Raw genomic sequence first — 144179 nt, forward strand, 5'->3', positions numbered from 1 at the left:
CAACTTCCATTGTCTGAACAAGAATGGAGATGGAATATAAAACAAAAGCATAGGTCAAGGCACAATTGAGACAGTATAAGCAACTAATTATGGAGATAGCCAAGCTTTTTGATTTTAGAACTGACGATGCTTTGCCATCTACTTCATCACTCCCGTAGGGTGATATTAAGGCATTATATGAGATGAGAAAAGTGGCCACATCAGTCAAGACTTTGGCAAAAGATCAATTGAATAAGGTTAAAATGTTCTTGCAAAATACAATGGAGATTGTTGAAGAAGCCCATTTAAATGAAAATGCTCTTATTTATTGTTCTACACAATAGGAACAACAACTTCTTCAATTCTCAAAACAACCCAAGATCCTGAAGAAAATCAAAGGATTAGAAGAAGATGTGATTGCAAAAGAAGATTTATTGGGAGGAGAGACTATTGATAAATTACAAGCATGTATAGGCATTCTAGACTCGAAGATACAAATAATGGAGCAAAGTTGCATCAAGGTTCTGAAAGAACATCCTCCACTCCTTGATGCACTTGATCAATATGAGCAATTCTTGATCAAATTGTTAGGAAAGTATGGCCATAGTGTCAAACAGAACGAAATGTTACATTAAGAGGTTGTACTTAGCAAGTGGGATTCTTATGTTGCTGATCATTTTGCAGATACTACGGAGGTTACTGTGGACACGATGAATATATATATGTATTTAATTTTTCAGTGTCAAGGAGATGAGACAACAATGGATCAAATGGTCAACAAGTCAGATGGTATAAAGGAGATACTTAGAGTATCTAAATTCAGAATAAGTTACATTGCTGACCCACCTACTGCTTCCCCCTGGATTGCTTCATCAATAAATATCGGAACTACAAGAAGAAGTAAATGATGAACTTGTAGTTGTAAGAAGCACTGGAGCATCACCACCACAATCACCGCTGCTACAACTGAGCCTTCAATTGGAGCTGCATTTAATACTTACTTTTTGAGCATTCCTTTTTGCATGATTCAAAGTTCTTTCTATCAGAGCATTGTTTGGGAAGTGAACATTGAGTACTAGTTTAGTGGCACTTAACTGGAGTTTAGAGGCAATGACTTGCATGTCGACCGCAACTCCCCCCTTTTTGTAATCCTAGTTTGTAGGCATGGTGCCTTCCTAGAATGTAGGGTTAAACTCTATAAATTATAAAATTTGGGCCATTTTGAGGGTCTGCAAATTGATGATTCAAGGCCATTTAGCTAGATAATTTAGTTTCATGCAATTTCTTTCCCTGAACTTTTGAAGATTTTGTTATTCATTTTACAAAGATTAATACAAAAAGCAGCTTGTGGATTGCCTGATCTACAATACGCGTTCTCTTGGTTTCTGTTCTTTGTAGTCTGGTATCTTCTTCCATTTGAATCAACAAATTTTCCTTTCAATCTTTATTGTTTTATGAATCATATTGCGCATGTTACTAGTGTATGAGGATAAAATAGTAGAGTGATTATATGATCTTGTGATATCCATTTTCGTTATGTGTAGGTTGTATGACTTCACATATCTGTTGGAACGTTCCTTTTGAATGTTGATTAGATGTTATTAATAATACCTTTCTGTGATTCATTGACTTTGTAGTTCACTAAATTGCTCAATATTGGTCTAGTTATTATCTCTTGTTACCCTGACCGATCTTTTGAAGTTTCTTTATCAAGTGAAAATCAGAAAATACAAAAAAAAGGATTTTGTTTGTTTTGTTTCAACCAACAGACCCCTTGACAAGTACAATCTCATCAGCCACTGAGTGATACAACATCATCATGACCCGACTATAGAGACCTTGGAGTAATTAGTCTTTCAAGATTGATTGCTTTTTAGGAGAGGTGGTATACATTTCATATTCTACTTGACTATTGATGAGTGTATCAAAATACCCGTCAACAATTCCTACTGTGAATTTCTCTTTATACTGTATTGATGATGAACCTATATCTATAAATGGAGCTATTTTTTTAAAGGAGAACAAGTTTTGGATGGAAGTCATGAAGGATGATATGATGGTTTTAGACAAGTGTGAGATTGAGAACTAGTTAAGATACTTTAGGGAAGGAATCTAAATTCCAAATGGGTGGTTAAGAGGAAATTTCAAATTAGATGGACAATTAGAAAGGTACAAGGCAAGGCTAGTGGAAAAAGGGTATTCTTAGGCTAAGAGAGTTGATTTCAAAGATTTTTTCCCTTCTTTTCTAGAACTTGCATCTTTTAGATTCTTAATTTCTACTGTTTCACTTGTTATCTAGATGCAGAAAAAATGGATGTTATATTTTCACATGGGAATTTTGAGGAAGAAAATTATATGAAACCATTTGAAAATTTTATAGTAAAAGGGAAGAAAAACATGGTTCGTAGTTTTAAGTGATCATTATATCATCTAAATTAGTCACCTTAATATGGTATTAGCACTTGAATGATTTCATATTGGAACTTGGATTTGTTAGGAGTGGATGTGATCATTGTTTTTATTTTGATTAATTGATGATCATTTACCAATCATTATCTAATGATAAATAGATACATTTTTTATTCAAAATGATGATCATATTCATCACCTACTAATCTATGCAAAATTAATATTGGAAATACCCATAGTGAAATAGGGCCTATGTAGGTTCTTGGGAAAGTTGGATTTTCTCTTTTTGGGAACCGTTAACCAACATCTTGCAATAGTGTTTTGACATGCACTCTAAAATCAGGTTTGTGAATTGTGCAACCATGAGAAATTTTTCTACCTATAATAGCCCACTATCTACCACCTTATATGCAATTGGGGACATATTTCCTTCACTCATTTTATTTTGGAAATCATGTAGGTTTACATGCATTAAACTCGTGTCTTCATTTTTTGGCAATGTGATTTCCAAAGCAAATAAATTATCATATCTCAAATATTTATACTTCATATTTGCTAGGAATTTTTTTAAAAAAATTTAAACATAATATCAAGCAAATCTGGGGGAATTTTGTTCTTTGGCAACAAAGGATAATTTGTATACCTTATAAATGTTGAGAACTTCTACTTTGTACCACCTTTGAAATGTCTTCTATACATTCATCAATATATTTTCGATAATTTTCTCTTATAACTTGTCATTTTCTCTCAATGAATTCTTGTCAAAGTGCTTTCCTTTTTTTATTTGCATTGGCTAATATTAATCTACATTTAACATTCTCATGTTTTGAAGAGAATTAATAGTGTCTTGTAATGTTCGCATGTGAAGTCCCCCCACTCCTTGTTGAGATCCAAGAACACTGAGAGGGGGGGGTGAATCAGTGTTATGCCAGAATGATTAATTTTAACCTTATTAGCACAACAACTTAGCAACCGGTAAGCATAAAAGCAGATAACAATAAGTAATAATGTAACCACAAAGATGAACACCATAACACCACAAATTTATATGTGGAAAAACTCAATGAGGAAAAACCACGGTGGGATTGGAGACCCATAATATCTATCCACTGATCAGATGAATAAATATTACAATAAGGGGCCTGCACATGCAGGAATGCCAACAGCCTAGAGTGCACTGCTCATCACAAAAGGAGCCTCACTGACTACATAAAACTTTGAACTACAATCCAGAATGAAGATTGAATTACTGGAATAATGTATCTCTTATGCCTAAGTACAATTCTGGTTAAGCTCAATGTCGGAGGTCTTAAACCTTTTACACAAACCCAATTCGATCGCTTATGATCGACCAAATCCTCTGCATATGATTACAACCTTATTCGCACATAGATAATCACATAGCCATCCTTGACCATTCTTCTATGATCTACAAAGAGATCTTACATCATATTTATACCAACCTGGGACCTAAACAATTAGGTCGGCCACCTAAAAGATAATACAATAAATCCATTACATAAACCCGCAAACCAATGATAATCAAAGTCGGCCTAAGACCGAAACAACATTAACCAAACAATAAATCCAACCAATAACACATCGAGAGCATCCACCAACACATTACATAAAATGGTCCATAACCTAACAAAATAGCATTAGGTTTGGTGCTAAATGCAACACCACCGATGAATTGGAACACGAACATGATAACCATCAACATCCCGAAAACCTTCTAGAAGCCGCACCAACACCACTTATCAGATCCATCAAAAGATCTTCAATGAAGCTCTGCCGATAAAGCCCTTACCAATAACCAAAAGGCTTACTAGACCATACAATAGCTTTTGGATCACCAAATCGTGAACCAACTGAATGTGACACGCACATGAATGACATGGATAACCTAACCAAACCAATTCCACCAATCTGGACATATCTGAAGAATACCGGAGATGATCTCCAAATCAGCATCACAATCCAATCACTCTACCAAAACCCGGTAGACAACCAAACAAGCTAGTGTTGACATCAATGACAAACATTAATGCAACACATAGTCAATTCCTCCAAATTGCCAACACCCTCCCATGAATAACTCCTATAATATTTTAACATCAATTCCCCTTTAACTTATTTGTCAGAAGTTTGAGGAGTTTTCAAAACCTTATTGACTTTTGATAATAATTTCAAAACTAGGTTAAAGAGTTGACATAGAATATTTTCCTTTATCACGCATCTTTATAATCTTCAAAAATTCCTTTCAAATCTTCACCAAGCCACACATAAATTAATTCCATTAACATTTATAATGGTTGTGAATAACTCATCAAGTTTTGATGAGGTTATGAAAACCTAGTTGGGAGTTGACAAGTAGGTTTCAAAACCAACTCCGAGTAAAAAAATCCTTTATAAATTTTTTTTTTATCTTTCCAATAAGAGAATGATTAAAAATATTCTTGGGCTCCAACAATAATTTTAAAAACTTTACGAACTCTTGATGCTAGTACCAAGCAATCCTTCGCTTCATTTATGACTAGAGGTTTGAAATAGTACTTTAGGTTTTGATAAGGTTGTGATGACATTTTCAAGGACAAATGTAAGACATTTCTACAAATATAGATCTAAATTAGGCCAAAATTTAGAACAAGATTACAACATTCTAATTTCAAGGTGAGTTATAAACTATAATAATCTATCCTTAGTCTCAAGACATCATATATTTATAATTTTCATATAGATCATTTGTGAGCCAAGGGAAAAAAAACGTGAGGTATTATGGTTAGTTCTAATCCTGATAAACATAAAACATTCAAATGAACACAATGCAAACCATTATACCTTCGCATGTATTCTCTCTTGCTCCTCGGATTGAGCCTTCAGTGAAGTGAAGAATGCACCCCTTCCTCACTTGGTTTGATTGGCTCCTTGATTAGATGTGGAATGCTCTCCACTAATCAACAACAAGATGGATTGATGACGAGATGGATGAAAAGTGAGCAAAATGGCTAAGTGTGGATGAATTTGGCTATAGTATGGATGCTATGAGGAATTTCTAGGCTCAAAGTAGCAGCATAAGATTGCATGAAAATGAGATATGGAAAGAAGGGAATGAGACTCTAATTTGTAGATTGGAGGAGGTCAAAATAGAGGGTCAAGATTGATTTGAAATGGAGGGTGGAGATTGAATGAAAGTGATGGGAAGGATTGAGAGGACATGTTTTGGAGACCAAGAGATTTTCCATAAAGGTGTTTCTTGTCCCCACGCTTCTCTAGGTGCATGAGGAAGAGATCACCAGGCACATTGGAATAATAAAAGGAATTAGAAAGTCCTTGGGAAGGGACAAGGGAATTAAAAATTCCCAAATAAGAGATTGTGTGGGGAGAATAAATGGGAAAAGGAATTAAAAATTCCTTGGGAAGAGGAAGCATTGGGAGATTCAAAGAATTTGAATTTCCTTGAAAGGATCAAAGTGGGTAGCATTTAAGGTTGGAGGATGAGATGGGAAAATCATTTATGGCAAAGAGTTGACCCATCCCTATTCAAGGTGATTAGGGATGTGCAAATGGTTAAGGGGGGTTAATTAGGTGGCTTAATGAAGGATTGGAGTGCAAAAGGGAAAGTTAGGAGGATGTGACATGAGGAAAGATAATGAGTGGAAGAATATAAAATTGAGAAAAATAATAAACATGATTAAAGGGGAATTAATTAGGCTAGATGATATGATTAGAAAGGGTGGTTTGTACGAAACACATGATAAGCTTAGTTAATTGAAATTAATTAACTAATAGAGATTTAGAAGAAATAATGATTGAGGTGACTTTAGAAGAATAGGAAAAAAATTAATTTTGATAATTTAATTATGAAAGGCAATAGTGATAAAATTAATTAAATGTAATTTAATTAATTTCAAGAAGAAAGGGACCCACACAATTAACACAATTAATTACGTGGAGAGACTTAAACTATTTAAATATTAATTTAATTATTTTTAGACATCTACATTTTGCCCCTCTTTGATGTAGCATCATGAAGTGATGTAATATAAAAGAAGAATAAAACATAGTGGATGGAAAGGATAAGGACTAGTAGCATGATGTTCCAGTCATAGGAGGGTGAGGAAGGATGACGAGGAGGTAGTGGTATGCCCCCTCAAGAGGACATGTGGGTTCTAAGAACACGGGTGTGCTCTCGAAATGGATTAGAGGACTAGAGGATTGAGGACGAAAGAATGTAAAAAGGATAAAGATGATGAAGGGGGGATGAATGAATTGGAGTCTCTAAGAAAAATGGATGAAATGAGATGAATGAACGAGAGGAAGTAAGTGGATGGGATTTCTTGTTGTGTAGATGTGGAGACAAAACCCACTTTTAATATTGCAATGGACTATCTACACCATTGACTATAGAAGTTAGGATGTTGTGAATATCCGATGCGTGGACTAGACTCTCCAACAATAGGTTATCTCTATGCACATAGGCTCACAAAAATCGATGATAGTGTAGATGTGAGATTATTGGATTATACAAGAGAAACCATCAAACACGTCATACCATAAAAACGTGCCCCAGTATACACCAATCTAGAACATACCGAGATATAGGATGATCAAGACAACCTTGAATAGATATAGTCTTGGGACATAAGATAAAAATCAAAGCAAAAAGATCAATCATGCAAACAACATGCACATGGCCAACTGATATCTCTTGCCAAGAGTAGGACATGGATTTGGATAGACTGCCAAACATGGGAAGGACACATCCCGATGGGTAGGTGAAGGATTTGGATAAACTGCCAGACATGGGAAGGATGCATTGCAATGGCAAAGATGTGGATAGATTGATGGATGGCAAAAGACAAGTGAGTTGTGTGAGGTTTGTAGATGAGAGGATTTCTGCTTGGATTTGATTAACACAGTATGGATGGGTGTTTGGTTGATGCACAAGTAAATATAAGCTCATATTTTAGGGTAAAGTTTAGATAGATGGGAAGAGTAGTATGATGGGGGACATAAATGGATACGATGGGATGGGAAGCTGATAAATGATTAGATACGATAGGATTGGATTGTGGATATAGGATAAATGGAGGGGATCAATGACAAGGAAGAACCAAGGCTTGGTAAAAGGATGTAATGGATGGACAAATTGGTTGGATAGGAGATGGAGGGAGGGGGGATGGATATGTATAGGATATGGAAGACTAAATGATGGAGGATAGGTGGAATGGGGATCTAAGAACTATGTTGCAAAGGAGGAAAATGCCCCACTAAAGGTAGTGCAATTGAGGATGGAAGGATGATAGATAAAGACATATGAGATGGAAGGAGAATGGGTAAGAGATATGGATGGTGGAGGAATTAAGGCTTGTAGTTTCCAAAGCATGTATGGATATTATTTTGCCTCTATCTTGATCAAGATCAAAGTATGAATGATGGATTTGCATAGGATGAGGGATATGAGTTGGAGGATGTGGATAGGATAGTCAAGACCAAATATAGGAAAGGAGGATGGACTTAGATAGCATGTGAATAGAGGAGAAGGCCTATGAAATATGTGAATGGCAGGGTGACCTAAATGAAGCTTGCCCTCAAGTGTAGAGTGCAAGAGGACGAGGGGATTACACATGACACTTGTTTACCAAGTTTTCATAATGGTACTTACCCAAGGCACCATAAGAAGTGGTTTTCACCATTGGATGTATTTTTTCTCTCTCTCTTTTTTATAGATAGATAAGGATGAGGATAAGTGGATACAAACAAGTGGATTTGTAGGACACTAGATGCGTGATATGATAGAGGAAGGACTCAAGCATCTAGTTCCATGAATAGTATCCCTTAAAGATGTGCTTCATTGAACCAAGATAACTAGAGGTATGCTCATAGATGTTGGTATAAATATATGTGGAGATGGAGGGGAATGAGGATTTATGCAAAATATTGAATTAAAGGGACGAGATTGTGGAAAATGGATGGGGTGTTGGAATACTTGTGGATAAATGGATGGGGATGTTGGGAAGATCAACATTGGAACACACCTTGAAGGGTGGTAGAGTGGTGGAGGAGAGGATTTTAAATTAGATAGAGGACCAAATGTGGATTTTGTGACACGAGGAACCAAAATAGATGAAGGAGATGATGTACTTGGGATGGTGGATTTTGGGACTTAAGGACCCAAAATGGATTTTGAAGATGGAGTATTGTTAGATGGAGGATCAAAGGACTTATGAGTGGAGGGAGATTTTGGATTAGCAAGTTTGGATGTCAAATTGGATATTAGTTTGAGGTTCATTTCTTCTATGAGTTGCTTGGGAATCCACATGGTTTTTTATTTTTTCTTTATGGGCCTTTGTGGCCTTTTAGATTTTTCTTTCTTTTGGATCATATTTTTCTTTTCTTGAGCATGTGTTTTTGAGGGGCCATGTTGATCCTTGGATTTTTGTGGATTTTTGGAGTTATGCATTTTAGATTTGGCATCCAAATTGCTTCCAATAGAAATAGTATGGGTGTATGAGGATGGATGACTTATAGATTTTACGGATGGTGGGATGGAGGGAGATTGTTGGAAGGAATTCAAGGATGTGTGCCTTTGTTGATCTTGCTTAGGGATCATTTGAGGTGATGGGGTGGTGGATGGAGGGATGTAAGGACCCAAGATGGATGGAAGCAATGAAGGATCTAGCTTTAGAACATAAGGACACAAACTAGACGTGGATGAGGAAGGAATGGACTTTAGGACATAAGGACCCAAAAGGGGGCTTGGAAGCTGAGGGATGGTGTGATTTTGATAAATATGAAGGGATTTTGGATTTATATGGGATGAAAGATATACCAACATCTTGAGCATGAGCTTTGTAGCCAAGGCCATATGAATTTTCATTTTCTTTGATTTGAAGGGGTTCCAATGTGCCATGTTCATGGAGGCCTAACCCTTTGCCTTGATAATTCATTTTTTGATAAATTATTTTTCCAATGGGATACTTATTATTTTGGAAACAAGACACGAGTCCATTTTTAGGGGGATGGGATGTAGAAGGGATTGTAAGTTGTTGGAGGAAACCAAAGTGAATGAAAATGGAAGATCCAAGTTGATAGGCATGGGATTCATGGAGAACTTCGATAGAGATGATATGATCTTGTGTAGGATTGGGATCTCGTGGGGGATTCAGAGGAATATTAGGATCATGAGATGTATTGGTATCGTGACATGGAGATGAGGGGATACTTTGATCTTGACTTGGGATGGGGTCATATGGTGGAGTGGAAGGGATGAATGGACCTTGAGATGGAAGGGGATCGTACTATGGAGTGGAGGGGATACATGAGTTTTGAGATGGAAGGGGATCATGAGATGGAATAGAGGGGATGATTTGATCTTGACTTAGGAGGAGAGAATTGGATGGAGTAGAGGGTATACTTGGATTTTGAGATGGAGAGTATCATGAGATGGAGGGGTGCTTTGATCTTGAGATGGAGAGGAATATATGCTAGCATTCTTTGTAACAAGATCTGGATATGTTGGGGGTTGCGGGGATGGTGTGATATCAAAGAATATGGATTATTCAACTTGGGAAGATGGAGGGATGGTGGTATCATGAATATTAGAGGATCGTGGCTCTTCTTTAGTTGGAGGGGATGGATGTGGATGCATGACTAGAGGATATTGGACAACTTTGTTTTGGGATGGGGATTTTTTCTCCTTTGCTTGTAAGTCTTGGCTTATTTGTTGGAAAAAAGTCTTGAGGAATGGGGATACTATGCATTTTGAAGGATTAGGATTATGTGGAGGTTTATCATTAGATGGAAGATTGGGATTATGTAGTGGGAAACTAGGATTAAGGCTTGGAGAACTATGGTGTAAAGGACTTGGATGGTTAGTGAAGGTGATGGAGGCATTGTAGAAAGATGGGGATCGGGATATGGATGAGGGAGAAGATGAGGATATACATGTTGGATGGGAGGGGTATGTGGGTGAAGGATAATACAGAGACATGGATGGGGAATAAGATGGATTTCCCTTGTCAAAGGTAGGGGAAGAATAAGAGATGTGAGATGAATTGGGATTGACTTGGTAAGAGGGCTAGGGTGGGAGACATGGATAGGTGGAAGTTGGATAGCATTGAGGCATGCACGAGTCGTATGGGCATGATTGATAGGGTGATCCTTGAAATTCCATGAGCATTTGCTCATACCAAGATCTAATGTTTGGATTTTGGATTTGGGTCGGAGAAGGTCTTTGATGATGATTGCGATCAAGGAGTTTAGCTTTTTGGGTAGCCATATTTTTATTTTGTGAGTGCGTGTAACCTCAAAATGACAAGAATGGGGTGAGAAGTTGGATATGGATGAATGTGACTTGATCAAGAAAGATGATGCTAAATGAAGATGAGGACCAGGACTTAGCAACTTTGAATTTGATTTAGGATTGATTTGATATGATTGGATGGTCCTTGGATTAGGACAAGATTGATTTGGATTTAAATAACACCCTGATCCTTGGATTAGGATTTGTGTAGGGTGTAGGGATTAATTATGTGGGCCACAAAGTGAAGTAACAACTAAGCTAAGCTAAATATAGATCTTTGGATTATGATTTGATTGAGACTTCTTGTACTTAGGATAGACTTCATTCCTAAGCAAAATAGGGCAAATAATTAGGGTTTTGATCAATCCCAAATGATTAGGATCAATTAGGCAATATACTTAAGATAGATTCTTTATCAAGCACAAGGCTAGTTGTGGGTTTGATAAATGATAAAGATCTAAATCAAACTTTGCAAAGTGTTGACCTTGGATTAGGATTGATGATTGATGATTGGATTAAATGATTGATTAGGTTGATGTGCTAAGTCCTCAAAGGTGGGAGGAAAACGATTATGGAAGAATGAATTGATGATAGGTAGAAGAAGGGGAAGGTTACTTGAGACTGGATTAATGGTTGGATAGAGATATTAGTTGGGGATTGATGATCATTTGGATGGATAAAAATCGATTGGGGATTTGACTCGGGTAGAGACAATGAAACTTAGTTTGACTATGACAAGGTAAAATTTGATGGGTTTTGGTCAAACCTGGAAAAGTTGAGCTTGTTTGCCTTGGCAAGAGATATCAAGCAATAAATACATATTGGCCAAGTTAATGCTTGAAGTAAGCGTGAAAGAGGGGGGCCTAGATGAGCCCAATGTTATGAAATTTTACCATTTTGCACAATGAAGACACGTGAAAGACGTACAACCTAGGCTGAAAAGTGGAAACCATTCAATGGGGCCTCTTGCACAAAGCAATACTTCGAATAAGTGGACATATAGAGATTCTGGTAGCACCGACTCCAATCCATGACACTCACTTCTTGAGCATACCAGATTCTCTTACCCCAAAGATTCGAAGATCTTTTAACCAAGGGATTCTTGTCTCATCTTGAGTGGGTACACGAGAGGTGTCTACAAGGTACGATCTGCACTCCTTGAACCATCAAATATGGGATTTTGGCTACTACAACATCGTGTCTAACAATTTTTTGACTGGTCCAATCTAACAATGATTTCGCGAAGCAAGCCACTTAAGGTTCTAATTGAGCTTATCGGTGCAAAGAAGGCCTCCACATACGTCGAATTCACTCAGCACTTCGCTCGTTTGACCAGGTTTTTTATATAGCTACTCGAAAACACACCGCTTGAGTGCGTACCGAGAGAGTTGATATCCCCGACGTGTCCTAATTCGAGATACCCTTGTGGGGTGATGAAATCCCCAATCAAAGATACCCCTCAACTACTAAAATAAAATATGGGTATTGTTAATCGCCTTTCTCTTCACCCAAGGTCCATGAAGGGGAGGGAAGAGGATACTTAGTGTAACGGTGGGTTCACCCTACACAATGTGCAAATGTGCCAACACAGAATACGCATGTTCTTTTAAGTCCCACATGAAAAGTTATCTAATCTAAAAATGCAAGAAATGAAACTAATCTAGTGGAAAAATCAATGGTTTTCAACAAAACGTCTTGCAACAATGATTAGTAGATTTGATATTCAATCTTGGACAAGTGAAAAAGATGCAAGGACAAAGCATAGTTAGCAAAAATAAAATAAAATAAGCACTTTATAGCGGAGATGTTGAAGTGCAGATGTAGACGTTGATTTGTTTGCGTAGATGCCAATTGAGGCCCTGCACAGAAAAAATTAGCATGCAAATTCAAAATTTAAAAATTAAGAGTAGGCAAGAATAAGAAGAGACATCGAAGTGCAGGCACAGACATCAATCTACATTTGCATAACACTGAGGGTTAACGAAACTAACATAAAACGATGGGTTATCACAACTTCAGAAGCAAAGATGTCATTTATGAGGTAGAGACTGTGTTTTGCAAATGCAGACATCGATCTACAAAACCTGTATAACACGAAGGGTTAGCAAAAGATGCATAACACGATAGGTTAGCAAAACTTCAAAGACGTCGTTTCTGAGGCAGAGAGTGTTCTATAGACACAAACGTCGATCTACAAAACCTGTATAACATGAAGGGTTAGCAAAACCTGCATAGCACGACGGGTTAGTAAAACTTAAAAAACAAAGACGGTGATCATAGCCTGTAGAGATGCCACAATAGTGACACAACTGCCATTTTGCAGGCGGAGATGCCATTTTGCAGATGCAGATGTTGACTTACAAAACTTGCATAACACGGTGTGTTAGCGCAGACGTCAATCTGCAAAAATTGCACAAAAATGATTAGGCGGGAAAATCAAATTCAAATGAAGACGTCTATTGGTGGACGAGGAGAAGTTGATTCATAAAACCTTCAAAATAAAGAGTAGCAAAGTTTTTAAATTCAAATGCAAATGTTGATTAGGCTCAGTGGAGATGCCAAAACAGCTTGTGGAGACGTCGAAATGTAGTCTCAGATGTCGATTCGCTAAACCTCCAAGAAAAATACTTCAAAACCACAAAAAAGATTAGCTTCTAGGGATGTGGGTTACACCGGGTGTGCCAAAATGAACCAAGGGAAAGGTTTTGAGAATGCTAATGGTTAGTTTTAATCTAAATAAATATAAAATCATTCAAACATGCATAAAATAAACCATTATACCTTCAAAACCTTCTCTTGTTCCTCAAATTGAGCTTGATGAAGTAGAGGCACCCTTGTTGCTCCACTTAATTTGCTCCTTGGATGAAGGATTGTGGATTGCTCTCCACTACACAACAAGATTGAATTGGATTGGATGATTGAATGATAGATAGATATGGCTTAGATGGGATAAACTTTTGGCATTATGAGGGTGCCATGGATGATTTTGGATCTCAAATGGACAACATAAGAATAAATTACTGGATGAAATGGATATCATAAGAATATGATGGAAGTGGATGATTTGTGAGGAGACAAGACTCCAATTTATAGATTTGAGGAGGCCAAAATGGAGGGACAAGATTGATTTTGAAATGGAGGGTTAGGATTGGAAGAAAGAGTGGGAGAAGATTGAGAGGACAAGGTGTGGGATCCAAGAGATATGCCATAAAGACATCTCTTGTCTCCACACCTCTCAAGTTACACGGGGAAGAGTTTCCCAAGTACATTGGGAAGAGAAAAAGAATATAAAATTCCTTGGGGGAAGAACTTGGAGGAATTAAAAATTCCAAAATAGAGGATGTGTGGGAAGAGTAAATGGGAAAAGGAATAAAAAATTCCTTGGGGAGAGGAGGCATGGGGAGATTCAAATAATTTGAATTTCCTTGAAATGATCAAAGTGAGTAGCATTTAAGGTTGAAGGATGAGATGGGAAAATCATTTATGGCAAAAAGTTGGCCCATCCCTGTGATTAGGGATGTGCAAATGATTAAGGGGGTTGATTAGGTAGCTTAATGAAGGATTAGAGTGCAAGTGAGAAAGTTAGGAGGATGTGACATGAGGAGAGACAATGAGTGAAAGAATATAAAATTGAGGAAAATGATAAAGATGATTAAAGAGGAATTAATTAGGCTAGATGATAGGATTAGAAAGGGTGATTTGTAGGAATCACATGATTAGCTTAGTTAATTGAAATTAATTAACTAACAGAGATTTAGAAGAAATAATGATTGATGTGACTTTAGAATATTAGGGAAATAATTATTTTTGATAAATTAATTATGAAAGGCTATAGTGATTAAATTAATTAAATTTGATTTAATTAATTTTAAGAAGAAAGGGGTCCCCATAATTAATATAATTAATTATGTGGAGAGGCTTAAATTAATTAAATATTAATTTAATTAATTTTAGACGTCTACAATTTGTTCTTCTTATTCAATAGTAATTACCGTAAATTAATTGTAGATTAATTGTACTCATGTAAATACATTTTATTGGATCAAGGGAAATATACTTAACAATATGTAGGGCTTAAGTTCTTATTTTTTCAACAAATCAAGTGATGGGTAATGGTCCTCTTCCATTATGTTTATCACAAAAAATGAAATATTTTATAGATTTTATTGTATTTTTTAGAGTTTACATAATTGATTCTATAATAGTCTAATAGAGCACCATATGAAGGGTTATGACCAAAAAGCATGCTTATGATGTAATAACACATACGACCCATAGTAGAACCACATACAAAAATAGTAACTAACAAGAGGATAGAGATAAGCTATATGCAAATCATGCCCAACCATCATCATTTCTAGTACACTTTTACATGTCACGAAATAAAGAGAAGTATCAACCACCACCTAAGAATTTGTTTTCACTACGAAGAACCAACCTATGTTCATGTTGATGAATGAGAAGCCATATGTCCCATTCTCCATTTTGACTAGGTTGACCCTAGGTTGTAAGAATTTTATATGGCCCTGGCTACCTTTGTCATATTGAAACTCTCTTAGTGAGGTGATTTCTTTTTCTAACTTGTATACTTCTAGATGATTCATCTAGGGATTGTCTGGGGCCCCAAATCCTTTGAGAAATCTTGGATGTAGACTACCTCCTTTACCAACATCATCAATCTAGATTCAATGCCACCTATCAATGCCAAACTTTAAAACTTAAAGCATGTGAAAGGGAGAGACTTCATAGTTAGGGAGATGCATTATTCACATCAATCTCCATGCGATACATGAGTTTTCCTAGATAATAATAGCCTAATGCCTTTCTCAATATTTTTTCACTAGTGACAATGAATATGTTAGACATAAATATATATGATATATCAATATTAATACTATTGCAAGACATTCCTTGTACAAATTCCATTCTTAATACCTCCCAAGTTACCTTTGTCTTCTTCTTGAAAGAAAAACACTTTCTATAATCTTTTTTCTTTGATTTCTCTTAGGGAGGCCATTAGTCATAGTTCATTTTTGAATTCAGTACATCACTCCATGACCAAGCTACACAACCACCAAATGTTAATAAGCTGAATAAATGCATACATGAGGGAAGAGGGTATTGAACAAGTTATGAATTATAGCACCTAGGGTTCACAAGCCATATAAATGTGTGAAGGGTATTCATCTTACTTGAGCATTAATTGAGAGGAGGCCAAAGACAATTTCTTGTGAAGTGTAATAATTGGCCTGATGAAAACATTAGTCATCGTATTGATTCCAAATCTCATTGAGGTGGAGTCAATGGTTAAAGTCATAGCTAATAAAAAACCCCTCGATACCATTGATATCACAATGAGTTATAGACAAAGAATATAAGAGATCTAAACTGCTCAAATCTTCTTTGAATATGCTATTAATTTTCCAATTGGATGAATGCTTTTTGTCTAAGCACATGATGATTAACATTGAGTTGCCTTCAATCCTTGTCTTCTTGATATTATATGAACTAACAAGTAAGAGGTCAAAAAGAAGAACTTCAACTTTAACTTCATTATTAATTTCTTGCTAAAATTTCTTTAACACTTATTTTATCAAACTATTATAAGGTTCTTAATGACACAACCAACACCAAATGACCCAAAATTACTCCTAAGAACACTCAAAATTTAATTTGAATTCACCCTTTGATGATGGTGGTCATTTTCTATAGACTCTATTGGCTAGAGGGTGGTCAAACCTAAAGATCCATAAGAGGGTATTTCAATTCTCATTTTATCTTCTTATTTTTATAACTTCAATATTGTTCTAAAATAAAGGATCCACATAAAACTAAAATATTCCACACCCCACATAAATAGGTACCCTGAACAATATTAAACAGTCTTAAAGGAAGCCCGTACGACACAGAAATTTTGACTTTCACCTCCCTAAACCTAAAAATAGATGACACTCAAAGTTTCTAAATATTATTAATTAATAATAAGAACATAGGCAACATCATCTCAAAGAAAATACAGTTGTAAGACATCTACTTCACATTAAATTTTAAGCACAGCAAGAAGTTTTGTTCCAAGTAACATCGGAGACATCACATTTGCTGTCAATGCAAAATCGATAATAAAAAATGTCACGTTGGCTGAATTAGGAAAACATCCCAGATTATCGAAGGTTTTCTCATTCCTACCTTTTTCTCCCCTCACTATCGAATGGGTAGTTGAATATTTGTCAGTCAGATTTGGAGACACAGAAAGCTCTTGAAGATCTGAAACTGTTCTCACATATTGGTGGATAGGGATTCTTAATTTTTGGTGGGCAGCAGGTCGTCCGCAGAAGCATTCAATTGGGTAAATGGGTAGTTTCTATTGATTGAAGATTACAGGCAGTACTGTTTTCGGGTAATGGATCGGCTAAGAATAGCAGAATCCTCAGGTGGCTCGTCTGCTGCAACGGCTCTGTCTTCTGATAATATAAATGGACTTGTACTTGCCCTCTCCTCCAGTCTTTTTATTGGTGCCAGTTTCATTATCAAGAAAAAGGGTCTTAAACGAGCAGGAGCTTCAGGGATTAGGGCAGGTACAATTTTTCTTTCAAAACGATTCTTATTTAAACATTGCATTAACTTTCTGATCCCATCCTCTAATGGTACAAACCCACAACAAGCCTATGTATGCTCATTTCCTATATACCATTGGTTTACCTTTCTTTTTCACCGTGAAATATATGTGCAAGCTCAAATTACAGAGACATTTGTACTATTCATAATTCGGCATGTGAAATGTCGTATCAGGATAATCATATGAAGCTCCGGGAACTTGTTTTAAAATTACATACTCACCGAATTAATCTGCTGAACAATGTACATTTATTTTTTTATCTCCTTAATATCTTTTTACCGTGAAGATTTTTTTTCTGTTATCACTAGACATTATTTCACAGATATGTGCAGCAGCCATAGCTTAATACATGAAATATTAAATCAAGATAGTCCACTGATGCTTGGAGGATTTATTTTAAAACCACATGCTCGTGGAACAATTTTCTAAACTGGTACACACTTTTGTATCTCTTAAAGGCCATTTTACTGTGAATTGCACATATATTCATAGCATATATAACCTAATAATAAAATTGTATACTCTTGGTATAAGTGGATTGGTTGGGCTTAGTTTACAGTGATTTCACCCGACCTTGGTAATGAGATCCAATCCCACAATGCACAAAATTTGAATAACAAGGTAAAGTGAAAAAGTCTCCTTGTTCCAACAAGGAGATTCTCATATACCCTAAATTGGTGTGCTGGATGATATGCAACCCCCAAAGCGCCTAGCATGTCTGTGTTTATATATATAAAGTTAAACTCTCTATAAGGGGACCAAGGACAAGCTATGGCATCGCAGAGTTACACATGTTGGGAATCTGATACAATATGGTCTATATACGTAATACAGTTTATTCACACCTAGAAACCCCTAGCAGTCAACTCCGTTTTACCCTTTCAGTGTTGAATTTTAGACTTTCAGATTTAACCTATACTCAGAAAACTGAAGTTAATTACTAAATCAATATATTTGCTGTTTAGTTTAATTACTTTCAGACTTAGACATATACATAAATTGAACAAAATGAACACAACACACAAATACCCTGGGAAAACCTCCTAGGAGGAAAAACCCAGCCAACAGATCTTCAGATCTGACTATGAATTATATCCAATTGTAATAGTACATTACTTAGCTGGTAGCTTTGATGTGGCACACCAATTTGTCTAAGCCTTTCACACAGCAATACACCTCTTGAATCTGTTTTGCATATAACAGCAAGATGACCTTCAGATGAGCAGATCTGGAAATTGTCTTTGGCTTCACATGTCTTCCAATTCGCATCTTCTATTGAAGTTCACCCTTGTATTAACAATCGCCTCAATGCACACTTCCTTCACTTTGCATTTAGAATTCTCTCTGATTTTCGCACTTGCAGAATGATTATCGCATATGATGTAATTGTCTATATATGAGGTCAAGTAGTTGTTTATTTATATGAGGCAAGAGGACCTATTTGAGGTCGGCTTGGTGCTGATCCCTTTTATTTGTTTTATTACTTTATAGGGTCGGCCCTATTAGAGGGAACACGTTTCCCTTTTGAGTGGCATGTGTCTTTTAGTTATAGGGTCGGCTTCCTATTAGAGGGAACACGTTTCCCTTTAGTGTGGCATGTGAGAAGGGAGAGAAGGGCCCAGCCCTTGGCGGATTCCAATGTTGCCTTAAGGCAATTGGAATCCACATTCTACCTAGTTACAATCAACATTCAGCAGGATTGCATCCCCAAATTATTTTCTGGTTTCTTTGGTGGGCAAGGAAAGAGAGCGGAGAGTCAGGATGACATGCAAGTGCTCTAAGTGCAATCTGTTTTTACCCAATAAGTTTTAACTACTGACAACCCTGTGAGATTGGCTGGTAAACAGAAAACCCTCAGTAATTTTAATCTGGTGTAGTTGATGTGGACATTGGAAATTGCACTATTTCCAAGCTGGTGAGGTTATTTGGGTCTATAGATTATCTCCCCTGGTGTAGTTTCAGATTGATATGAAATGGATCAGTTAAAAACTTTAAAAAGAAGATAAGAGGGCCAAAATAAAAAAAAGGTAGAAAAAGACAATATACAACAATTTTCTTTCCAGTTTTTAAAGGACTTCGGAGTGGAATTTTCAATCCATGACAAAGACCGCAAAGAAGGTAGAGTGGTGATACAGCACTCTCAGTTGGAAGTTTGCTCCAGGATGGTTATTTTGATGTTTCATAAGATTAATTTTATATGATTTGCAACCAATTTTGAACATTGTACAACTTTTTCGGCATCACATCATGGATTTGCATGCTGTGGGCAAATCAAAACAATATTCTAGTTGATGTGGATGCACTCTAGAGGGAAGCAGGTGGAAATGGGCCAAATTGCAGGAACTGACATAGTTCTTCATATAGGAAAAAAAAACAAAAACTAACAGTTGCTACATCCCTTTCAAACAACTTGAGGGAGGACAAGAGGGATATGTATTTGGGAAACAATGGTTCACCTTCCAAAGAACCATAGGAGAATAAACCTAAAAGATCCTCACAAGTATTTAAGAGGACACTGGAGAATGCAGTCAATAGCATAGGAAGCCGTTGTAGCCTCTATGCAGTATGAAATCATGGTGCAGGTTGCCCCATGATGAATGCTTATCTCTGTACATCTGCAGTAAAGAGATGCAGAAGGAATATCAAAAATTTCTAATTATGCTGGTGGTAATCAAATAGTGATTTTCTCCTTGTAAATAATTGTATTTCATACACGTGATTTTTTTTGATATTATAACCTGGTTTAGGATCCAGGAACCCCAAAAAACTGATACATTGTTCAGATAACCAACACTAGAGATCTGACAAGCTGCAGGATCACACATATCACTAACATTCTATAATCTATATAACAGACAACTACATACATAGACACTAGATATTTATATCGAGTCCATCAGAAACCAAGAAACTAGACCACATTTTTCATGGCCATTGAAACCATAAGATTTAGCACTTCTGGACGACACAGCCAGCACCTCATCCTTCCTTCCATTCTCCACAATCAGGACCTCATCATCATCACACCAATCTGAAAATGCTGGAATCGCATCCATTGGCAGAAAAACCTTGAAACTCTTGACAATTTCCTCAACACCCTTCTGCAAACACAGTTGATGTTTCTTGATTGTATGCAAGTGGCCCAGAAAACAGTTGAAATAAGCCTCCACTTGGTGAAGCACATCACTAATCACATCATGTATCAGATAAGACCCAGCAGCTGTTGACAAAATTGATGCACAAGCCAAAGGTTGAGCCGCATTGAATGTATTCCACTGCCCTTGTGTATAGCCAGGATCCAACAACAGCTTTGCCATAGCAGGGCAAATACAAATTCGTAAAGCCCCATCCATCTCCTTTGTTAACATCAACATTATCTCCATCCAGAACCTCAAGCTAGGATTAACAATTTCTTCATCCAACATAGACATGAATCCCGTCACTGCTTTCTCTCCAGAAACCCCCCTCTTTCACTTCTTTGGCTCTTTGTCCATCATAATACCTTTTCTCTTTGAATTCTTTACCCCTTTTCTGCTTGTACCATGTGCCCTAACCTTCGGAGCCATAACTAGAGAAAACATTACTCCACCCACACAGACTTCAACAAACCTGCAGACCCACAAATATTAATTGATAAACAGGTTGTCACCCTATGCTCGCATAATGACACCTGTAGCCATTCATTAATGGTAATTAGATCACCCTCTGCTGCCAAATCTGTCCTTTATCAGGCATTGCCATACACAAGTGTTTTATACTTATGCGTCTGTTTGTTATTTTATTCAGTTGTTTACCGGCACAGAGAGTTAGGACAGGCAAGCCGTGATGTTTCTTTATTTATATAAAAAATCTGTTTCATCACTTGATGAATTGTGCAAACACATTGTAAAATTGATTATGAATTGCAAATGAATATTAATGCTACTAAAAATTACTGCGTAGTGGTAAGAAATTTGAACTTTTGCCAAGCTGGCCAATGTTTTTGGGTCAATGGGAAATTGGCAATAAATTTTAATCTGGTCTAGTTTCATATGAACATTGATGTTACTGAATTAGACTGCTTAACCAATCAGGAAATTTGAACTATCACCAAGATACTGAATTTCACAGGCTAAATGGAACCCTCTTGCTAATTTATTCTGATGGAGTTTCATATGAACATTGAAGTTATTGAATAATAGTGCTTATTAAACAAGGAGTTTGAAATATTGTCCAGCTGGTGAAATTCGTAGGTAAAAGGAAAGCTTCCACTAAATTATGGTCTGGTTGAGTGTAAGATGAGCATTAAAGCACTGAGCTGTGCAGCTTATCAAAAAGTCAATGATGTATAAATCTTGTGTTTCCTTAGTGGCAAGGGAATTCCAAAATCTTCTGCAGACTGATCATAATTTTAGAGATCCTACAACACAATAATTAGCAGTCAACTGAATCTGGATAATGATCGTGTTCTATGCTTTAGTCTGCTTGGTTGGAGGAGATGTTGAATTAAGTCAATTCTTACAGTCTGATGGAAACTCAGGGACCTTTATTTATCCAATTTTCTGTGCTATTTTACATTGTGTGATGTTGGCAATATTCCGTCACGTGAAAAAAATAACTATCTCATAATTTTGGAGATCCTACAACACAATAATTAGCTGTCAACTGAATCTGGATAATTATCGTGTTCTATGCTTCAGCTTGGTTGGTTGGAGGAGATGTTGAATTAAGTCAATTCTTACAGTCTGATGGAAACTCAGGGACCTTTATGTATCCAATTTTCTGTGCTATTTTACATTGTGTGATGTTGGCAATATATTGTCATGTGAAAAAAATAAGTATCTTTAATTTGAAAATTTTAATCCTCTCCTTCTAGTTCTGTTGTTGGTCTTTTTTGTTATGGGCCCTTTCTTCTCCAGTGTTATTTTGCATCACATGGCTTTATATGTAACAATTGGTTTAGAATTCATCTGGTTGGGCTTAGCCTCCTTGTATTAGGTTCTATTGCTTCCTAGATTTAGATCTAGATAGATTGTTGTAGTCCTTTAGTGCTCCCGATTTACTATTGTAACTCACTATGCTTATGAATCCCATTCATAAGCTTTGGTCATAGACATAAGTATAGTGCTTGCCTTTCCTTTTGATTCTTGTAAACTTTGTCATGAGAATATATATTGTAGCTTGTAAGTTAAATATAGCTATTTATCAGTCATCTATATGCAAGTGGGTTAGTGGAATTATTTAAATGGTTATAGAAATAAATTAAAAAGTAAATGAATGCTTAGAAGTTGGTAGATGGGGGTTGGAAACCTTAAATGAATTAAGATTCTTAACCTGTAAATGCATGCTCCTTGTATGTAAATAAGTATTCAGATATAGTCATAGCAGTTGTTGTTAGAGCTTTACAATCATGGCCTTTCCTCACTTCAGCCTTTGGTTTACATATCTGGCACATCTCTGCCCTGTTTCTTGACATCTGTGTCTCAGTGGGGATGTCTTCATAGCAGAATGCTATATTTTAATCTATAAATTGCTACGCACAGTGGCAGATGGGGGGGAGGGGGTGGTGGAGTGCAACAGTTGTGAGTGCGTTTAAAATACTCAAAAAGGGCAGCTGACAGAAAAACAACAAACAATCAAAACATTTTTCTTATAAAAAATATAATGTCTTTTAGTTTGTACTGAATTTTGCTGTTGGCATCCAGCATCATTCTTTGGCATCTGTCTTTTACCTCTTACCTGGAGTTCCGACACATCTGATGCTTTTTGACTCTTTGCGCTGTTGCATACTGAAAGCAATTTACATATTTCACAGAGATTTTTTTCTCTACCATGCAGATCTGGACCAGATTTTTGTTTTTAGATTTCTTTCAGTGTAATATTTTAATTGCAACATTTTTTCTTTTCCCAATTTCCACAGTTGAATCAAAGCCACTTTGTAGTTCCCAAGATGAACCATGAGAAAATGGAAGTTGATGGAATTTCAGAATGCACACGATCAGTAGATGTTGATGATGAAGTTCCTCATAGGATATGGTTTAAATGGTAAATTTGAAGAGTTGAAACATCTGGTAATGATTATTTTAGAGACTGAAGCTTGGATATTTTACGTGTAGCCTGTGACGAGTGGAAAGGTTTCTATTCCATGGGAACTCAGTTTGGTCTGGTTTGTGAAGCTTTATGCAATCAGGAGTAGTTAACAGGACACCTTTCCTCGGCTATAGTGTCCACTGTCTGGTTGGTTGTTGCATAAGTTCAATCAGCCATACATTCCTATCGGGCCTTATTTCTAAATTTTGCTAAAGGATTCTCACTTTCATCTTGCAGTGAACATTTTGGTGTAGAGAAGACCTTGCAATACTTTCAATGGCATTTTTATTGGCCTTCTATGCAGACGCAGGTGGGGAATTACTTATGTTGGTGCTCTCTAACTCTCTTTACAGTCCATCTAAGTTTTCCAATCAAAAGATTGGATTCTATCGAGTATCAACCATCACATGTATGTTCTTGACCATGGGAATCTATTGCCTTGGATTTCATTAGTTTTCTGCCCAATGGTCATTGCCAACACAGCTACATTTTTTGTGGTTGCCTAAATGTTTCCAAAATGGTTATCTTTTGTTGTGCTTCACAAGCTGCAGGCTTGTTCTTCAAGCACATTTGGAGCAATTTGGGCCATTGTTCACAATCATTTTAAATATAAATTAACTTATAACTCAAATTTCCGGAGTCACTTTGGGCAATTTTTGTTGAGGCTTTTGGGTTTCTAGTTGCACTTCTCCATTTCACTTCCTCCATAGATTGACTTCCAGATTGAGGTTTCTAAGTGCACTTTAATCCATGTTTGCTGCATTTATAATCAAAAGGGCAGACAGCATGACACCTATTTGCATTCTATTCAACACAACTACAACTGTGCCACGTATGGTCCCTGTCTCCTTATGAGAATTCAGTTACTCCTGCAGCTCTAGATATGTCCTACCAGTTGCAGGAACTAGATAAAGCTTTGTCATTTGTGCAAAATTTGGTCACGTGACACAAAAATTAAGTACATTCTGTAACAAAATCAAACCAAAGTCAAGGCACTTCATCATCAATATTGACTTACTCATTCACAAGTTGGTGATAGTGTTCAGCTTTCCTTGGGTAAACATAAGTTTCACAACAAATGCTCTTACAAGTTCAAGCCCATTAAATATAAAGCATATATAAATTTCCAAGCAGTCGGGCTTAATGCCTATTGACATGTTTTTCTAGCCCAGCTTGGTATTGATGGTGTTATCAATGCAAGCAATCTCAGGTTTTATGAGCCATCTCATTTGGAGAAGGAAGCTTCTATCAATCATCCTAAGGCCAAAGATGCTTTGGTTGATGTTCAAACTCACACCAAGACAGAGAAAACCACTACATACATTGTTGTTTGCAAAGAAACTCAATCGACTCAAGCCAAGTGGTTCTCAAAGTTAGCTTTCTTGGAGCATTTTTGAAAACTCACAAAGAAATCGGGCATAGTTTCCTCTAATTAGGAAGAAATGATGAAAGAAGTTTGTTATAGCTAGTAACTAGAAACTTAACTATAGTTATATAAAATTCAAATCCACACGAGAGTACTTAATTGGAATTATTTAAAGGATAGTGTAGGATTTAATAATGATTCTTCAACACCCCTAGATTAGTTGCTTGATCAAAACAACTTCCACAAGAGAGAAAATGGCAAGAATAGATTGCTTCATTATGCAATATTGATTGATTGAATATGAAATATACAATGAGATGCCTTGCTTATAAAGGCAATGCGTGGTGTAGTATGACCAATTAACATGACACAATTATTAAATGTCTAAGTAACTAAAAATAAATAAAAGTCACAAAGATGAGATATGGTAAGATCTTATCTAGACAACTAAGACTTTTAGAATGACACCTAGGACCTATGTAAACTTAAGTCATTTGAATAAGTCCCCCTACTAGAAACTAGCTAGGTACAAAACCTTATTCACACCAACATCCCCCCTTAAGTGCAACTTAGGGAGTAGATTATTATGCAAATATGCAAGATTATGGGTCCCAACTACTAGGTCTTGTTAGGTACTGTTGTGACGTTTTCACACATCGCCCCATTGCAAATGGGGATCCCCTACTTTTAAGGCCTTCTTGGTCTTTTGGCTTTTGTTTGTTGGGTCTTTTCGCGGCACTCTCGTCAGTCTCCTCATTTGGCAAGTGTTTGGGGGTTAGTTTGATCAAGTCTGCAGGTCGTTTGAGTAAATTTGGCTAAGTTTGGGGCTTGTTTTGTCCATTTTAGGGTTTTTACCTTTTAGACTTCAATTTGAGGCATTTCCTTTAGTGTTTTGGAAAAACTGAATGTTGCATTGGAATCAAGGCCCTTTAAGGAACCTGGACGTGAAATTTGAGCGAATTCTGAGCAACTTTCTATTTTTAGAAAGTTCCTATTTTTTAGGGATTTCACTACCTCTCGGATTGGTCTATTTTTGCCAAAAATCAAAATTTCTATTTTTAGCAAGTCCCCTTGCATCCCGTTTTGCCCTAACACTAACATTTCAAAACACTTTCTATTTTTGGAAAGTCTATTTATGGTAGGTCCTTTGTAGGCAGACACTGAAGACTGGACATTCATGATCATTTCTAAATCCAGAAGTTTCAAAAGCAGGCTAAATGGATCAAAAAATGGCTATGTGGGAATCATTCCAAGAATGGAAAACATCGGGAATTCATCTAAGTCTGGAAAATCCACCTCTATTCTTGAAATGGCATCCTGTATTTGGAAGCATCCAAATGGGCTAAGTCTGGAGAGGATCAAGGAAATTCCTTCATCAAAAGAGAAATTGTCAAAATCCATCATCAGAGGGAATTGGCGCCCATGTCCCAAGTAGGGCGCCAAATCCAAGTCTTCATGGAGAATGCAAAAAACTTGAAATTCCTTTCTTAGGTGGTTTTAGTGCCCTAGATAGTCAGTTGGGCGCCAAATGAGGGTCATCAAGGAAAAGTGAAAAATGTGAAAGTCCATGGCAAGTTGAAAACAACGCCCAAGTCTTTGACCAGGGTTTAAAACTAGATGGTCATGGGAAATTGAAAAAAGTGAAGATTCCTTGGCAAAGTGTTTTTAGTGCCCATAAAAGAGGTTTGGTGCCAAATCAAGCATGTCTTGGAAAAACTTAAAAAATGTAAAATTTCCCCTCCAAGGCAAAATAGCGCCCAAGGAGATAGAGGGGCGCTTCCAAACTTGTCAAATTCCTTCCTCAAGTGCCTTCCACGCCCAAGTCAGCTCAAGGGCGCCAAAATCAAGTAAGCATGGAAAATGAATGAAATGGAGAATTCCATCACAAAGTGGAATTAGTGCCCAAGACAAGGAGAAAGTGCTTAAATGGCTAAGGCATGGAGAATTGAAGAAAAATCAAATTCCCTCATCAAGGAAATTCCATGCTCAAGGGTGAAAGTTTTTCCAAGGCAAAAAAACCAAATTGAGGGTCAGGAATGGAATGAAAAAGCAAAAAATTCCCCTCAGGGAAAAATTAAAAAAATCCATTTTTAGGCATCCAATCTCATCCAAATTTCAAAATTCTTTATGGATTTGGATTCGTAGGAGAATTTTCTATCTCTTGGACCCAAAACCTTAATTTGTGGAAAATTCCAAAAAAATAGGAAATGCGGCAAATTGATGAAAAGCCTCCTCTAGACAAGATGAACTCAAAAAGCACAAAAAAATTCCTTCCTTAAGGAACAAAATTTCCCAAATTTCTTCTCCAGTTATGAAATGTGCCAAGGTCGGAAGCAGAACGTGAAAATCAAGGTTCAGAAATGAAACTTCAAGAATTCAAAAAATTCCTTCGAGGAAGAAATGCGCCCAAGGTGAAGAATTCCAGAAAAGGTGTAAAATTGACTAAGTGTTGGAAATTCCTTCTTTTGGGACAGAATTCCAGGAAAGGGGAAAAGTTGAATAAGTGTTGGAAATTTCTTCCTCCAGAATAGAATTCCAGAAAAGGTGAAAAATTGACTAATTGTTGGAAATTCCTTCATGACAAAATTCTTGGAAAAGGTGAAAATTTGGCTGTGTTGGAAATTCCTTCCTTTGGGGTGGAATTCCAAGCAAGGAAGAAATCACACCCAAGGATGACTTGAAGATAAAATTTCTAAGGCAAGAAAGGAATCAAGGATGAAGTGAACAAAAAATTTTCCCCTGGTAAAAAAATTGAAAAATCCATTTTCGGGTATCAAATCACATCCAAATTTCAAAATTCTTTCAGATTTGGATTTGTGAGAGAATCTTCTATTTCTTGGAACCTGAAACCCTATTTTTGGAAAGTTCCTAAAAAATAAGAGATGGTGGAAAATCATTAAAAATCTCCTCCAGAGCAAGGAAAGTTCGAAAAACTTCAAGAAAATTCTTCATGGATCAAATTTTTCTCTAATGAAGTTTTCTCTCTCCAAGGGTTTCTCACCAAGTGGAAGTCGGGTCAGTGCATGTTGAGTCAATGGAGCATCTTTTTGCATGCAATTGTTGCTTGAAGGCATAGTGGCACATTCATTGCTGGAATATTTGACCATGGTGGCGGCTAATTCATTGCATGGCAGCCGTCATACTTAATGCAATAGTGGAGCATCTTTCGCATGTAACTATCGTATTCAGGAGATGATGGAGCATTTATTACACATTGGGCAAATTTGAAAGAAGTGGTGCATTTAATGCACAATGGATGCCATTTTGGAAACGAAAAATTAATTGTATATGGGCATGATGGGTCATTAATTGCTGATTCCCACTTGGTTGCATCATGTGTTGGGAATCTTTTTGGGAAAACCCTAATTAGGGTTGCATGTGTCCTCAAGGCATGAAGCCTATATAAAGGGGTGACCCCCCTCATTTGTAAAGGGAGGGAGACTCGTATGAAATTGTTGCGATAAGTTTTGAGATAATAATAGTGAAACATTGTTCTCTGATGGTGTCCACTTAAGTTATTTTTCAAAGCTTGCATGGTTTCACCTTTCTCACTTAGAGTAGAAGTAGTATGGTGCTTTGATTTCAATGGAGAATGTAATGGTGTTTGATGAATTTCCATGGTTTATACTTTTTGCATTTTGTTGATTAATGTGATGCTAAAAACGTGGTATATAAGAAAGGCATACACATATAATGAGACAATAAAACATAATGGAAAGCTTAATCGAAAACTAAATTAAAGATGCAAACCATAAGCCTTCCTTGAAATGTCCCATTTTCCTCTATTCTTGAGGACCTTGAAGGTGTTGGATTGGGTGGCTCTTAGCGGAGCAATGACCTCCAAAGTGGCAACTCAAGAGTTGAGTAGCTACTTGATCATGATTGATTATGAAAATGATATAAAATGCATGATCTAAGAAACTAGATTAACATGCTATGATTAATCCAAAATGCTAATTATTAGAAAATTGAAATGAAAATGCCTATAGTAACGATGCTAAAAATATGAATGCAAGGGATCCTTTTTGCTCCAAAATGGGGGATATTTATAGGATTTCCAAGGCCAGGGGTGAGGTGGTAGGAATCAACAGTCAAGATTGAGTCTGAAGATATCAAGGGTGAAATTGGAGGAGGTTGGAGAGAGGGACACTTGTCATCTCTGTGGTGACAAGTGTCAAGGAGCCTTGCTCCTAAGAGGGCAAGTGTCTAAGGGAGGAGACATGTGGCATACGTGCCATGTGTCTCAAGGGGGGAATATCCACACCATAGGAGGTTAGGATGTGCAAGATAGGATAGGGTTAGTTAAACCCAAGGTTAGGTGAAATGGGTTAGGTTAGGTGGTTAGAAGTTAGGAGGCATGTGGGTAATTTGAATTTAAAAATTCAAATAATAGGAAAAGACTAATTAATTTTCAACAACTCATAAATTGAATTGTTTTAATTAATTAGGGGATTAGAAGGAATGAATTAAATGGGGGGAGGATTATTTAATTTGGATTAATTAATCAAAGGGAACTATTGAGATGAACCTATTAAATAAATTCTTAGATTTTTTTTTTTTTTTTAATAAGTAAATAGTTGCAGAGGGGCAGCACCCTTGTATTAATCAAAATAGGAGAATACAAGGCCTGGTTCAGTGAGAGCGGTAGGGTGAAAGAACCAGGAAGAAATCCCCCTACCCTATCTCTATTCCTTATACAAAAAGAAACCAGCAATAGAGGCTGGACAAGTACAAAACACCAGTCGACAATTGCTGGAGAAGATAATAGAACCGGCTAGGGGCCTTTAAACAAAAAACAATAACCAGAAAACAGAGAAATCGGAGGAAGGTGACACAACCGGAATCAATGGGAGTCTTCCGAGTCATCATCCACAGGAGCACAAGCCACATCCAGGATTATAGGGCATTCAGTGCCACAGGTCGAGTGAGCCGCCGATTCAGCCTTCTCCCTAGGGAGTCGGTAGTCATTAGGGAACCACTCCTCACCAAGCCCAAACCCCCAGTCATTGCCATCAACCAAATCTCCATTCTCTAGAATACCAAAACCTTTTGCACCCGCTAACCCTTCATCTCGAAGATACTTTTCCCTCCATTTCGACGTGAAGCCATTTTGATTGCCCACCGCCTTAAGCAAAAATTCAATATTCCTGGTAATGGCAGGCCAGGTTCTTGAAGAGCATCAAAGTCCAGAGAGTTCACAATCACAAACTTTCTCACCTCCGCCCCGTTGCCCAAGGACATTTAATAATTTTGGGGAAGCGGTATTCTTAGGTTGCCATCAATATTGTCCAACGCGGCATCAATTCACCCAGCAGGCGGTGTTTAAACACCATTTGAGTTAAAAGCTTCGCTCTTTGCTTGCTAGTCCCCATGTATATCACCATTACAAGGAAAAAGGCCGGGATATTGACATTGGCTCTGTACCTGTGATAAGCCATAAGGAATTCCTTCCCTAGTATCCTTTTAAGGCTGTGAAGAATGAGAGGGTGTCGAGAGTAGAGGACCTCCTGCAAACTTTTGTCAGTGATTTCGCCCAGGAAGGCCATCTGTCGACAAGTAGCTTCAAGGAGAATTGGGGATTCCATGGCAAGTCACCGAGTGAAGAATGCAAATGTTTGATGGGAAAATGAGGGCATTCCAATGTTAAGTTGCAAGTCATCAAACCAGGGGATACGGGCGCTAGGCAAGTAGCTCATGCCTAGTGAATACACACGCGCGTGAAATGACAATGTCCAATCAACTTCTGATCCAAAGTTCGTCAACTTAGTGTCGACCGTCTTTATCCATCAAGTAATTATATGCATATCCTGATAGGATCTAGTCGTAACTAGATATCAATTAAAAGTACACACATGTCTAATTGCCACGGGGCGCAAACCGGCACAGATCAATAATGACGGCAGAGAGCCACGTCTCGGTGGCAAGAAGAAATCTTAACTGGTGAACAAATCAATCGGTTGATCAATCCACCGGAAGCCACGACCATTAGGTTAAGTAAAAAATATAGAGGCAAGCGGGGAGGCAACCGGTTTGCACCACAACCAGTAATTCAATCGGAGAAACTTCTCAACTGGAAGGAGAAATGGAGAACGCAACCGGCAAGTAACCCAACCGGTGAGCACCACCACCAGTGAGATAGTCGGGAGTCCATATCAACCGGTGGAGGCAATACTACCAGTTAGTACCGTCACCGGTAGGTCAATCGGAGAAACATATCAACTAGAAGGAGAAGACAATCAGTCGAGACCACAACCGGCAGACTCAACCGAAAAGCACCATTACTGGCAAGATAAATGAACCATATCAAGCGGTGGAAGCTCATCTGGGATAACAAACCAGTTAGAACGACTCAATCAGAGTGCCAAGGGGGGCTCACCATCGGCAATTGCCATTTTAGAGAGTCTGTCAGCCTCTCCATTGCCTTCCCTATAGATGTGGCTAATCCGAAATTCATCAAAGGTGGCTAGCAGCACCAAAATCGGTTGAAGCCACTGGTTAAGGCGCCAACTAGGGGTGTTGTTACAGCGGACCGCATTAACCACATTTAGTGAGTCTCCCTCCAGATGAGTTCTCTGCACCCCAAGCTCCGTCCCTAGCTGCAGTCCTCTTAGAGCCGCTCTGAATTCAGCTTCGTTGTTAGTGGCAACTCCAATCTTTTCAAAGATTTCTTTTATACAGATACCATCGGAGTTCCTTAGTATACACCCAATACCACTTTGACCCGGGTTTCTAGTAGAAGCACCATCAAAGTTTACCTTAAACCACCCAGCTCTGGCGCTTCCCATTTAATACCCAATCTTGGATTGACCTGATCCACCGGGGATCCCTTACCAAAAAGCGGTGGAATGAGCAGATTTGGAAGTGCCAGCTTAATCTTCCAATCCTAGTCCGTATATATATTTTTCTTTAATGATTTGGATTGAGCAGCCTCATTCAGGAGCTCAGTCAGATGGTTCTCAATTTTCCTACATAGAGTCGTTAAGCTCATCTCTTTATCGTGGAAAATTCTGCGATTCCTTTCTTTCCAAATTTCCCAAATCAGAAGAGATGGTAAAATATAAAGTAAATCAGCAAATATAGCCTTTCCTACCAGTTTAGGCCATTGCAGAAACCACTCTTCCAACCTTGATGGAAAGGGGCCAAAGATTATTTTCCCATGAAATGCCACCAACAGTGACTGGAGAACTTGTAGTGGAGAAGTAGGTGATCCGCAGTCTCTTCTTGCTCTTGACATAAAATGCATCTACTGGGTCCATTGATGCCCATTGAATAGAGTCTTTCTTTAGTTAGAATCTTCTTTTGACAAGCCAGCCAGGCAAATGAACCTGCTTTGGGTAGGAGATGTCGATGCCAAAAAGATTAACAGGCCAATCTTTTTTGTCTATAGCCGCTTCTTTCAATTTGTAACCAAAACATACCTTGTATTTACCATCAGAGGAACCGCACCACCTGATAATGTCCTTTTTAGGGGAAGGGAAAATAACCCTTTTGCTGAGAATGTCGGCAAACAAGTCTTTCTGGTGCTGATCCAAGTCCAAGGGATCCAAGGAGTTCCATTTCCACTTAGCAATGCCATTTTCTTGGATAGGGTAACCATAATCACAGATATTGTGACCCCAGAGGCGACAAGTTTCTACCATAATAGGTTGCAGAGAAGGGTTGAGACATAAGGCAGCTTCACTAGCCCAAGAATCAATCCAAAAGGAGGCATCCCTTCCATTCCACTCCTTAGATTTATTAATAAGTAGATGAAAGGGATTTAATCAAATTGCTAATGAATTCAATTAAATTGGGAAGGGGGGTTAATTAAATAATTGCTTATTTAATTAATTATCTTCAGACCATTTTTAGGTGTATACAATTATAAGTTGCAGTGTAAATTAGCCTGAACCCCCAAATCTATGCTAAGTTCGATTGTGAATAGTCGTTTGGATTGCGTCGTGTTGGGTATTCAAATGCACTTTCTCAATGTGAAAATCCTTCAACATCCTCAGAAGATTACATCGGTTCTTGGGGAATTGTAGTAAAACTTGGCGAAGCAGAGCTTGGTTTATTTGGAATTTGTCCACCAGAGCACTATCCATTGATATCACTGCCCTTAGGAGTAGATTTAGATCCTCTAACCCTTTCCCCTTTAATTTCAGTCTATTCTAGTTCAATCCGTTCGAAGCAGAAGCATAGCAGAATCGCCTTATTCGATGATGAAGTTACACGCCACAACAAAGAACTGAAAGATCTATTCAAATGTAAGGCCCCTTGGATTACCAGCAAAACACATCAGCCAACTGAGTCACATCCGTTGAACGAAGGAACTTTGGAGTTAGCCGTTTGATCTTATTGCAATCTTAGCATACGGTTTAACATTGATCAAGTGAGACTAAGGTGACCATTGGTAACTTTATTCTGTGTTCGATGCTGTCATAAAAAACACATCAGCAGGTACCCATGTACATTGCGAATCTCTTACAAACAAAGATAAGGAGAAAAACCATTAGGCCAAAACTCCTCTCCAAAAGAGAGAAAAGATACAAACAAGGATGATGTATGGAGGACTCAATGATACCCCCAAGGGCTACATCTATCATGAAATTGCAATCATTGATCCCCCCATTAGAGGGAAAAGAGAGAGACCGTATAGCTCCCCCACAATGTATAATATCTTGCAGAAATGGTGAGTTCTTGAAGACAAAACATATTCCAATGCCTACAAACAACATTTCTTCCCTTGGGAAGAAGATAAACCAATTACAAATGTAAGAATGCTTTTCATGGCAGATAGAAATTGGTAGGAAGAAGAGTCCAAATGAAGGATAATATCTTTGAAATTTGCTCATGTGTTGCCAAGTCCTTGAATGATGAAGATGCCATAAACCAATTAGGTACACGCTCAATCACAATAGAAGGTGACAAACAAGGAACAAATGGAAATTGATTTTAAACAAGCTCCAAAGTAGATGAAGTGACAACAGTTGTGCCATGGCTATCATCAAATAAGAGAGATAACTCTCAAATTGGTCCTCCAAATCCGAAATGTGAGACTACACAAACAAAGAAGCAATGTTTGATAGATAGGAATCCCAATTAGGAAGACAATTAGATACCTGTTGCAATGACTCATTGGAAGTTCTCAATGAGTCACCAACAAGAGATGAATGTGTATTCTCAATTGGAGAAGTAGGAGCTACAAGAGAAGTCTTTGGATCATCAAGATGCTCAAGTTTTGCATCATATTCAAACTCCTCTAAGGTATCATCATCAAAGAAAAGAATGTCAACATCATCAAGTGGAATGAGGTAATTTGAAGAAGGATCATTTGGGAATGGAGGATTATGTGGGTCTCCAAAAATCTCCCAAATCTTGGTCCAAATTGTGCGTGGGCACATGATCCCTGAAATATGATTGTACGTCTCTCTAAAGATGCTTGTTTTGAAATTGGAACCAATCAATCCTATGATATGATCATTTTTATTACCCCGAACTGATTTCTTCCATCTTGTCTTTGGCTTAGGAATGAGTCCATAAAGATGAGGCAAAAGATTAAGCCACCTACAATGTGTCAGGATGTCATTTTGCTAAGACTCACAATTGCCCTTAGTTAAAGTGATTACAAAAGGATGAACTGCATAACCCATGATCTCAACAATGATACACTTTTGAAATGATAAAATCAGAGATCAATACATAGAATGAGGCTGAAATGAAGTGATTAGATCAAAACAACATCTTCCCAATTGCCAAAATATCCAAGTAATCCTCCAGGATACAAATATAGCAAAAATTGAATGACAGATGCCTAAGATAGAATCTGGAAAAAGTGCATGGATGGCTTGAAAGAGGTTCTCAATACCTTTCCAATGCTGCTGCAAGAATTGCAAAAATCAAAGATTGTGGCAAAAATTTATGAGCTTGGGAGACAAATATGAAGATATGACTTCAATTAACAATTACTATGTTCAAACAACAAAATTTGGAAAAATATCTTGCACCACTGGAAAGTAGACAGATTCAGCTTTTTGGGAATGCCTTGTTTTTGAAAATTTGATACTGTTTGCCCATGTTATTGCAAAAAGAAAACTACTCCCCTTTTAGGCACTAGGGGGTCCAATCTTAGGCATTGGGGCTTAAATTTGGTTGCTCATATGACCATACTCTGCATAGGCAATTTGAAAAAAGTGGCTGCCCAATCACCCTTGGTAGAGTGGTGGGTTGGTGGATCATGGGTGGTGGCTTAGCGCATGACGTCGAGGTGATTAGTGCTTTGTATTGGCAATTGGTTGTGGATATAATTGTGTGCAATAAGAAACAGTGCTTGGTGCTTGTCAACCAAACAAATCAAATGATTAACCAAAAATATAATCTAGAGTTTTGTTTTAAAAGAACAAACAATGCAATAAATTTCAATTTCCCACACACCAATCGACAACTCGGAACAAACGATTCGACCATTTACCAAACCGAATGATGAAGTATTGTTGATGTAGGAGATGATGTAGAAAATTCTGCAGATTATGCCAGCCCAAGGTATGGTCAACAAAAATTGCAAAAATATTTTGTTGCGTGGGAGGCCATATTTTTTTGTGACCTTCAATCTGTCTGTACAACACGCCCAAGTACTGATTCGTACAGCCACATAGATATCGATGAACTATGAAAAGAATCCTTAATCCCCCATGAAAAAAATTGTTGAAATTCAACGATTTGACAATTAATCTATTGGTTCTTGGGCCGTTTGGACATGATGGAAGGGTCAGATTTGGCCCAAAGTGCCCCGAAAATTTCAATACCTCCTGGATTTGGCAACTTTGACCCTACTTGAAACCCTTGCAAATTTGACAAAACATAATGAAATTTGACGAAATGAAAGGCAAACTTGACTTTCCTTGACGCCCTGGGTTCAAGCTTGAGGTTCTTGAAACCCCAATTTACACCCAACAAATTTTTTGAGCCTAATGATGTCCCTCAGATTTGGGAACGAATCTACAATTGTGGAGCTCTGTACCGTGTAGAAGTTAATAGTGACTCCTCAACACTCCCAGGATGAGTTGCTAGACCAAAACAACTTTCACTAGAGAGAAAATGGCAAGAATAGCTTGCTTCATTATGCAAGATTGATTGATTGAATATGAAATATACAATGAGATGCCTTGCTTATAAAGGCAATGCGTGATGTAGTATGACCAACTAACATATTAAATGCCCAGGTAACTAATAGTAATTGAAAGTCATAAAGATAATACATGATAAGATCTTATCTAGAAAACTAAAACTTCTAGAATGACACCTAGGACCTAAGTAAACTTAAGTCATGCGAGTAAGTCTCCTACTAGAAACAAGCTAGGTACAACACCTTACTAAGTACAAAACCTTATTCACATCACCAGGTAGTAGATCATAGCAATAAATTAAAAAAAGGTAGGTAGTTGTGTTCTGTTAAGAATGTGAAACATTTTATAAGATTTATAGCTTACAAGTACATGCTACTTTTATGTAATAAGCAATTTAAAAATAGTCATATCAGTTTGTTGTTCTTTTTTTACTCATCTTTTTAAAGCGGGCTTCTCACACAATTATTGTGATGGTTATGTAGAATGCCGTTATGTTTTGTCTCAAGAAGACCATGGTGTATTTAAAAACAATAATTTTCTTACATATTTTGAGTTGTCATTGATAGATTATTAAATTACTGTTTGTTTTGTTGAAATTTTAATAAATGCAATTAGAAACCCCCAAAGTACTTCTCTATTCCATTATAATCATCCTTGATGCAAATGGCTTGATTGTAGCAATCTTTTGATGACTGCTGGTCCTAGGGATATACAATAACCAAAAGCAGCAGTAGTGCTTGTATACAGCTCTTCAAATTGTTGGTGAAGGCCACCAAACCAAGGAGCACAAACTGCAAACACCCCTTCACACACACGAGAGAAGCATGAGGCGATTTCACCAATGAGATAGATGAAGTGACAATGAGATACAAATAATGTTCAAATGCCTTGCTTATAAAGGCAAGGAGAGAGCAGGTAGAGATAATTGACATCCAACTACTAGCAACAAATATTAAATGCACCCTAAACATTATTAATTACTATGCACCAAATAACTAATAACTAATAACTAATAATATGATGTTGGCTACCTAAGTAAACTGAAGCCTACGTAAATGATAAAACCTCATTTACTCCCCACCCCCCTTAAGTGCAACTTAGGGAGTGAAATTATTATGCAATATGGGTCTTGGCAACAAGGCCATGTAAGGTACACAATGCAATGAAATATCTCACAAATTGGAGAAAAGGAGATAACCCAATGGGACAAAACTCTTCTCCAAAGAGAGAAATGAAACAAACAAGATGATGCATGGAGGACTCATTAATACCCCCCAAGGACTTACATACATAATGTATATACAATCAATGATCCCCCATAGGAAGGAAAAAGAGAGACATGATATCCCCCCTATAATGAAGAAGCTCCAATGCCGATGAAGTATGCCCGGAAACAAAAGATGATCCAATGCCTACAAGCAACACATCTCCCCTTAGGAGGAAACAAGTGCACCGAATGATGAAGAAGCCACTCCATGTCCAACTGAAATGAGGAGGAAGGATGTCTCCAAATATAAATCTCTGAAAATTGAGGAGTCTCGAAGCTTGAAGAAGCCACCACATAATCATGATCAAACTCAACTATGAAATGTGACAAATCAAGAATGAGGAAATTCATCAATGTCAATCTCCAAAGACAGTGTAGATGGATCGACAGTTGTTCTGAAACTGTCATAAAAGAGGAGTGATATCCCCTCAAGTATGTCTCCCAAATCTGCAAGATGAGACTCCACAAATAAGTCTGAAATACCTGCCAAATATTCATCCAACAAAGCAAGATCTGAAAAACTATGATCAACTTTCTCAAGAGTAGAACTTAAATCTGAACAAGCATGCGGAGTAGGAAGCTCAATGCTAGTCTCACTAACACCAAGATTCAAGTGACCAAACTTATCCTCACAAACATGATTCACCCTTGGTGGAAGGGTGTGAACATCAGCCAAGGAAACACATCATCAGAAGCAAAATGAGAAAAAGAATACAGTCGTGATGCATGATCCACAACACTTGGAGCAAGGATATCTCTAGTCCCCATATCTCTAATGAATACATGATCAGGAGTGAAGTCAACTATCTTATCTTGTGCAGCATGAGTAATTTGATAAACTGAAAGGAGATTAGTGGTCAAAGAGGGTACACAAAGAACATAATTAAAAGATCCCTCACCTATATCAATAGATCCTTTCCCACAAACCTTCATAAATGTATTGTTGCCCATCCAAATGTTAGGTGAACTACAAGGCTCAAAAGAAGAGAGCATATCAAAAGATGCCATATGATGAGATGCACTTGAATCAAGAAGCCATCTCCCATTTTTCAAGAATAGTGGAAGCCAAGAGTGCTTTACCTTTCATCCCATTTACAAATTCTGTGTTTCCTGACCATGTAGATGAAGATGCTGCTGAATGAGAAGCTGAAGAAGAATTCACTGATGAGGACAGCTAGATGTTGTGCTTTTGAAGAAGGTGTGTAAGCTCATCAATCTTCTGAGTATAACACCTATGCTCATCATGTCCTAATCTCTTGCAATAAGCACATTTCATCTTCTTCTTTTGTGACGGTTCCTCATTAGAATAGTTCTTGGATTGAAGGGTATACGGTGATGGGGATGCTTTAGCTTGCTCTTCAGACTTTGAGTCCTTATTCTGTTTCTTGCCCTTGGATGTGGATCTTTTGCAAGCAGTGCTTGAGACCTCAAAGGCATCAATGTGCCCATTTGTGCCAACTTTTTTTGTTCCCTTGTGAGTTGAGCTGCAAAATCATCAAGAGAAGGCATTTTGTTTGCACTACCTAGAGCATCCATAGTAGCATAAAATGCAGAACAAAAACTAAATAATCGGGACCTAGTTTAGGGAGTATAGATAGAATCAATTATTCTTCCTCCTTAGTAACCCTGCATTCTGTGAACTGCAATCTATAAGAGAATTAAGCTTGGTGAAAAAGTCCTGAATATTGTCAAAATGTCTAGGATCAGGTGTCATTAGTTCATTCTCCAATTGATATTTCCTCATCTTACCGGGCTTACCAAAGAGACTCTCTAAGGTAGTCCAAAATTTCATTAGGACTTTTACAAGATACAACATGATATCTCAAATCAAGAGAAATAGACATAATGAGAGTACCTAGAGCTTCATATTTTTGATCAAACCATTTCCTTTTTTCTGCAGCACCTGTGGGTTCTGGATCTTGGCCAAATGTGATTCTCTTCAATTGCAATTTCAACAATCGATTTCCGATTTGCATTTATAATAATTGTATGGAGTGAGAAGTTCTACTTTAGGCAAATCCATGATCAACAAGAGAATGTAGCAAAATATCCCTCACAATATAAACAATCAACTTCTTTGTTCACAATAATTGAGCAAAACCAATATGTGGCTTCAACGGATTAAAACTAGCATCAAACAACAAACAACTGAAAAATATTTGAGCCACCGCAATGTTGACGAAAATAGTTTTCTGTTGATATCTGGTTTGCAAAAATTGGCCTCCGTTTGCAAAAGTTATGTGCAAATAAAAAAGAGGCTTATATTAGGCACTTTGAAGCACCAGGGGGCTTAACATACAGCAACTGGTCCCTCCATGTGAAAACGTCTGAGCATTGGGGCTGAAAAATAAGCTCCTTGGGGTTGAGAGAAGGGCAATATTTGAAGTGTTGGTTGGTATCCTGTGCCAACCAATCACCTCATCTCCGTAAGCAACAACCACCATGAGCTCACATTATATTGATAGGGCAGCAGTATATATAAAGAGGTAAAAAAGAACTCTGCAGGCAATGTGGGATAAAGATCCCAAGATGACTAGTGCTCAAACTTCAGGCGGGGGCCCCATTGTGATAACTTGTTCACGGGAAGAGAAAGCCCTAATTCAAAATATTTTGCAATGAAACTATACAAACTCCATTCCAAAGCAAAAATCAGTCAATTAGAAGCCATGGCTGGAATTGCTGTGCAAATAATCACGGAGACCTTTAGACCACTGCAAGGAAAATGTAGATAGCTATTGGGCAAGCACAAATCTGCCAGGGAATTCACGCACAAGCCAGCAAAACCACGCCGAGCAGATAACAAATCGCCATGCAAGAAGGATCTCTTGGCCAATGAAAGGAGCTAAGCAAACTGCAAAATGGATAGTATGCTAGTCATTAACAAGATAGCCTGATCCACAATGTATATAGTTCTGACACCATGTTGGTGAAGGTCACCAAACCCAGGAGCACAAACTGCAAACCCACCTTCACACACACGAGAGAAGCACAAGACTATTTCACCATTGAGATGGATGAATTGAGAATGAGATACAAATAATGTACAAATGCCTTGCTTATAAAGGCAAAGGAGAGAGCAGGCAGAGATGTCCGACATCCAACTACCAGCAACAAGTATTAAATGCACCCTAAACATTATTGATTATTATGCACCAAATAACTAATAACTAATAATGTGATGTTGGCTGCCTAAGTAAACTTAAGCCTATGTAAATGATAAAACCTCATTTATTCCAACACAAATTCTCTTTGTAGATATGAAAGTATGCAATTCTATATGTATTAATATTATTCTATAAGATGAGCAATATTAAACCACTAGTTAGGTCAATAGGTGTGTAAAAAGGTGTTCCTGGTTAAAATAAAATTCAAGTTCAATAAAAGATTAACATGCATTTCCTTATGTTGTTTTTTCTGTCTTAGCTCTTTATAGCTCCATCCTTCACATTTCCAAAATTAACATTACTGTTTTCTATTCCTGCATTTTATTGTTTGAATTTAATACTTGAGTTTATGGTTTTATTCAACATTTAGAGCTCTATTCCCATGCTTTTGTGAATCCACAATTATTCTATTATTCATGTTTAGAAGGCTGTTCTAGATCAGGCAGAGTTTGGTCAGAGCTCAATTATTTGGATCAGCCTTGTGTACACCGAACACTGCCTAATTTAGTTTTTCAAAAAGAAAAAAATGAAAAGAAAGGATAGTTGCAGATCTGATGCTGCCCACATATTTTTATTAATTAAATAATTACAAAAATAAAAACATAAACATAGACCGTGTAAGGCTAGTTTTATTGCTGCTAGTTTAGTAGTATGATCACAAACAAGACACGGCTTCTGATATTGAAGATAATTAGGCAAGTGAAGGTTTAATACCACTCCAAATATTCTAACATAGTTTGAATTGTGATGATTGGTGAACTTGTGAACAGTCTGAAATATGTCAGTTAACTATTTTTAGTTATTGTCTGTGATTCTCCTTGGTGGTCTGTAAATTTTAATATGTTTTTACATGTTATGAACTTTTTCCAGTTGTTTTCAAAATCTTGAACTTTCAGACTCTCCCTTTAATACCTACTGAAATTTTTGACTCTGGGAACTTTGGTATCACTTGTATGTTAAATGTTTGTGCTTTGTGTTAAACTCATATTTGCATGTTCTCAACATTGCATCAATGAATTCATATATCTATAGTGCTTTGAAAGTAATTAGTTATATCATCCTGATTACAAGCAATTGGAGATTGTTACAGGTGTAGGAGGCTACTCTTATTTGTACGAGCCGCTCTGGTGGGTAGGCATGATTACCAGTAAGTTTCAAATACAGATTTGCCCATATGCACAAATATAATTTTGAATGTTTTTGAGCATTATCATGTTTATTCCCAGTGTTGAAAAGGCTGTATATAAACTAACTAAGATTGCTCAAATGAATATGCACAATTGAGATCAATGACAGCGATCAAAACTTTAATAAATAGAATGTTATTCGTAAAATACTTTTTCCAACCCTAAAAATCTCAAGGTCCATCTATTTTCATATTACATGTACAAGATACATTTAGAATTTGAGTTCGTAAACATGCATACACTGAATTTGGTGTTATAAATGTATTTGATCTCATTATAAATGTGCAGTAATTAAATTCTTAAGTTACACGCCTGCAATGAATTTGATGTAGGGTTGCCTCTTAATGGTTGAAAAAGGTTTATGGTATCTGAGTGCAACCAATGCAATCTAGGGAATATAATGCTTAATTTGATAATTTCTGAATTTTTTTCTAAGTGATAATATTGAACTTATATTTTCAGCTATTTTTGAAAGTTTAAATAACTTTGTTCAAGTTGGTCCTTTATGGAGCTTTAAGGAGTCTTCCCTATACTTGCCTTTGCAAGTATCTATATATTATCTTTGCTAGTTTTCTATAGCATGACACATTAAGAAGTATCACCTTTCATTTATTTTTTCATTTAATTAACTTTGTTCAAGTTGGCCCTTTATGGACCTTTAAGGAGTCTGCCCTATACTTGGCTTTGCAAGTATCTATATATAATTGTTGCTAGTTTTCTTTAGCATGACACGTAAAGAAGTATCACCTTCATTTAATATTTCTTAAGATGTGCCTTTTCATAATTTAATTTTCTGTGACACCATGCAGTGGTGTGTAATATATTTTCTATTGTTAAGGATCTTGGGCAGCAATATATGCTTTCTAAAATGGATTGTTATGTTGAGCATGATGGTTTGGTTATGTTGTGTTCAAATTGAAGGGTAGATCGGACTGGCCTTACTGTTGTAAGTTATGCTCGAATTTATGACAGTGATACATTTTAAATTGGAATTGCTAATATTTGTTGTTCTCAATATGGTGTTTCATGATTTAAATTGATATTGCAAATGCTAAGATGAAGCATTATTTTGACTAATTGGCTCTTGTATATTGAGTGATAAATTGAAACAAACAATGCTGACATGTTAAGCTAGCATGCTATTCTTATCTGACAATGGTAACCATAAATTACACTCAAGCACAAGGGTGGTTAGTTTTTTTGAGTTCGCAATGGATTTGAGAGGTTTAGCTTTGACAAGATTATTCTCATGGTTCTACTTTTATTCAACCTATCAATTTTGGCTGGATTCCTTTTGAAAAGAGCTGGCAGTATTGATTTGAGATTTTGATGATTTGTGCTTGTTCTTTGCCCATGTTGGTAGCTTCCTAAGGAGGTACATTCATAAGTGGAATGGTGAGGAGATATAGGCCTTCAAGTAATCTTTGAATTGAAAATTTTGTCAAGTTTTGTATTGTTGCATTTTCTATGACTTATTTTATAGCTGTCCATTGGAGTGATCCTTAGTGATATTGTAGCCATTAGATTTGTTCTGTGCCCATGTTGGTAGTTTTCCTAGGAGGTACATTCTTTACATGGAATAGTGAGGAGATACAGTTCTTCAAGTAATCTTTGAATTAAAAATTTGTCAAGTTTTCTATTGCTGCATTTTCTGTGACTTATTTTATAGCTGTCTGATGGTGTGAATCTTAGTAATATTGTAGCCATTAATTTGTTTCTAGTTTGCCATGTTGTGCTAGGGATCATGACATTTAATATGGGAGAGCTCCCTACCCTTTATTGTATGTGTATAAATATTTGTATCTATTATAATACAACTATAGGTGAGATTTTGCACTGATGTTTTACCTTTCTTTCTGCTTTTCTATTTCAGTTCCTTATGTGTGATGTGTTTCTTTCAAACACATCGATTTTTCTTAGAGGCTGTAGCTTGACTTTTCATTTAGGAGCATTTGCTGTCAGTCATTGTTATTCTATACTATACTTATTGATATTTTTCATTGACCTCTTGGAGCATTATGCATTGTTGTGAAATTTTAATTGGAGTCATTTTCCTATAAGTTGTGTTGATTAAATCTGTTCTTCATAGTTGGTGGCATTGTGTACTATCTCAAATTGCATTGAATTCTGCATGTATAGATGATGAGACATCTTTGGCAGTCTGGCTCCAGTCTTCCTCACTGTTATTCATAAAGTTGGAAGATTACTAGTTTTCTGCTTCATTTGTTGTTCTCGTGGTATTCCAATGTCTTGCATTCAGCAAACAAATACATTCTACAAATGTTGATTGTCTGATTGGTTTCGGCAACTTATTGGTTCAATGAGGCTGCTATAGCTGTGTGTCTTTCCTCCAAATGTATTATTGGCGATGACATTTATTTATTAAGCATACATTTGGCCTCAGCAATGAAGCATTATTCTTCTATTCTTTTTAACCTGGATGGGGTTGTGAATGACCTTTACAAATTTCACACTTCTCAGATTCTGTTGGAATATATAATGCTAAAGCAGATTTAATCATTTGTCATCCACATTTTCTTTAGGTGTTTGCATTGCCTTTTTGACGATTTCACAAAGAAATATAGCAGTCTAAAATGCTTAGCTGAGAACCAGCCTCCCTCCTGGTTGAACTCAACTTACCCATTATTGAACTTAGCCTGTTTGAAACATAGCTTTACAATCCACTGTATGTAGCCTGCAACAGATTTACTATTTCTTCTGCCATAGCTGGGTGCCTTTCTGAGGTGTTTGAAGCACAACAATAAGCATGCCTTTAAGATGTGTGTCATGGTTGTAGGACTCAGGATCACTTTATTTTTATGCTTTGTATGCTCTCTTACGAATTCACACCTTTGTTTAAGAAATTATTTGGGAATTCTCTCTCTCTCTCTCTCTCTCTCCATCTATCTATCTATCTATCTATCTATCTATCTATGTGAGGCTTTAAGATGTGTGTAATGGTTATAGGACTCAGGATCACCTTTATTTTTATTCTTTGTATGCTCTCTTACAAATTCACACATTTGTTCTAAAAAAAATAGTAACTTGTAAGCAATTATTTGGGAATTGTCTCTCTTTCTCTCTCTCTCCCTCATTCTATTTACGTGAGGATTTTATCATTGTTCTATAAGGATTTTCTTATATTATAATTGTTCTTATATGAAGGGGTTGTCCAAGTGCTATCTAAAAAGAGCTAATTATTAACGAACTCAAGCATTTTAAAGTTCACTTTAAAACTGTTGAAAGAGCTCTATTATGGTTAAAATCTCAAATTCTGCATGGCCTCTTGTTGTCTACTTGATTATTAGCTCAATCAATCCTAAGGAAAGCACATTAGCGGTAAGCCTTCTCAAGGCAGCCATTTCTTTTAATTTTTCAATCAAAGGCCACTGAAAAACATTCTCAGAATTTTCAAGAAGCTGAAGAAGCAATAAACTCATCATTTAATGGCAAAATCAATCCTCTTTGAATATAAGCGGGAACTTATGGAACAATATCAATTCAGCAATTTCAAGAACTATTTTCGTTACCCACAATGACCATACATCAACAGTTAATGGTTCATTTATTGGGAACCTGGATTAAAATTATGCAGGATAATAAGTATTGTTGTTTTGATGGCACCTTAAATGTCAAAATCTTGGAATTGAATAGAGATGCTTTAATCTTTTTATTTTTTATTTTCAGCAATTTGTAGCTGAACAGCAAATCATAGTTGCTGAACTCTACATGGAAAGTTAAGAACTTACATGGTGGTAAGCCAACATGTCATTTAGCTGCAATTTTTCAGCTGCTTGTTCAATCTTCAAGCTTATAATTTATCTTGAGTCCTGATAGGTAGATTTGATCCACTTGCTTCTAAAGAAGACTGTAGCAATCAATAGCTTCATCATAAGTGAACAACTACAGAAATTGTACATGACTGTTGAATTCCAACAAATTATGTATCGTAAATGAGGTGTCCAAATAAGATGATATTCTTTGCCTCAAATTTATTCTTTTTTGTAAGAGGAAATTGATTTTCTTCTTGTCACATCTCTTGAGCAGGCCTTTGAGTTTTCCTCAAGTTGCGCAAAACTATTCAACATGGAAAGACTTCAAATCCTTCATAGCAATTCAAAAACATAAAGAAATCTCTCTTCTTTTAATTCTTATTGCAGATTTAAATGGCAGCAATGGTTTTTCAATCATGCAGGAATAGCAGTGGGTAGCCAGAAATCTTCTTTCGGGGCCATTCTTCTGATCTGTAAAGGCTAAATATCGATGCTGACCATTTTACAAGGGATTTAATAAATTAGTACTTTTTCAATGTGTCATCTACTTTCCTTGTCTTCATATAACTTATGCCTATCATTTTTTAACTTCCTCAACCAAATTACAAACCTCAGAGAACAAGACAATCAAGTTCTGGTATAGTTGCTGGACATGCTCATTTCTCTCTTTCTTCTGATCTTTTTGAAGTTTATGAACGAAATAATTTTTTGAAGCCCAAGGAAAACCAAAATGAGAATCTGCTATAGCATCTGAGTTTCCTGTGCTAAGGAGATCTGGTATGATAACTTCTCCATTTATAGCTCATCGTCTGAGTTTCCTGTGCTAGAGTTTTCATTGGTCAGGGATCAGTTTATGCCTTGGCCTTTGTAGGACAGATCTTACTGCCATAGCATCTGTCACATGAGCCATTTTGTATTCTAGATTCATATTTTGGCAACCACAGAATGATGACATGAATGTTCAAATAGAAGTGCCACAGAGATTCTCAGATATTATTACTAGTATTTCAAATTTTCAAGAAATACTAGATTGAAATAATGTTAGACTGTGCCTGGTAAAAAAGTAATACTATAATGAATTGAATTCAATACTGAGGATGCCATTTTGACTGTGATTGGGAATTACGTTTCCTTGAAGAACATATTGCATCTCCTAGTTCCTTGGTTTAGGTTTTCTTATAGCTGGTTCATCGAACTTGGTGGTCATACTGGTAGCCTTCTAGTGGATCAATCTTAATTGAGTGTTGATGTCATCGATTCACTTTGTCAGGAAATGATAAATTAGTTTTAGTGAGCAAAATAAGATTATTGCTTTTGGTATCTGCTAGTTAGTTCTATTGTGATTTCGGTTGCCATGCTATGCAAAGAAAAATCCTGTAGTTTGTGCCATTGAGGACTAATTAAGCCCCCTATTCTTCATGAACATGGATGATTGTTACAGTGATTGTTGGAGAGGTTGCCAACTTTGCAGCATATGCATTTGCTCCAGCTATTCTTGTAACTCCCTTGGGAGCATTAAGCATCATTGTCAGGTATGGAAATCAAAAATTTCATCTCAAGTTGAATTAGAAAAAAATTCTGTTCGTGAGAATAGTGGAAGAATAATCTAACCACAATTAGTAAATGGAAATCGAGATAACTGAATGTTCTGTATATTTGTGTTGTACAGCGCAGTTCTTGCACATATTATCTTAAGGGAGAAATTGCATGTATTTGGCATTCTAGGTTGTGTTCTTTGTGTTGTTGGATCCACGACAATTGTTTTGCATGCACCTCAGGAGAGGGACATAGAATCTGTTAAGGAAGTATGGAACCTTGCCACTGAGCCAGGTAACTCACTTTTATAAGTTATGTCTTTGACATGCATCCATTTTCTGTTAATCTACCAGAATTCCAATTGTTTTTAAATGGAAATAACACATGGAAGTTGCTCTATTTGGTTGCCACTCCAATACTTATATAAATATTTGAGAAAATTGTAAACTTTGGATGCAAACTTTTTTTCTGATGGGTTTTCAGTATTGTTATTTTCTTTGGACAGCTTTCCTGTTATATGCGTCTTTAGTCATAGCAGTGGTTCTTGTTCTTGTCTTCCACTTTGTGCCACTTTATGGTCATACACATATTTTGGTTTACATCAGCATTTGTTCGCTTATGGGATCCCTTTCGGTAAGGTCCTTCTGACATTTCTAGTAAGTTCATTTTGTAATTTTTATGCAATGTATGAAGGTCTGTGCTTTTCTAGCTTATCTTGATTTTGTTGTTGACCTTTCAGGTTTTCCTGTTGTTTATTCACATGCCTTATTTTATTGACAGGTCATGAGTGTCAAAGCATTAGGAATTGCTTTGAAGCTTACGTTTTCAGGGATGAATCAACTAATATATCCACAAACTTGGTTATTTGCCTTGGTTGTCAGCACCTGCATTATTACACAAATGAATTATTTAAACAAGGTGATTTTCTCCATTTGCACTCAAATGATGGAAAATAGGTTAAATTACATGAATGATTATTGTTGCTGATGCAAGTGGCATCTTTCTGGCAGGAAACTTGCTGCATGTTCTGTTACGTTCCAATAAATAGTGGTTACTGAGTGTTTGTTTGGTGTGATGTGAAATTTTGTTCAAATATTTGAGCCAAACAAGAATACTAGAGCTTTTGATACTTTTAATGCTATAAAAGGTCGGAGGCTTTTAAATTGATATGAAAAGAGGAGACTAAAGACAAGTATAAGAAAGACTTTGGAAAGATTAATCTGTTTAATGAATATGTAAGTTTAAAATTCAGGAAGTCAGCAACAATCTAGATAGTTTTGGCCCAACACTGAACTAGCCAATAAATTGATTCTACTTGCAATTCTTGATTGAAAATTTAACAAGGTCAACATCTGAAATTTATACCCAGAAAATTAGGAGAATTTATTTCAGATCCAAATTGTTTAAGCTGTGGTGATCCAAGAAACGCTTCTAGACTGCCAGAATGCACTGAGGTCACAATAGGAATCTTTTATAGTGAATGCATAATTCCATTAGATTTTTATGGCAGCACAATACTACAAAGGGAGATGTAGAGCACAGCTGTCATTTCAACATAATACACAAGTCAACTGAGGATCCAAACAGACCACCCCAACACAGGGTTTGACTTTGACCAGAGAAGGGACCGGACAAAGTTAAACAGAAATCATGTGAAGGAATCTTAGGTTTGATGCAGATGCAAGCATTCAACCTCAAACATCAGCATCAAGGAAGTTAGAACAGCAGTTTCAGGTGGTTGATCAAAATCAACGGAGGCAAGAGAGGTCCCCATAGTGCAAAGGACCATCCCAATATCAATTAGCAAGGCAGAAGGATGGGAGGTTGCATTGCAGAAGAAAGCACACTAGATGTACCAAATTGAACCAAATTGTTGATGATCTAACCACAAAATGTATACCTGGACTTACATCATGAAGAGAAATAAGGTGCACATTGGGATGCAAGAGTCGGTCATTTTTTTTGAATTGATGATCTATTATCATTGCAAAAAGAGTTGGATACAATAGTAGTGGCTAAGATCAGCAGGCACAAAAGATCAAGTATAACCTAATTTGCCAGTTCGGGTTTGGGCACTGGTTTGGGTTCGAAGAACCGGTACGCCGGTTCAACAAAATTTTGAAAAGGGGTTTGGGTTCGTTTTAGGTTCATTAATAAAAAACCATATAAAACTTAATGGCCATGCAATAGTTGTAATATACTGAGATTAAGGAAGCTGCAATTGAAATGATAGCAATTTTGGGGGAATCCATTTTGGGATGCATGATAATATATCAATACCCACCCCACAAAAACACATGAAACTGCAGGAACACTTGAGGTCTAGTGTCCAGAGCAGCAGCTAATATATTCTACAGTGCATCTATGTTTTCTGATCTCAATTCTCGCACTCCTTTTACAGTTCCATTGCATCTGATGAAAAGTATCATTGCCTCTTTCATTGCCCCTTTCTTCACATCTCCACTCACCCAGAAGACTATAACATTCAAAATCTGCGATGCCACCAAAATAAGGATAGTAGCTGTAAACATCCCTGTAAATATACCCTTATATCAATCGATTCCTTCACATCTGTAGGTTTGTTTTTCTTTCTTAAAATCCATTTGATGGTATGTAATGGCAGTGAGACTGATGGTAACAAAATCAACGAAATAGATGGTAGCAGATATGACTGTGTTTATAGCAACCCAATAATCCATTAGAGCAGCAGCAAACCCAACTTTGAAAGAATTGCCTGATGCCATGGATGAATAGATATAATAAGTAAGAGTCAACATAGCCATCAGATAATTGAGGAGTTCTCAACTCCTTGCTTGAATCAGTCAAGATGCTATAATTTTCCTGTACAGAAGCTGGACAATCATCCACACTGGAGATGTACCTGCATATAAGGTATATGTTATCCCAACAGGGATTATACCTTGAAGGAATCCAAACTTTTAAAAGCACCTAATGGAGGAGAAATCTTCCCATAACTGCCATCCTTATCAAAATTCTGGAAAATCAACTCTGACAGCTGCATCTCTTTCAACTGGTGCTGTTTAGAATAAAGATTTTGAAAGTCAACATATCCTTTGTCGAATCTTTCATCTACAATCCTGATGCCACGTGGTCACCTTTCATCCACCATTTGCTTGAAACTTTTGGTTTGAATCTCAAATGTCAATTGTATCTGCTCAGAAATGTTAAGTGATGTGAGTCTATTGAAAGACTCCATAAGGCTCCTCCTTATACCCTGGAAAAAGTTTTTGTTTCTCCTTTTCCATTAAAAACTACAAGACTTAAGTGGATAAAGACAATCAAAAGACAATAGACTTGACATTCAGACCATTGACATAATCACACAAAATTTCCTTCCAGGACACATTACTAGTAACCCACCCTTTGATATTACCCATGAACAAGGACCAAGCACCTTTGCTATAAATGCAGTCAAAGAAAATATGTTCACAGCTTTCAACACAGTTACTTAAAGAACATAAACTTCTCAAGAGGGTGTTGATGACTATGTAAATTTTAGATAGAAGTTGTTTTGCTTTCATAAGTGCTTATGCACATGCCGCATTCTCCTTAAGAGGGTGTATGCTCTAGTTTTCAGTTTTCCTCCAAGTGATGGCACACACATGTTTGGGTCTTCCATGACTCAGTGCCCAATGGATTGCTCAAGGCTTCTCGACTTCATGCTTAGCAGGCAAGCATCCCGCAAAAATCGCCAAAAATGTTGTCATTTTATGACACCCTTGGTCCATCAGTGAGAACTGATTAGAGATATGTTCCATAGACCAGCGTGGCTCCAACTGATCAAGGAGAGAAGAATTATGAAGTGTGAAGTGTTGTCTTGTCTGAAGGAGGTTCCTCCTTTGGCCCTCTCTTTCTCCTTTTCCCAGAACTCTGGAAGCCCGAGGTTCCGAAGTTCTTTTCTCTTTGCCCTTGTCTCTTTACTTCTTCCTTTACCGAAACTCCGGAACCTTGGTTCTTTGCCTTAGCCGCTTTTCTTCCTTCTCCGGAACTTTGGAATCCCCAGGTTCCGAAGTTTCCTTCCTTCCCTTACCTTTTCCCCGCAACTCCGGAACCCCCAGGTTCCCAAGTTCCTAAGTTCTCCGGAACTCCGGAATCTCGAGGTTCCGAAGTTCTTTCCTAGCTTACCCTCTCCTCTCCTTGGCCCTTCTTTCTTTTTCCCCGGAACTCCGGAACCCGGAGGTTCCGAAGTTCCTTGTCCCTTTTCTCCTTTCCCCGGAACTCCGGATCCCCAAGGTTCCGAAGTTCCCCTTCTCTCTCTTAGCCCTTTTTCCTCTCTTTCCCTGAACTTCGAAACCCCGAGGTTCCAAAGTTCCCTTCCTCGCCTTTCCCGGAACCTCGAGGTTCCGAGGATCCCTCCTCCCCCTTTCTTCTTTCTTCTCCCAAGAATCCCGGAACCCCGAGGTTCCTTCCCCTTTCGCTTTCTCTCTCTAGTTCCTCCGGAACTTCGAAACCCCGAGGTTCCGAACCCCGAGGTTCCGAAGTTCGTCCCTTGTCTTCCTCACTTCGGGAGTCCGAACTTCCGAAGTCTTTGGGTTTCCTTCCAACTGGCGACACTTCCGGATGGCGTGATCGACACTCAAGGCTTTTAATGCTCGGACAGCTTCGTGACTTGTACACTTTCTTTTGTGGAGCCACAAGGGCGTATTAAGTGTTTTTGGCAGGATTTCCATCAAGGGAGGTACGGGGGCCATGCTGGGTGACTTATGTCATGTCTGACTTTGGAAGGTTAATCAGTCTATCTTCCTCAAAATTGCCTTTGGAGGTATGTCTAGGTTGCTTGCATGTACAAGTCAAGTGCATGCACTTCCCTGCACTTCCAGACTGACATGCAGGGGTCATGATCACCCTTGTAAACCATTTTTTTTATATGAAGCTGTTAAGCCTCATTGTAAAGGGTTCTCTCCCTGCTGCCTTGAGCTTTTTTATGCTCTTTCTCTTCTCTTGAAGACTTGTAATTATTTGTGCATTTTTGCAACTGTAAGATTGGCTTTTGGCCTTATGATCAATTGAAATCACCATGCTTGCCTACTTTCAACTTATGTATACTGTGTATGCTTTCTTACCTCCATCATAAGTGTATGTCTTGTGGCTTCTTCTCCATATACGTTGTGTTAACTGGTTTTCTGAGTGCGACTTGTGGGAATCCTTCTCCCCTCTTGGCATTCAGTGAATCCCAACCTTCATGTATGCATTGGGGTCACTCATACGACCGAAGTTGTGCATCTTCAGGGTGTTTTAGTTAATTATTTGTGTCATTTCGGTAGGAAGAGGAACAATCTCTTCTTGGTGCATCACCTTCCTCTTTTTAAGCATTTTCTCTCTTCTCTTTTCCTCTACAAGTTGTTAGGATAGGCTTAGTAGTAAGTTTTGAAGTGTTGAGTTGGTTCAACACCTGCACCTGGATTGAGAAGGAAGCCAACCTTCTCCGAAGATTCAACCCCCTTGCGCAAGGTCCCACACTTAAGGGTTGTTTCAATGTTTCACAAGGTTGCTGAGTTGATAGCTCAACAAGGGTGCGAGCTTTTGTGATAACATTTTTTGGCATGCCCAGTGGGACTTATTCAATTCACATGCTAAGGATTTAGTGCTATTCTTAGTGTTTTGGCCTTTAGAGGCATTCATCTCTCAAGCACTTGGTGAATCTGCTCAAGGACCAGTTCGTGCTCACACAAAGTTCATAACTCTGGGACCCTGGAACCCCCAGGTTCCCAAGTCATTGTAACTCTGCTTACTCTGGAACCCCAATATTTCTTCTCCTTTAGGCTTCAATTTGGTTGCACCAACAATGTCGCTGAGTATGAAGCCTTGATCTAGGGTCTCCAACTTGCACAAAGCAGAAAGATCAGATCTTTGCAAGTATTTGGAGATAGTGAGTTGGTTGTTAACCACATCCGAGCCCAAAGTATAGCAAAGAACAACCTACTCAAATCATACAAACACAGGGTTTGGGATTTGATTGAAGGATTTGAGGCCTTCAATATCCAGAGCATTCCTAGGGGTCAGAACAAGCATGCTGATAGGCTTGCAGCGTTGGTGCTCAGTTCAACATACCAACCCATGTTGCAAGTGAGAAGGAGCAACACATCAGGCTTGTTGTGAGGCCTGCTGTCCCAGACAACCAATCGAATTGGCAAGTGTTTGAAAGCGATCAGCAGATCGTCAACTTCTTGCAAAATGAAGCAGACTTTTCTACTAAAAATCAGTCTAAGTTGCTAAACTAGTATGGAGATCAAATCATGCAGCTCAATTCCAACAAGTTGCCTAAAGGTTTAGTTACCTTGGAAGGCATTTTCAACTCGGATGATCAGTTGAAGAAGAAGATGAACTTGGCTGCAAAGAAGGGCAATTACAAGCCAGTTGTTGTTGTTGAGGGTAGGTCCTTGAACTTGGGCAAGGTGTGTTCCTCAACCGAACAAGAGGCCTTCGTTGAGCTTTGCCAACAATATGATGACATAGTTGCTTGGATCTATGAAGACTTGAAGGGTTTTGATCCTAGCCTAGTCCAACATACCATAGAGCTAAACCCGGATGCAAAGCCAGTAAGACAGATTCAAAGGCCAATAAACCCCAAGATTGAGCCACTAATGAGGAAGGAGTTGACCAAGCTAATGGAAGCCAATATCATCTTCCCTATCAAGCAGTCCTCTTGGGTGGCCAACCGTGTCCCTGTAAGGAAGAAGAATGGGGAAATCAGGTTATGTGTAGACTTTAGGGATCTCAATAGAGCCTCACTCAAGGATCATTATCCCCTTCCCTCTATGGAGCAGATTCTCCAAAAGGTCAGTGGCTTGGAAAGATTTTCATTCTTGGATGGGTATTCAGGCTACAATCAGATCTTGGTCCAGGAATCAGACCAATACAAGACTGCATTTACTACTAAGTGGGGCACCTATGCTTATTGTAAAATGCCCTTTGGGCTAACCAATGCAGGTGCCATGCTCCAAAGAGCAATGGACATGGCCTTCAAGGGTGTATTAGCAAAGTTTGTGCTTGTATACCTTGATGACATAACTGTTTATTCGAAGCATGCGGCTGACCATCTTGGTCATCTTGAGCAGGTGTTCATGAAATGCAGGGAGTATGGTGTGTCTTTGAACCCTAGCAAGTGCGTATTTGCTACTGATCAAGGAAGATTGCTAGGACACATCGTATCCAAGGAGGGTTGGACCATTGATCCAGAGCGAGTGGAGGCTATTCTTTCTCTTCCACTCCCCAGTCACAAGAAAGGATTGCAAAGTTTCCTTGGTAAGATCAACTTTGTGAGGAGGTTCATTCCCAACCTTGCCACCATGGTAAAACCCTCACTTCCATGTTGAAGAAAAACTTGGCTTTCAGTTGGACCAAGAAGGGAAGGGCCGGTTTCGAAGAGATCAAACAAGCAATTGCTCAGGCCCCTACCCTCCTCAATCCTAATTATGAAAGGGATTTTATCCTCTATACCTTCGGAGGAGAATCCAGCATTTCAGCTGTCCTAACACAGCTGAACGATGACAAGTTGGAGCAACCTATTGCTTTCTTTAGTGAGGGGCTAAAGGACTATGACCTTAGATATAACTATGTAGAGAAGCACATCCTCACTGTTGTAAGGGCATTAAAAAAGTTCAGGCACATGTTGTCCAACAACAGGATCCAGCTCTTAGTTCTGCATGCAAGTGTCAAGGATTTCCTTCTAAACAAGGATATCATTGAGAAGAGGGCTGGGTGGATAACCAAGGTCATGGAGTATGACATCAACATCAAGATCACCAAGCTTGTAAGAAGCAGGGGCCTATGTGAACAACTTGTCTCATCTTTTGAGACTACTTCAGAGGTCGCCCTTGTGTTACAAGGGGATCAACCAACTGACAACAACACTCAACTCAGTTGGGTAAGTGACATGACCACCTTCTTAATAGAAGGTAGATACCCCCAAGGTCTGGACCGGACCAAAAGAAGACATTTCAGGTTGCAGTCCATTCCCTATGTCTTAGTGAATGGCACTCTCTTTCGAAAAGACTCCAATGGAGTCTTACTAAGATGTATCGAGCAAAACCAAGTCAGCAGATTGTTAGAGGAATTTCATGATGGCTTTTCAGGGGGCCACTTCTCTGCAAGGACTACGACTATCAAAATAATGAGGGCTGGTTATTACTGGCCATCCTTATTCAGTGACTCACATAGATGGGTGAAGAATTGCAAGAAATGTGCTCTCTTCTCTGGAAAGCAAAGATTAGTTGCCCTACCTCTTCATCCCATCCAAGCAGATCAACCGTTCGCCCAATGGGGTTTAGACTTCATTGGTGTGATCAATCCACCTTCCAGTGCTGGCCATAAATGGATCTTGGCCGCAACAGATTACTTCATTAGGTGGACAAAGGCAGTTGCATTGAGGGATGCCACTGAGGCCTCAGTGTTTGTATTTCCTTGAAGGAATTGTGACAAGATTCAGTGTTCTCCCCACCATCATATCAGACAATGGCAGGGCATTTGTTGGAACCCAAATCAGTTCTTGGGCAGTTAAGCATGGTGTATACTTGAAGACATCATCCAACTATTACCCTCAGGGTAATGACTTAGCTGAATCTTCCAACAAGAACCTCATTAGGATAGTTAAAAGGACAATTGAAGACAATTAGAGGGCATGGCATATTAAGTTGAAGACAACCTTATGGGCTGGCAGGATCACACCCAAGAGAGCAATTGGTAACTCCCCTTTCATGCTAGTATATGGGAAGGAAGCAAGACTCCCAACTTCCTTGGAGCTACCCTCTCTTGAACTAGCACATCAGCTAGAATTAACAACAAATGATGCCATGACAGTAAGGCTAGCTGAGCTGATGGAGTTAGAGGAGGTTAGAAGCTTCCATCTATAGGCTTTAGAAGAAGGAGAGGCAGATCTTCATTGTCACCAGTCAGGGTTGTCGAGGTTGTAAACACTCCATTTCCCAGGTCTCGTTCTACTCCTCCGTTTACAAGACCTTTGCTATCAAGGGCTCCCACCACTCATATCAATAGACCATTGTTTCACATGGCAAGAAATCAAGTCTTTGTTACCTTCAATGGGGGGAGTCCCCTTGTTTTGACTCAATGGAATGACATACCAGTGGCCTCGTTGAAGAGTATCAGTATACCATACTTCACTGGTGAAACAACTACTACACCCATTGAGCACATTCAAGACATTGCAAACATTTGCTTCGTCCATAATATCACTTAGGATGATGTCGTTGTCAGACTCTTAGCCACATCTTAGAAAGGCAAAGCCTTGCAGTGGTATAGAGGGTTGCCGTCTAGCTCCATTCACAATTGGGATGAATTGGGGGAGAGGTTGTGCAACCATTTTGAAGACGAAAGTGATCACCTATCACTTGTAGAGCAGTTGACTACAATCAAGAGGGCACCCCACGAGTTCATGGGAGACTTCAACTTCAGATTCCATAAGACATGGAATAGGATTCCTGCTGTAGTGAAGCCATCCCCAAATCATGCCTTCTTGTATTATCTTAGAGCTCTCAACAGCGATATAGCTGTCATGGTACAATCTATTGGTGGAGCCTCTCTACCGGGTGCATATGACATAGCCATAAGGGCAGAAAATTGTTTGATTCAGGCTGGGAAGATAGCTCCAAGGTCTCCAATGCCTCTCTTCCCAGAAGCTCCTACTCAACAACCCACCTTGGCTCCTATCCCCATGGCACCCGCAGGTCAACCATCCACACCCTCCACATCCTCCAGTGAGCTCCATGAGGTCAAGACTCTATTGCAAAGCTTTAGCAATGAGTTGGTGACACTAAAGAGGCAGCAAGCCCAACATAGTAGACCTTATCAGGCACAAAATCAGAACTATCAGCTAAATAGGCCACCCTTTCAAGGGCAAAACCAATGGAGCAATGCTAGACCCTTGAATAGTGTGAACCCCACATCTGCAAGCAACTCAAAGGCGATAGTTCCAATACAAAATAACCTTGCCCAAGAGCAAGATGGTGTCAACCATGTAATCAGCCACACAACCAAGGTGTATGCCAAAGTGGAGGGTTTGTCCAAACTTTAGTAGTGCAAGATGAGCCGACCACTTCTGGCCAGCAATATGACCCAAATCAGCCTAGCGTTTGTCCCCAGGCTCACTTACAAGGGGATTCTACCTTTGTCAATTGGCAGGAGGCGGAATTTTGTGGTTTGAACCAAACCAATGGTGAGCCCATGCTGTAGTATGCAAGGTCAAAGAAGAGAGCCATGGAGGCTACCTCACCTTCAACATCAACCCAAGCTCCGACACCCAATGTAGCCGTCCATGATACAAGCCAAAGTACCATGCAAGGGAACAAGAGTCAGGAGGAGGTCCAAGTCATCCAAAGAGCAAAGGCAGACCTTGTAGTTTCAAAGGGGCCTCTAAAGTCAGCTGTTGTTCCTTTCAACATAGTGGATCAGATGAAGAAGGCCAACCTCAATGTCACTATTTGGGAGGCCCTTTCAATTCCATCTCAAAGGGATTTGCTTAAAGAGGCACTGAAGGATGTCAATCAGTCGGGTGATGAGGCAGCAGTTAGCGGAAAGGCAGTCTCCATCAATTTGGTGCAACCCAAGGAGGAGGAAGATACAAGCAAGATCAGCAAGCCTCCCCCTTTCTATCTCTCCTTAATCATAGGAGATAATTTGGTTCACAACTGCATGATAGATTCAGGAGCTAGTAGCCCAGTCATGCCTAAGAAGGTAGCTGATCTTCTTGGCATAGAATATGAACCCGTGACCAAAGGGGTGGTCCAATTAGATGGCACTTCTATTAAGACAGTAGGGGTGGTAAAAAAATGAAGTTAACCTTGCATGCGTGCCCTGGTTGCACTGTCTTGCAAGATATATCAATCATAGACCTTCTTGCCTTCTTTGCCATCTGGCTGTCTAGAGACTTCACAGCCAAGATAGGTGGGTACTTGTCTTCTGACTCGTCCCATATGCTATTTCGAACAAGGTATGGTACCAAGGTCACCATAAGGGCAAAGCCCATTGCCCAAAACCACATAGAGCCCTACACTCCCAGCCCTATAAACATGAATTGCACTTTGCATGAAGAGGGGGAGGAGTGTGCTGCCCGTGAGCCTGCTACTCTTTTGCAGGAGGTCCCCGATTGCTTGTTGGACGAATGGGCCAATGCTTTTCAGTTTGATCCATTAGCCGAGACTGAAGAGACTGGGCTTGGCACCTATCGTATCCATGAAGAGGAAACTCCTATCCCTAACCTCATCAAGACACAAGGAGATTCAGAGGGGTTATGGAACATGTTTTTTGATGGTTCAAGAAACAAGAATGGTGTAGGTGTCGGTGTGATGCTTGTTTCTCCCGAGCAGGAGAAATATTTCTTCTCCTTTAGGCTTCAATTTGGTTGCACCAACAATGTCGCTCTTTCTCTTCTCTTGAAGACTTGTAATTATTTTTGCATTTCTGCAGTTATAGGATTGGCTTTTGGCCTTATGATCAATTGAAATCATCATTCTTGCCTACTTTCAACTTATATATACTATGTATGCTTTCTTACCTCCATCATAAGTTTATGTCTTGTGGCTTTTTCTCCATATACGCTCGAGAATCCCCTTAAAATAGTAGGGGCCCTTCCAGATCGAGATATAGGGCCAGTTTACCGAGGTGACTGGGATCACCTCCAGGCGGCATTAGCGTCTCTCCATTCCATACAAGCCTAACGAATACTGACTGACTTCCCTTCAAATTTATGGGCTAAATCTGTGTGCTGATGTGCTCTATCTGTTGTTGGCAAACTGGTAGATGCAGGGTATGTAATTGGATCTGCTCGAGCTAAAGTATCTACTGCGGGCTAAGGAACCAGGCGAAGGGGAGCTGGTGATGGCTCTCCTACGGGATAACTGGTTTTCTGAGTGCCAATTGTGGGAATCCTTCTCCCCTCTTGGCATTCAGTGAATTCCAACCTTCATTTATGCATGGGGTCACTCATACGACTGAAGTTGTGCATCTTCAGGGTGTTTTAGTTAATTATTTGTGTCATTTCGGTAGGAAGAGGAACAATCTCTTCTTGGTGCATCACCCTCCTTTTTTTAAGCATTTTCTCTCTTCTCTTTTCCTCTGCAAGTTGTTAGGATAGGCTTAGTAGTAAGCTTTGAAGTGTTGAGTTGGTTCAACACCTGCACTTGGATTGAGAAGGAAGCCGGCCTTCTCCGGATATTCAACCGCCTTGCGCAAGGTCCCACACTTCAGGGTTGTTTCAATGTTTCACAAGGTTGCTGAGTTGATAGTTCAGCAAGGGTGGGAGGTTTTGTGATTAGAATAACCAACAGCAAGTTTCTTTAAAAGCAAAAGCTATCTAAAACAACTCATACATAATGTTAATGTGCTCAAACACCTTTTGGGAATCAGCCAACAGTTTGTAGAGAATTTTCACATTCATCTTTAAAAAACCTTTACCATCTTTCCATTTAAAATTAATCAAGCACTCTGTATCATATTTCATATTAATTGGTGATTGAACGAACTTAAGGGCTTTTCACAGGACAAAATATGTTCTTCCCAATTCAGGGATCCCGAATTCAGTTTTCAATTGCAACCCACTTTTCAAAGACTTGTCAAGTATATCTTGAAATTCTGCAACACCTTTTCTATTCCTGCTCACAGCTGAACAGTCTTGAAGCAGTCGAGGGGTTTATTATTCTGGACTAAATTCCAGCATATAGATCTGAAGCACAGCTTATTTCTTCGTTACTCTTACTTACAACTTTCTTGTATATCACCAGGCTCCTAACTGACTCCCATGCCCTCCAGATACTGATAAATATTGTAGACCCTGAGGTGTTAGCTGGAAATTTATGCTTTTTTGGCACAGCTTCTAGTATATATCTTCTGACTAGTACTTTCCTAAGCTTCCCTCCAACAAATGATTTAATTTTCCATTTTGTTGCCAAAGCTACACCTTGGATCCTCAAGTCCTTCACCTCAATTACCCCCTTGCATTTTCTTAGGCAGCACCACTCCCATTTTATCTATGGTCTTCCTTTTCTTATTACCTTTGCCATCAGAACAAAGGAATTCCCTAATTATCTTTTGTATATTATCTATTTGATAGCAAGAAAATAGCCATGCAGAAGCATAATATATAGAGTGTGCAGAGGATTTTTTGACAAACTTGAATTTTCCCAGCAAGAGACAAAAAATGTTTATTCCAATTCCTCAATTTCTTTCAGTTTTTGCATACATCCATTCCCACATATCTTTGAGAGAGGGATTAACAGAAAATGATACTCCCAGAAATCTTACATGTTTTTGTGGTCCCCCTAAGGTCAGGAGTATTTTTGAACTAGTGAGGAGGCTCATCTTTCCGTCCCAGAATCTTTGATTTAGAATTTGAAATTTCGGCTCCTGAAGCCAAGCAAAAAACCTTCAACAGTACATCCATATTCTGTAGAGTTTCTCTTTAAGTACAGGAAATAGAGCTGTATAACAAGGTTCTTAGTTAAATTTATTTGGATTTAACTGTGTAGATTTTTAGTGCCCATTGTTTCGGATCAAACTATATGATCCATCAACAGGGAAAGAAAGCATGAGAAGAGAGAAATGAGAGTTTAGCAGACCCAGATACCTAAATCGATGGAAGAAGTTGGGGCTCAAGGTTGATTAGCACAAGAACCAAGGCACACAAATAGAGAAAGAAGGTGTCAGTATTGTGCAATACTATACCTTTCATTTTTCCTTCAATTGGGTCAATCCTAAGAAGGTAATAAAGAGCTTCTGAAGCAATAACAAACAGGGCAGGGGCAAGAGGACACCCCTGCCAGATGGATCTTTCTATCACAAAGGGTTCAGACAAAGAGCCATTAACATCACATTGTGCAGTAGCATCTTGGAATAACACTTAAATCTTTTTTCACAGTTGCTCATGAAAACCAAAATCCTCCAATATGGAGATAACAAATGAACATTCCACCTTGTCATAAGCCTTCTCAAAATCCAACAGCAGTATTCCAACTTCCTGATTAGTATTATTTGCCCATTGCATAGCTTCCCAGTGGTAACCAGATTTTCAAGAATGCACCTTCCCCTTATGAATCCAGAAAGTTTGAGTAGGCTGATGAGCTTAGTAAGAATATCAGTTAGTCTCAAGGCTAAGACTTTGGCTAGAATTTTGTATTTTTGTATGAAATATTTAATAAGGTGATTGGTCTCCAGTTATTTTTGCTACTTTTATCCCCCTCCCTTGCAACACCTTAATAATCCCTCTATTAATGTTTTTTTCTTAAACCTCTCTGAACTGCCTCATTAAATAGCCCATACATGTCATCTGCAGCCCATTCCAAAAATGCCTCATAAAATCCCATTGGCAGACCAATTGTCTCTGTGGGTTTCTGTTGTGACCATTTCACACATCGCCCCATTAGGATGGCCCCCCCACTCTTTTTTCTTAGGTTTTGCTCTTCCCTTAGCTAGGTTTTCTCTTTGCTTGCTAGGTTTGGAGTGAGTGAGTGGTCGGCTGGGTTGGGTAGATTAGGGTTTCTATCAAAGCTGAGTGAAGTCTGGAATTGGGAGGTCATAGGTTGTCTACCTGGACCCTAGGGTTGTCTTGGAAGAGGTTTTACCTTTTAGGGAGATTAAAGATGAATAGATTGTGCTGAAGGACGAAAGGTCTCAGTCCAAGGTTGGTCAGAGTGTTGGTTTTCATGTCAGAGTCCTGTTTTCTTCCAAGTCAGAGTCGACTAGGATGAGTCAGTGGCCAAGGGGAGATTCAGGAGGCGATTTTAGGAACTGATGAGCAAATTCACTTGATGATGGTTGAAGAAGTCTTGGAAAGTTATATCCAAGGAAAGGAAAGGAGGCTTGAGGTGTAAAATGAGCGAAAACCATGAATTTCGCTCCTGACCCTTCCAAAGGGTCCAAGGCGAAATTCATATTCCTCTGCCCTGCTCCTTGTCCTGACCAAGTTTGAAACTTCTATTGCATGGTGTCGAAGACTGGGATGCATATTTGCCTTACGAAGAAGGTTTGAAGTGACAAAATGATGAGAGTTAGCTTGGAAGAGGAAATTCGCTTCTGACCCTTCCAAAGGGTCCAGAGCGAAATCCTCATTTGACCCTCAATTTTGGTCTAAGGCATTGAAAATGAAGATTTTGAGCCAACTAAATGGCAAGGAGACATAAGGGTGATAAGGAGAAGTAAATTTGACCAAGTTTGAAGTGAAAGGAATGAAATTGAGTGTGAAATCAACCCAATTGGATGAATTTCGCTCTTGACCCTTCCAAAGGGTCTAGAGCGAAATTCTTTGAGGTCACCTTTTTCTCCTTGTTTGCACTGGAAACCTTGATTCCTTAGGCGTGGTAAGGGCAAATTTTCATATTCTAGCCCTAGAGAGTGATTGAAGATCTTGGAAAGAGTGGATTTTGCCAAAGGCATGGACTTTCGCTCCTGACCCTTCCAAAGGGTCCAGAGCGAAATCCACTTTTCCTCCACTCTGCTCAAGGATATGACCAAGATTGTTGACTTTTGAGGCATAATTGAGAAGGTTTGATGCATGTTTGCCTTAGAGAGGAGGTTTAGGCCCTTGAAATGATGAAAATCAACATGGGAGGAGAATTTTGCTCCTGACCCTTCCAAAGGGTCCAGAGCGAAATCCTCCATTTAGCCTTCCTTTTGACCTTAAGACCTAGTTTGACCTTGCTTGGAGCTAGTTGGATGGTGGATTGTCTTGATTGCGATAGGAGGATGATTGAATTGATCAAGTTTGAAGGAGAATGAAATGAACCTAGGTGAGAAACTAGCCAAGAAGAGGGATTTCGCTCCTGACCCTTCCTAAGGGTCCAGAGCGAAAATCCCCGTAAATCTCAATTTCTCACTTGTCAAGGCCAAATTCCTAGTTTCTAAGGCATGTATGGAAGTGTTAGACATGTTTTTGCCTTAAGGAAATGACTAGAAGTGGAGGAAACGGAGGATTTTAGCCTAAAAATTGAATTTCGCTCTTGACCCTTCCAAAGGGTCCAGAGCGAAATTCTTGAAAACACTCATTTTCCCTTTAGCCAAAGTCAGGACCAAGATAGAGATGCAAGGAGAGTAGTCTATGTTTGCCCCCCAGAGAAGATTGAAGAAGGAAAGATGAGCAATCAAGCCCAAAACATGATTTTCGCTCCTGACCCTTCCAAAGGGTCTAGAGCAAAAATCTACCTAGCCCTCATTTTCTTCCTTTTTTGATCAAATTTTAATATCCAAGGCATGTTGAAAGGAAGAATGGACATGTTCTTGCCTTAGGAAATGTTTGAAACCAAAAAAGGGTGGAGATTTTGTCCTAGAAATGGAAATTCGCTCCTGACCCTTCCAAAGGGTTCAGGGCGAAATTTCACTAAAACCACCCTTTTTCCCAATTTTGTGCCAAGCCTAGTGCAGACTAAGGTGAATTGTGATGAGAGAAGTCCCTGGAAATGACTTTGAGTTGCTAGTGATCCACGAATCTGAAGGAATTGAGCAAAACCAAGATTTTCGCTCCTGACCCTTCCAAAGGGTCCAGAGTGAAAATTCTACAATCACCTACTTTCCTTGCAAGACAAGTCAAACTTTGGGTTTTTATAGCTTGGATGAGTGTGAAGAACTGTTTTCTTGCCTTTTGAAGTTGATTCAAGTTGAAAGGATGGAGGAAGAAGCCTAAAACAAGATTTTTGCTCTTGACCCTTCCAAAGGGTCCAGAGTGAAAAACCCTAAAACCATCTTTTTCTCCAAAGTTTGTGTGAAGACTGGCCGAGGCCTAGGTGAGAAAAGCTCTTTGGATTGCCCTTGAATGGTTTTTGATCATCAAAAATGCAAATTTTGAGCTAAGACTTGAATTTCGCGCCTGACCCTTCCAAAGGGTCCAGAGCGAAATTCTGGATAAGTCCTGTCCCTGGCTAGGTTTTTTGAGCGAATTTTCCTTTTCAAAGCTTGTGAGGATCAAACAAATGTTGCCAAGTTGAGAAGTGGATTCAAAATGAGGGAGTCTAGATGAGTTGAAGTGAAGAGAATGGCGTTGAGTGTGGATAAGCAAGCAAAAGGTGAATTTCGCTCCTGACCCTTCCAAAGGGTCTAGAGCGAAATTCTTCAAACCCACTATTTCCTCCTTGTGTTAAGTCAGGATTTTGATTCCTAGAGTGTAGTTGAGATTGGAGTGAGGTTATTTAAGCCTTGCAAGATGAGTTGAAGTGAAGGAGATGGAAAATTAAGCCTAAAAGGTGAATTTCGCTCCTGACCCTTCCAAAGGGTCCAGAGCGAAATTCACAAAATGTCATGTTTTCTTCAAGATAATGTTGAGCCAAGTCAGTGATCAAGGTTAATGGACCTTAGAGATTGCCTTAGAAGAGATTGTCAATGAAACAAAGGTGAGTTTTGACCTAAAGAAGGAATTTCGCTCCTGACCCTTCCAAAGGGTCTAGAGCGAAATTATCATCATCACCTAATTTCCCCATGTTAGAAGCTAAAAAGATGTTTCCCTAGGCTTTGTTAAACTAAAGCTAGCATATGCTCACCTTTAAGAGGATTTTGGAGTAAAAAAATGAGGCAAAATCAAGGAAATCGCTCGTGACCCTTCCAAAGGGTCCAGGGCAAAAGCCTTGGAGATGCCTATTCTTCACCTTGTTTGGACTAAAACAAAGGCAAGTTGCAAAGAAATGATGACAAGGTTGTGAAGATGTTGATGAATGGAGTAAATGTAACTAGGTGAGAAATTCAAGCAAACCTCCTTGGTGTGATTCAAACCTTCCTCATACCATGAGCGTTCTAGTGGCTATGAAAACATCTTCTATATTTACCTTGTCTCTTCAAATAATCCACAAGCGAATTTATTCAAGGCACATTTTTCCTAGTTAAAATCACTCACTAAGCCTCACCTTTGATAAATAAGGCAAATTCACATGATTTAGGCATTTTTAAAAATAAATAAATAAATTTCTTTCATGCCTTTAAAATAAAAAAATCCATTCTTTAGCGCTCAACACACTTTATTTTTGCTTTATTACCAAGTCGGCCAGCTTGTGCAAAGCTTTATTTTATTTTTTTTACACACATTAACCAAGTCGGCCTAGTGGTAAAATGATGGGAGCGCCCTATAAAGGAGAGGTAAAATGATGGGAGCGCCCTATTAACCATATTGAAGATTAGATTTGATTTTCTATATCAATCCTTTGTAAGGTTAAGTCTTGCATAATCTGATTTAATTCATAAGTAATATCAATTTGAAAATTCATAATTCTAAGGATTTATCACATTATTTTCAAATTGCAATCTATTTATTTCCTTGAAAGGTCTTAAATCTCCTACCTTAAGATATTGTGCTCAAACCTAACTTAAGCCTTTTGTGGAGGTATCAAATGACGGACCCCAAGGCCAGTGGATCCACTACCCGATAGGCTATCATCAAAGAAGATCATCAAAGAAGATTAGAAGAACGATGACTTGGAGACCAAGATCGTGTCTAAGTGGAGCAATATCGGAGACACCAATCTAGGAAACTTCAATGTGAAGAAGTTTTGAGAAGCGCCCTACATTGGCAAGCCGTCGCTTGTTGCCAAGAGGATAATTGAGAGTGGCATCATCAAGGCCACAGGCTTCCCTCCTGCAGTCAAATGTCACGAGTTGATGATTGAATGTGCCTGGCACTATGATTCACATTCAAGGATGATCGTAGCCGAGGATGGAACTGTTCTAGCCTACCTTTCAGAGGAAGCTATAAGTGAAGCTTTTCATCTCTCGGAGCCTAGAGATATGATCTACAAGAGCTTGGATGGAGCTAGGTCTATCTACGAGGATGATCCTGATACCTATTTGAACTTTATCAAGAAGAATTGGTTACTCAAGAGTAGACCTCGCTTGAACTAAATACCTAATACGCCACATAGAATTGATTTCCAAGAGGATTTCAAGGACTTGATAACCATGCTCAATCGGGTTACTGGTGCCTCTCAAGCCTTCTTCTTCAACAAGTGGATGTTCTTCTTCATACGAGTGATTGTCCAAGGAAAAGGAATGCTCAATTGGGCTAGAATCATTAGTATTAACCTGGACGTGCAATTGAGGAGCCTAGCCCCTACCAAGTCATTTCACATGAGTTCATATGTTATATATTCCTTAATCAGAAGTTTTGAGTATGCAGGGCTACCTCACAGAGGGGTTGTTGGGAGAGGACCCGGAGAAATAAGAGTTTGTGATTCTTATCTTCAACTACATCATCCGCCAAAGAATGACTACAAGCTAATCAATGACACCTTCATGATGTATATCGCCAGGACATTGCAAGGAGCGATTCACCATCGATTGTCTACCGAGGCACAAGAGCTCGTGAAGAAACATGGTGCATGGTTCATTCAGTTTCCAAAATTCACCTCCCTATATGTTGCCAAGGTATCCTACAAATAGGATAATATTACTTGAGGTGACTAGATAGTTGGCAACCTATGCTAGAGCATCAAGACATAAGCATAGAAATGGAATCCCTGTACCCATTCTACTAGGGAATTCAATTGAAGTATGTCCTAATTCTCAAGCCGCGGAGGATGCAGAGAAGGAGTTATCTCTATATTCGTTCACATCCTTTGCCTCAAGGGAGAATTTCGATCCTCATGGTCACAAGGAAAAGACAGTTGGGAAGAAATACAAGCATGAGTTCCAAGTGGAGGATTTTTGGATGAATATTCAAGATGATATGGACATGAAAAGAAAGATGCATTTCAGATTACCCTTGGATCTCATCAGGAAATGTAAAGTTTACAGAGTAGCCGATCAAGCCCAGGATAGTGGTAGATATCTCCAATCTTCCTATGAGAAGGAGGATAAAGAGGTGAAGATAGATTGGAATGAGCCAGAAGTTGCAGACCTAAGAGCATTGATGGATCCTGTGTTGAATTGCACTCGCAGATGGGTGGACGTACAACATCAAAAGTTGAAAGAGCAGAATGTATCTATGACATTCACCCTGGAAACAAGAACAGAGGAAGGAGAAGCAAGTGTGAGTGAGAATGCTTCTCATTCTAAAGGATCGAAGAGAAAGGAAGGACCTGAGAAGAGAACCTTCCAAGAAGAAGCAAAAAGTTAATCCTGATCGTCCACCGAGTATGTCTTCTAGGCACGAAAAAGAAACAAGTCTAGGAGAAGATCAAAGACACATAGTGTATGAGATTGATGAATCTATGGAATCCATGGTACAAAATGATAAACAAGGTAAAGGACAAACACCTCAGCATTCATCAAGTCAATCTCTTCAGGTTGGTGCTAATGAACAAGAAGAAGGAAGGAATGATGATGAAGCAACATCTCCCTTCAGAGAAGATAGACCTCTGCCTAAGGAAATACAAGTGAGGGAAAGAAAGTCTTCTATTCCAGATTGGCTAAAAGAAAGACTGACAAGGGTAGTTGTGGTTGAGGAGGAAGAACAAGTATTCGATTTGGAAAGTCTCATAGGAAATTCCCATGAAGAGATAGAAAAGAAGAAGGCCACAAAGATGTCAAAGGTAATTAGAGATGAAGTAGGATCTAGAAAGGTACAAATAGCTACACTAGTGGTGGACAAGTATGAGGATGAGATTCTAGCAGAGGAATATGATCTAGAGACATTTGATCTTGGTCCACTTGCCTGTGAGCAAGCCATGGAAGAAGCAACTGATTCAGTGAGAGCACTTAACGACAAACTCAAAGAAGAAATGGAAAAGAATAAGAAGCTAGAAAGAGAGGTTAGTGCTTGGAGAAATTACTTTAGTCATCTTAGTCAGCCATTGAGATGACAAGATCCAACAATATCACCTTTGCATGCACTTCCTCCCGAATCGGTAAATAAGGCAGAAAAGATGAAGAACTTAGCCCAACTCATGAGTTCTTGGATTGATGAATCTTACAAGGTAGCCATTGAATTTGCAACAAGGATGATGAAGACAGTCCATCGGGCTATCCAGGTTCTTGAGATCATTCATAATCTATTGATAACTGTGGATGCATTCGCTCACACTAGGGATGTTGTCATCCCAGTCTTGCAAGTAATAAGAAGAACACCGAGATAGATTTTAGCACAAGAGAAGATAATGGATGGAGAAGCCCATAGCCTTCTGCAGTGGTCAACTTTGCTCTAGATGAAGGAAGTTCTTTTTGAAGACATCAATACCAGATGCAGTCGAGTTGAAGGCACTATCCACCCTATTCAAGACAAGGTGTTTGATATATTGTGTATGATCCTTGACAAAAGGATTGAGATCGAGACAGATGTGGATGTCCAAGAGTTGGAAGATAGGATCAAGATCATTTTTTGCAAGGAAGAGAACATGGTCAGAGAGGAGCAGCGAGGTCAGATGTATGTTACTATGTTCTTGATCGAGAAAACGAAAGAGCTAGAGCCTGGATGAGAGACGACCCTTCTCACAACTTTTGATCAAGTCCTCCACTTGGAAGAACAAATGAAGAATCTTCATGAGATTCCCATTGCTGAAATTGAGGGAATTTACGTCCAGATTCATTGAATATGCTAGAAAAGAGCATAGGAAAGGGAACAAAATTCTAGATGAAAAGTTGTTATAAAATGATGCGGCAACTTTATTCCCATTGCGCTATGTTTCCTCGTTATTTGTGCCAATTCCTATTGGCTATGGATTGATAATGTTTATCTAAATGGGGACTTTTTTTTGTAACAAACCCTAATTTGGGTTTAGGTGTCAAAATCTCAGCCATTGATCTTCTTTTGATCCAAGCCGTTCATTGTATTTGAGAGTGCTATATAAGCCCTCACTCATTTCATTTTAAAGAGTTAGAGAGAGTTAGAATCAGAAAAGAGAAATAAGTTTAATATTGTCAGTAGCAGAGAAATAAGTAGTGAAGAGAGAAAGTTGAACAATTGTTGTTTTATTTGGCTATGAGATCAATGAAATATTGAAGTTATGATGTATTATTGCAATCCTTGTGGCTATTTTCATGGTTGTTTATCTTCTTGAATCACTCTTAGTAGAGATAGCATTTAAGTTTTAAGATTGAAGGACGAATGTTGTGCTTGATCTTTGGTAAAACTCAGCATCCAAACCACTAGCTCCTTACCGATTGTAAGTACGCCTCGTGTGGTCAACTGGAGACATTAAGATTGTTTGAGAGTTCAATCATTGTTGGAGGTATTGATATGTATCTTATTGATAGTATCTATCCCATTGATGATTTGAAAATCATTGAATCCCCTTAGAAGATCGCATCAATTCCAGTGGAGTTGTAATCTTTTGGCAATATACTGAAATTGGTAGAGTTTTATCAAGACCAGTCCTCATTGAGTTGTTCTTAAGATTAGTTTAAGTATCACCTTTTTAAAACCTTTATCTTTTGATCTTTTTGAAACATCAGTTAGTATTAAAAGAATCCTGTTTCCTCATTAGAAAAGTAGTTGTACAAACAAGCTTTCCTTGAAAGTACGTAAGACCCCTTGTAAAACAGCAAACACAACGACCACTGGTGCTTATCCATGAGTAGAGATCCTACATAACAGAACCTTGAAGTTCCTCCGATTGATCCTTCTGCGATATCTTCAGCATTCGGGAACTTTACTCAAGAGAGGATAAGATACCTCTGGGTATTTTATTCTGTGTTTGGTCGTGTACAAAAGACACATCAACAGTTTCCCATTTTCCAGGGATAAAATAGCATTTTTAATCTTTTATTTAGATATATCCTTTTTTAACATAGCTGCCATTTCTAAACTGATTTTTTTTGGAATGATACTTTGGCTGAGTTGTTGAGCTTTCCTGCATTTGTTATTATTCTTATCATCTTCTGCAATGAAAAGGTCTTTGTTGAAAGATCTAAAAATTGCTTTGATGGCATCATTGTCTTGGAAACTGATATCATTCTCTATAATTGGACCAATTGCCTCTTACTATTTTTCTTCTTTAATAAATTAAAGAAGTATTTGGAACCTCTATCACCTTCTTTGATCCAGTTTATCCTGGCTTTGACCCTAGCCCCCTGAGCTCTTATAGTTTGAAATTTCGCAAGTTTATGCTTGATATCTCCTACCAGTTGGATAAGCTCCTGATTGTTACTGTCTTTTTGCACTGTCTTCTGCCCTAAGAAATTCCTCTTGGAGAAGACATCCAGTTCTCGTTCTGTCCATTGCATATTTTTTCCCAACGGTCTGAAATAATGTTTTACAATTTATAACCAGAATATCTCAGAATTGAATGGCAGATATACTAGGGGAGATCATCTTGTAGATCCTTCTAAGGGTGATCCCCTCTAGGCAATCTTTGTCATTCAGCATATCAGTATTCAGTTTGAACAAGTTGTCTCTTCTAATACAATTTTCAAAGTTGTTTTCCTTTATAAAAATACTTGTTTTAATAGGATGGTGATCAGACAATGTACAAGGAGTCACCTGCACACAATTGACCTCCTTTCTATTTTCAAATATGAAGGAATTTTCATTTGCACTATATCTGTCAAGTCTACTGTATATTCTTTTTCCATCTTGCTGGATATTTGTTTCCTTTCCAATGGATCAAACAATTTTAACAAATTTTGCATCCCTATCCAAAAGAACAGTTCATTTCCTTTCCATGCCCAAGGAGATCCGCCATTTTTATCTTCCTTTTGTTCCACAACATCTGTGGAATTTTAGGCAGATCAGAAGCTAACCATTTCCATACTTCAATCCTTTCTCTATAGTCATTCGGTGCACAAATTGAGTAGAACCCACATTTAACGTTATTTCTATCTATTATGCACCCATTTAACAATTTCTTGGGTGATCTTTTTGTGCCATTTTTGTTTTAAATTTTTCTTGTTTTTATTATCTGTACTATTTCCAATGGATATCTTCTCATAAGGAGTCTCATTTAGAGGCCCCTCGCAGACAAGGGAGACCACAATTGTTATTTCATTATCTGCATTGCATTTCTTGAGTGTATTGACTGTGACATCTATGAAATCTTCCTTGTTTTCAATAATTTTATTGTTAGTTTTGCATACTTCTTGATAAGAAGCCTCAGATTCAGGCCTCTCACAAACAGGGGTAACAACATTTATGACTTCCATATCCACATCACATTCTTTAAGTGCATTGAATGTGATATCCAAGATCTCTTTTATCTTCTTCATATTTGTATTTAGGGCTTTGAAGTTCTCCATTTTCCCAGTTCTAGTTTCTTTTCTTATATTCTTTTGTACAGGTATTGTATATTTCTTAATAATAGGACAATCCCTTTTTTCATATCCGTCATCTTTATATAGAAAATAGGCATTAAGGCCACTCAAACCCTCCAATTCACACTTGATACTTTTTTTCCAATTTTGATTTTAAGAGCCTTCGGAATTGGAATCCCGGTGTTAAATGACAATAAAACCCTTGCATCCAAATGTGGCACGGTAGACCTAGTCTCATCAATTTTGATTAAATTTTACCTATTGGTTTGAGACGCTGTGGCAAAAAAGCCCAAAGTTGAGCAGGCACATTTTTGACTAACTTCCATCTAGGAATGGAGCAAAACATAACTAAGATAACTTCAGCGTGCATAGTATCAGGAGACCATGAAAATGCTTTAAACATTGTCTGTCCCATGTTCCAATATTCCTTTTCTTAAATTCTCTTTTGCATATTATGATTTCTCAAAAAAATCACCAACAGTCCTTTATGTATCATATGACAGAAAGAGACATAGATTCCCATTTTCTTTTCCCAGATAGTTAGAGGGCAACTGTCAAAGAATATTCTTGAAGGCATGTTTTCAACATTCATGCATGCAAAAAACATGGCAATGTTTCATAACCCACTTTCTTCATTTTTAATTTCTTTAATCATTTCTTTGATAGGGTACACGAAGCACCTCGAGTGGAAGGATGTCCTTACCTTTCTCTTTGTTTCCTACAATCTCTGCTTCTCCTTGCTCGTCTGCACCACCACAATCAGTTCCAAGACCATTTAGAATCTCAAAGCTGGCCTCGTCCAATGGTACTTCGGCTTTCTTAATCTCCAATGCTGCTCTATTAGATTTTCTTTCATTAACCTCTTCTTGGGCAGCAATAGGGCTCACCATAAAATTAGATGGCCATGCAATAACTGCATTGGCCTAGCCAATCTTGAAACCACAAATGAGTACTGCACTCCCCCTTCATCTTAAATAAAATTTGTAATCACTAATTTAATGAATACAAGCACCAAACAACAGCAAAGAGAACAGATCCAGGAACATGAGAACCTGTCCTTTTTGTACCAAGACAACGGAGAAAGCTAATCAGATTCAATATCAGCGTGGAAGAGGCCTCAATCAGGTCAATCAAGGAGGGCCAAGAGTCGGTCATTAAAGTTGTACAGACGAAGAAATAATTTAAGTACCAAAAGGAAATGGGAGCCTTCAAAAATATTTGTAAAGATGGTGAATATACATAATTATTTTCGAAGAGTTGAAAAATTTAATAAATACTGGAACAAACAAGATATAGCAAAATTTGTGGGTGCAAGAAATATTGAAATAATAGAAGGCTAAATGTCAATGTCAGGACAGAGTAAAACATGTAGGAAAATGCAATTATCCAAAACCAGAAAAGAACAGAAAAAGAAAGCCATTTTGATAACTATGGTTGTAAATGGGCAACAGATTGGGGGATGATTGCTAGATTTGGGGGTTGGTATTAGCGTGTGGCCAAAGAGAATATGGGAGCTGTTGGGAAGACAACAATGACACAAAGCAACATATGGTATTGCATTGGCATATAGGTCCATGAGGTCCACATTAGGTATTTTTCTAATAGCTGAGGTGGATGTCACAGATATTAGACAGAAGATAGATTTTGAAATTATTGAATATGTTGGAGGATCAACCTTCCTATCTGTTGGTAAATCAGGAGTGTTTTATAAATACCAATGGCCTTTGTAATAGTAAAAAAGAATGATAGGCAGAGGGAATGAAAACAGTATGGATTGCGAGCTCTGTACCTGTAAAAAAAATACCCATCAATCTTTGCAGATGAAATTTTTTCTTGCATGCAACAAATAATGAACTCTAAGCCAAAGGCATACAATGTAGTTCGTACAACTTGAATCCTTCTCACCTCTTCAACTTGGGTCTTGCCCAATACTCAATTTTCTCAGTGGCTTGAATTTTGTGTTCAACATTATTGTACAATGGAAATGCTTTATAACAAATAAGTGGTTGTCCATAGGGCCAAGTAGGGCCTTTCCTCAATTGAAGTTTCAACATTTTGTAGATCTACTTTAGTTTTACTGCGTTAATTATGCAAGTCAAATTCAGATAGGTGGAAAAGTCTATCTGAGAAAGATGAATCTCGCTATGAGTTCTAATGATATGCCCTTTTGTAAATCCCATTCTTTGATAATAACTTAATCCATCTGGCAGCTACCATTAGTTAGGAAGTACCTATTAAGCCATGTCTGAAGCCCTATACCTTTCAAATGATATGAGAAGTAACTAGTAGTCACACCTTTCATAAGATATTTATGATCATCACTTTATTTAGTATGTGTTTACTTTCCAAATTATTGCTGACATTGATATTATGCCAAAGTTTATGGTAGCTTCTTGACATATTTTTTTTACTACATGGTGCAGGCTTTAGACACATTTAATACGGCAGTTGTGTCACCCATTTACTATGTAATGTTCACATCACTCACCATCCTTGCAAGCATAATCATGTTCAAGGTAGTGTACACTGCAAATCTTATCTGTAGTTATTTTGATTATTGAGCATATGTATTTTTATAAATGAAGGGAAAATAAAAGTGTCATAACAGTCTGAGAAAATAAAACTTGATTGTTGGCCTATATTTTTGAGGCTGTGTATTTATTTCTCTGATTCAATCTTTTGCTATTTAGCTGATATTTGTGAAATCTTATCAAATTTGGTGTTTCTTAATAATGTCATTTATAATACCTTATTTCAGAGGCCTATACATATCTCCATTCCAGTCGTTTCTTATGATAAGACACGTACACTAGATAACTTGCTTTGTTTCTTACTCTGCAGCTATTGTAGTAAACCGTTGTGTTATTTCCTTCTAAACATTATGCAATTGATAGACAAAACAATAAAAGTGATACCTAGGTTGTCTTTGGTTTTGTGAAGATATAAACCAAGATCCCAATTTTCTGGAAACTAATATGAGATCTAAGACATCTTAGCATGGAGATGCTATTTTGTATATACTGTAGAAATTTACTTACACACTGCTTAAATCAGCTAAAAAGGCTGTAAGACTATAAAAGGGGTGGAATGTCATACACTTATGCCCGTGGTTATGATGCTTAAATGGTTATGGATTAGCGCAGGTTTAGATATGGCATAGACTTAGGCCCATAGTTATGGTGCTTAAATTGTTAAGAGTACCAGGTTTAGATAGGCTGGGTCCAAGAAGTAAATAGTCATTCAATTGGGTGGGCTAAGGGATTACCATTTCCTCACTTATTATGTTAGTGGATATATGTTAAGAGCCTCATATTGTTTTCATATCAATATGGATTATTGATTAATTTTTTTGAGTTGTAAATGTAGAGTAGTCTAGTAGTCTTGGATCTTATAGTGGGAATATCTCGGATTGAATCCTCGCTTTAGGATAATTGTATGGTATAACCATATTGTAAGAATATTTCTATTTCTATTATGAGTATATTGAAGATTAGGGCACACATCTTTTATTGTTTAGTGTTTTTCTTTATATTGAATATTTGGTTCTTAACTGGTGCTATCAAAGTGATGAATAGAAGAATAAAAACAAGAACAAGAACATCAGGAAGAGGAACAGAAAAAAGAAAAGTAGAGAGAAGCATAAATAAAAGAAGCGAAAAAGGAAAGAGGAGGAAATCCTTCATTATGTTTCTTACCAAGAAAAGCTTCGTTATTGTAGGCTGATGGATTAAGCAAAAGAAGCTTATTGTCTGCATAAGCCATAGAAGCAAGTATAACTTATCAACAGTGACTTTGCTAAGTGGTTGCAGGGTTAACCAAAAAATATCAGTTTAATAGGTTTAATAGTTTGAAGATATAATGCTCAAAATTAGTGCTCCTTGGGGTTCTGTCCCTTATCTTTTTACTCTCGTCCCATATAGGGGACGTTTCGGGGACTCGGGGATGCCTAGGAAATGCCCCTCCCCGCCCCCTTTTTGTGCCAAATTTCAGAAACGTCCTAGGGACTTCAAAAAATTTACAGGGTACTTTAGGGGACAGCTAGACGTCTTTGAGATGGCCAAGGGATGTCCAAATGTCCCCCATTTGTCCCGTGGACAGCTAGCTCTCCCCTAACATGCTTAAGGACGATTTAAGTTATGTTTTAAAAAAACATACAACCTTTCAATGCTTATTTGTTTTATGACATGTCCACTAGGATTTATAAAAAATATGAAAATGGTGTTTTCCATGAAGGTCTGTGGTTTTGAAACTGCCCCTCGACCTCGTTGGGGGCATTGCCCGCAAAACCCTATCAAAATATATGATTAACCAAGTAATAGACCAATGATGAATCATAAGCACAAAATCTACCAAATACATATCCCCTATTGTAAATCTCTACATCGTCACAATCAAAATCACAATCAAGGATTGTCTTGTTTCACACATTGAAGAACTTGTTTAGTATACAAGGACTGCCATAGAAAAAGTTGGCATACTATAGTCATTACATTGTTGAATACGAGTGATAGTTGGTAGGAAATGCCATTTTCACAATGCAAAAAATGTAGTTGCACAAACAACTAATAGTACAATCCCATCTAAGGTCAAACTACAACATAATCTGCTACAGTGGTAATGAGTTGACAACAAACATGCATTCTTGAGTATACAGTGCCTTTATTAATTCATACATACTCATATGCACATATGTATATATAAAGAACAACATAATTTCTATTCAGTTACCCATGCTCACTAAGGCTTATAATGTCTTATGAAGAATGCTATATCAATGTTATCATATGAATATTTGAAATTTCCTTATATTTTATAAAACTTATTTTTTTAATAGCTGTCCCCTACTCTCCCCTAAAAATTGGCCAAAAGGTACCTTCGTACCAGAAGCACATCTCATTGTCTCCTACCGTCCCCATCCCAGAAACTTGGGGGAGCATAGCTGAAAATAGATATATGCTATTCTTGTGCATGGTTTTAAAATGGTGCTTGTTTAGTGTAGTGTACCTACAAAGTTTTGCAACTACAACTACAAAAGGTTTAAGAGTATGCAGGCACATGTGTGTCCATAAAGTTGGATTGGACTTACAAATCCAAAACAATTATTGAGGGAAATGAAGTTTTATATTGATATATGAAAATAGATTGATTTACAGTTTAGAGGGAATAATTCCTTAAAAAGATTGTAGCTTCCTAGGCAAGCTACTTACAATATAACATTGACTAGGTTCAATTGGATTAGAATGTGTTTGATAAAAACTCTGACTTTATGTATCCCAGAAAACCCTTATATAGTTTCTACCAGAAGCATTCTAATTTATTTATATGGATCATGGAAATATTATCTCCAGGATAGATTCAATTAGCTTTCTAGCATCTTCTCAAACAAGCTACCCGCTTTTATCAATGATCTTTTTACCAGTGCTAACTACTACCCCACCTAAATTAATAACATTGTGTGACAAAATATGAGCTTTATAACAAAATAACTAATTTAACCTATTTTCTCTGAAGTTTTTGGAACAATAGGACAAGGAGATATGTTTTTAGGATGGTTGGGGTTTGGCCCATTTTTTGGATGGCAAGGGTACAACATTAAATACATAGGAAAAATAGAACTAAAGGTCAATCTAAAATATACTTTTAAAGCATAAAAATTAAAATATGAGTAGAATAATTAAGATTCAAACTTTCAACTATGAATTAGTCATTAGAAAAATTCAAAAACCATTGGCATACTATTACTGATTAGTGATTAGTGACTAGATCAATGTGTTACTACTTACTAAGATTACCATTAGTCTTATGTTCAACGTTATTCTATATATTCTAGTCGGTTACTTCTACCGAATCTTTCAGTCGGTAAGCACAGAATAGTCGGTAAGCACAGTGCAGTCGGTTATAGAAGAAAGTAGTCTCAGAGCGTAGTATACACCGAACACTCTACCGAGTAACACTCTATGTCTATTGAGCAGCAAGAATGATATACCGAGTAAACACACACCGAGTGAAATGTGTTACCAGATTCACTGAACCTGGACATATATGGGAGACGTGTTACAAAGATCAAGGAACAAGTAACCGTTATCACATTGGAAATTGAACTTAAAGATTGTGTATGATTTTGAGGTGATTTAACCAATGAAATATTTTGCATGGTTATTCATTCGAGAAATCATGTTTGTAAGATCGAAGCATGGACCAGATCACCGACATAAGAGATCTATTTATACAGCATGAATTCAGGATTAGATATGTGTGCAAATATATATGTGCATGTGTGTGTGAAGCAAGACATATACAAAAAAGAAAATCATGAGATATCACAGAGTGTTATGAATATTACAGTTGACAGAGAAACACAGAGGTCACCGAGAAGGATTTCAGAGAACAGTCAAGGAACAGAGTAAACAGAAGGGCTTATCGAGTTAATAGATGGATTACCGAGGTATGCTATAAGCAAGGTAATATCATTTTGAGCACATAGAATCTGCTATAACATTTCAGATGTAAAGTTGCAGATAATTTGTAAAGATTTGATTGTAATATTTTAAGTTGTAAGAAAAACCTCTAATAGGGAAAAAGACTCTAACTAAGTCTATAAATTGTAAAGCCTCTAACCAGGTGCAGCATTTAGAATAAGTGTTGTAAAATACTTTAGCAAGGTAGATCTAACAGATCTTGATACTCCTAATAGGGTAAGCTATTAGAAATAGCTAAACATGTAGCTCTAACGGAGCAACCTTTATTATTGTAGTAGTGAAGTTGTAGGTGTCATCCCCACCGCAGTTTCTCTCTCTAACCAAGAGTTTCTGCGTAACCAAAATATAGGTGTTATGGAGTGAATCAATGTATGATTGTTATTTATTTGTTTTAGCATTATATTATGTTACTGCACTATTCAGTTTATACTTAACAGTAAAGTTATTGTTGAAGAAAAGTTTTGAAGTATTGATTCACCCCTCCCCTCTCAGTACATTAGCTTTCCATATTGGGCCTAACACAATGATCAAAGTAAAAAGTTTAAACCAATGAACTATAAATTTCAAAACAGTAATTAATAATGAGTGATGACAATTCAAATTAAAAGCTTAAGCATCAAATGCTCATTGCATAATTAAAAGTAAGCCAAAGTTACAAATTCCATGAAGTCTATAACTCTATGAAGTATATTGGAGTCAAGATTACAATCAATCATCCTCATTCGCTAGCTTTCGATCTAGGTCATCAATGCCAAGTATTTTGGAATCATTGCTCTTTGAATCATGGGGCTCTTATTGTGTTACTTATGGTCATGTTCCCTGCAACCCCTCCTTGTAAGTCTGCCTTGGACAATCAGGGTCAACATCTCATCATGTTGCCTGGGCTGAAATAATATTTAGGTGTCTTCTGGTCCTCAAGGCAAAATACACAATGAGTTGCAACTTGCTTTTCCATATTTTTTAAAGGCAAGCGTGATCCTCTAGATAGAGTGCACGAAGCTATAAGTTAAGCAATTCCTTTTTAGCAGTAGAGGAGCTAGGAACTTGTGAAAGTAAGCAAATAGCAAGCATTTGTATCAAAAGCGTTCTATACTGGTGTAGTTGCTACCATCCAATGTGATCCTTTTGGATAATGGTGAGCTTATCATCTCTAGCTTCCCATGTACTAAAGCCACTTGTAAATCTTGCAAATTTAACCCGCCGCATTCATAGATTTGTGCCTCATCAATAGTCTACATTTTTTCATAAACCCCTTCTTTACCCCATTGTCCTCAATAGAGGGTACACTTCTAGGCCTCAATGAAGAATACTTAGAATGAACCCCTTCTTTACCCCATTATCCTCAATAGAGGGTACACTTCTAGGCCTCAATGAAGAATACTTAGAAGTAATCGCATATGCTGCGATGAACAATGGGTTGTTTATTTTATCCCACTTCTTCTGAACAAAGGGCTGAATGTATTGGTCATAAAATGCTACTAAGTGCTCTCCCATCTAACCACTGTCCACACACAACCAAGCATGCTATTAAAAGACAATAAATCTCTCCAAGATTAGGAGAGTTTGTGTTTGTTTATTTGATGACATTCATTGTAGGCGACATAAAGGAAACCACAACTTTGCATTGTTCCACCAATCATCATATAATATTATGTATTATAATTTCCCTTCGTCTTTTTTTTTGGACTCTAATTTCTACACCTAAGTTGCCAATTTGGTTATGGGTACGAATTCGGATACGGAATCGGGTATGTGGGTATGACAATTTTTTTTCCTTGGGTATTGTTGTGACCATTTCACACATCGCCCCATTTAAATGGGGACCCCCTCTTTTTGCTCGTTTTTGCTCGCCTTTCGCTTTGCTTTTTAGGGTTTTGGTTTAGTTTGTTAGTTGTCTGGACCAGGGTCAAGCCTTAGGGTTTCTGTTACTGTGTTTTCAAGCCAGAGTCCAGTCCAATTTTGAATTTGAGAGCTTCCTCCCGAGGTATGCAATTTTGGAAATAAAGTGAATTCGCCAATGGCTAAGCAAGTTGGTCTAGTTTCAATTGGAATTTTGAATGCAGAGTCCAAATTTGTCTAAGTGTGAATGATGAGATTTTGATTTTTTGTCCGATTGAGTAATTTTGACCAAATTTTGAAAATTTTGATAATTGATCCTGGGCATTGGAAATGACTTGTTTTCGCCTTGTGAAGTGATTAAAATCCCAAAATCTTGATATTTTGGCCTGGGAAGCAAAATCGCTCCTATCCCTCAGTGAAGGACCGGAGCTTGTTTCTCAAAATTTTACTGTCTATGCAGGATCAAGATGAATTTCGGATTGGAAAAGATCAAGGGAGGCATGTTCTTTCCGTTGAATATAATTTGAAGAATTTTACAAACACGGGGATGTGCCAGGAGCAAAAATCGCTCCTATCCCTCAGTGGAGGACCGAAGCTCAAAATCAAACATTGCCTTGTCCTTGCAGGATTCGAACAATTTGACGATTTGAGGAGATCAAAGGAAATATATTTCATCATTTTAATATAATTTGAAAGCACAAACATGAGGAAAACTTGATCTAGAAGCTAAATCGCTCCTGTCCCTCAATCAGGGACCAGGGCGAAATTCAGTGGTAGCTCCTGTCCCTCTCCCAGGGACCAGAGCGAATTTCCTCATGAGGCATGTTTTGGGCAAAGATCAAGCAAGTTTTGAGTTTGAAGCAAGAAAGGAGGATGAAATGAACCCGTTGAAGACAAATTGAAGATTACAAGACATCAATAGGAGACTCAAATTGGCCTAGGCGCTCCTGTCCCTCAGTCAGGGACCAGAGCGATTTTTGCCTTAGGTCAATTTCTCGCCAAGTTTGAACAAACTCCCGGCCAAGGATGAATGAAAAGGTGCACAACGAGTCTATTGAAGATAATTTTTGAAGTTAGCAAAGTGTGATGGAGCCTATAAGTGAAAATTCGCTCCTGTCCCTCAGTCAGGGACCAGGGCGAAATGGTAGCTATCTTGCCTTCCACCCAAATTCAAGTCATTCCTAGTCAAAGTATAAGGTGGCAAGGACATTTTGAGGTGTCTCGACGGAGAACGAAGTATCAAAGACCGCCAAAGATGAAGGATTTGCACTGAAATGCCTAAGTTCGCTCCTGTCCCTCATCAAGGGACCAGAGCGAAAATGTTCAAATGAGGCCAAATTTGGGTTGCCATTCACATTTTAGATGTTTGAAAGGGAGTAAAGAACATCATTTTGAGCCTTGAAGATAATTGCAAGTTAATATGATGAAGGATTTATACTCTATACCCTAGTTCGCTCCTGTCCCTCAGTCAGGGACCAGGGCGATATTCATTTCACTAGCCAATTCCTTCAAAAATCACGCCAAGTCAAGGACGTACAAGGTTACACAGGGTCTAAGGTGTCTTGAGAAGATGATATGAGAAGTAGTTAAACGTCAAAGGGTGATCAAATTGAGTCAAAATGCTAGATCGCTCCTGTCCCTCAGTCAGGGACCAGGGCGATTTTCATCAAACCACTTATTTTCCTTCGAAATCATGACAAAGCAAGGGTACACAAGATCGAGAACATCATTTGGAAGGTGACAAGAAAAAAAGTGAACGTCAAAAGATCGCAAAATTGAGCTAAAATGGAAGTTCGCTCCTGTCCCTCATCAAGGGACCAGGGCGATATTAGTCACAAAAGGCACTCATCCACAAAGTCAAGTTAACCAAGTTTGAAATTCCCAGCAAACATGCCAGTTTCAACGTGAAGATGGAGGTTTTGAAAGTCAAAGGCAAAAGAATCAAGGCTAAAATGCAAGTTCGCTCCTGTCCCTCAGTCAGGGACCAGAGCGATATGGTTTGTATCTTTCCACCTCTCCAAGTTTTGGCGCTAAATCATTTTTGAATTTTATTAAATGCTAAAAATCGATAAATTTAATTAAAGATAGCATTTAAAAAATAGCGCAAAGCATTTATTAATTAATTTTTGCCCTTTTAAAAAATCGAATTAATAAACAAAGGCATTTAATTAATTAATTATTAATTTAATTAAAAATCGAATTTGAGCGCTTGGATTTAAATTCTTACAAAGTCGGCCTTTGGTTTTATTTATAAATTATTTTAAAATTGCCTTATTTTGCAAAGTCGGCCTTGAGGTAGTTGTAAGGGCAAGCGCCTATAAAGGGAGGGTGATAATTTCGTTTTCAAATCATCATTTCACCTTCATTCATATGCGATTTTGAGAGGACAAAGAGGAGCGAATTTCATAAAGGAGAAGTGCGAGTTTCTATTCAAAGTGGTGCGAATATCATCAAAGGGGAATACGAACTTTGATTGGAGGTGAGGCGAATTTGCTATCATCAAGACATTGAAGACCCCTTCCAAAGGTGGCGAATTACTAAAGAGGACGTTCATTTGAAGAGAGATCACGTGGGAAAGCTTCGAATTAATTTTTTGCCTAGGCGATTTTCTTCATTTTGCATTTTAGAGTTAGCTCTCAAATAAGGTATGGCGATGTGATTCCTTATTTTGAATTTTGATCGTCATTGCCTTAAATTTTGAATTTTGAAATTTTGAATTTCAATAGCTCAATCGTTTTTGGGAAATGATAACTCAAGGACTTATCATGAAGTTTCCTAAAAAATTGATCTCTAATCTATGTTTATACATTGCAAAATCTATTACTAATTTTGAAATGTTGTGTAGGTATCAAGATGGCGACTCCCAGGCTCGAAAGATCTACAAGTCGAAAGACTCTTCTCAAGGAAAATCAAGCCAGATCAAGGACGGTCTCATCAAGGACGATCAAGCAAAGATAAGGGCAACCTCCTCCAGTCTAGCGTTGACAAGGCAACCTCTTCCAATCCAGCCTTCCAAGGCGAGGTACATCAATCATCCTACGAATCAAGGACCGAAGGAGTTAGAACAAGAGCTAATTAAAGATAGCTTCTCAACGACATCAAATTGAATATCTACCAAGCTACAAGTGTCAGACGAGGTGGCATCCTAGTCATCACTCCTCCAGTCGGATTGGTCCACCTCAACAATGTCCAGGTTCAATGTACCTAATTCATGGAAGGTGGCACAAACTCCGATGTACCTACCCTAGCTATCCATTGGTGGAAATTTCTAGAGAGGACATGTGTCCAAGCAATACAATTTTATCATTGGTCAAGCATTAAATGTTATGTAATGGTTGTAACAAACCCTAATTAGGGTTTAGGTGTCATAATCTTGGCCATTGATCTGCTTTTTGATCTGGACCGTTCATTGTAATTGAGGATGCTATTTATACCCTCATTTCATTTCATTTTTGGAATTAGAAAGAGGAAAAATTAGAAAGAGAGAGATTATTGATTAGAGTTTAGAAGCAATTTACTTTTGTAGCAAGATTGAGCTTGGAGAAAGGAATTCAAACAATTGTTGTACATGATGGCTTTGAGATCAATAAAATATTGAAGTTATGGTGTTTTGTTGCAATTCTCTTGGTTATCTTCATGGTTGTACATTTTTCTTGAATCACTCTCAATCAAAGTAGTGTGTTAATTCGAAGGACAAAGTGTTGGACTTGATCTTTGGTAGGATTCGCTTTCCAAACCACTAGCTTCTTGCTGATTGTAGGAACGCCTTGCGTGGTCGACTGGAGATATTTGAATCGTTTAAACCTTCAATCATTGTTGTATCTTGGATATGTACCTTCGTGGTAGTGTCCTTGGTCTTTGATGTATTGAAAAATCATTTGTTACCTTAGAAGATCGCATCAATTTCAATTGAGTTGTTAATTTATGGCAATATTGAAGTTGGTAGAATCTCACCAAGTCTTGTCCACATTACGTCATTCTTAGGGTTAGACTAGATTAGACCTCTTGCAAACCCTATCCTTTTGATTTTTTTTTGAAAAGCTTGTTTAGTTTAGCAAAATCTTCGGCAACGTAAGGCCCCTTGATGACACAGCAATCACAACGACCACTGGTGCTTATCCACACGTAGAGACCCTACTAAAAAGAACATTGGAGTCATCCTAACTGATCCTTCTTGCGAAATCTTCAGCAGTTAGCGACTTTATTCAAGAGAGGATAAGATGCCTTTGGGTATTTTATTCTGTGTATGATTGTGTACAAAATACACGTCAACAGGTATATATATATATAATAATATAAATATAATATTATAATGTAAATATATATTATAATATAAAAATATATTAATATAATATTATAATATATATTTCCCATTGAATTTGCTTGAAGTTTTGAATGTTCGTACCGTGTATCGAAATTTATAGAGTGTTTCTATGTTTTTCCAGCTAAGTTTGAGTGTAGGGTTGGTTTTTGAGAAGGGTTCCCCCCTGTTTGTTTTGTCAGATTTAGGGGTTCTGTAAATTTGATAATAGGGGTCTTAGAATTTATGAATGATGTAATAGTGGGGTGGTTTGGAGTAGGGGTAAGTTGTAGTAAATGATGGCCTGATTTTTCATACAGGCAATTTTGATCTGAACAATGTACTATCTTTTTATACTATATAAAAAAAGAAATATTACTGACCAAAAAAGAAAAAATATTATACTATATATTATTATAATATTGTATTATTATAATATTTTATATATATATATATATATATATATATATATATATATATAAAACTTGAAAATTATTAAATAAATAAAAAACATATTTTTACTAAACATTATGAAATATATAAAAATAAATTTAAATAAACTTTATTTTATGTTCATAACCTAGTACCAATTGTTTTCAACGAATCGATTGTCCTTTATAATGTTTGAGCGATAAGGGCATTATCGATTTCAGCCAATTATAATGGATTTCAGGCGATTAGAATTGGATTTTGGGCGATCAAATTTGAGTCGGAGCTTTTCTTAATCTGGTACGAATCCAAACACAGACCTGACTCAGACCCGGAATGGGCTCGAACCCAACCCCACACTTGGAGGCTAAGGCATGATTTCGGTAACTCAGCTCTACACTCATTATAAATGCCCATAGATTGTAGGGTCTCTTGCATCTCAATCATCCTCTCTAGCAAAATAAATTGTTTTGGCATATCTCTTCTTCATAGGTTTGAGGAATTCTTTCCTCAGATTGCACTTGAAAAGTGCCAAAGAGGTATGATGGTTGTCTTTCAATGCATTGTTCAATTTGTTGGGAAATGTGTGTTGTACACCTTACATAAAGTATTTTATTTTGGGAGTTGTGGTCAACTTGTAGTTGGATGCCATACTTAGAGTACAACAAGTTTTTACTACATATTTGTTGTAACATTTGCAATGCATTTAATTTTTCAGGGTCACATAAAGACATGCCATTTTGAGTGCTTTGATTAACCAAGGTGAGCATATGGGAATGCATTAGAAGTATGAATCATAGTTGAAAAACTCAAACTTGGCAATAACTTGGTAGGCACAAATTTTTTGAAAACTCGGGACTTGGCAAAAACTCAGAAATTTTATCAAACATTTTATATAGATAAATGTTTAAAAATATTCTTCAAAAACACACATATTACTAAATTTGTTGAGCATATTACTAATTTCCATCATATAGAAATCAAAATTAGATTTTAATGCATAGTATAGACCAAAAAACAAGTTCAACTCTAAATGAGTTATAATGCCACTTCCACTAGCCATGTCATATGTAGATTTTGCCTCATTTAAAGAGATCTTTGGCAAGTTGTGAAATAATAACGTCTAATTAGGCACACACAAGAGTTATATCCCAGTTCCCCGTCACCCCCTCATTGTAATCAAGTTTTTTATTTGACGAATTCCAATAACTAATGGTGATTTGGGAGTGGACGCCCTAATGCAGTTGAGGGGTTGTGCCTCTCATCGGGGTCTAGGGGATGTTGATTTTTATACTTTCAGATTAATATAAAACTCAGAAATCAGAATTTAGTTTCTAATTAGATTGTTTGCTGTAAAATTTAGAGATTTCTAGATTTAGGCATAACATAGAAATGAACAAAATAAGAAAAAAACACAATTACCCTGGGAAAACCTCCTAGGAGGAAAAACCCAGCCAGAAAAGATCTGATTATGGATTGTATTCAATATTCTGATTTACAATACTTATCTCAAGTACTTGAAGAGGTCTGAGATGTTCACTCTTAGGGCTGATGAAATCTTCAACAAGTCTGCACTTTCATAAGCATTAGGTCTGCCCCTTTAGCACACCAACCAGCAATCAGGTTCATACACTAGATCTGCACTTTTAGTGCATCTTAAGTCTGCACTTTTGCTTGAAACTGGTCTGCAACCTTAGCGCCTTGAATCTAGAGCAGTTCGCACTCCTTTATGATGGTATTGCACTTGATGTTAGCACCTCCAATGGCAGATATGATTCGCATATATTCCTTCTTCAGTCTTCGCATTATGCAGATATATATTTCGCATGAAAGGATATTGTATCGATTGATGAATGAGGTGAAGTTGCCCTTTATTTATATGAGGTGCAAGATCTAGTTAAGTCGGCTTTTACTTTATTAATAACTTTTAATTATTAATATCTCTTTTACCGAATTGCCTTATTAGTATAGGGTCGGCCCTATTTATGGGAGCACGTTTCCTTGAGTGTGACGTGAGGTTTTAGGGAGTGTCGTGAGAGAGGGCCCAGCCCTACACGTTGAAGGAGGGGCCAGCCCTTTGGGCGGATTCCAATGTTGCCTAAGGCAATTCGAATCCGCCACTCCTACCTAATTACAATCAACAGGGGAAACACCCCCAATGGGGTCAAGGGGTAGTGTCCCTTGGGGCAGGGTTTGGGGGCAATGTCCCCAACGAGGTCAAGGGGCAGCATTGAAAAAATAAATTATATGAATTTGGACCAGTTTTTAATACAAAACTCACGATTTTCGCGAGTTTAATAGGAAAAAATCATTGTTAGTTTTTTAAAAACTTTAGGTGAGTAACTCGCCTAGCATTTTCACTTGGGAGTAATTGCAAGTTGAAAGAGTTTTTGGCAAGTTTTGCAACAAAGGTTTGAATGACTTTTTGGATTGAGAGTTCAAACTTGGATGCTTACCTTCGGAAATGTCACTTTGGTGCATTATTTTGGGAAACTATGTTAAGCTTTCTTGTTGCTTTGTTGTCTATATATAGAGTGCTTGGGGTAGCATGTAGTATGAAGTTGTAAGCCAAGTAATTGGTACTTGTGCCTAGTAGTGATCTAAGAAGAGTTGAGGATCTCCATGATAGCACAATTAAATTATTTCATTTTTTGTTGGGTTTTTCTTGAAAGGGAATCCTAGGGTATATGTTGTGTCATGTGTTATTTCTTTGCTTAAATTGGTTGATTATGTAACTTTTGCTAGTACTTTTCTCTTTTAAATTAATACTATTTCCTTTCATTTGGTATCAATGCTAGATTAAATTGTTTAAATCTCTGGGAGGAAAGGCATTTTGTCTTTGTATTTAATCTTGGTTTTAGTGGGAATATTATGTGTAGGTGAATTGTTTTTTAGGTACAAAAAAATGACTACCACTTTTGGAAGAATGTAGATTATAAATCTTAATGACAAATTTTGAGCTTTGGATGTTTAAGATGGAAGAATTGTTGGTGGATTTTGATTGGTTTTATTCCTCAAGTTATGGATCTTCATGACTACACTAAACTTGGTAGAAATGCTAGATTTGCTATTTGTTTTTGACTTTCAAATTTAGTGGTCTTAAATGTTAAGGAGATGATACAATACAAATTTGTGGGATAAGATTAGGGCCTTGTATCAAACTAAGTCATTGGTGAACAAATTTTTCTTGCATTAAAAATGTGTTATTTGAAAATATAAGATGGAGAACTAGTGACCGAGCATTTTAATGCTTTTAACATCATTATTAGTCAATTGGCATTTGTTGATGTCAAGATGAATTTGGAAGATTAGTGCATTACCTTGCTTTGTTTATTGCCAAATCGTGAGATAACCTTGTCATGGCTATTAGTAGTACCACTATATGTTAAAACTTGAGAAGGTTGTTGGAGCCTTGATGTTTGAAGAGAAGAGGTGAAGATCCATGGAATCTACCAAAGATGTTTTGGTTGTCAAAGGCCATTTGAATGAGAAAGGAAAGAACAAGAAGGGAGATAGGATATCCAAGTTCAAGGGAATTTCTAATCCTCCTGGTAGATCTAAGGTGAAATATGGAATTATGGAAAGATTAATCATATTAAGAAAAATATGAAGTGAAGAAGGCTAAGAAAGAATATAATGATGGAATGGATTCAAAGAATTCTAATGATGAATTTAGAGATTTTTTTCTTGTGTCTTCTATTAGGTTTGCAAGTGATGTATGGTTGATTGATTCTAGAGTGTCATTCCACATAACTCCACATTTGGAGTGGTTTTCTATTTATAGGAATATGATGCTGGAAAAATATTCTTAGGTGCTAATACATTTCACAAGATCATTGTGTGCGCAAAAGTCAAGCTTGTGTTCAAAGATGAAAGAGGCATGACTCTCTTTGGGTTGTTGCATGTCCTTGATTCGGTGAGGAATTTGTTATCTATGAGCAAGATGAATGATTTGATATTATTATTACATCTATTTCTTTTCTTGTAGAGTTTGAATAGTCACCTTGGAGATGAATTGAATGGTCACTTTTTTGATAAATATGTACTCTCATTGTGGTGAATAGAATTTCGGGTTCACATTTCTATTTTATTTTGTAGTCCATTTCTTTGCTTGGCATTAATATTAGAGCACATGCTGCTTTCTAAAGCACTTTTGTCATCTTTCATTTTTGTAATCCTCCATTGTTTGTAGGCCATTCCTCGTAGGGTTTCCAATAAATTATTGAAGAACCATTCATTTACGGTCTCCATTAAAATATCGTAGTCCATTTGCCAATTCTTCAAATCCTTTGCTTACAATAAAGTTATTCCCATGTTTGCTTCTTTTTTTTCATTTCCTAGTGTACATACCTATTGATGTGTTTTTATGCACATGCGAACACAGAATAAAATATCGAAGTATCTTATCCTCTCTTGAATAAAGTTCCCGACTGCTGAAGATCTCACTGAAGGATCAGTCGGAGTAACTCCAAGGTTCTGTATGTAGGATCTCTACGTGTGGATAAGCTCTTTGTGGTATGATGTGATTTTGCTGGAATCACAAGGGGACTTACACTTGATGACTAAACGTCTGATTTGCTGGAATCACGAGTCCTATTTACTAATTGGAAGACAAACAAATGGCAAAAGATGCAAGGTTCGGGAAGTCTACTCTACTACCTAGAATGCGAGAAGATGGATGAATGACTAGGTGGAGTCCTACTGGGCTGGGTCTCACCATCGGGCTTGAACAATTCGACACCAGCTCAATGCGATCTTCTAAGGGGTGGTTCCAATATGTTCAAATCGTATACCATCAGACACTGATCACCATTCAAGATAATGCATGAACAATAGATGTGTAACGACTTAAGATTAAGCTCATTTTGTTCCAGTTGACCACGCAAGGCGCACTTACCATCAGCAAGAGGCTAGTGGTTTGGATTAGACGGATTCCACACAGGTGCATTCAACAATTTTCTTCATTCAATCTAATCATCTACCATCTAGAATTGAAGATTCAACAAGAAACCATGCATATTGCAAGAAACGACACACTTCACCATTACTTCAATGAAAATGGAGTTTATTTACAATCAATGGCAACAATTTCTTGCCTTGTCCTCCTATTCTACTCTAACTGCTGTTCTATTTGCTATTAATCATTAGCTATTCTAACCTCTATGAACTAACTATTCACCTTCTAACTATTAATGACTAGCTATTGTTGACTCCTATTCACTAACTATTAGCCTTTACAAATGAAGAGCCAGGGCTTATATAGTGCCCACAATACCATTCAGTGGCTTGGATCAATTTGAGATCAATGGCCAAGATTTTACAATGAAACCCTAATTAGGGTTTGTTACAACAAACTTAATTCTGACCAATGAAATAATTGCATTATTTGGACACATGTCTTCTCTGGAATATTCGACCAATAGATAGCCGGGGTAGGTACATTGAAGTTTATGCCGCCTTTAATGAGTCGGGTACATTGAATCTGGACATGCTGAGGTGGACCAACCCGACTGGAGGAATGATGACTAGGATGCCACCTTGTCTAATACTTGGTTGATTCTCAATTTGGTGATGCTTTCCTTCAAATGTTGGACTGGAAGATAGATGGAGAAGGTCGTCCTTAATGAAACTGGATTGGAGGAGATCGTCCTTGTCCTGACTTGATCTTCTTTGATGAGGGTCCGCCAAGTAGTTGATCTTCCGACTCCGGGGGTCGCCATTTGATGCCTACACAAAAGATTAAAGTCAATCCTTGAGCATCATACCTTAAAGCATAGAAATTAAGACTTTTCAAGGGAAAGATTCAAGATATTAATTTGAAAATATCATGATAAATCCAGAATTCTTCATTTTTCAATTAATTATGAATGAAATAAAATTCTCAAGACTTAGACCCTTTTTTAAAAAAAAATTGCTATGAAAATCAAAACAAGCCTTGAATAAGAACTTCAAAATGATTCTTCATACCTTCCCTTGAATGCTTAACTATAAAACCTTGGAAAATAAAGAAAGAAGACCGGATTTTGTTGGACAAGGGTTGAATTGTGGTCTTCCTTTGGATGAATTACGCCTCCATTAGCCTTCAAAAGAGCTTCACCTTCTTTAGCCTCCAATACTTAGCAAAAATTCGCCTCCAATCTGCTGGATTTCGCTCCTCAATCTGCTCCTCAAAATCGCACTTAGAAGGAATGAATGAATGATTTGAAATTTGAAACAACACTCCTTTATATAGGGCGCTCACCCTAATTTCCCTCAAGGCTGACTTGGCAAATAGGGCAAAAAATAAAATAAAATACCTCTCAAAAGATGGCCGACTTGTTTGTAAAGGCACAATAATGATTTTGAGCGCTCACTTTGTATTTTTTGAATTTTAAAATTAATTTTGATGCCTTCAAGGTGGATTTTCAATTATTTCAAGGCCTAAAAATTAATTAATTAAATTGCCAATGCCTTAATTAATGCGAATTTAATTTAACCTCCCAAATGTCTTGAATTTGGGTAATTTAGTGCAAATTGGGGAATATCAAGGTTTGATTGAGGCTTAATGAAGCTTCCTGATGATTTCGCCCTGTACCCTCTAGAAGGGTCAGGAGCGATTTTTTTAATTTGGTCCTGAATATCCCATTCCTTGACTCCAAAATCTCCTGGAAGGTGAGTTCATACCTAATTAAAGTCTTGCATTTCAAATTTTGGTATTTCACATGAGGAAATAAGTGAAAATGTGGATTTCGCCCTGGGCCTTTTGGAAGGGTTAGGAGTGATTTTTTCATTCTAGCCCAAAATTCACCTTAGCTTGATCATTAAACTCCTCCAAGGCAACCTCCAGGGTCCATTTCCTTCCATCATTGGGTTAGCTCATCAAAACTTTGAAGGAAAAGTTGCATTTTAGGGAATTTCGCTCTGGACCCTCTGGAAGGGTCAGGAGCGAAATTTACAATTGGGCTCAAAATTCTCACTTTTGAAGGTCCAAAACTTCTTCAAGGCATTTCAAATAGGCTCTTTCACTGAATTCCAGGCTTAGTTTCATTCAAATTAGGAGGAAAAAGGTGATTTTAGGGTTTTTCGCCCTAGACCTTCTAGAAGGGTCAGGAGCGATTTTTCCTCCTTAGGCTTACTCCTTCATCAGCTTTTGTTGAATTTTTCACTCATAGCTAGGCAATGTTCTTCCTCATTCACTCCACCCAAGTTTGGCTTGTTCTTGCAAGGTAAAAATAGGGGTTGTTTAGATTTTCGCCCTGGACCCTCTAGAAGAGTAAGGAGCGATTTTCCCTCTCTAACCTAGAATCATCAACTTTTGAAACAAATAATTACTCATCGATGGTCTTAAAGGTCATTTCCACCTTGGTGTATCCTTGCCTTAGCACAAATTTAAAAGGAATATGTTGATTTTATGATTTTTGCCTTGGACCCTCTAGAAGGGTCAAGAGCGAATTTTGAGTTTTAGGCCTAGTCCTTCGTGCTTGTTAACTTCAAATCACTTCTAAGGCATAGAACATCATGCCTCTCTCCCATCCAAGTCCTGAAAACCAAAATTTTATCTTGAAATGCAAGGAAAATAGGAGGAATTGGAAATTTTGCTCTGGACCCTCTAGAAGGGTCAGGAGCGATTTTTTGTCTTGGCATCGAAATTCTCATCATTAGCAATCCAATTCGACTTTAAGGCAATTCAAACGTCTTCTTATACCCATGCCTAAGCTTAGCTTTGCCCAAACTTTGGAAGAAAAGATAGGTTTTAGGATTTTCGCCCTGGACCCTCTGGAAGGGTCAGGAGCGAAAATCCTTTTCTAGGCTTGGTTGCTTCCTCTTGACCATCTCAATTATCTTCAAAGGACAAAACATACTTTCTCACATTCATTCAAACCATAAAAACCAAAAAGATTGTTTTGACCTTGCAAGAAAAAGGTGTTTTTTAGGAATTTCGCTCTGGACCCTCTGGAAGGGTCAGGAGTGAATTTTGCCTTTCTTGGGCAGAATCCTTCATTTTCTTCATTTCCAAACATGCCTAAGGGTTTCAACATGCTCTTTCCACCTTTCATCATGCCTTTGATGCTCCAATCCGACCAAACTGAGCAATAAATGTCTCCCATAAAGATTTTTGCCTTGGACCCTCTGGAAGGGTCAGGAGCGAAAATTAGGTGTTAAGCAAAATCCTTCATTCTTTTAAGTTGAAACTTCTTCAGGAGGCAAATGGGAGTTGTTCTTGTTTCACTCATGCCCAAAACTTGACCTTTTTCATTGCAACATGGGAGCTATTGAGAATTTCGCTCTGGACCCTTTGGAAGGATCAGAAGCGAAATTCACCTTTCTTGTCCAAAATCTTCATTTTGCACGCTTCCAAATCTTCAAATGTATCAAATGATGTCCAATCTTCATTCCAAGAGATCCTGCACATAAAAAGTTAGCCAAAATCAGTGAAAAATAAGCTCAAATAAGATTTTCGCTCTGGACCCTCTGGAAGGGTCAGGAGCGAAATCTTCATTCCTGGCCAAATTGCTCAGTGTTCAAGTTTCAAACCACTTCACAAGGCAAAGTTAGACCATTTTCCAAGTTAGGAACAAGGTTTCAAGCTCAAACAAGGTGGCAAATGAAGTTTATGATGAATTTCGCTCTCGACCCTTTGGAAGGGTTAGGAGCGAAATTCTTCTTCCAGGCTAGAATCCATCATTTTTTCAAGGTTTTCAAACATTTCCAAAGTCCAAACATGTCCGCTTTTCCCTTCAAAATGCCTTGCAAATCAAAATTTGGTCAAATAAGGCAAGAAATGAGTCCTAGGTTGATTTTTGCTCTGGACCCTTTGGAAGGGTCAGGAGCGAAAATCACTTTTTTAAGCAAAATCTTGATCGTTGAAATCATCCAACTCCCTCTCAAGGCAAGAACATTCAAAAACACCTCCACACGTGCCTTGGAAACTAGGAACTTGGTCTTGATAAGTGATAAATTGAGGTGTATAAGGATTTTCGCTCTGGACCCTTTGGAAGGGTCAGGAGCGAAATTCCTAATCTTGGCCAAAATCCTGACTTCATTTTCACATTTTTCCATCCAAATAAGTGTTTTACCCTCAAAGATGCCTGGGAACGAGTTGGTTCTAAGTTTGGGTCAAACTAAAATGTCTTATGGAGAATTTCGCTCTGGACCCTTTAAAAGGGTCAGGAGCGAAATTCGCTTTGGACCCTTTGGAAGGGTCAGGAGCGAAATTCGCTTTGGACCCTTTGGAAGGGTCAGGAGCGAAATTTGACATTTTAGACTCTCCGTTAGGATCATTTTATGGAATATAACATTTAAGTATAAGTTCAGGATGTTTGAGAGTGGTTTCAGACCTCCAGGAGTTATATTGCAAAATCTAGTTTTTGGAGGATTCTTCAGTTTTCTAGACTTAGTCAAATTTCAGGATCAGGACATTCCAGACTTAGTCAAATTTCAAGGCAGGGCATTCCAGACTTAGCCAAATTTCAGGGCAGGGCATTCCAGACTTAGCCAAATTTCAGGGTCAGGGCATTCCAGACTTCATCGCTCATCAACTTGACCTAACTCAAGCAGAACCTGCTATCCTATTGATCTCTTGGCGACACTCGAAAGTTAAAGGCTAACAGACCAAACCCTAAAAGACCTAGAAAACAAACCCTAGAAAGCAAAAGGCAGGGGTCCCCATTTGCAATGGGGCGATGTGTGAATACGTCACAACAATACCCCCATTTTTTGGTAACCAATTTGTGGCTACTTGATAGCATAAAACCTCTTAACAACACAAAGAAGTATAGTAGAAGTTGAATTTCTGCAACACCTTTGCCTTCTTGCCTATAGTTGATTCATTCTCTCACCTAGTATCCTTCACGCCCATTTGAATTCATCTCCTTTGTCCACCATTTGTTTTTGAAACCCTTCCTCTCAAATGCTTTCTTCACTTGTCAATATGCATATACCTTATTGTTATTTTTTTAAATTCCCACTCCATGCAACTATGAGTCTAATTGCATAGCTCAGTTTGACCATCCCCCTGCAAATGTTAACTTTGAAACTTAAAGGCGATTGGCACATGGGGCATGTTGAAATTGGGAGAGGGTGATAAGTGATTGATAGTTGAAGATATACTTAATGACACTAGTGTCCAAATTATGGATGTTTTGATTAGGATGTTTGCAACAATTTTATAGGCAATTTCAAATTTGATAAGTTTTATTTTTCTTTCAAACTTTGGAAAATGTTCCATTGAATAAAGATATTATAAAAATATTTTTTGGAGGATTTTTTTAGATGTATTTGTTTTGAAGGATATTTAAAAATATTTACATATGAGAGTATTTTTTAATCAATATTTAAAAATATTTACATATGAGAGTATTTTTTAATCATTTTAATAAATATTCAAAATAAGTCATTTTGGTGCAATCAAAATTCAAAAATCAAAACAAATCTTGCAAACCTAAAACAAATTGCAATGTTTAGTATGCATCTAATGCTCAACATAGCTAGACTAATGACTTACTTGGCATTGTCCATATAAATTGTTTGGGAGGATTAGGACACAATTTTTATATCTCCATTTCTCTCTATTAACCAAATGAATTGTTGTTTGGCTATAACATTTAAAATAGGTAATCATGAAGCATATAGAAAGTGCACACTTCCACTTTTGGTGTGACCTTGTGGGTTAGTTAACAACACAAATCCTTTTCATGCATTGCTTAAGTGCCACCATTCTACTCTCACATGCTTTAAGCACTTCTTCACATCTCGGCAAGTATATTGAAAGGGCTAGCTTCTTCCATGTACTGATAGGTATATAGGAAAGGTGATCATATTGAGATGTTTGATATATTGGTTTGGTGGTATATAAAAAGGGACACCTATGGGAGTGATAAGGGACCAATTCATATCCATTTGGGCCTTTGACAATAAAACCCATTCAATCACATCAATAGTTGGTACAACACTAATTTGGAAGGACACCTAGTTAGAATGGTCAAGGCAAGTTGGGAGTACTTTCATATTGAATTATTTTTGGTTTGACATTGTGATGAAGACATAACTAGTTGAACCAACAACAAAGGCAAAAATATAAATTTTGAGGTGTAAATGTTTGAAGTCACAGGTTTTGATAAGGGCCTTAGTTGATGGATAATTTTTCCATCACATACAAGGGTGCAGCACACAATTGGAAGCATTACACAAGTCGAAGGTTTTATATGATTCCCATTTAGAATTGGAATCCATACAATTGCAATTGAAGTTGTTCAACCTTGAGTTGCCAAATGCTAATTTAACGAGTCTAGCTTCAGAAGTTTGAGCCAATCAAATATGTTGTTGAAGCTGTTGTTAGTAAAATTGATTTATATATGACTGCCTTAATAAAATGTGTTTCTTCCCATATATTCTACCTATTTGGAGCCATTGCAAGCAAGCAATCAACCGAAGTCACTCACTCTTGATCAGTTGGTTGAAAATATGGCTGAAAGGGAAAAAGGCCTTTGGAAGAAAGACTGAAGCCATAGGAGAGAATATTTGCTATGCTCTGCAAAAAGGCAATTCTTCTAATAAGGTTTCATCTTCCAAAAATGAAGGAAATGAAAGAGGCAAAAAGAGGAATTAGAGGACGAGGAGGCGCAATTGGCAAAAACTATAGTCAACATCAAGAGAAATAAAATAATAGACAAAACATGTTCTGCAAACAAAGTGGTATAAAAAGGAGTTACGAGGCTCACAAATGGAATACATCATGGGGTAAGATTAAGGATTATCAAAAATAAAAGGAAACAAATAAGGGAAATAATAAATTCTCAAAATCAGATTTGACTCAGTTTGCAAGTAAATGTGTGCTTTCCATATCAAATGATGTCAATAATTCTTTAGCGATTTCAACTTGTATGATGCTTGGGTCCTAGATACTGGTGCCAAGCAAAAGGACTTTCCAAGTGGACTTATTTGAGAAGTTTCATCAAGGTAGATGTGGTCCATATATTTGGAAGAAAAATCAAGTTTGCAACTAGAATAAAAGGGACAATTTGTCCTAAGTCACCAGGACTTTCAGATTTCGTTTTCCACAATGTCTTATACCTTCCTCAACTGAAACAAAACTTGTTTTCTTTGGTGCTTATTTGACAACACAACCACTTGCAATTTTTTTAATGATGCAGAGGTAATTTTCAAAAGAAAATGTGACAACACAGTTATCTTGACTGGATTTCACTAAGGGAAGTTGTTAAAACTCAAAGGTGAGCCTTCAATTTCAAGAAACTTTGCATGCCTTGTTAAAGGAGGAATATCAATACGTCTTTTGTGGCATGCAATACTTGGGCATACCAACTATGATTGCATCTGATCAATGTGAAAGAATGGTGTTGTAGGTTTGCCAACTCTGCCCAAAATGATTGGAAAATGTGAAGCATGCATCTTGGCTTAACAACAAACAGAGCCATCTCAAGATCTAAACTACAGAACTGAAAGGAAATTGTAGTTGATCCACTTTGAATTATTCATTCCACTAGTAGTCTTTTTTGCTGGCGGAATAATCACTTAGTGTTGTTCATTGATGACTATAGCAGGACTTTATCTATTGTTTGAAAAAAAAATTAGAAGATTTTAAAAGTTTCACACAATGGTTGAAAATGAAGCAAAATCTCATATTCACACATTGAGGATTTATAATTGAGGTGAATTCATGTCAAAGGTGTTTGAAATTCATCTCAACGAAAATGGGATTAAGCATAATGTCATAGTCCCTCACATCCCTCTACAAAATGGAGTAGTTGAGAGGACCAAAATTGTGGTGAATATGGTGAAGGAAGTGTTGTATTTCAAAGGACTTAAATTGCATTTGTAAGTAGAAGCAACTCAAACAGCAGCTTAGCTTTGCAACAAGTCAGCTTCAACAAATCTTCAATTAAGACATTGTATGAATTTTGGTGTGGTCATCTTCCATTATTGTGACATCATTGAATTTTAGATCCACCTGCTATGCATTGATTCCCAAGGAGAAAATGAACAAATTGGACCGCAAGAGTCAAAGATGAATTCCTTTTGGGATATTCAAAATTTTGAAGTCCTAAAGACTATATTACAAGATAAATGAGAAAATTGTCATTGTGACAGGTGTTTTCTTTGAGACCACAAAGGACACAACCAATATGAATCAACAATTCGGTTGACTTTAGAAATTTGCAAGATTTGATGTTTTTAAAGAGACTTCAAATGATAAGGTGGGGGCATATAGCTCAAAATGTATTTCACCTCTAGTAATTGAAAAAATTGAAAGATTTGATGTTTTTAAGAAATTCCCTTGTAGGAAGAAATTGAAACTTCTTTAGAACATGGTAATATGTTTCCTAGGATTCTTTGGACAATAGCTAGAAGATAAAGGAGCTTTAGATCAAGAAAATGAGGCATCAATTGTTCTACACAACACACAAAATGAGGCTCTTCTTGTTTCACAATAAACACAAAATAAATATGCCAAATTAGGCCACATAGACATTGGAAAATGTTTGATGAAATCAGAAAAGCATGCACTAGAAGTGCTTACGAAGCCAGATTGGGAGGATGAGATGATAGAGGTAGAAAGGCCCGTGTAATTGCAAAATGATGTACACCAAGTGTTATTGCATGGACTAATGGCCTTTTGTGCTATCTTGGTGAGGTGATGAATAAGAACCCATTCTTGAAGGGATAGAACAAGATCATTCTTGAAGGGATAGAACAAGATCATGCAATGATTAGAGAACCACTATTGGAATGAACAGTTATGTTTATATATGCTGAAACATCATCAACACAAGTGGGATGGACCTCAAGAACATCATATTCTTGTTCTCCATCCCATCCATATACTATGGATAGTAGGGCTTTCCATAAGTAGTAGTACCCTCCAGAACAGGGAATTGATTGAAAAGAACCAAGGTAAGTGGAAAAGCATTAGTGAAAATATGATATTGAAAGTTGTAAGTATGGTTGTGTGAGAATGGTAGAGTCAATAAGTGGGAGAAAGTGATTGGTGCCTATAAAGAGTAGGGATTACCCTTTTATAGTTATTCAATCAAGGAATCTTACCCTTATTAGGGAATATTACCGCTATTTATCTAGTGTAGTGGGATAGTCTCGATTAAGCTCTCTTCACTCGGGCTTTGTTGCACTAGGGTGAGAAGAATGTTTGCATAACGAACTTGTTGTGTGGCAATTGGGCTAGCATCCTCTAGAATGGAGGAATTGGATTGGAAAGAATCAAGGTAAGTGAAAAAGGATTAGTAGAAATATGATTTTGAAAGATAGGGGTATGGTTGAATGGAGTATGGTAGAGTCAATAAGTGGGAGAACATGGTTGATGCTTATAAAGGGTAGGGTTTATCCTTTTATAGTTATTTAATGAGGGAACCTCACCCTTATTAGGGAACATTATCACTATTCATCTAGTGTAGTGGGATAGACTCAATTGAGCTCTCTTGGCTTGGACTTCATGACACCAATTGACTTGAGGGTGGGAAGAACATCTGTGTAACGCATTTGCTACATGGCAATTGTGGTAGCACCCTTCTAGAATGGAGGAATTGGATTGAAAAAAGTTGAGGAGTTGAGGTAAGCAAAAAAGGATTAGTAGAAATACAACAAGGCATAGGCATGGTTGAGTGAAGTATGGTAGAGTCAATAAGTGGAGAAAGCAATTGACACCTATAGAGAGTAAGGCTTATCCTTTTGTAGTTATTCGGGGAATCTTACCCATATTAGAGAATATTATCCATGTTTATCTAGTGTAGTGGGATAGACATGATCAAGCTCTCTTGGCTTGGGCTTTGTAGTTAGCTTGGGGGCAAGGAGAATATGTGTAACAAATTTGTTGTTTGGGATTTCATTCACCTTGCTTCTTTGTCCCACATTTTGATATCTCTATTCTACCATCATATCCCTTATGTTTGTTAGTTGAATCTATTGCCCTATAGACAGTAGGGCAAGTGAAACCAAATCTAGCCTTCTTAGAAGCATCATCCTTTCCTTTGGTGCGACCTCCTATTCTATCAATATTCATTTACTTAGAGCAATTCTTGAATATCAACATGCATATGAGGACCTAGTGAGCACTATAGTGTACCGAGGTGGGACAACCTATTTCTCAAAACCTTATATAACTATAAATCATGAAACCAATCCTTATTTTTTACCTTTTCTTGGGGTGTAGTGACAACACTATAGCGCCGAATGGGCAATGCCAACTATAGAAAGGAAGCCTCATCCTTTGTTTCTATAGGCACCCCTTTTCCATGGATTAATTAGCATGCATTCAAAGAATTGGTTTTTCGCTATATTCACTTCATTGTCTAACTATTGAGAAGAGGCTCAATAATGACATAAGCTTAACAAAGGTGGTACACTTCCATGCAGGAGTGGAGAAAAGCCCCTAAAGAGATTGAAGTGTAAAGCGGAAAAATCGAACCCTAGTTGTTCTCCCCTCCCCAACTCCAAGGAGAGAGAAGGGAGAGTCACTAGGGTTGATGGTTTTCACTTAGGGGAGACTTTACATTCAAAAGAGGGGTTGAAACCCACAAGATCCAATCCCATGCAATGCAAGATTGGATTCTAAATGAGTTTCAAGGGTTAAGACATCAAGGATACCCTCTTTTGTAAAGAATGTAGATAGAATGATTGAACTAGGAATGCATGTAAAGTAGGAAAGATTCACTTATAAACAGAGATAGGGATACGGGATGAAGCTGCGGACCTGGAATTAGCAGTAAAATGTCGAGACAGTGTTGTCCTGCAAATTTGAGCGAAAGTTGACGGGATGATGGCGCCCGGCGTGCACACGGTCCTCCGAAAAATCCTCGAAACGAAGGGGGATCTGTTCGTCTCTGCACAAGGATTCCAGATCTCCAATTACAGCCGCGTACCTGCAACCTACACACAGAAAAGAGAGGACGATTGGGGGGTTAGGGATTAGGGGTTTGCCTTTAGGTCAAACCCCGGTTTTGGAATTAACCAAGAAATGAGAATGCTGTAAATGTAAATGTTTGTAATGTAAACAAGTACTGATACCTTGTTGTAAGAATGTTTGTATTCTTACATGCGAAGGTGTAATGTATGTAGTATGTTGTATGTTGTATGTGATCTCCTCTTCAATGGTTGAATCCTTGTCTTGAATGCAACACCTAGCCTTGAATGGAGACTTAGAATGCTCAATTGTTTGAAGGAATGCTTGAATGCTTGAATGTTTGAATGTTTGAATATCGCTTCCGCCTTTTGCACACGTCTTCCTCCCTTTTTTGGAAGAGGAAATGTAGTTTATATACTTGTCAATTAGGGCTGATAGATTGATTTTTCCGACCTTAGGCCGATCAGGAAACATTATTTCCCGAATTGCAAACTTAAAGACCCGATGCCCAAAAGAGGCCGGGCCCAAAATAGGGCCAGGGACTAGGGCGCTGGGCGCCATGGTCCCACCTCCCGGGACAGCAGGGTGCAAGGAAGGATCAGGCCAAGGTGCAGAAATATGCAGTTTTTGGTGTCGTAAATAGGTTTCGGGGTCTCCATTCAGCTTCAACGTTGCGCCGCCATCGTGAAGACCCAAATGCAGTCGAAATTGCAAGTGTCGCAATTTTAGGACGCTACATTTAGCCCCCACTTTAGCGGGAGTATAAGCGTACGCTCATACTTCCGGTAAAGTACAAGGAAACAACATTGAGAGACTTTCACCACGTCAAGGAGGCAAGATACACCAAGCCCCCAGTGGACTAAGGATCTTACGACTTCGATTGACAAAGTAAAAGGGAAGATCACGAGGGAGAACCATGACTGTCAGTAGTAAGGTTCCCTCACTATGAGTCATGCAAGAAAGATATCAAAAATTTTCAAGGCAAAGCTAAATTTGTCAAGAAATTTTCAAGTATCTTGAAAAGATATGAACGGGATGTATGCCCCCCTACGTTAAAGCGATCGCACACGCCTCATCGGGGGTGATTGCTTTAAGGTAGTGATACATATAAGAAATGAGAAAGGAGCACGTTATCACAAGGATTTAGCCCCCAAGTGTGAGATAAGCCCCAGGATAATAGACACAAAACACAAAGCACGAAGTGACTTCGCTTTCCTCGGGGTCAGTATGCTGTATGATAATTCATGTATATCATATGTATGTATGCATAATTGTTCTTCATTCCCCAATCAAGGAAGGTCACCTAGAAGAAGGGAACACATGTGTCTTTTGAGTCAACATGAGAGAGACCAAAAGAGATCTCAATGTTTTGCATCGTCCTCAAGTAGACAACACTAAGGACAACAAATAGAAGAATGAGAATAACACATCGAAGAAGTAACAAAAGAGGTCAAGAGAGGAGGAGAGAGTCTGCTATGCTAATGAAACTAGTCTAGCATGTCATCTACCCCCCGATCTTGCTGATCAATATTTCGGGAAGGCAGGAAACACGCTAGAGGAGGAACATCCAACACAGCAGATGGAGCTATCACAAGATCCAAACAAGGGCTATGTTCATGTTCCGAGCCACATTGTTCTTGTCTAGGAGCTAGGATAAGTGCTTTAGAAAATTCGTTAGATAAATGGTTATCAACATCAACATATTCATATTCACTATCAGAATGAATAGAAGTAACATTTTCATCATGAATAACATTTTCATCTATATCATCATCAATATTTATAAAAATAGGATGTTTAACTCGCACAGGATCAAGGCCATCATGCATCTTATGTTTAGGAGATTTCGGCTCAATCGTCGGCTGAGGAGAAAATGGAATAATACTGGTTGAAGGTGTTTTTGGGGATTGCAAAGTTTGAGAAGCAGCTGCCTGAGCTCTAAGACGACGCTTTCGTCGGCGTTCACGTGCAGAACGATTTCGTCTAGTCTTAGTAGGAAGTTGAGAAGATTGAGGAGGAGGAATGTTCTCATCCTTATCACTTGGGTGTTTAGGTTGTGGTCTCTTAGGTTGAATAATAGGAGAAGAGGAAGGTCTCTTCTCTCCGTAAGAGGAAGGAGGAGGAACTGCTCCATATAAGGGAGGAATATTTGGTTTAGGAAGGAGACCAAGTCCATCATGACGAGGAGGTATAGGTCTACTTTTAGGAAGTTTATTAGTCATAGGCATAGTCACATTCATAGGGATGGGTTGGGAATCTTCTTGAGGAAAGACATTAGTTTTATCTTTCAAAGGAAGAACTTCCTTCTCAAGAACGATAGGAATATCAAGTTTAGGTGTTCTAGGTTCGCTTAGAGATAGGATCATATCTTTTTTCCACTTTTGATAAGATTTAAAAAGATGATCACTTCGCGGAGGAAGAGATTGGAATTGTTTAGGCCAAAAGTAATCAATAGGAACGCTAGAAGTTCTTTCAGCTGGTTTAAAGAGACTATGATTGACAGTAACAACTTCGCCATTATGGGGAAATTTCAAACACTTGTGAATAGGAGAAGCAATAGCTTTCATGGAAGATAGCCAAGGATAGCCTAGCTTCACACGAAATTGTTCGGATGATGGAATAATAGCAAAGCTCATATCAAGGGATTTGTTATGGACCTCAATAGGCAATGTAATAGAACCAATTGCAGGAGAAGAAAATGCATCAAATAATTTCACAACCACATTTGTTTCGTCATAGATCACTTGATTCAATTGCAAAGTAAAAAGAAATTCTTTAGTAATGATATTAACCATACAAGAAGGATCAATAAGCACTCCACGGCAAGGTGTATTCTTGACTTTTGTAACTATATATAAAGGACCATCAGGTGCCCTGATAGTTTCACTGGAATCAAAGGTGATGGAAGGTTCTTTAGGGATTTTCTGCTGCTCTACAAAGTTAATCACATTCGGAGTCATGGACACAAGATCATCAGGTGAGACAGAGGAATCAGTAGTATCAATCGCATTAGAGGTATGAGAAGGCAATGGATCAGTAAAAATCTTAAGATTTTGGTTAGGAGGAGCTACAGATGTGTTGCCTTTATCATTCATACCAGAAACAGAGATAGTATTATTATCAATCAAATCTTGAATTTTACCCTTTAAAGCAAAACATTTTTCAGTATCATGCCCAGGATGACGATGAAATTGACAAAAAGATTTGTTATCAAAATAGGGTGAATTAATCTTTGCAGGATCTATTTGCCTTATAGGAGGAAGAGTAAGCACATTTTGTTCCAATAACTTATTCATAATACTATGCAATGATTCATTCAAAGGAGTAAACTTTCTTTCTTTCTTGAAAAACTTAGAAATAGGAGGCACACCTGATGCTGCATTCACATTGTTGTTGATGATGTTTTCATTGAATTTAATGGACTCTCTGTTCGGTTTAAACTTCCCAAATGGTTGTTGACTACTATCACCCTTATCACTCGGAGCCATAGGATTTGCTTGTTCCATTTGACTCACAGTCAGTTGATAATTGTGAAGAGTTGCGCACAACTGTTGGAAAGAAGTAAACTCAGAAAACATAAGTTTTTCTCTAATATCTTTTTGTAAATTAGAAATAAAGATTCTTTGAATATCATTGTCAGGTACTGGAAAAGAAATTTGAGCATACAAATGCTTATATCTACCAATGAAATCAGTCACTTTTTCTTTAACACCTTGTTTACAATGCATTAAATCAATCAAAGTAACTTTAGGACTTATATTGTTTTGAAATTGTTGAATAAAAGCATTTGCAAGTTGTTCGAAAGAAGTAATAGAATACGAAGGCAACGAGCAATACCATTGTAGGGCTTTATCTCTTAATGTTCTAGTAAACAGTTTTGCAAGCAACCTTTGGTCATAAGCAAAATCGGTACATATTGTTTGAAAGGTCTTAACATGTGTTAGAGGGTCACCCTTACCATTATAAAGCTCCAAATGCGGAATTTCAACATGTTTAGGGGGCATAGCTCGAACAATGTCAAGAGAAAGTGGGCTCGCGACATCAAATGTGGGCACACTAAACTTAGATTGATTCATAGAGGCAATTTGTTGCTGCAAAGAAGAGACAGTTTGTGCAAGATTGTTAATGGTCGCTTCAGTCGAAGAGTTCATATTAGACGTGTTAGATTGTGATGGAGGTATTATGTTATTGAAAGAAGGTATTGATTGAGAGTAAGGTGGTGGGACACTATGATAGTTAGTCATAGGAGATGATTGGAAAGGAGGAACACTACAAGGATGAATGGAATGGTTAAATGAATTGCCCCCTTGTGTCATGTTCATTTGTGGAGATATAATAGGAACACTCATTGAAGGAATGAATGAAGAAGTTGGATTGAATGAAGGAAGAGGGTTGATTGAAGAAGAGGGATTGCCCCCATGACTAGTGATCATAGGAGGAATGTCTTGTATTGAAGTAGTCATTATGTTTGATGTAAAAGTAGGTATACTAGCAATAGGAGTTGTCAAAGGAATAGAATGATTAACTTGAGTAGGAGGTTGTGTATAACCTAAAGTTTCGGCACAACTCTTCATAGGCATCACATTCGAATCCACAATGTGTGCAATACCACGCAAAATATCAATTCCATTCTTATCACTTTGAACCATACGTTTTAGACCCTCAATTAATGAAAGAGCTTCGCTATCGGGGTATTCTTGAGACATCCATTGTCGAAAATCATCAAATTGGTTATCCAATTTTGAAAGTTGTTCTACAGAAACCTCATGGAGAGCTCTTCATCATTAAGAGCATTAGAGGAATTACCCATGTCCTTGTTAAAAAGGCCATTCAAATTAGGTTCCATCTCCTCAGTAATTAAACCTTGGAAGGACTTAATTCTAAGGCTTCGTCTAACGGGAATAGTGTAAGTAGGGCTTATTGTTGTAAAACTCATGCACTAAAGAGAGATAGAAGATTTTGAATTTTAGAGTTCGCAAATTTCAATAAAATCAGCCAATCTCCTAGATTTAAGCTGTTAAATGCAATCAGGACAATCTCCCAAAATTTCGGAAAAAATGTCCGGGACCGTGGCGAACGGAGTGCACACGGTCCTCGCAACTTTTTTCGAAATTTTCAGGGATGAAAGTTATGATGATTTTAAAGCTAATCTGAAAAAATTTAGTGATTTTATGATCTGTAGATAGGCCAAATTAAAGTTGCAATCTCAAAATTGAACCCTACCAAGATTGTTGAAAAATGCAAAATTTGAATTTTGAAAAAGAGAGGGAAACTAAAATTTTGAATTTTATGATTTTAGAGGGAATATTGAAAGCAATGCAGGCTTTGAAACTTAAAAGTTGACTCGATTTCATGCAAAATTCAAATTTGAAAGCGGAAATCAAAGTTGCCGCAATTAAACACTTAATTTCAAAAGTCACAAATTGTAAAAATTTGAATAAAACACTGAAATTTCGAATGAATGCTAACACACTTTTCAGATTTAGTACAGTAAGGAACACAATTTTGATATGAATTTTAATTTCAACAATTTTTGAATGATTAGAAGCCTTTATCCAAGCAATCACTAGACCAACTTTGACTTTAATTTTGAAAGTGTTAAAATTGATAAGATCAGCCAAAATTCTGGATTTTAGCAGAAAAATACAGTAAGATCTAGCTTCCGAAATTTCGGAAAAAATGTCGGGGACGATGGCGCTCGGGGTGCACACGGTCCTCGCAACTTTTTTCCAAATTTTCAGGGATGAGAGATATTGTGATTTTGTTGCGGAATCCAAAGTTACAGCCGATTTGGAGGTGTTTTGATCAGTGAAATTATCAGACAAAGGTTGAATCAAGAAGGTTTTAAAAATTAGGGTTTTGACATTTAACCACTTAATTTTCAGAGTTAAAGCACAAATATGAATTGACAATTTGCAATAGAAGGGTAAATCTGAAACAAGCATTAACAATTAAACATTTCACAAGCTCAATTATTAAAAAGAAATTTTTAGGGTTTTTATGCAATCAACCTCTAAAATTTGCAAAAGATCAAACATGGAAATGTAATTAAGGAAACAAAATTTTCAGATCTAACCATGAATAATCAGAATGAGGATGTTCACGTCGGGTTCACCAAAATGTAAAGCGGAAAAATCGAACCCTAGTTGTTCTCCCCTCCCCAACTCCAAGGAGAGAGAAGGGAGAGTCACTAGGGTTGATGGTTTTCACTTAGGGGAGACTTTACATTCAAAAGAGGGGTTGTAACCCACAAGATCCAATCCCATGCAATGCAAGATTGGATTCTAAATGAGTTTCAAGGGTTAAGACATCAAGGATACCCTCTTTTGTAAAGAATGTAGATAGAATGATTGAACTAGGAATGCATGTAAAGTAGGAAAGATTCACTTATAAACAGAGATAGGGATATGGGATGAAACTGCGGACCTGGAATTAGCAGTAAAATGTCGAGACAGTGTTGTCCTGCAAATTTGAGCGAAAGTTGATGGGACGATGGCGCCCGGTGTGCACACGGTCCTCCGAAAAATCCTCGAAACGAAGGGGGATCTGTTCGTCTCTGCACAAGGATTCCAGATCTCCAATTACAGCCGCGTACCTACAACCTACACACAGAAAAGAGAGGACGATTGGGGGGTTAGGGATTAGCGGTTTGCCTTTAGGTCAAACCCCGGTTTTGGAATTAACCAAGAAATGAGAATGCTGTAAATGTAAATGTTTGTAATGTAAACAAGTACTGATACCTTGTTGTAAGAATGTTTGTATTCTTACATGCGAAGGTGTAATGTATGTAGTATGTTGTATGTTGTATGTGATCTCCTCTTCAATGGTTGAATCCTTGTCTTGAATGCAACACCTAGCCTTGAATGGAGACTTAGAATGCTCAATTGTTTGAAGGAATGCTTGAATGCTTGAATGCTTGAATGTTTGAATATCGCTTCCGCCTTTTGCACACATATGTCTTCCTCCCTTTTTTGGAAGAGGAAATGTAGTTTATATACTTGTCAATTAGGGCTGATAGACTGATTTTTCCGACCTTAGGCCGACCAGGAAACATTATTTCCCGAATTGCAAACTTAAAGACCCGATGCCCAAAAGAGGCCGGGCCCAAAATAGGGCCAGGGACCAGGGCGCTGGGCGCCATGGTCCCACCTCCCGGGACAGCAGGGTGCAAGGAAGGATCAGGCCAAGGTGCAGAAATATGCAGTTTTTGGTGTCGTAAACAGGTTTCGGGGTCTCCATTCAGGTTCAACGTTGCGCTGCCATCGTGAAGACCCAAATGCAGTCGAATTGCAAGTGTCGCAATTTTAGGACGCTACATGAAGATAAGTTAGAAAAGCTTACCTTTGGATGGCATCTAGTAGAAGAAAATATTGCTTTTAATTTAGAACCAACCTCTTTCAAGCAAGCAATGAAATAGAATGTGATGCGTTGCTCAAGAGGAACTTGGCAGTTGGCTGATCCTCCACTGAATTGTAATGCCATTGGTTGCAGTCTTTTGAAACAAATACAAGGTAGATGGCTCACTTGACAAACACAAAGCAAGGCTGGTCATAACAGGATATGCTAAAAAATGGACAAACTATGAGGAGAGCTTTGCACCAATAATGAAATGACTACCCATTAGGGTTTTATTGGCTTTGACAACACAAAATGGATAAAAAGTCTATCAAATCAACAAGTAATTGGCGAGTCTATTCAAAAGACATGCGGGGCATAGTTCAAATGTTGAATAAATATCAAAAAAACATGTTTTTTTGCCTTAAAGAAAATTATGAAAATGGTGTGTACCATGAAGATTTGTGTGATTTTCAATGTCCGAATTTGAGCTTGGTGATAGGGGCTCAGCCCGTCAACCCCACTTTGTATCATGGCAAGTAATGTGTAAGGGGCACTACTTGTTGACCCTAAACCCTTGCCAAACTCATTTGATACATTTTGTGTTGAATTTTGCATGTAATTCTTTAAAAAAATAAAATTTCTAAGTTGCCAACTGTCATTTTCATTGAGGCTAAATTTATTGGTTTGCCAAGTTCAAGTCAAGTCCAAGTTTTTGAACTATGGTTGTAGTGATATCTTCAAAGTTTTGGTATGAAAGAATGGGCCACATTGGTGACAAAAGGCCCTAGGGCCTTGAAATCTTAGGATATGGATGAGGGGCCCAAAGATTATTCTTTGGATTTTGATTTTTGTGAAGGTTGCATATATGAGAAACATAATTGTGTTAAGTTTAATTGAGCTTTGTTAAAGTGAATGAGATTTTGGATGGGCTTCATATTGATGTTTTTGGTATTGTTTTTTCTATTTAGAATTTGGGGTTCTATTCAAGGGTCTAGCCTAGAAGAAAGAAAATACAAACTAAAAGGATTCTAAAAATTTGTACGCACAAGTAGAAAAAACAACCATGTCGGGTTAGATTCTTTTTTCTTATGAGATCTAAGGACCATATGTCCAAGAGACCATTTTTTTGATGCCTTTTTTGATTGTTTATTGTAGTCCCTCCTATATTGTCTTCTTTCTCATAATTTGAATATGTAGGGGAAGTAGATAGCAATTGATTAATAGTATTAAAGACAAATTCAGGGGTAACAATATCCATTCTCTATTCCTTTGCAATTGTCAAATTTGATAGCCATTTATCATGCTCAGATTTGAATGGGAAAGGAATAGGGAGTTGAGGAGAAATTGATTTCGTGCCACTAACAACTTGACCAAAAATTGAGGCAACTTTTTCTCAACATTGCTGCCTCCATTAGCTTCTTCCATTTGCATAGCATATAGTCACTCTTGCTTACCCAAGGGAATCCCAAACAATTGTAGACTACTTAGGGCTCATAGCAAGGGAAGGAGGACTTGAATCATCTAAATGGTAAGACTCCTTTCTCTTTAGTGATAGGTGCAATAAGTAGGCTTCTTCTCACCATGAGGCGTTTTTGATATTTTTGGTTCTTTGGCATGGCAATATGCCATTACATGTACAACAATGAAGCATTTCCTACATTTGAAAGCTATATTTTCATACTCTAGCACTTGTTTCCATGCATGATTCGCCACTTTCAACCATATCATAACCAACAAGCCTTTTGAGATATCAATCTACACCTGAATCCTAGTTGAAGGAGAGTGGATTAGACCATAGTTTTTGGATCAAGGGCCAGAATTGACCTAGTACATTGTCTATGCCTTGCAAACAAGAGTCAACCTAGAATTGTAGTGGGAGGAATGGTAGCCTAATCCAAAAATACAAAACACCAAAGGGTATTTTGTCATTGGGCTGAAATTTAGAAGCTAGGGTTGAAATCTAGAAACCACGGTTTCACCATGAGGACATGCTTGTCCCAAAATCAAGGACCTTGAACCAATATGAATGCCCATTGTGCGTGATATTTGTATAGCAAGACAAAAAACCGTGAGCACTAGGAAATATTTGAATGGTGTTGTGGAAGCTTGAGTGCTATTTTTTTAGTGACAAAAGCATGTATACTTGGCTAGAAGGTGTTAATCTTATATATCAAACCTAGGTTGGAATATTTAGCTTCCTTTGTTAGAACATCTTGCCCTAACATGAGCTCTAGATGGACCATAAAGTGTGAAACAATATTCATGTGATTCATTTGAGCTTCAAATCGCCTAAATATTCCTTTAGAAGAGATCTAGGCACCTCCTTAGAGTCCAAATGACTTAGAGAACTTAGGGGATGAGCTCTCTTGTTGTCGCAACCTTTCATACAATATGTTTGTTACCATCTTGATCATGCTTGTATTGCATAATTGGAGTAGGTGACAACCATATAGAGGAGGGACCCAGGACATTAGGAGTCAAAGAAACAATTGCATATGGGGCTACACTTACAATAATCTTCTGTTCTATTCATCTAGGACCATCAAGAGGAGCAAAATCCCCATGGATTGTATGTTATGAAACATAAGACTCAGGATTTTCTTTAGAGGTGTGATTAGCTTTCTGAAAATGAGGTAGATAACATTTGCACTGATATTTTATTAGAAGGGTCAGCCTATGAGGATGAGGCATTGGTGTTGATCTTGAAGAACATGAATATAGTTGCTTGTTTGATCAACTCCCATGCTTTGTCTCTCTTGATAGTGATGCAGATTATAATGATGTGGCAAGTATCCATGTTGAGGAAGATGTGCACAATGTTTCTTATGGTTGCCCTTAGGCCTTTTCCTCTTTTGTCAATGACCTATGCATTGACTTATATCAGTCTATGGATTCAATTACCTTTGGCATCATCAATTAGGAGTCCAAACACACCCAAAACTGTTGCAAAGGCTACCAAACATGAAGAGACAGTTTTGATATATAAATCTGAGCATTATCAGGTCTGATAATGAATTGTTGTAGTTTTAAACAGTAATGTCAACCTCTGATAACCACCTTCAAACATGCATAAAACACCTCGAAATGGTCGTCACTCACCAAACACCAACACAACATTGTAGCGGTTACTGTGGTGGCATTGTAGTGAGTACTGTAGCAGCATTATAGCAACACTACAGAGGGCATTGTATTGGGTACTGTAGCTTCATTGTAGTGGGTATTGTAGCATGCAACCCTCATGCCTTTTTTCTCCAAATACCCTCTATAATTTGCTAAACCAATATTACCAAGAAAATCTTCACTCTAGGAACAAAATGCAAACTTCGAAATATTATTTAAACACAAATGTCCACAAAACAACATAGGGCACAAATCTTCCAACTCAAACACGTAGCTCCTATGTGAACTCTGTGTGAATCCACCATAAACTAGCTAGGGAGGATCTTTCAACACTGAAACCAGCAAATTCAAGAGGGTTTCATCCTCAAGGGTTTTTGAGAAGAACACAAGTTCTCTCCAAATTGTAGAAGTAAAATCATATTCATCTACAACCTACAATGGGATCTCAACGTCCTTTTATACTTCTTCAAGCAATAAAATATTACTTTTTTTCTTATGTGCTCCAAAACTCTTTTTATAAATTAAAAAATTAACTTTATAGAACACTTTTCACCTTTTTGAGGAATAATAATGTTTTCTCATGAATAAAGTCCCTTTTCCAAGGCACCCACTAGAAATAACTTTTCAACACCTTTAAAATGAGCTATTACACTTAGTTGCCCCATTTATAATTTCCAATATTAGACAACTTAAGTGAAATATTAATTAGAGAACTAAATAATATCTCTAAGTTGCGGAAAACACTCAAATGATGTAATAGTGCAATTTTGATCACACCAAAGTGATATTGAGGACTAGGGACAATGTTCGGAGGCAAACAGGCGACTTCGTAAAAATAACTTGCTTCTCCAAGAAGTTTGGAGAACACCTAAAAGGTCGGAAATCGATTTCAAAGGCATCAAAGGGCATTATCTAACCAATTGAACTCAAATCCAAGAACAATTGCTTTGCAAGACTGGTCAAATGCTTCTCCAAGAACATTGGAGTTCTCCTTAACTAGTTAGCCTCTAGAAGACTTGGAAATTGGCTAAATGTGCATGAATTGGCTAAGCACCAAAAGGGGACATTATTGAGAGGTATATTCAATTTGATTTTTGTTGTATTTTTGGACTATCTGTTAATGATAATGAGAATAGAATTGTGAAAGAGGTAGTAGAATGAAATGAGAGGAAGTGTTTGAAGGAATGGAACAAGTTGGTTGTAATGGGTCTTCAAGAAGTTCAGTTTTAAGGGTAAGATTGAAAAATAGAAGGTATGATTGGTGACTAAGGGCTATTCCTAGAATTTTTCTTTTGTTGCATATCTTACATCGTTTAGATTGTTGTTGCATATGATATGGAGTTTGAGTAGATGGATGCTAAGACAACAGTTTTGCATGAATATTTGTAGTTGAAAACCTACACAACATAGTATGAGCACACTATTATATAGTCTCTATGGTATCCACATTATCAAATGAATGCAATGGATGTAAATGGATGTGGTGCCTTCGCAAGCACATACATTCAATGTGTGGAGACACATGCACATTGCCTCCCATTGTCACAAGGTGCCTCCCGAGCTATCCTCAACATAGATCCATCCTACCTATCAGATTCCCTTTGGAAAAATTCAAAAAAGCATTTGAAAGTGTAAAGCTTGGATGGAATTTATTACAGAACAGTCTTCACATTGAGACTTCCCAAAATTTTAGAAATTCAATTTTTGTGTTTTTGTATGTTCCATAATTTTTTCCCCAGCTTTTCAGTGAAACCTCATTGATTATTGTTTCTGCTATGAAAAATTAATAATTATTGGTGGGCTACAATGGGTTCCATGAACTTTAAATGGTCATTTTTTTATTAAGATAATATATCTTTTCTTGATTGTTTTCTATGGAGTGTCGGGGGATATGAATGAAATGCTTCACAAAATGGCATATATCAAGTATTTTCTGTAGGATCTCTTTGAAGGAAATTCTTCTTAGTGTGGAAAGTGGTTTGGGGACATGGTAGCAACATAACTCTATAATTTTCCTGTGGGTTCTATGGGGGTCCACACCTGAAGCAAAAATACAATTACAGAAGGGCTATAGGCCGAAATCACTGTATAAAAAACAACCTAATATTATATAAATTGGATATAGAAATTTAACAAATAAAAACCAGCAAAAAGGAAGGTTTATTAGTTAGAAAGGAGCAGAGACTGCTGCAGCACCATCAGCTCTATCCACTATCATCACATGTGGTTGTATAAAATCCTTTTGGACAGCTCTTACTGTTAATTTTAGGCAATCAGATGTTAATTTAAGCAATTGGATTATAATCAGACTGATGTTGATCTCATATATCCCTTCTAGATGTTTAAACATCTCTCGGGCTGTCTTCAATTTGGAGATGACTGGAACAAGATGATCCTTCACGGAATCAATAAGGAACTTCTTTGCTTTGAGGGCATTCTTCTTGAATTGCTTTAGCTCTTCCGGATCCGAAGGTTCAGTCAGATCCATGTCTTCCACAAACTGTAACAGCTCTAATTCTTCAAGAGCAAGGAGGACACGAACTTTCCATGATGTAAAGTTGAGGGCACCTTCAAGTCTATCCTCTACTTTCAGACCTGTGACCATCTTGCAAAACTAAAACAACAAACTGAAAGTGAAGGACAACTAATAATCTGATTATTTTGAATGAACCTAAAACTCTGATACCATGTTAATTTAAAGCAATCAGATGTTAATTTAAGCAATTAGATTATAATTAGACTATGAATAAACAGTAACAGCAATAAGACACAAGACAAAAGACACCAATACCTTGGGAAAACCTCCTTCTTGGAGGTGAAAAACCCAGCCTTAAAGATGATTTGTATTATTTCAAATGTAGGCAATTACAATATAGCGAACTTATCTCAGATTGCTGTCCAAACAGCAAGTTAGCAGAGCAATGAAGGATGCAGCTCTAATCAACAGCAGATGACTAAAGGAGATCAGCAGCAGATGTCTTAGGTAGGCTAGAGCAGAATCGCACAAGGAGAGCCTTCAAGTTCGCTTGAAGATCTTGACAACTTCGCCTAACAATAGTCTTAAATAAATTCACACAAGAGAAGAAGAGTTCGCCAATGTAGCAGAGCAGATTGTATTCGTGGTGAATGGATGATCAAATGACTTCATTTTGTTGTTAGTTTTATATCAACCTTTGGCGCCAAATATCCTCAAGTCGGCTTGCATATTTATTTAATTATGTTATATTGTCATTGTGCATTCAATACGCTACACATTTGGGTCCAGCCCAATAATTACATTTAATTGCCTTCCATGTTACATGCTTTTACATTTGGGTCCAGCCCAATAACACATTTACATGAGAGATAATACATATGAATTTTAATTGTCATTGTCAACATTAAAATTCGATAATCAGGTATCCAAGCTAGCTAATCTTTTCAACACTTACAACATCATCCTTGGAAGTCCATAGCAATGGAAACTCCATCCTGCAAGACTCCTGTTCTCTCTAGCCTGTCAGAACCCAAAATGTCCTTCACAAAGGCCGACAAAACATAATGTTTGATGTTGAAGGTGCACACTTGAGATGCTGGTTAGGAACAACACTCCTCAACACAGCATCTTGCTCATGATTACCTCTTGGCATATCTAACACCACAGACCAAACAAAATTCCCATGAACAGCACAGTAGACCAAACAGAATAATAACCCCTGCCAAAGAAAAGAACTCAGCATCTAAGATATAAAGAGCAGAGTGCATCTTTTGCACAAGGTTTGATAATACATCAGGTGTAGGCATTTAGATCCCATGTTGACTCATGAAGAGTACAAAACGGTGCCCACTATAGTAATATGTTCAAGCATGCTGAATCATATCCATTGATATGATGGAGACTGCAAATTAAGGGGAGTTGGTGGAAAGCTACTAAGATTTTTATGTTCAATGTCATCCTTCACAAAGAATGGGAATTGATTAACATTGACATTTGTAATTCTATCTGCTATCCCATTGCTGTCTCTAAAGTGATGCTTCAAATTTTTATCTGGAAAACTTACCCCTAACAGCTTAACTACTTCAATGATGTTTTTAAGATTCCAATCTCTTAAGACTATCATTGACACACCCATTAATGATAAATTGAGAATCTCCCTCAACCTCTAGACACCAACAATGCTCCGATTTAGCTAATTTGATGCCTTCCAGATGCAAAAGTGCTTTAGTTCATTGTTGGTCTTAGAACCCATGAAAAAAGAACTGCCTTTGACAAATGATCCATCATGGGACTGGATGTACTGCTTTATTAGCACTGTAATGTGCAGTGGGCTCTTTATGCTGGTCCTCTTGAAAACTATTGCTGACCATAATATTGTAAAAGCAAGTAACCAGGGAGTATAAATATTTCATATCCTCCCTAACGGAGACATGCCTCTGATGATGCTTTTGAGTCTTTTCTCTTTTTGTGTAATTGACCCTTTACTTGAGAGTACTAAATGGTGTATTTTTATCTTCAGGGTTATTTTCTGTCAAAGTCTTTTCTCTACACTGTCTGTATTCCACGTATCACTCTTCTATTTTCATTATTATGGTATTCCAGATTATTTTCAGTAGGTAAATGATTGTTTTATTTTTCTTGTGACATACAAATAGACTTTGTCTGGGAATAATTCTGGTTAATGTAATTATGAACTTGTGCATTTAGGTCATCTATTTCTGTCAAGTTCTGAATGTATATATTGATTTAGGCTAATATTTGGTTTTCAATTCAGGACTGGGATAGACAGAACCCATCTCAGATTGTAACAGAAATGTGTGGTTTTGTAACAATCCTCTCTGGCACTTTTTTACTCCATAAAACCAAGGATCTCGGTGATAATTTATCTTCAGGAATAGGTATTTTTCTCATTGTTTCTTATTCTTTCTATAAGAAAAACCTTTTTGTTTTTTGTTTTCACATATTGTGCTTACGTAGCCTCATTTCTGATATTGGTATCCTTAAGCTGGATATACAGGCATTCCAACATCACACTCGTCACGCAATTCTAAGCGTCCTGAGGATGATGGTTTCATATCTGAAGACATACCACTTCGTCGGCCAGATTCCTTTAGGACACCTGTATGAGGTCATTTGTATGGACATTTCATGTAATTCTCTTCGAGGATATTTCATGTAATTCTCTTCGATTATTATTGGCAAAAAAAAGGAGTTCCCTTATTTGGAGGAGTTTCTTCTCACTTTAGCGTGACCAGTTAAGTCAAAATATTAGATTCTGGTGCACGGTGAACAGATAGCTTTGTAATTATACAAAGCTCAAAGTGTAATCATGGTAGCAGAGTTGAGTTGTATAATCTGCGCTTCAGGTTATGCCATATTTCATTTAAGATCCATTTTCTTAATAATCTGGACAGAGCCAGCTGCTGCTTAATGGCAAAGTGTATTTTCCCTCAATATTTTATGGCAAGTTGCAAATCTTTCTGCTCGATTGGGCATGTATTTTGATTTTTGTCAGAGAACTATCTTTTCTTCAGTATTCTGATCACATTATTACATCCTTTATTGTTCTACTTTATTGATCCAAATAACCGGAGCTGTAGTTCGACAAAGCTTGTAAAACTTGTATCGGTTTGTTTTTGGCTCTCCATATATGCTCTCAATCCAGAAGAAAACTTGTAAAGTTTATGATGAACAGTCTAGTTGATTGAATATTTTCAATTGGCTTAATGCCTGTTGGAAATGACATACAATTTAACTCACTGCAGCCTGCAGTGAACTGAACATACTTTATTGGCTTGTGAATTTGCTTTTGCCTAGTATTTCTTTATCAAATCTAGTCTGCTTTATGGGTTCATATGCCAACACAATTTGCAAAGTGCCTTGCTCTTCTGACAAGAACATAGACAATTCTCAGTCTCAACAATTTTTGCTGAGAATTTGAAGTTGTGGCACTTGAACAAGTTACTATTTTTAGATAATTTTTATGGGTAACACGCTCCTCGCAACTTTCTTTGGTATTCTGTTTTTTAATTAATTTTAACCAATCGTCCCCTCAATGAAAATGTTGCATTTAGGTGTTAAAAGCGGTTTTTAAAGTTGACAGCATGACAGACCAAATTTAGTCGTGAGGTGCCCGTTAGACAAATATTTCACAAGCAAATTATTTGTCACTTGCCTTGTATATTACTTAAAAGTTCTGGCATTCATAAATCACAATCTTGACAAAAATTTTCAGCAATTTTTTGTTGAACTATACAATATTCAAAGCAATTATCATTAAATTAATTTGACCCATGTTAAACTAAATAATTTCAATTTAAAAATCTATGAATCCCTTGGATTTCAATTATTACCATTAACATAATATTGTCTCGTGGTGCAAATTCTATTTTAAAAGAAACTGAATGAGAATTTTTCTGTTTCCCAAGCTTACTTCAAAATTAATGTTTGATTTAAAGGTAGTTAATAGAACGTATCAGCTTAAAAAATACAAATTCATAAGATTCAAGTCCATTGTCGATGGGTGACTTAATGGTTAATAATTGATAAATTTTATATATTATACATTTAGTAAATCTTTGTAAGTGTGCCCTAAACATATTTTTACAATTTATATGACAATTTGGGGTTACTCTCTACCGCATCAACAATAGAGGGGCCCTCAAGATCTTGTATCTTGATTAACTGTCTGGATTTGAAGTGGGGCATTTGCATTCTGCTTGGGGTACGTCCCTAGCTCACTTTGTTTTTCTTTTTGGAGGGAGAAGGGGTGGGGTTCATCTCATAATGTGATGGTTAAATGGAGGTGTTGTTGTGGCCACCAAGGTTCAAACACCTACTGGGTCATTGTGATCACATGCTTGTGCCTTAGCTGATCCAATGTGTTTGTGGGTTTGAGCCTTAGCTCTATCAAGCCCCAATATGGTTCTTAGAACCATTGAAACCTTGAACTATTCTTGGCTCCCCTTCTTCCTTCGATAAATTCTCTTCATGCCTTAATCAGTTTGAGAGAAGAAAATTATCAATGTTTTCAAAGGTTCTCAAAACCATCTAAAGGCGACCCCTAAAATTCTATGGTAGTTGGTATATTAGCTGAAGGGTGCCTATGTAGAGAATCGATTTTCGAATATAATCTCCCACCCATCAACGACTATTTAAACCTCAAAATATTTCTACAATATCATTTTAATTTATCATGCCTTCAATTAAACTCAACTTGTTTTTGATTAGTAACTAGGGTGCTAACCCTTAACATAGTAAAAAACTATCAATAGAAAACAAACATCATCAAGAGAAATGATGTTGGCAAAAAAACAATTGCCCATAGGCAATTAGAAACAAACACAGTCAGACAGGCAAGGAATGCTATCTAACTAGAGAACAAAAAAGACTCCCCTCAAGGGGGGGGGGTGAGACACCCAAACCCCAACGAGGGGGGGTTTTGGGTAGGGGAGAAGACTCTCCCTTCCGCCTGCGAGCAACCACAGTTCAGGCGATGCTGTCATTAGTTCCATCAAAAGAGAGATCAATCGGGAGGGGCCTCGCAGGGTTACAATCAGTGGTGTCAATAGGGTGTTGCAACAGAGCAACAACATGCTATTGTAGAGCCACAACAGGCTGTGACGAAACATCAACAACAAAAATAGATCTCGTAGCAGAAGAATGTGGTTGCAGAACAAGAGAAACATAAGTGGGGACTTCAGAAGATGAGGCTACAAAAGGGGCAACAAGAAGATCAGTAGCTGTGAGGAGCACAACATCAACATCATCCTCATGAGAGGAGCCAACAGACACAGAGTTAGGAGCATTGATTGTTAAGTGATTAGCAGTCGCATTCTTCCACCAGGTAGAAACACCTTTGTGGCGTGCAATAGGGCAGTCCGAAGCAAGATGACCCGTAGAAAAACATCTTTTGCAATGGAAGGGGAGGCTTTTAAAATCCAACAGTTGTGACCAAGGCCTATCCCCCACCATAAGAACCACATCTCTAGGGAGAGGAAAGGAGAGATGTCAATGTCCACAAGAAAGGTAGTGTGGTCCATTGAGGACGTAGCTTCATCAACCTTCAAGAAACGACCAATAGAGTTACCAATAGCCTCATAACATGAGTGTTCCCAAAAATGAAGAGGGAGTCGATGAGGCAGACCCAAACCGAACACACATTAAGTGGTCCAGTGAGAGGGTTAAAATAAGTTGTCCAAGGCTTAATAGAGAGGGAATGCACTCCCCAAGCCCACAACATACCCAAAACCAAATCTGGATCAACAGAAGATGTAAAGGAAGAGATAAAAAAGCCTTTAGCACAAGGGAAAAGCTTAATATTGTGAGCAACCAAAGGTCACCGAGAGTCACTTACCCAACGATGAAGGTCCGATAGAGAAGGCCAGAGCCTAGAGAATCTGCACACCAAAGCACAACGTTGGTAGAACCTAATGTTGTCCATGACATCTTGTCCACAAACCACCATAGGGGAGGATTTGGCACAAGGAAGAGGACAAACCCCCTTCGAGGGTTGGGCGAAAGATCTGGTCACATGAGCAAAGCTACGCTTGCCAACAGTTTTGGGCATATACCAACAACATCAACAACAGTTGGTAGACAAGCATCACCAGAAGCTAGAGAGCCGAGAGCAGTAGGACCCTCAGCCAAAGAACGAGGAGGCGTGGGTGTTGCACTAGGTGAATGAACATGGGGAACATGGGGAGCCGCAACAACCACCACCAGAGGAGCATCATACCAAACAATAGTAGTGACATCAAACAAACCGTGAATCATAGGAGTAGAAGCCCCCTTGTGAGAAGGAAGGAGGGGGAAGTCAGAGGACGAGGGAACGCCACTGACATCCACAAAACCCTCGGCAGACACAAGTGGCAAGAAGGAAGGCTGGGCAAAAAGTTGTGTAGTGCCCTTAGCAACCGCAACAACAACAACAACAACCCTAGCCCGGGCAGAAGTGCCACGACCCAACGCAAAGGGGAGCATAGAGCCATTGCCGCTTAAGGCAACGACCGAAGAACATCCTGTAGCAGCAAGCACATTTAAAATGCAGGAGGTGGGAGAGCCGTTGGGGTGCGGGAGCGACTTTTTCTTAAAACTTATTGATATGTTGTTTTCAATTAAACTCACCTTGTTAATTAACATAATGTGCTAAATTAAAGATACTTTTTAAAATTAAAGATACTTTTTAAAAGTAAATTTTGATGATGTATTTTAAAAATCTTTAGGGTTTGAAAGTGTGGTTGTAAGATTTGAAATTATGCAATTTTCTAGCAATTAGTTTTGTTACATTTTCTTTTATCAGAACAAATACATTACAAATCAAATTGCATTTGTAAATTAGATATTTTATGCTTTTAATAATAACATTTCAAAAATTCCTTAATGTGAAATAAAAGATTTGATTTCACAATAAAAAACATCAAAATATAAACATTAAAAACATATTTTAAACCTATAAATAGTAATGGTGTAATTTTGTTATTAATAATTTCTTTATTTTTTATTGAAAAATATAAATAAATTATAAAATCATCTTGTTATTATCTCGATACCTTTGATTAAAGGTATCTTCTTTTTAAGCATTATTTCTTTTTGTACGATCCAAGCATTAATTTTTTTAAAAAAATATATTAATAATAACATATTATGTCAACGAGGTTGTGTTCAAATGTCAAAGTCAAAAGGTTCTCATGTTGGAGATCCATGTTTGAATCCCCTAAAACGACATCTATCTTGACTTGTGCTGATTAAGTGGCTTATGTGGCTTCTAAGTTGAATATGTTGAATGGGGAGGAGGTTCACCTTGTGACCTCCATCATCATAAAATAAAATAAAATAACATTAAAAATATTTTAAAAAAATATAAAAGCTATATGACCAATAAATTAATATGAAGAATGACATTCATGTTTCGGCTGCAAAGTGGCATGTGTTAGTGATTGGACTCATACTAATGTATTGACCTAAAACCAATCTTTTATATATATATATATATAGGGCTATAGCCGAGAGTAATATATATTAATATAAACAAGAAATACAAAACAAGATTAAGAGTTTGAGAGTATGAAGATCCGGAAAGAGATCAATAATAGTTACAAAAATGCCTAGGAATCAAGAAGGGCAATACCAAAACTACTAAAGTCCAGTAACCGAAGAAGGAAGAGACTTGAAATTAGAAGAAAAAATTGCTAACAAACTAATTATCAAGCCTCCTGACTTGGGCAAAATGAAGATATGCCAAAGGAAGAAGTCAATCGACCGAAGAAGAAGAACCTAGAATGAGAGAAGGTTCTGGCCCAGGATTTGACTCATACTAATGTATGTATATGTTACATGTGCACAATGCATACACAATTATACTTATATTATATAAATCTATGAATTAAATTCTTTAAAATGATCAATGTTTATTATCTTGAAATTTAAGAATATTATATAATTTGTATTTGGCATTTATATATCACTAGAACAAATAATGGAAGAAAATTGAATTCAAATTTTGGTGGAGTGGGATGATTCAACATTACACCATCTTATTTGCTTGTAACTGTAAATTTTTCTAAAATAAAGATTGAAATATCTAATACATGAATCAGAATGGGGATTCCTAACAGTGCCCCCTCCTACAAAAAGGTGTCCTCAAAGATTGACATGCAGATATTTGAATAGAATGTTAATGAGTTCCCACCTTGCATCTTTAGATCACATTATGTCCCATTATACTATAACCTGTCCGATAATGTGATTATGGAGAAGATTTGCAAGATCTCAAATTGCTTTTGGTTTCAAAAAGATGGATCCCTTATTATCCACCAATGAAAGTTTCACCTCGTGTAGTTTGTCTAATAACTTTGTTGAGGCAAGAGACATGAAACATAAGGTGGATCTTTTAAGAGGAAAAAAATCCAAGCTTGTATACCACTTCCCATATTCATTGCACACATAAGGGCCATAAATTTTTGCACCCATCTTATTACCTTGTCAAGCAAGGAGGATTACTTTTAATGCTTTAGTTACAAAAAGACCTAATCACCAACTCCAAAGATATGCTCAAACCTTAAGGACCTTGAGAAGTCCTCATTGCAAAAGTTAGTTACCAATGAATGAGACCATGTAAGACCTTAGAACATATGTAGCCAAAAAAGATAGGGCTTAACCATAGAGAGACTCATACAATGTCATATTGGATGCAATGTAATAAGTGTTGTACACCATTTAGCTAGTGGTAGGCACCCGTCCTATTGCCCTTTTTGCTTTGACACAAAACATCTTAGGTGAGTTTTTAACTATTGAATTACAAACTTTTATTTGGCCATTAGTTTGAGGATGATAGGTTGAATTCATGTTCAAATGAGTGCCTTGCAACTTTAATAATTCTTATGAGAAGTTGTCATGAAGGTGGGATAATGATAATTGATAATAGAGTAGAACATACCATGAATATTATAGACTATGTTCAAGAATTGTTGTGCCATGACTATTGTTATGTAAGAGTAGGTAGGGTGAAAAATGAGCATAATTAAGTGTAAATGAAGAAAAAAGTTGAAGATTCCTAGATGTGGCTAGGTTTTAAAAAAATTCCTATTTCTGAGTGATTTTAAAAATATTACCCATTTCTACTAGATACGACCAAATAATTTGTACATATATATTTGTTGTTTTAAGATGAAGAGCAATAAACTATTTTTAGCCTTATGTAATTTTTCTTCCATGCTTAAACTAGGTCTAGAGAAGAAAGGAGACATGGAGAAAAGTGGGAATGATTGAAATTACAAAATAAATATATGAAAAATAGATACAAATAGTAAATGATAGGTGATAAGGAACCTTGAAAGCAAGCTAGACTACTCACTAGCTAGGATTCTATTGTGTTGCAATATCATCTAATTAATACATTGTGGTCTATGCATAAGGAAAAGAAAAATATAGTCGAGTATTAGGTACAACAAAAATATACATCAATACACAAATCCATTAAAACTAACTATTTTAAACAAAATTTTAAAAGAATGATTGAGAAAGAGGAAGGACACAAGACCTTAGTATGATTGAAATCCTTCAAATATCTATCATAAGATATAGGAGAAAGTTAGAGTTATTTAAGAGCTTTTCATGAATGGTGAAGCACCTTGTTTGGTCTTTTGACCTTCATGGATAACCAATGAAATGAAGAAAAATGAGATAGTGCATGCTTTTAAACCCTACATCTATTTAAAATAAGAAATAGTAGCATACTAATAATCTATAAATGTTACCAAGGGTAACCCTGGGCCAGCTGGCTATAGGGGAGTGTTGAGAGATCATAATGGTATGTTAATTTCAGTGGTGGCACTCCCCTTGGGAACTCAGTCTAACCACCTTGCTGAAGCCATTGGGGCCTTCCAAGGTCTTAATCTTGCTAGGCAACATAACTTCAAACATGTTTGGATTGAGGGTGATTCCAAAAACATTATACATTATCTCAAAGGTATTTCTAGGCCATCTTGGAATGTGGAAGCATAGATAAACAAAGCTAGAGAAATCATTAATTCTTTTGAAAATTGTATTATTTCTCATATTTATAGGGAGTCCAATGCTGTTTCCAATTATGTCCTTGCTAACAAAGGGGTCAGTAGTGCTAGTAAAGTGACGTGGACCAATGAAGATAGGGCGGATGCTGAGCTCTACATGCTTATCCTTCATGACATAATTCAAAGTAGTAAGGACAATGAGTAATACTGCTTTTATTACTAGTGGTGATTCTAGAAAGATCACCCTCTTTCTCCTTTTGGCATGTGTTGGCTACAGACGATGTAATTGTTGTGCCGTTATTTCGCACGCTTTGTGGGTTGATATCTATTTTGTTCAGACCTCTCTATTTAGAGTGATTGTTGTGATTTCTCTGAGCATTATGGGGGGAGCTAGGAAGTGAGTTGAGCCTCCGAGTTGTGAGCAGCTAAAGAAGAACCATAAAATGTGGAGGCTTCTCGTGAAAGGGGGTGTTACTCCCTTCATTGAGAAAGTGCAAGGGGTTAACAAGGATGTTACTACTTATTTTGATAAGCATTGGAAGGATGGCACCATTAATCTGCATGGGCGCAAGGTTATGGTGGATGAGAATTTGATTGCTGAAGTTACGAGTCTTTCCTCTGACGACATGAAATACTACAAAGATAGGAATTACACGGAGATTGCGGTACAATTTTTTTCAAAATCTAAGAAGGAAAGGGGGAAGTTGGTGAAGAAGACTGCCAACTTTTATGACATCAATGTTCTCAAGGACATTTGGGCCAAACCCCTTAAGGTACTCATGGATTACTTTACTCTTGATGGGCGTTTTACCAGGGTTTATGGCCACCATTTTGTTATGTTAAACCATTTTTGCCATAATGTTAGGGTTTATTTTCCTTTTTTTCTTGTTTTCCTCTCTTCAGGCTAGCTTAAAGCTTATAGGAAGAATCCGGCCAAGCATCCTATCCTTCATGAAGGGTTGCTTGTGTTAATTGATAATTATTTTTGGGCCCTTCCTACCCCTTCTTCTTATATTCCCACTTCTTTGAATGATAATACTAGTGCTGGGGAGTCTGGGGATGAGGAATCTAGTTTGGATTCGAAGGATGAAACTTTCTCTCCTCCTAAAAAAGCTAAAATTGAGAATACTCCTAAAGCTAAACCTATTCTGGGCAAGGGTAAGAAGGGTTCGAAGCAGGTTGTTATCTCCTCCTCTTCTACCTCTGCTGGTAATGAGGACTCTTCTTCTGGTGGCCATAGGGAGATTTCTGAGGACAATGCGATCAACAAGAGAATTAGCCTAGAGCTTGGGAGTCATAATTTTGAAATTCCCCCTTCATCTCTTCATAAGGAGACCAATAATACCACCGAGGTTGCAATTCAGAAGGACCTTCATGCCAAGAGTGCCGAGCTTAATGATAAAATGGATGACTATGTGGACATCCTAGGTATGGCAAGAGACCATGCCATTGATACTTTTAGTCTTTTTAAATGGTTTTTCCATGAAATCAAAGAGGTTAAACTTAACCGGAGGGCTATGAATAGTAAGCTGGGAGCTATGCCCACTTCTACTTGTCAGGATAGACAGAGTGGTGATGGTCAGAGGACTGAGGATGAGAAAAAATCTGTTGTGGATTGTATCAATAGAGTTGTTGAAGGTATTGATCACATGAAGAAAGGTTTTGAAGATAGATTCGCCCATGTTGAGGAGAATTACAAGAAATGCAGGCCACCCTCATGACCATTATGTCCAATAGTCATACAATTGTCAAGCAGACGACTGATGCTATGAATATCATGGTGAATAATCTTGACAGTGTTCAACAAGCAAGATGCTGATCAATTTGGATGATGATAAAGACAAGAATCAAGGGGATTCTGGCCCTTGTAAGCGAACTCTGGGGAATTTGAAAAAGAAAGCTGCTACTCAAAGTGTGGACTACAAGGAGTTGAGGTCTGTTGGTGATAATATGAGTCTTCTGGAGGCTGAGGTTGCTAAGACCCTTAAGAGCCTTATGTAGTTTTTCTTCTCTATTTTTCTTGTTGTTGGTCTATGGGTCATTGTTGGTTTTTTGTTGCTCGTCTGGGCTTTTGTTGGTTCTTTGACTGCCATACGTATTGTTCTATCTTTTGCAACTTGTTTTATTTTGGGTTTTGTTTTGATGTTTTGATTCTAATTCTTTTATAGTCTTCTATGTAAAGGGTTTCAGGGCCCCTTCAAAACTTGCTTTTTCCTTAATCCAAAAATAATATATCAATGTTAAATCCTTGGTCTATAAGGAGAAAACCCTAGTGGGTGTGAGGATAGAGAGGAAATTGAATTCCGATGTATGAACAACTACGCTACAAACCCGAAAAAGCTCACAATAATAGTTAATAAAGTATTTAAACAAAAACTTAAACGAATTCACTTGAAATACCAATGATGGAGGACAACAAAATTTACAATCATGATGAATGTCTTCAAGAATAGAAAGAGCTCCTGGAAGCCAATATTAGAACCACATGAATGCTATTCCAATGCTCAATAAAGTTGGAAAATGGTATAGACTTTTGTAGTTACTTCAAAAAGAAATGAGACCATAAAATTTTGAGAGAAAGATTTCAAAAATAAGACCATAATGAAGATGAACAGGCATGCAAATGTGAATTAGATTTCAAGATTTTCCTAATGAATTCGCTAACGATTATATTCACATGTTTAGGAATGAAAGGTGGTTTATTTAGTAAGAAACCATTATTGTATGACTACAATGTCAAAGGATGTTATTGTATCATGTAGATGTCCATGTATTGCATAGATTTTAGATACAACAAGGTAAAAAATGACACAAAATGATAACATGTTATTAGGTTAAAACAAAAAATAGGTAAATCTAAGTACCAGATGAATTTTCTTTTAAAAAGTAGTTTGGAAATAAAGGTTTGATTGATAATTAAGTTATATTTAGGATTGAGCATTTAGTATTCAACTAGAATAAGGTTAATTTGTTCGTAGTTAGTATTGCCAATTTTGTTTCAATTATATACGTAATTAGTTTTAGTTAGACACCATTGATGGTGGAAATGACTACCATTGATTGGACATTATTATAGCCTCCATCATTAAATGAGATAGTAATAGGAATGTTAAGTGCTAGAAATTATGGAGATAAATGATTAGTTAGTTTTAGCTAGATAGCCCTACCAAAGAAATTAACTTCCATTGGAGTTAGAGGATTATTTAGGTAATTCTGAAGAGGAAAGACATTTAATTGACCACTACAACACAAACAAACTTGATTCTATTTTAGAACTTGGGTGCTACCATAGTAGCATTTTTTCTTGAGATGAAAAGCTCAAGCTCCTAAAATCAACATCTCATGAGGACATAAACCCTCAAGACACTCAAATTACATGTGATTGCAACAAGCTTATTTTAGGCATTTAGTAGTACTAGGCAATAGAAAGCAATATGCAGAGAGATAGGTGACTATAAGTAGTATAAATTATTGTATTATTTTTTTCGTACATTTATTTTTTAAAAATGAGGAAGTATTATATATTAATATATATTGTTAATATTTTTTCTAGGGTTACCCTTGGGTGTAATTAGTTAGAATATTTTACACTTACATGCATAGGGTTAGATTTATAGAGTACACATGACAAAAAAACATACTACACAACTTTAATATTATTTTGATAATTTTTTAAATAAGAAAAATGTAAAAAAATGAGAAAAATCAATATTTACCTCCTCTAAAGCTTTGTCACCATCAATTTGGCTACATACTTTATCATTGTCTCTCAAGATGTGACCATTGCACCATGAAAAATCATGGTATGATCAAAACTACCTTTATCTCAAGGTGAATGTGCAAATGAATTTTCATTATCATATTTTACCTTACTATTAATAGTTAGGGTGTATTAACCACTATACAAAATCTCACTTCTCTTAATATTAATTACAATTAATGATATTATCAATGATGACAAGATGCATTGAAACAAATTTCAATTAGTTATGTAATGTTATATTTGATTACAACCATTGACCCACATGCTTATGATAGACATAATATTTATAACCTATTCTCATAGACCCTATCCATTAATATATCTCAATGTAGGTGACATCATCTGATTTTTCATGTTCATATTCTTATATGCTTCAATTTCACTTATCCTATATATATCAATACTCATATTTCTCTCTTCTATAGGGCATGATGACTTATCCTCACTACTTAATGCTTATGATCATCTTATCACCAAGAGCAATACTATGGCATCTTATGCCTTTGTCTATTTATGTTCACATGTTTATCTCTTGATTCATACACTTATTGCTCTTACATGATATGCTCAAAATTATTACTCCTTACATGCTTCTCCAACGTACATGATGACACCTATTGTTATCCATGTATACTTTTTACAAGTACCTTTTTGTTATGTTATCTTTAGTAATATTATGTGCGCACGCACACACACACATATCAATTATTATTACCAACTTTTAAATCTTAAGCATTTGTGCAACACAATTTTTGGAATGCTGCCTTAGAGCTTTGTTCCCTATCTCATTCTTTTATAATGTATATTCCTTATTCTATTTTCTATTTTATTCGATTCTCTATTGGAATTGAGAGATAAATCAACTAGATAATGGTTTATTCCAAATGAAACCTTTATTCGGAAGTAGAACAAACATCTCATTCCATATTTGAAGAGGCATTAAAAAGGTTAAAAACTCAAAACCAATTCTTCCTTTCAATCTTGAAATCTAACTTGACCCCTACTAAATTTGTTGACAATATAGTAATGAGTATCGACACAACAACTCCTACTAACACTTAATCATATAACTTGGACTAAGATTCCTATTACTAACACATGTTCAATTCTTCAAATAAACATTGAATAAAAGATTATCTCCAAAAGTCATGAATTGTATGAGTACTACAAATTCAATTTCTAGTTTAAGTTTACATCTTTCCCATCTCTGTCTTTGGCATCTTTGGATTCAATTTCGACTTCACCATCTTTCTGTTTTAATTTTTTTGGATGAATCTGAAGCTGCAAATGTTTTTTTTGCTTTAGGACGATTTTCAACTCCATCATCTTTCAACTGTTTTGCTTTTCGACCGATTTCAACCCCAAATAGCCTTATAACATCATCTGAATTATGTTCACTTTCATCCTCCATAGCTTTTCTTTTTCCAAGTTGTGCAGATCCATGCAAACGATTGCTGGATTTCTGATGGGATGAATAATGTATGTGATCTGTATTCGGACCCACTCTGATGTTTTCCTCAGATTTCACTTTCACTGACTGTTTGGGCTTACAAATTCTCACTTTTGGCACACTTACTGAGGTTAGTGAACTTGACATGGCACCGGATCCCTTTTCTTCAAGTAACTCATCAGAACCAGATTGATCTTGAGCACAATTCTTGCTCATTAAATTCCGAGAGACATGGACTGTAATGCAAAATTCATTGCTTGACATCTTACTATCCCTGGAGAAGGAAACAGTATCTCCTCCTTTCAAATCCTTACTTTTGACAAACCTTCTCCATCCTCTTGTAAGCACGTAACTCTGGCTGCTTTTCCAAAATGAAAATCTAAATTGCCATTCTCTACTGTTACTTGTATCAACAAATGTAAGAAAAGTTTCTGATTCAACATCTAACTTATCCTTGGGAAAATGGCGTTCAGCATGTTGTTTTGGGATCACCAGCCTGTTTAATTTACTCACATCACTAGCAGTCATCTTCTTTTCAAACAGGTGCTTCCTATTCATCATATTCTCACCCATCTCCCCTGCATCCTGATTACCACCAACCTCTTGATTAGGTCTGTGATGAGCATTGCACCACTTTTGCAATTCTCTATCATAAATATGATCCCTGATAAAAAGGGCAACTTCATCAGGAGAGAGAGAATCCTGAAACAGTTTCTCAGCTTCTGAAACTGGTGTGCAGGGGAAATTTGGTTGATCATCTTGCCCTCGGAACTTCATATAAGCTCTATCATAAGCCTTGGCAGCTTCTTCTCTAGTCCTGAAAGTACCCAGCCATATTCTACTATGGTTGCAGTATAGCTGAGCTCCCCAGTGCCCATTCCTTTGCGAAACAATACCCTTGAACTGTGGAGAATCCCCTTTTCCTTCTTCCTGTCCTTTAATATTTTTTCTCTCTGTCTTGAACTCCGAAGAATCCCCTTTTCCTTCTTCCTGTGCTTGAACATTGTTACTCTCCGTTGCTTCCCTGTTACCCTTCACTTGATCAATTTCATTAGTATCAGCTTCTACACCATCATCATTACCTTTACCCAATGATTTAGAGCCAGTTGAATCAAGGGCACTGGATATGCTTTCTTTGTCACTCAGATGTTCTGAAATAGCTTCACACTTCAGCCTAGAGTTAACCCTAGAATCAGGGCTTTCATACCCTTCTTCATGGGTTTCCTTTGAAAAACCCTGCAAGAACATCCAAATTACCAATCAGAATCTTGTCTCTGCAATTTAATTCTTAATTCTTCACCATCCTCTGTTTTCCTGAATCAAAAAATTGATTTCAGAAATTAAAAGACAATCATATATACAATCCAACCTTTTCCATTGCAAATCTGATACACACTCAAGCTGTGCTTGTTTTTTAATTAACACCCAACTCTGGTACCTGCATTAGCATTGCCATTAAACTTGTCAAACTCCTTCAAACATAACTGAACTTCCCTGCGTTTGTTCTTTTTACAGAGCTTTTTTTGGTTTGTTGATTGAAATTATCGGCGCAAATTTAATATCTATATATTGTAAAATATCAGTGTCTTAAACGAAACTTAACAAAACCAGACATCAATCAATCAAGTACAAATATGTAAGCGCAAATTTTTATCGAATTTGTTGTAAACAACTGTAACTATAAAACAAAACTAACAAGAGCAATGAAATTACCTGATCAGTACAGCGCAATTTGTTTCTTTCTTCTTCACTATAATCAAGGTACAATTATATAAAAACAAAAATAATATTTATATAGCCTAGTTATTTCCTAATAAATTTAAAAAAAACATAGCGAAACTAAAATTATTCAATATTTAAATTAAGAAAAAAGGAAAAAACTCTCCTAAAGAAGTGTGTAATTGCTTTGACCATAAATTTAGGGAAAAAACAAAAAGAGTAAAATCAATATTTGTATTAAAAAAATTAAAAAAACTTTTTAAATGAGTGTAAGTGGAGTTTTAAAGCAACAGAAATTTTCTGATCTAGACTAAAAAATATTAGTTTTAGTTTAATGATATATTGCTCTATATAATTATATATGCTGTACATTTAAATTATATATAAAAATCCTTAAAAAATGTGAATTGTAAGTAAGATAAAACATGCGAAGCAACCACTTTAAATAAGTGGAGTTCATAGCTTCAAGTTTATCAAAATATAAATAATATATAGTGCAATTAAATTCAAACAAATCAATAATATGTTGCATGAAGTAATCTCACCTGGATATACAATTTAAAAAACAAATTTTTACTATAACTATTTGTTGTTACAAGTATTTTTAAAGCCTCAATTATAAATGTTAGAATCAAAATTCAATTATTTTTAAATTTTTTTATAGAATAAACAAAGATATATTTTTCTTCAACCTATGTTTTTGTAGGCTAGTTTGTATTATACAATTAATGGAATATGTTTTTTAATAATTTAAATTTAAAGTATAATATTTGTATTAGAAAAATATTTAGTCATATTTAAATATAAAATAGAATAAATTTTTATTTTATAAATTTAATATACAATAATATTAAAAAAATATTTTATACAAATAATTTAAGTTAATTATTTAATGTAAATAACTAAATACAATTACTTTAGATTAATTTTAATGTTGAGTTTAAAACTTAAAAATAAATATTTTAAAAATAAAATATAAAAAATTAGTTATTCATCTCAAACAACAATGATGGAGAATTCATGTTAACATTATGTTGTATAGTTTGTCAAGATAAAAAAAAATATGGCTTTTAGTTTAATGAAATATTGCTCTATATAATTAGATATGCTCTTAATAATTAAAATTCTAAGAAGTGTGAATTGAAAGTAAGAGAAAACATGCCAAGAAACCACCTTAAATAAGTGGAGTTCATAAGTACAAAAAAATTAAGATTTATCTAGAATGTGGAAAAAAGAAGACTAAATAAAATATAAGTAATTTACATGCAATTAAATTTCAAACAAACCAACAATGTGCTAGGAAACCTTAGAATCCCACCTGAATATACAATTTAAAAATTATTTTTTAGTATAACTATTTGTTGTTATAATTATTTTTATACCTTAACCTTAAATCTCATAACCCTAATTCTAATTGAAAGTATTCTTTAACCTCAATGTAAATAAAGTTATGATGATGAATTATATCTATTAGTTTAAACATATGTAATGGATTTGAATTGTGTCATATATTCTCTTATATTTATTGTATGGATTTATTTTTGTTTATAGTTCAACTTAGAGTTCAATTTTGATTTAAGATTAGGATACAATTTGATTTGAGTAACAATAAATTTATTAATATTTAGAGAATGCCATAATATTATTTTACTATGCATGTCAATGTTTGATTGGAAAAAATGTGCTATCAATTCTTTTTTTACCGGATCTCAATAACAAACTATCAAATAACAAATAAAAAGAGCAATAATTTATTATGATACTAATAGCCCAAACTCAATAATACTATAATACTATAATACTAATAGCAATAAAAATAATAATACTTATATAATAATTATTAAAAATTTAATAATTACTTTAGTAATATATATAATAATATATTACTATAACAAAAACTTAATCCTAAAATATTACAATTAGAATAAAATTTACACTAATTAACATGTTTATATTAAAATAATATTAAAATATATTTTACCTACATCTAGAATATTTGACTTTTCAAAATGTACTCGCATGTTCCATGAATTTTTATAGTTAATATCATCGTGTGAGGGAATTTATCATGCTACTATACATGCAATTATATATATCATGCTACTATACACACATGCAATTTAATCTACTATACATGCAATTTAATCTATCAACGTTTCAGACCGTCATCAAGATGTATGAGAGTTCAAGGAGATATAAGATAGTCATATACAATCCCACCTAGAATATACAATTTAAAAAATAGTACTAACATATTATTCGACTTAAAAGATTATTATATTGTAATTAATATTAATTATATTATATATTTACATATTTAAAAAAATGTAGAAATAATGTTTCATTATGTATATATATTTATGAAGAATATTAATGTACTAATCTTGTAATAAAAATAATATAAAACTAATATATCTAATTTTAGAGAAATATAGGTAAAGTACACTAATATAAAACTAATATATCATATTTGTTCATTATTCCACTTAAAAATTATTATATTTAATTAATATTTAATTATTAATATATTATAATATTGTAATCAATATTAAATTATCATTAAGATATTACTATATTTTTAATATTTCTATTAAACTCTTCACCAAAACAAAAAAAAACTATTAAAACTAATCATTATTATTATATTATCATATCTTTATATTATAATTATGAAGTTATTATTCTAGTTTCTTTTGATAGGTAATAGGTCGTAGCCGCAATTTTTTTATTAAATTTTAAGAGTTACACCTCGGTTCAGTGTGGGCACTGGTAGGAAAGAACCGAGGCAAGAAAACCTCTAGTCTCGCCCAAGGAATTTCTTCCTAGCAAATAAGTTTACATTATTTGCCATTTTTGTTGTTTTACAGTAAGGCTTGGCCAACCAATTACAAAATAAACAATATAATTGTGTTAAATCTTCCATCATTGCTGTTGTTGTGGTATTATTTATATGTCCTTAGGGTGGTGCAATGGTGCTTTACTTTTTTCATCCTTCCAGGAGCGCTTAGATCCTTTTGTATTTCCTCATTTTCCTGATTCCTCCCGCATATAGAAAAAAACAGAACACCAACACACATATCCTTCTATCGAATACATTTTTTAGAACCATATCCTCCTTGATACCCTGGGAATATGCAATTATATTATCATATATATGGTCAATGTGAAAGGATCAAACACCCCCAATCTCACAAATAATACCAGTGATACTTGTTCAAATGTTGCAGAGAAATGTAATACTAATCATAAATAGGGCAGTCATTAATATATCTCCTTCCATCCCAGCCAACAACACAAAATCACTATTAATAACAGAGGGGAGGGTACAAAGTCTTGTATCCTGAAATCAACCAAGCAGGATGTTTCCAGTTTCCGTTGACTTCAGGATAAAAGGACCTCATATCTTCCCTTTAACACTGAAATTTTAAAGGGAAATAAACATAAAATTTATCTAACCTATTACTTACAGGTAGTGTTTTATAGGTGAAGGAACACATAACCTTCATAACTCATTTGCCTTAATAACAACAGGCAACATTCGCATGCTCTATTAAGAGTTAATATAGTAGCCACCCCAAGCCCTCCAACAAGCCCTATCCTGCATGGAGTATACCTATCTTATTTCACAGTTTCTAAATGACCCATCCCTGTTTTTGATAGGGAGCCCTATTTAGGTAGCAGAAAATAGGGTCCTAGCTTGCCCTGTTCTGGTAGTTTTCTGACAAGTTTGCATATCTTTGAATGATGAATATTTAATGCCTAGATTTAGTCTTATCTTATAATCTCTAGTGATATCCTCCTTAACAGTGTGCTTCCAATATTTTTAATAACCGCGAGGGGAGCATTCAACCATGATAGGCTACCACTGGATCAAATTAGACAGTAAGACCCTGAAAAGCCTATAGCCTGGCACGAAAGGACAATAGATTGATAGTGACCTCATATTAGGTTGTGAATATATATAATTATATAAAATACACTTTTGTGTATGTATATAAATCTCTATATATGAGTATTTTTATATTTATATATTTTTATAAGTGAGCTAGGGTAAATGTTACCCGTAGGTCAATGTTACTCAATAGCTTGCCTGTTATGGTTGCCCCACATTACCTGTTGAATCCCCTGCAGATAATTATCAGGAACCAATCTTTCTCTTTAAGTACTATACAATTAAGCCTTGAATTATTTTGATGCAAGGAATTATTTCCATAGAGAGGGTTAGCCAAATTTAAGCACAAACCAGATATCAGAAAATTAGGGTTGCGCTTTACCAAATGCGCAATTCCTGCCTATTTCAGGGCACAATAACATGCACTTTCCTCAAACTATATAAAACTGTAGTAACACTATATAACCTTATATTTAAGCATACTTTAAATTCAGAGTTTTCCAGACCTTGTTCTTACTTCATTGGATTACATATGTATCTTATATATAATAGTCTATTGGGAGGATCTTCTTCTAGCTATAATATGCCTCTATTTTAGTGTAAAGAGAGTATATAAACAAAGAAAGAGAGTATGCAACATTAACCATAAGCCCTAGCTATACAGTATATAACCAAAAAACTATGAAAGAAAGAGGGTTCGCCTCAGGTATTTCATCTTTCTTCTGAAGATTCCGAGGAGTTAGATTCCCCTTCGAGCTCGATGCCCTATATCTTGAGGTAGTCTTCAAACCACGACACCTTCCTAGGCACTCAGAGGTAGAATAGATTAAGGAGAAATTCAATGCTTCTTTGTATCTCTTCCACCCTTGCATTGAAGGCCTCATGCTCCTCAATAACCCGTATTGGCTTTCTAGGAACCAGATTGTTGTTTAAAATCAGAATGTCATAGTGTGAGGGCCTGGGAATGGTCATCTCATCGCTGATATTGATCATAACCCTGTCTAATTCAACCAGAATTGAAGCCTTGAAGATTGCCCTGCATAGGCCCGCTGTAGTGTCTCTATCCTTTTCAATAAACATCCTAACCACTAAGAACATGGCCGCAATGTCATTGTTGGCTCTGGTTCGGTCTTCATTAGTTAATAATTCCTCGCCAAGGATGCGCTCCACCGCATCCATCACCAGATCGTGAGGGAATTTGATGATCCTTGTCAACCTATCCCTTGAAATTTCCCCAACGAAGGCCATTTGTCTTTTCAGGCTTTTCAGCCTTACCGGGGTATCCATGGTTTCTGTCTAAGAAGCTGATAACAAAGGGAATTACATAGTTTTAGTGAGAGTCTATCGTAAGTGAAATCGGCTATGTTTTAGCTTTATTAAGATTAGAGGTGAACTTTCTAGATACCGCCATAATGGGCACACCTTTGATGTCGCATCGTAATTATGATTTAGACAGATCTTTCTCATTATCCAAAAAAGTTATCATATAAGTACATCTTCCCATATCTTGGTAAAGTGTTGATAAGATCGGTTTCTTACTACTTGTGATGTGAGGTTGGCAGGGAAATTAAATGACAACTTATCTTCCTCGAAACTATACTTTCGCGGGGAAGTAAATATTATCCATTTAATGAGTATCAATCATATGTTGAGTTTAGATGCTATCTTGGTGTTATGTATAGAGGGGGTCTCGTAGTTGCTTAACTACGGAGTTTTTCTTTTGGTTAAGAATTATGATTTCATTTAAATTAAAGGGATTACTTAGTAGTTTCTATAACAATTTTTAGGTTTTGTTAGTCATCCCTTACCACTATTGACTATTGAGAGGATCAACTTAGAGGTGAGTGGCCCGACTTTATGTAGGTACTCGGTTTACCATCAACACCTTGGTTTGCAAGATGGTTCGCCCTAGAGTTACCTTCCCTATATATGTGATTGAAGGTTATTCCTTCGAAGGGTTGGACCATACTAAGAATGTTTTTAAGGATTGCATTGAGTTTCCAATTGGGCATAACCCCTTTCCTGAGGGCGTTGATAATGATGGCAGAAACTCCTTCTATGTTAATTTTGTTAACTTTCAAGATTTAACATAATTTAATTCCTTCCTCAAGAGCTCTAAGTTCAGCTTCATTATTTGTGCTGAATCCCAAAGGATGAGTTAGAGCTGCTATTTCTTCTCCCTTTGAGTTATGTATGTTGCATCCGACGCCCACCACTCCTAGATTGCCTCTAGAGGCTCCATCGAAATTGACTTTAATCCAACCCTCATTTGGGGGCATCCACTTGCAGTCTTTACGTTTTTGAATAGCTCTAATAGGTCCATCCCAAACAGACGGGGGAATCTTTAGGCCAGTCCATTTTAATCTCATTTTATCATCCCACTGTGACATTTCCATGTTTTTATGGTTTTTCATAGAATGGCTATTAATTAGTTCTATAATGGCTGCCTCAACCTTGTTTGTGAGTTGCTGCCATTCCAACTTGTCATCTTTGAAAAGGGTATGTGCAGGATCACGGTGTGCCAAAACAGGCCCTTAAGTGGCAATGAAATTTTAGAAAAATCAGAGTTATGCAACTTGACATGAAAATTTGAATAAGTTGTGAACATTATTTTTAAAATATGTAAGAAGAGAATATATAGAAAATTGAATGTAGTTTCTAAGCTACTAGTTGTTTTTTGGAAAAAAAAAATCTTATTTGATGAAAATTTCAAATTTCAATGCAGTGGTACTAAAATTTCAGGAAAAAAATAAGAAGTAGACGTATGTCTGACCACCCTAATCAAAATCAAATCTTAATATTTTTTTATAATATTTATAATATAAGTATTAGACTCATGTCCGGATGTGACACATATTTTTTTAAATTTTTTTATGAATTAAATAATTATTTATGATTTTTTTACTACAGCTTTTCAGAAATTCAGAAACTCCTACGTCTGACCACCTTAACTTGGTCAAAAACCTTATGAATTTTTTTAATTTTTTTTTCCCTATAGTAGACGAAGCATAGGATGTGACACATGTTTCGGTTTCAAAAAATGTTATACCGTTTGAAAGTTATGAGTGTTTTTCAATCAGTATATCAATCAGGACTATTGTCAAAATTCAATTAGAAAATAAATAATAATAATTTACTAAAGTCGAAATAAGACAAGCCTTATATTGTTGGAAAGCTGGGAACGTCCTTAAAAAACCCTTTTCGTTTTATCAATTTTGGCTACTAAAAAAGTCGTCAGCCACCAGTGTAAAGTCTGGAAAACTAGGGAATACTGAAAAACACGTTTTTTCAGTTGACTTTCCAGGCTTGTAACTTCCAAGCCTAATACCAAAGCATTCCCGAGCCGAAATTTGAAATTTGAAAATTTGAGTACAAAAATTTGCGGTCCCCGATGAATTTCCCTTTGCCGCCATTTATGAAGTAAACTGCCACATGGCAAAAATCCAATATCTGATTAAATCGGATATCGGATTTTATTAGTCATATTTTAAAGAGGGAGAGAAGGAGAGAGAGAGAGAGAGAGAGAGAGAGAGAGAGAGAGAGAGAGAGAGAGAGAGAGAGGGAGAGAGGGGGGAGAGAGAGAGGGAGAGAGAGGAGGAGAGGGAGAGAGAGAGAGACCATATGATCCCTAACGACACAATTTGGTGTCTTAAGGGGACCTATGGTGTCGTTAGGGGTCATATGGTGTCTTGGGACACCATAGGACCCCTTAAGACACCAAATCATGTTGTTAGGGGTTATATTGTGTCTTACGACCCATAACTATGACCCCTAATGATAGTTATGTTATATGGTGTCCCATGAACCCTTATGACCTCTCAGAACACCATATGACCCCTAATGACACCATATTGGGTCGCTTTGGGTCATATTATGTCCTAAGGGGTCATATTGTGGTCTATGACCCCTTAGGACACCATATGACCCCTAACGACATGATTTGCTGTCTTAAGGGGTCCTATGGTGTCATTAGGGGTCATATGATGTCCGTAGGGGTCATATGGTGTCTTGGGACACCATAGGACCCCTTAGGACACAATATGACCCCTTAGGACACAATATGACCCAAAGCGACCCAATATGGTGTCATTAGGGGTCATATGGTGTCCTAAAAGGTCATAAGGGTTCATGGGACACCATATGACCCCTATGGACACCATATGACCCCTAACGACACCATCAGACCCCTTAAGACACCAAATCATGTCGTTAGGGGTCATATTGTGTCCTAAGCGGTCCTATGGTGTCCCAAGACACCATATGACCCCTAACGACACCATAGGACCCCTTAAGACACCAAATCATGTTGTTAGGGGTCATATTGTGTCTTACGAGGTCGTAGGACACAATATGACCCCTAACGACACAATTTGGTGTCTTAAGGGGTCTTATGGTGTCACAAGACACTATATGATCCCTAACGACACCATAGGACCCCTTAAGACACCAAATCATAACATTAGGGGTCATATTGTGTCTTACGGGTTCGTAGGACACAATATGACCCCTAACGACATGATTTGGTGTCTTAAGGGGTCCGATGGTGTCGTTAGGGGTCATATGGTGTCCATAGGGGTCATATGGTGTCCCATGAACCCTTATGACCTCTTAGGACACCATATGACCCCTAATGACACCATATTGGGTTGCTTTGGGTCATATTGTGTCGTTAGGGGTCATATTGTGTCTTAAGGGGTCCTATGGTGTCCCAAGACACCATATGACCCCTAACGACACCATATGACCCCTTAAGACACCAAATCATGTCGTTGGGGGTCATATTGTGTCCTACGACCCCGTACGACACAATATGATCCCTAAGGATATTATTTGGTGTCTTAAGGGGTCCGATGGTGTCGTTAGGGGTCATATGGTGTCCATAGGGGTCATATGGTGTCCCATGAACCCTTATGACCTCTTAGGACACCATATGACCCCTAATGACACCATATTGGGTCGCTTTGGGTTATATTATGTCCGAAGGGGTCATATTGTGTCTTAAGGGGTCCTATGGTGTCCCAAGACACCATATGACCCCTATGGACACCATATGACCCCTAACGACACCATAGGACCCCTTAAGACACCAAATCATGTCGTTAGGGGTCATATTGTGTCCTACGACCCCGTACGACACAATATGATCCCTAACGATATGATTTGGTGTCTTAAGGGGTCCTATGGTGTCGTTAGGGGTCATATGGTGTCCATAGGGGTCATATGGTGTCTTGGGACACCATAGGACCCCTTAAGACACAATATGACCCCTAATGACACCATATTGGGTCGCTTTGGGTCATATTGTGTCGTTAGGGGTCATATTGTGTCTTAAGGGGTCCTATGGTGTCCCAAGACACCATATGACCCCTATGGACACCATATGACCCCTAACGACACCATAGGACCCCTTAAGACACCAAATCATGTCGTTAGGGGTCATATTGTGTCCTACGACCCCGTACGATACAATATGATCCCTAACGATATGATTTGGTGTCTTAAGGGGTCCTATGGTGTTGTTAGGGGTCATATGGTGTCCATAGGAGTCATATGGTGTCTTGGGACACCATAGGACCCCTTAAGACACCATATGACCCCTAATGACACCATATTGGGTCACTTTGGGTCATATTGTGTTGTTAGGGGTCATATTGTGTCTTAAGGGGTCCTATGGTGTCCCAAGACACTATATGACCCCTAACGACACCATAGGACCCCTTAAGACACCAAATCATGTCGTTAGGGATCATATTGTATCGTACGGGGTCGTAGGACACAATATGACCCCTAACGACATGATTTGGTGTCTTAAGGGGTCCTATGGTGTCGTTAGGGGTCATATGGTGTCCATAGGGGTCATATGGTGTCTTGGGATACCATAGGACCCCTTAAGACACAATATGACCCCTTAGGACACAATATGACCCAAAGCGACCCAATATGGTGTCATTAGGGGTCATATGGTGTCCTAAGAGGTCATAAGGGTTCATGGGACACCATATGACCCCTATGGACACCATATGACCCCTAACGACACCATAGGACCCCTTAAGACACCAAATCATGTCGTTAGGGGTCATATTGTGTCTTACAGGGTCGTAGGACACAATATGACTCCTAATGACACAATTTGGTGTCTCAAGGGGTCTTATGGTGCCACAAGACACCATATGATCCCTAACGACACCATAGGACCCCTTAAGACACCAAATCATAACATTAGGGGTCATATTGTGTCTTACAGGGTCGTAGGACACAATATGACCCCTAACAACATGATTTGGTGTCTTAAGGGATCCGATGGTGTCGTTAGGGGTCATATGGTGTCCATAGGGGTCATATGGTGTCCCATGAACCCTTATGACCTCTTAGGACACCATATGACCCCTAATGACACCATATTGGGTCACTTTGGGTCATATTGTGTCGTTAGGGGTCATATTGTGTTTTAAGGGGTCCTATGGTGTCCCAAGACACCATATGACCCCTAACGACACCATATGACCCCTAACGACACCATCGAACCCCTTAAGACACCAAATCATTTCGTTAGGGGTCATATTGTGTGTGTGTGTGTGTGTCTCTCTCTCTCCCTCTCCTCCTCTCTCTCTCTCTCTCTCTCCCTCTCTCCCTCTCCTCCTCTCTCTCTCTCTATCTCTCTCTCTCTCCCTCTCTCCCTCTCTCTCCCTCTCCCTCTCTCTCCCTCTCCCTCTCTCTCTCTCTCTCTCTCTCTCTCTCTCTCCCTCTCCTCCTCTCTCTCTCTCTCTCTCTCTCTCTCTCTCTCTCTCTCTCTCTCTCTAAATCTTGCATGTGGCAATTTAGTTCGTAAATGGCGGCAACGGGAATTTTTTTTGGGGACCACATATTTTTGTACTAAAATTGGATATCGGATTTTATCAGATATTCGATTTTGGTACTAAAAACCAAAAAAAAAGGGTTTGTGGGCCAGTCTGTTGATTCCAAGGGCCGACAGTCTGGGTCCTATGTTTTCTGTCGACGATCATGGGGTTGCAGACAACTAGAGACAAATTAGTGCTTTTGGGAGATTCTTAAAGTGAAAACTTACATTGTCAATCATGAAGGAGCATATGTGTGGAGGGAAATGGGGAGTAGTAGTCGTCAAAAGTCTAAACGCAAAAGAAAACTTTCAAATGAGCAAGTTGAAGTGTATAGAGAAAGAGATAGAGAATGTCATAGGAGGAGAAGACAAGGAATGCTAAATATTGTAAATGTTACTTCAACTGAAGAGGAAATTGAAATTGAAAATGTGCCACAAGTTATGGAAAATGAAAATGTAGATTTTGAAAGTGAAAATATTGAAAATGTTGAAAGTGATAATGAAAATGCTCAACATGTGGAAAATGTGCCACAAGTTATTGAAAATGAAAACGTAGATTTTGAAAGTGAAAATATTGAAAATTTTGAAAATGTTGAAAGTGATAATGAAAATGCTCAACATGTGGAAAATTTTGACATAGGAGGTGAAAATGTGGAAAACTTTAACATTGAAGGTGGAATTGCCTCACCAAGTGAACCATATGTAACACCTAATTACTTTAGAAATGAAGACCCTCTCATGGATGAAAGACAAATTCCAAATCCAAGACCTTCAAGAACCCCAAAATGGTTTTTTGAAATCGATGAGAACATTATTGCGAATCTTGAAGGGAAGAGGTCAACAAGAACCGTTCGGTTGTGGGCTACAAAACTTTTCAACCAAAATTTTAGCAATAAGACATTGACCAAGCAATGCCAACTCTTTGTTCAATTGCTAAAGATGATAAAGATGAGACCATTGCTAAACAAATTGAAGATTTGTATGAACAAGAAAACGGAGAGAAATTCTATTATTGCAAAAAATCTATTTGACGCTCTCAATTCTATTGGAAAGAATACCAAAGAAAGAGATAAGAGAGCCGCTCGAAGAGTGATTACAACCTCCTTAGTAAGCCATCAATTGAGGAAGGCTCGTCAAATGAGACAAACTTGTGTTGATTTTAACATAAACCGTAAAACTTTGGATAGAGCACTTGCACGAAGACAAAGACTTGACAATCCACTTCAACAAGATACATGGGCATTTGGTGGGAGGCTTCCACGTGTTGATATAAAGTTGACTGACAATGTGAAGGAAGAGATTCAACAATTTTGGCACTCTAATTCTAGAGTGTCACCCAATGTAAAGGACGTTTTGAAATTAAGAATCGGCAACCGAGACCGCACACCGCATCCCAAACATTTCTTGGAATCAAGCCAAACAATGTTGTACAATTTTTTTTGTGAATTACATCCAACTTTGCAAATATCACAAAGGGCCTTTGAATCTTTGAAACCATTTTATTGTGTTCCTCTTAAGATTCGCAATACCTGTTGTTGCAAGTACCATGTGGAGTTTTCAATGTACCATGAACTTTTATGTCATATTCGTTCTACGAAGCATACTAATGAGATGTTGCAGGAGTGTGGTGCAATGTTATTTCCGAGATCATCAAGAGACTTGCAAGATCTATTTTTATGCCCTAGAGATGATGGCTGCTATTTCTATATAAATTATTGTTTGAATGAGAAGTGCTCAGAATGCGGTGGGTTGTCAAAGTTTGTTTCATGTTTTCATGAGGGCTGTGAACACGAGTTTGGAAATAATTATGTTGAGAAAAAAAGATATGAGACAGTGAAATATACTGTGAAGAGTGGAGGTGAAGGTTCTAGATGCGAATTAGTCTCAAGAGAAGTGAGTATTGCTGATTTTATTTTGGATTTTAAGGAAAATCTTTTCTACAAGTATGCAAGGCACACCCATAGGTCTTAGTGGTTGGATCAACAGTTCAAGATGTGTAAGAACTCTTTCCCGATTGGCACTATTGTATCGGTGGTTGATTTTGCAGAGAACTATACATTGCAACTACAGAATGAGGTACAGTCTCAGTACTACAATTCAATCCAGATTGCTATTTTTGTTCACATTACATATAGACATGCTCCTGATAGTACAAAAGAGGACAGGAAGATAATCAGGGAGTATCATTTTTATATGAGCGATGATAGATCACACTCCTTCGAGTATGTGCAACATTCTTTTGAGATTTTTTTTGAGTTCTTGCATGAGAAAGATATTGCAATTGACCGACATATAATATGGTCAGATAACTGTATGGGTCAATTCAAGAATGCGCGTATGTTTTATTGGTTGAGTAGAATGCATGTGGAGAGGCGTATACCTCATATTTGGTGTTTTCTTGAGGCGGGGCATGGGAAGGGAGAGCATGATGGAGTAGGTGCATGTTTGAAGAGAGCTCTAGTTAAGGAGCAATTGAGGATTTCAGGTGCAAATTTCTCTGATGCACGTTCTATTGTTGATTGGTGTAGTTTAGCATTGTCACATGGAGGTACTCTTGATTCAACAGTGAGCATATTCTTTTGGTTGGTTGAGGAGGGAACAATGGGAGATAGATTGGATTGTCAAACAATTAAAGATTCTTCAAAGATGCATTCATTTCTCAGCTCAGATGCAAGTACATGGACCATTTGGACACGAGCGTTGGCTTGTTTTTGTCAGAGTTGTCTTCGGTGTGATTGGGATCAGTGTGAGTCAAGTGAGTGGGTTGATACGTGGGTTCCCCACTATCTAACTCCTTTATCTCAAACAATATCCTTGTCAAACAATGACATGGAAAGTTCACTTGAGTATGATCGTCTATCAGATCTTGTACAACCAGGACATGTTTTTGCAGTTGTTGCACTGCAAGGGAATGAAGAGAGATCAAAATATTGGTTGGCACGATGTGTACAGGGAAAACAAAAGCTAACACAACCAGTGACAGATGATGATGGGTTCACATATCCTATAGGTTCAGTTGTTGTTGTGGGAACTTGGTTGCGAACATACATGATTAGAAAGAATGGCATACCTGCATTTGGAGACTATGAGAGACACAAAACCATTATAATGTATTCACACCTTATTATAGCTACAAATGTCAAGTTGTTGAAGCATCAAGCAAAACCGAAGACCAAAGAGCTATGGATAGTGACTACTGCTGATCATGAAGCAATACTGGATACTCTTAAACAAAGAGATGACCCTTCAGGCACACTTGAGTAGTAGGTCTTTAATGGTGCCTTATTTTTTTATCATGCATTTCATTTCAAGCAATGATCATTAAACCTTAATGTTCAAGTTTGTTACGTGTATATTAAGGATGTGTTCAAAATGCAGGTCTATTGATGAACGTTTTTTTTTGGCAACACGGTTTTTGCATGCACATAGCGAGTACACTCGATATAATTGGAAGGGACGTATTTTTGCAACACGACTTATTATCATGCATTTGATGAGCTTTACAATTTTTGTTATTAGAGAACACTATTTGATAATTTTTTATGATATAATTATCGCATAACCTTTATGCTCATGAAGGTATTTTTTGATGATATACAACAGTATCACATTACGATTTTTGCGTCAACATAGTGGGTTATGTTGATATAATTCGAAGGGACGTATTTTTATGGTATATGGTCCCACCTTTTCATTTATTATCATGCATTTCAGTTGAAGTGATTATCATAAATCCATTATGTTCATCCATGCATTTTATGTGTAGACTAA

General features: G+C 37.3%; 2 protein-coding genes across 3 annotated transcripts; one reads left to right on the top strand and one right to left on the bottom strand.

Moving 5' to 3' along the window:
• The first annotated feature begins 16707 nt into the window (after positions 1–16707).
• LOC131079119 (probable magnesium transporter NIPA4) lies at positions 16708–115926 on the top strand. 2 transcript variants are annotated; one of them, XM_058016997.2, is made up of 9 exons: positions 16708–17271; positions 41374–41430; positions 46685–46775; positions 46913–47073; positions 47285–47412; positions 47560–47697; positions 73326–73418; positions 115009–115132; positions 115240–115926. In XM_058016997.2, exons 1-9 carry the CDS (start codon positions 17097–17099, stop codon positions 115359–115361), a joined length of 1089 nt encoding a protein of 362 aa, XP_057872980.2. In that variant the 5' UTR covers positions 16708–17096; the 3' UTR covers positions 115362–115926. The 2 variants fall into 2 exon arrangements, with proteins under 2 accessions (XP_057872980.2, XP_057872981.2); XM_058016998.2 differs by having other exon boundaries at positions 115252–115926.
• Positions 115927–127630: 11704 nt separating this feature from the next.
• On the bottom strand, positions 127631–129718 carry LOC131079207 (AP2/ERF and B3 domain-containing transcription factor At1g50680). Its single transcript, XM_058017110.2, has 3 exons — positions 129673–129718; positions 129329–129397; positions 127631–129195 (listed from the first exon to the last, which is right to left on the bottom strand). Exons 2-3 carry the CDS (start codon positions 129335–129337, stop codon positions 127750–127752), a joined length of 1455 nt encoding a protein of 484 aa, XP_057873093.2. The 5' UTR covers positions 129338–129397; positions 129673–129718; the 3' UTR covers positions 127631–127749.
• Between the last annotated feature and the right edge of the window lie 14461 nt (positions 129719–144179).

The sequence above is a fragment of the Cryptomeria japonica genome, chromosome 10 (assembly GCF_030272615.1).
Source record: "Cryptomeria japonica chromosome 10, Sugi_1.0, whole genome shotgun sequence".
Classification (NCBI taxonomy): domain Eukaryota; kingdom Viridiplantae; phylum Streptophyta; class Pinopsida; order Cupressales; family Cupressaceae; genus Cryptomeria; species Cryptomeria japonica.

What these genes read in the sequence shown, in the direction of transcription:
- LOC131079119 (XM_058016997.2), top strand. Translation starts at nt 17,097, where the DNA reads ATGGATCGGCTAAGAATAGCAGAATCCTCAGGTGGCTCGTCTGCTGCA. An exon ending in GTGGGTAGGCATGATTACCA is followed by an intron (nt 41,431 to 46,684) that starts GTAAGTTTCAAA and finishes TGATTGTTACAG; the next exon opens with TGATTGTTGGAGAGGTTGCC. An exon ending in GAACCTTGCCACTGAGCCAG is followed by an intron (nt 47,074 to 47,284) that starts GTAACTCACTTT and finishes TTCTTTGGACAG; the next exon opens with CTTTCCTGTTATATGCGTCT.